The 144,179-nt window shown below is 33.9% G+C and overlaps 3 protein-coding genes across 6 annotated transcripts; 1 reads left to right on the top strand and 2 right to left on the bottom strand.

Annotated features, from left to right (window-relative positions):
- Window positions 1-2,256: 2,256 nt before the first annotated feature.
- LOC143239544 (uncharacterized) lies at window positions 2,257-60,898 on the bottom strand. 3 transcript variants are annotated; one of them, XM_076480716.1, is made up of 5 exons: window positions 60,446-60,898; window positions 52,613-52,962; window positions 16,089-16,184; window positions 15,388-15,493; window positions 2,257-5,213 (listed from the first exon to the last, which is right to left on the bottom strand). In XM_076480716.1, exons 2-5 carry the CDS (start codon window positions 52,953-52,955, stop codon window positions 5,156-5,158), a joined length of 603 nt encoding a protein of 200 aa, XP_076336831.1. In that variant the 5' UTR covers window positions 52,956-52,962; window positions 60,446-60,898; the 3' UTR covers window positions 2,257-5,155. The 3 variants fall into 3 exon arrangements, with proteins under 3 accessions (XP_076336831.1, XP_076336832.1, XP_076336833.1); XM_076480717.1 differs by having other exon boundaries at window positions 60,789-60,887; XM_076480718.1 differs by lacking the exon at window positions 2,257-5,213 and adding an exon at window positions 13,244-13,586 and having other exon boundaries at window positions 60,446-60,878.
- Window positions 60,899-65,673: 4,775 nt separating this feature from the next.
- Window positions 65,674-92,075, top strand: LOC143239545 (vesicle-associated membrane protein-associated protein A-like). 2 transcript variants are annotated; one of them, XM_076480720.1, is made up of 7 exons: window positions 65,674-65,861; window positions 71,668-71,820; window positions 72,177-72,280; window positions 74,348-74,428; window positions 76,227-76,319; window positions 78,262-78,366; window positions 88,539-88,705. In XM_076480720.1, exons 1-7 carry the CDS (start codon window positions 65,798-65,800, stop codon window positions 88,554-88,556), a joined length of 618 nt encoding a protein of 205 aa, XP_076336835.1. In that variant the 5' UTR covers window positions 65,674-65,797; the 3' UTR covers window positions 88,557-88,705. The 2 variants fall into 2 exon arrangements, with proteins under 2 accessions (XP_076336835.1, XP_076336834.1); XM_076480719.1 differs by lacking the exon at window positions 88,539-88,705 and adding an exon at window positions 91,138-92,075 and having other exon boundaries at window positions 65,677-65,861.
- Window positions 92,076-128,637: 36,562 nt separating this feature from the next.
- Window positions 128,638-138,486, bottom strand: LOC143238556 (uncharacterized). The gene is made up of 2 exons (XM_076478901.1): window positions 137,789-138,486; window positions 128,638-134,204 (listed from the first exon to the last, which is right to left on the bottom strand). The coding sequence occupies exons 1-2, from the start codon at window positions 137,862-137,864 to the stop codon at window positions 133,339-133,341; spliced, it is 942 nt and encodes a 313-aa protein (XP_076335016.1). The 5' UTR covers window positions 137,865-138,486; the 3' UTR covers window positions 128,638-133,338.
- Between the last annotated feature and the right edge of the window lie 5,693 nt (window positions 138,487-144,179).

The raw sequence follows: 144,179 nt of genomic DNA on the forward strand, positions 1-144,179 counted from the left end.
TGGAGATAAAAATAAAAAGCACAGTCTACAATAGTTTTTGTGTAGCATTCTTTTTTGCAATTATATTTTTAGTTCAAAAAACAGAAAAAAATACAGAATACTAAAACAGTGTTTAGCTTAGAGAAAACTAGTATCTGATGAGTTCCTTTTCAACATGTGAACTCTGGGGTAAAATGTTTTGTGAAAAACACTTGTTTCAATATGTCCCATCCTGTAATTCAGAAGATAAACATCCTTGTTTTAGTAGTTGTATATCACAGTTAATTATTTTCTTACCTTACTTCCAAATCCCCTTTTGATTCATCACACACGCACACATCCATATACACAACTTAGTGAGTGCAGTGTGTACATATTGCTTAAATCACAGCCACATACCTAAATTAACTGTTTGGTCAAAGTTAAATGCCAATAAAGAACAGCAAATAGGACTTGACATGTTATGTTTGCCACTGCAAATATGCTAGTAGATTTTGTATTGATGCAGCTAGCATTCATATAGTGCAGGAAAAGAAACAAAATTACAATGAGTTCTATTTTTAGTTCATATCTAATTACAACTTTTCTAAACAAATACAAATAACAGTAATTCAACCCAGAAATGTGTAGTCACAAGGGAATTGACAGACACTTCCCGAAGTCACTGCTTCCAAAGCAAGTAAGATTAGTAATTCCAATTAGTACATACTTAAATTATCAACATGCTGCTGAATAGTTTGTTGGAATAGCTATAAACTGACTGAAAAGTATGTTTTTAATATCCATGTGAAAAATTTCATACAAAAAAACCTGTTAACAGTATATTAATGAACCAAAGTTTTTCAGTTTGTAGTATGATTTTCACTTACCAAGTCTGTATACTATTCCATGACATCATTAAATAAGCTATTATGTTTTATTTCATTTATAGGTAAATAAAATGTTCTATATACACGACATGTCGAAGTTTTCACTGATCCACTTTTAATGTGATATCACTTCTAATCAGATGGTACCATTACTTGCTGTTAAAACACTTGCTAGGTAAGTACCCGAGTAATAGTGTTTAAAGATGTCCTAACATATAAAGTAAACTTAGTAAGAAAAGTTGAAGTGCTACAATGTTAAAACAAACAGTATGAGAAGGAAACATGTATTCTAAAGTTTATTAAGATATTCAGGTTAATCATGATATAAACACTATCTTCCTTCAGTGTGCATTTTTTAAAAATATTTTGTTCAACATATCCTAATTTAATTTTTATTTATTTGAAGGTCTGGGCAAATCCTACTTGACCTTTCTATTGACAGACTTGATACTTGAATAAAGATAATATATCAACCTGAGTTACAAATACTACATTAACCTGAGGATGTTGAATAATAAATCCCTGGCAAAACTGGTAAAATAACAAAACATAAAATTTGTATCAATTTACTTTAGAGTAAAATTAAAAAAGGTATCCTGCACAATAGTCTTTTCTAGCTTAGAATAATTTCTTTACTGCATTACGACAGTGTATCATTTATGCATCTATTCTGTTTGCAAGTAAACATATCTTTCAAACAGCAGCTGACTTAAAAAAATCAAAAAATCTCACTTCTTGGCTGCATTTTGCTCTATATATTCAAGTTAATACAGGAAGAAAATATTTAAACTTTCCATTTATGTTATAGTTAAGTAGTAATACTGCAACAGAGATGAAATGGTTCTTTATCCAATTTATCAATTAGAAGAGGATTTCTTATCTATTCAGGAAGTTTATTATGTAATTAGTTCAAAAGCAAAATAGGAATTCAAAACTCCTGCAACATGTGGGCCATGTTGTGGATGATTTTATATTCCATTTTTGTAACCATCTACAGCAGGGTGTTTCCCAAGTTTAATTAAACAAATTTAAAATAATGTTTATGTATACGATTTAAAAAAACAGTTTGACCAATTAGAATAGAAAGTTCAAAGAGTGCACGAAACTCAGGATTTGTGTACATTATTTTAAGTTATGAAAGTAAATCAAAGCTGTCTAACAACTGTTGATGTTCATCCTTTGTCAACTTCATTTTTAGCAACAGTGAAAAAAATGTGCTTTTGTATGTAAAATGAGTTTCAAAGTGGTGGAATAATACAACATACACTTACCGTGCAATTAACAATTAAGCTAAAATGGTTCAACAGAAAAGTTCTAAAAGCTACAACTTTGAATTAATAAAATATTTGTTTTGGAGGTTAGTAGTTATTTAAATCATATACATCTACAAAAGGAAAGAGTTCCAAACTCACCATCTTCTACCTTTATTAAAAGACAACTTTTATTTTAATATACAAACTCATTCTTTCATTTCCAAAAACAATACCAGTTAGGTCTATTTGCTGATATATTCTAAACTGACATAAATAAAAGTTAAAATGAAGCATTTTGCAACTAAATAGAAACTTTTTTTTTCAGATCATAAGACATGTTTAGCAAAGAACTGCTTGTGATTAAGCAGGGCTAATAACAAAACTGTCAAACTACAATTGTCAACTGGTAACAGACAGGTGAAGTGATATGTTTTATTTTTATCTTATGCTTAGCTCCTGTTCTGCTACTTCTTTTTAAAGTTTGTATCCTATATTTGCTTAATTTTTACCTACAACAATAAGCAGTTGAAAACTGTGGAGGAAGATAAAGTACATTCAACTATTATGCTGTCACATGCAACAAAATTTAATAAATACTTTTAAACAATAAGGTTAAATATTAGGATAAAAATGGCACCTGTAACTTGAGTATTTACACTTATTATCAATCAGAGCTGTAACAACTATGCCAAGTAGTAAACATGATACGTGTTACAAAGATGAGGTCAGGAGTATAGTCATAGAGTATGTTTAAAAGTATTCTCTCTGTCTTATTGAATTTCAAAATTTTTATCTAAAAACTAACATATCAATATATTCAGCAGATAGGAATGCCCTTTGAGCATTAAAAACATCTGCAGCTGTGCTGAAGATTCTTTCTCTGGGCATACTGGTGGCAGGAATACAGTGACATTTGACCATATTGTTAAGAAAGAAGGAACATATATGGATGATTGTTTTACCATTGTTTATTTTTATTCTTAATTACCATAGAACACAAATATTATTGATATAAAAGCAGGAGGTTTCCAGAGTTACAGTTACAAATGGCTCAGTAATAAGGGAAATGTACTGCTGTTAGGAATTTTAATATGGCTGATACATAAGTTATGGAATCATATTATAATATTGACAAGTACATGTATAATGAAAATTCTGTCCAGATTTGTAGAGAACTAATCCAGTTGGTACTGATCACTATTTCACACTGTTGTAAAAATATATAGTTATGTTAGTCCGTGTTACTATCAAACAGTAATCATACAGTGGTGGTGGAAGTTATGCTTCCAGTTGGAGATACTGAAGCCATTTGGCAATTTTCTCATTGTTACTACACATATACTGATGCAAGTTGGTTTTCTTCATCTTTTCTGTGGCAAAAACTTTTAATAACTGAAACAGGATCAGGTTCATTGATAATAAATATTATTCAAACTGCAGCCATTTTCAATTCACCAACTATACGTATGAATTGTTACACTTCTACAACTAATACTTTTCATTACCTGCTATTTAATGTACTAACAACAGGAAGTCTTTGTTAGAAGAAAGAACTTAAGATAATATTTCTCTCAGTACTATTTCTACCAAGGACTAAGATAAAAAATTTAGTGTTCAAGAATACTAGTACCAAATTTCATGCTTATATGAACTTCTTACTGTTAAGTTGAAAACCAGCTTCAACATTAACAACTTACTTTACATTAGAACAAAATATAAATACTATGTATTACGAAATAATGCCTATCATAGTTTCATATTGTCATTTTTTACATAGTTAACTGAAAACAATGTTTTCTTCATTTGCAAAAGCTGCAATTAAAACATAGCAAACACATTTAAGTCCAACATATCCTTAATTTCATCTACATTTGCAAAAGCATAAGATTTTGTGAAAGTGATAAAACTATAGAGTGCCCAAAAATATCCAAGTTAAAAGATTTTATGACAGGTTCAACTCAATATTTATTTAAAATATCAAGTCCACTCAAATAAAAAGGTGCTGGTAACATTCCATAGCAAGTAATATTTATTGGTTTCTAGTTGAGATAAATTTGGCCTGAATATTTTACTAAGATACTGTATCAAAATCATAAAGTTTTGCCTTGAGATATTTCAAATTAATTTTATTGCAAAATCAAAACAATCGATTTATAACATTTCAACCATACTTTTAATCTATTATGTACATAAACAATACAATTAATCATTCACATAACAAATAATTACTTTGAATAATCAATAAACTTTCCTATACAAGCAACAAAAGATTAATAAAACTTAGAGATACATAAATTCCTGTCAGATAAGATATAAACTAGCCAATGAAATGTAACATTTTATTCCTGTTCTCCAACCAGGCAAAATACAAACTTTGAATAATTAAGCTCCTGTAACAGACCTGGTACTTTTCTAACAAACTGAATTTGAAATAACACTAAATACTGGAAATAATAATACAAATATTCATAAGGTTTTGTACATATAACTATTATATGGTGGTATCAAAGGGGTGGGTCAATCAATGTGTTAAATGTACCATTTTCAAAAATAACAATAAAAGCAAGGACAAACTACACTGAACTTTTTTCCTGTTATGTATCTGTATATAAAGATCACAAACTAGACTACGTGTAAAAAAAAGCACTTTTGTTGTTTTTTTTGCTTTGTTTTTCAAACTGGAGTGCATATAAAAACTAGAGAACTTTCTTTTTTTCTGAGAAATAAAGAGAACCATCCCACTCCTACAGATACAAAGAAGACAACTGAGGTGATGCTTTCTTTGCCAACTTTCTATTTTACATGAAGGCACAGCATTATTCAGACACAAACCTTGAACAGTAACATCAGAAGCTTTACATTTGTTAATACCGCTTGCTCAGTTGAAATAGGCCTTGGCAGATACATTAACCTGTGCACAAGCTAAACTGCTTCTATTTCTCCATTCTCAGTTTCCAGGTCTTCAACCAATACAGGTTCAAACCAAAAAGATTAACAAACAGTTAGCTTATCTTTAAAACAAAAAGCTTCATGCTAGTGGAAGAAGCCTCTTGGTCAATTATTTGGATGTTCTGGACATGACCTGTTCACTTTAAACCATGCATCAATACAGCTGTGAAGAAAAATAAAATAAACTTATACAAAATGTTTGAGATTACATTTTCACTTTAAAATATTCCTAAAAAAAAAGGTTTATTTATGTACACAAATATTATGATTTTATTGTATAAAGGGATAAAGAAAATTGATAATTATGTCCTAAAGATGATCTAGGTTTATTTTTAACATTTCCCTTCAAAGTTGAACTACATACCTCATGAAGTATTTTTAACCTTGCCTCATTAGTAAATAATATGGAGGTGGAATATATGATATCATTTTGTTATAGTCCATGTTCTCAAATCTGGTTTTCTAAGTAAACTTCTTAATTTAGTACCATGAAACCTTATGAGAATTGCAAGTTAATAAATCTGAGGACTTTCTGTTAACGTGTACCTCTCCAGAGAGCATTATGAACAGTCTTTTACAAAAAACTTCATCTACACATAAAGATTTGCCCCAATACCAGAATTGTTTAGTTTCTGGATTTTGTACAAAGCTATATGAGGGATATCTGCACTAGCTGTCCCTAATTTTGAAGTGATAGACTAGAGGGTTTTCCAGTAACAGGAAACAAACAAACCATGGAAATTCAGCTCCCACAGTCCAACACACTAAGCTTCTCATAGCCTAAAAACTAAAATAAGGCACAAGACTGGTCAATTAGTTATTGTGCTATATGCTACATTTCTTTAGGAATAGGAAACTATGAAATATTGGATACTGTGTTTCTGAAAATATTTAAATTATTAATCAATTTCATATTTTAAAAGCCTATAAATAATGCAACTCAAATATATCATATTGTAATCAAAACATGTACATATTACATATAAGAATTCAAGTATCCATCAATATATTGATATACCATTCAGTTCTAGAGATGAGTATTTGATTGGTCAAAAAAGAAAAGAAATCAACTGAATGACCCATCAAATAATAACCTTTATGACCAAAAGTAATTTTTTTTTTTCTTTATACACTAAAGTTTTTGAGGATTGTTTCAGGCCTCTTGCTAGGTATAGCAGGAATGGATAGCAATCCTTTCTGCTTTACCTATGCAGTCTATGAGTGACATGGTTTGGGATGGGCATGTTTATGAAACAAAATACCATGAGATCAGGAACGTACAAATGAGCTTGTGGAACACCCAACTTAACAGTGAATGTGCGAAACCGTTTAAGGTGAAGTGCGAGTCACCATGGCTGGGCAGTGAGGATTTAAAGTTAAAGAATACGTGGTCAGGCACCTCTTGCCATAGAGCATGATCCATGGAATAAGGAACTAGAGAAAGGCCTCTGAAAAGAAAGTATGAATAAAAAGTTATCAGTAAGAGTTGCACCAAAGTCTAAAGAATGGCCCCAGGTGGTAGATAAATGTACTATGTGTGGTTCATATGCTGGACTGCAGAACCTCCTCTCATGGACAACAAAGACGAGAAGCAAGGGGAAAAGGATGGTGGCAGATCTGATGGGAGGACACCCGGAACAAATTCTAGGAGGAACAGGCCAATTAAACCAAAAGACAGATCAAACTGGTAAGGGTAGAAGGTGAAAGTTCATGAAGGAAGGCAGGAATATTGTCAGAGAATAGAGAGTCAGGAACATGTAATCTGGAAGGAAACAGTACAGGCAATATAACAATGAAAAACCCAGACTAAGCACAGAAGCCTATTCAAATTTGATGAAGGGTAAAGATGGAAAATAGGAAAAAAGTAGAAACCACCCTTCCAAAATGCTGGGATTTCATTAGAAAGGAACAGTCTGGATAAAGGAGAAGGTAGGTAAGGTAGTAAATGGTATGTGAAATATCAATGGCAAACAAATCTAACCACTGATATCCACAAACTAAGAGAAAAAGAAAATATATTTTAAGGGAAAGATGAAACATGGAACATGAGGAAAGTGCTTTAAACTGAAGTGAAGTAAGTGAATGGAGGCCTAACATCCCAATATAAGAGTGTACATTGCCTGGTATGGTGATGTATTCAGAAGGAATGCATGAGAGTGGTAAAGACAGAGAAATAAAAACTCTACTTTGACTGGTAAAAATGAAAGACATGGGATAAGGCCACCAGATATCCTGAAATCAAGAAGTTTGAAGACTCATGGCTAAAGAGTCAGGCAAGAAATTCTGCCATACAAGCCACAGCAGACTGTTCAGTGGGAACTCCCTAGTTGTAGCCCAATGACAGAATACCTTCCACTTGCATTTTGTCTACCTCCATGGAAGATGGAACAAGCTAACAAGAAAGTGACTCAATATGTGAAACCAAATATTCTTATCAAGGACTGGCCAAAAGCCAGATGTTAAGGGTGGGATGAAGAACATGCAATAAAGGTTGACAAAGAAAGTAGGCAGAAGGGGATAGGAGCAGTTGATATAACCATGAAAACCAAGACTGAGGAGAAATAAGGAAAAATCGGGAGGGTACAACAAGGACTAGAGTGGATGAGAGAAATCAACTGTTGGTCACTGATTTAGTAGTATGCTGCCACCTACAAGCCAGTAAGCTTTAATGTTTTTCTTTTTAGTTTAACAAAATAAGTAATCATTGATTGGACTTAAGAGTTATAACTTTTCAGATAATGGAAATTCTTGTATGTCAGGATCAATTATTTATACTGTTACTATAGTATATATCAGTATACACTTAAATACAAAAGTCTTTCACTGCTCATGGAGAAGTTATACAGGTGTACTGGCAACAAAAATCTAGCAAATATTATGCAGTATTCTTTGTGATTGGTTGAGTTAATTTTTTTGAACTGCCTTAGAAAAATTACTTGATAGCTCAAAAATCATGAGTCACAAAGCCTTTTTGACTGTCTTTAAATAGTTATCTACCATTTTCAGTTCTGCAATCTTTCAATGCATTAATAATTATGTCTTTTAGTATCAGCCATACTAAACTGTGCCAAGCAAATAGCTGCCATTCGATATATTATGGGATATCTGCCATGATAAATGTTGGTTTGATAACTCAGATTGTCATAAAGTTGTTTTGCTCCCATTAATCCTATGATCAACAAACATTGCTAAGTTCAGATAAGATGGAGATCATACAATGTAATATGTATGTTGTATCTTACAATACCACCCAATAGCTTTCAAAACAGTAAGGACTGCAACACCCTTTCAACCAGGTTGTTTGAGCTCCTAGCTATCATCTCCTGTTGTATAAACTAGTGATGCACTAAGAATTAGATATATTGACATCAGTCATTCTACATTTCTGGTAGTCAAGTCTATGTCACACCATGTAGTGTATACATCGTATGATGAACATAAATTAACAGTTTGGAGAGCAACAATCATCACTTCCTTTTAACTCTTAGGTTCTTGAACCAATGACTATCATAGCTTCTTCAAATTCATTTCAAGCCATGTCAATTAGAAAATTGTTGTTGATGGTTCCAAAGATTGTCAGAGTTGAATCTCACTTCCAGATTCAGTGCTTCTTCACATGACTCACTGTAAACATCCAGATAAGTACTATCAACTCTTTCCTCTTTGTTCTTTAGGCTGGGATGGCATAAGACTGACTTTATCTTCATCTGACTCAACTACTTCTTCTGACTCTTGATCAAGCTAATTTATAAAAAGTTCATTGGTCAATTTCTGATCAAACATATAGTACATTTCTGTATCCACTTCTCAACTAATGTAGTTCTATGTTAATACTCACTCACCAAATCACATGATGGGGTCCAATCCAAGATGAAACTTCTGTGCTGCTGACACACACCAAAACCACACTGAAATATCCATTTCAATACATTTATTCCTTCACTTTCTTATTATCTTCTCTTGACTGTCTTTTCTGTTGTGTGGTGGCTTTTCCTAACTTTCAACGTGCAAACTCATGTATAAACTAATTTAGACCTTAATCATTTGTCATAATTATATGGGCTCTTGGTTGAGGATTATTTCTCACATCTGCAGGAAGCAAGACATCTCAAACAAACATCAGCAAAGTAAAGAACACTGCCATGTCATGAGGTAGGTCTGTATAACCATTTCTGATTAGCCATCTGATGGTGGCGTGAACACCATCATGCTCAAGACTATGTAACTCAGAGAATCAGTTAGCTTTTATAGATAGCTAAGTGATCCAACTAAATACCTTCAAGTGTTCCAAACCAAACTACCCAGTGCTCTACACTGACTGTGTAGATATACTGACCAGTAGTTATGCTTCAGCCCACTTTGTAAAGTAGTTATTTGTTATACATACATATATTTTCAGCTCTAGAATTGAACAAATGATATTCAAGATTACCGAAGGCTACTCTCTATTAACCACTGAAAATTAACTGTTTAAATTGGTTTTTTTCTTAGATGTCACATACCATACAGTGTTCACATTAATGCTGAACATCTCAAATGTTTACAGAAGGACCACTGAGACATTAGTCTGTGCATTATGTAAAGTTTGGAGATTTCATGCCTCAAATGTACGAGAATCACTAGATGTAACACAGACTGAGACCACTGCTCAGTGGTCAATAATAACCTTCAGTTTCTGCTAATAGATCTTCCAAAGTGTTAACCATAACATCCATCAACTAGTGAAATCTCCTATAGTATAACTTATTGTCATTGAAGCAGAAAAGCTCTTAGCTCTTACATAATGCCCAGCTTCCAGATATTAATTGAATGTACAAGGTCTCACCATTTTGTGAGGTAATTCCTCTGTATTACCATGTTATGGGCCCATGAAATAATGTTTGAATAAATCATGCTCCTGCAACACTTTTATCAAATATGTTAAAGTTTATCAATCATATGCACAGTAATTTTGAACTGTGAACTTTCTATCATATAAGTAGGGCTAAAAGTGTTTTACAAAGCCAAAAACTACAAGCAATTCTTTTGCCATCATATGGTACCTGCATTCAGAAGTTTTCAGCATACAAGATTACAAGCTCCTCTCTATCAGGCAATTGTTATAACACCTATGTTTCCACAATCACCAGCATTGGTATCTAACAGGAATTCACACTCCCATCATGAACATGCCAACAATGGATCTATACTAAAACCAACTTTAGAGACTGCAGTGCTTGCTCTCATTTTTCACTTCCTCTGAAGTATATTCCTGCATTATTAAGATATAATAATAGGGAGGAAATCTTGGAGAATTTGGCTGCAAATCATCAGTAATAAGATAAACTGCTGATTTCTCATTTAACCACAGGTTAAGGTCAATCTCTCACCACTGCTATTTCAGCAGAATCTGTAGATATTCCTTCTCTACTCATCATATGACTGAGAAATTCTATCTCCATGTGCAGGACCACATTTTCAGGTTTTAGTTTCAAATCTGCATTATTCATTTTGGGCCATTTTGAGACTCTTAGCTAAAGATTCAAACATGAAAACAAACCAAGTCATCATCAACATAAATCTCCTTCAGTGCAAGCTCCATTAGCTTCTTGGAAGTGACACAGTTGCTACACAAGCCAAACAGCATAGCACAAAAGTTCTACAAGCCATTTCTCTTACTAAAAGCTGTCATCCAGTTCAGCTTACCAATATCTTGGTTCTAGGTCTAAACTTCTCAACCAATGTGTACAGACATTCATCTGTTTGTGGTAAAAGAAAATGTTAATGTGAATTACCACATTCATCCTTCTGAGCTCAATGCTAAATCTAGGAGAATCCCCATTTTTTTGACATTCACTATTGAAGAGACAATCAAGCATTCTATGAAAGCCCCAAGATTCCATCCTTTAACATTTAGTGTAATTCATTGTCATCAACATTTCTAGTACTCCAGGAAATCCTATGCAATGGTTGTTTAATTAAGTGTACATCACCTGTATACATGTTTCATCATCAGCATATTCTGCCAAAAAAGTCATTCAGTTCCTGCTTATTTCATATATGGGCTTTATAACCACACTGCACAGCACTAGACATGTACTAAATCACAGAGAGAGAACCACTTGTGTTTTTAAGGGTACTGTGACTTCTCTCACATACAGTCCCAGATTTTTGTGGGTTGATTCAGTAAGTACCAGATACTTTTACTAAGGAACATCAGTTCACATGCTCACATAAAAACTAAGTTCTTTAGTATATCCTTTCCCAAAGTGCCAATACCAGAACTAGTGATAAAAACTTTTGTTCCATAAGCACAATCTCCTAGGTGAAATCAGAGCATGGCATCTGCATTCATGTTTAACTTATTTCTATTCATCAGAATAAAGTGCTTGTCATCTGGCTCAAGTGTTGGTTTTGCTTGGAGAACATTATATACAAATATTCTGACTGTTTGTATGTCAATCAGGAATTATTGTTCTTGTACTCCAACAGACATGTACCAAAACCTATACAGTCCTGACAGAACTGACCTAATCAGTACACCTTTGGGTGTAAATTACTTGTTGCACTCTCCAAAGGCAGAGGTTAACTCCAACTTGAGCTCCCATAACTATGGCAGTGGTATTAACTACTTGCTGTCTTGAGTCTCCTGTGTCACTGGTCAGAACCAAAGCTCTATTTTTTTTTTTTAAATCTAACAAAATAGGGGTAGTTCACCCAAAAGTGACCTAACAGTCCAAAAGGAAAATGTGCTTTATTTCACCCTTTCAGAATAACATCTGAATTGAGGCATTAGCAATGTGTTGTGCCATGTAATACATGAAAGGACTGGTAGAGCCTTACTCTACACTAAATGCAAGTGTGGTTCCATTATAATAATGGAATATGTGGGTGATTGTGTTTAAACCCGACCTAACATGGATACCTACATCCTAGGCACAGTCATCACTGCAGGTACTGCTACACACTTCTTCATCTGCAATCCACTCAAAGTTATTACTTCACACACATTACAACAGAAATTGCCTCCATATGAGTTAGGTCACTCACAATCAGTGAGAGATACAGTATCAGCTGCATAAGCCTTTCCATGCAGTCAGTAAACTATTCATGTAAATGGTCAAGCTTTCAGTGGCACCCCTCTTTAGAACCCTGAGTTCAGCTTGATAGATTGCTTTGTTTTCAACAGTTCAACAATAACTGTCTTAAAGCTCCAGTTTTCCCTCATCCAATAGCTCAATGGAGTCTATGGCTGGATCTCCTAAGCTGTGAACAAGAGACTGAACCTAACCAAATTGTTTCAGGAAATGGTCCAAGTTTTCATTTACTGTACCCCTAAATGTCAGTAGAGTAATATGCTTCCTCTCATCCACAAAAACCATGGATATGGCCAGACATTGTCCTTTCTGACTTTCTGTTCACATCTTGACCGAGGTATGCTATCAGCACAACATTCTAAGAGCTCTCACAGACTGATACTCTGACAAGCAGTAGACCCCTAATAATCCAGGGTGATAACACAAAAGTGTGCTTTGGAAAGCTTACTTAATAGCTCTTCCAGACCCCAAGGCACTTCCAGTCTCACTTTACCTTTGAGTGACTCTATCAGAGCTGGGATTGAGATAATCTGGCTGATGATCCTGTACAAAATTTTCAAACAGATCTTGAACTTACCAGCTAATACACTATCATGACAATTCTCAATGTGTGTTATCCTTGTACTAAAATCAATCCTCACAAGAACTCAACAGATCCAGATGCTCCAGATGTTGGCAACTCTTCTTTCTTGGTCATAACTGTTGTAATGAGATTAGAGCCATGAACTTTTGCAACATCAGTGACAGTACAAAGGGGACTTCTCCTAGACTTAACTCTTTCAGACAAGCATCTCTCTTCAATGACAAATACTCTATGTCAAATCTTTCTAGTTTTCAACATTTTTTTGCATTTAATAAGATAAGAGTTTAAGTAAAGGACAGTGCACATTTTAGCAATTAATAGAAAAATTCATCAACAACATCCTGGACACAGCAAAATTTAGCTCTATCTATACTTTCTATGTTGTAAAAAGGCAAAACTAAATTAACTTTACAGTTATACTAAAAAAGTCCACTTATTAACTAGAGGTGCAATCAAAATGTTGAATATGGAAAAAGGCTAACACTCTGATTGGATCAATGATAAATACAATAATGAGACTGGACAAAAACATGATACATATAATGAACAATCTTTATTAATACATTAAATACACACACAGTGTTTGCACTTGCACTTTACTTAGGCCAAATGTTCATTTTTACTGGAAAATCTATTCAGTTTTTCAGACCAAAATCATCTACCAGACTGTTTAAATGCAACCTTTTTTAGTTTGTAAGAATTCTCGTATTTACCCATAGTGGCACATGTTACCCATATGACAAATGATTCTCATTAAAACACAGGGAAGGCCTAAACTCTCAATATAACCTGAACAATCACTGAAGGACACTGCTTTCAGCATTTTTACACAATGGTGTGTTAGACAATGCTCTCCTCAGGTGGTAACAAGCACCACCTATTGCAAAAACAATAAAGGAAAAAAGATAACTTAAAACAAGATCAATTTAATGTTTTTTTTCAACCTCATGTTACGTGAAACCTGAAAAATATTCTGAATGAAGAATAAATATAATAAAATAACATAGAAACAGGTGGTATATTCATATACCAAATCAGTTCTATTGAATTATCTTTGTGCGTCATATACTCAGTTGAATTGTATTTGAACTTGGTTTTATCTACTTTACCAATAACAATGAGGATTAATGATTTTGGTTTCTCATAACTAGATCAGACATTCATCATCATGGTTGGTAGCCACAGCTTTGCCTTAGTATATAAAAGCACAGTTTGGCAAAGCTAGGAATGCAATGTCAGTACTAAACACCTGCTGACACAGTGCAACTAAAACTCACCTTTGCTGACAATATAAAAACACTAACTTCTTTATTTTATCACTTCTAGTACAGCAATATTCTTCATTGAGTAAAATTATATTTCAGTGCAATAACCAATATAATTTCCATTGCAAAGTTTGCTCATAATAACAGCAGTGCAACATAGTTCTAGAATTCCTATAATATTTCAACCCCAATAAATACAGTTCCAGAAAGATCCAGTTAATAAAACACCAGCATACGTTAATTAGTCAACATCAAACATAATAAAATTAACCTTCAGAGTTTTCTCAATCCATATGGAATAACAGAAATAGTAAGAAATAAACCTGGATTCTTATAGTTGGTAAGATTTATCTTTGTTTAAAACTGTAACTCAAAGTACTAGAGACAAATAATTTCTTTAAACTTACTGTTTTATATATATATAGACATGAGACAAAGTTAAGCTGAGATAAAACCATAGCCAACTGAACAGTACTTAGTACAAATAACATTTAAGATAAAACTGGAATAACTAAGTTTTCATAATCAGTAAAAGAGTATCTCTATTGCATCTATGTATATTTACTGTTATCCAGTATGCAAATGTAATATTAGTGTAGCTAGAGCATTGATTGGAATATTGTATGAAATATAGTTTACCCAATGTCTGTCATTAGAAGTCAAATTTACAATGTTTATATCTTGTGTGGCTGTAGTATTTATTTTGAACTCCAGTTTAATAATATCTCTTGTCTCTTAGGAATAAATAGAGATCACAACTGTAACACAAAAATTTATAATTTATGCTAACTTTACTAAAATCTTCTATGGTAGAAAATAAATTGTTTTCAAACCAACTTGTACACTATCTAACTTGTGTATCTAAGTAGGTTATTCTTGACATGAAACGACTTCTAGCCAGGATTAAACTAACTAGAAAATTATCACTGTCCCATGTATAGGAATGTTAAGTCCATAAAATAGCAATCAGAAACTGCAATGATGTAAAACCCACTTGAAGTAAAAATGTATTATCAAGATGTCTTGTATGGATATTAAAACTTTAATTAAAATTATTTTAATACCCATACTAACCATCTTGATAATACAACCTGAAACTGGTTCTGCAACTAACAGATTGAAAATTATCTTTCTAACAATATGTTGTTCAGTGCTGTAGGTGTTATAGTTACCTCAGCTACTGCAGGTACAGATGTATAGATAGATAACTACATGTCATAACCTTGTTCTTAAGTCTGTAATTTACTGTAAAAGTTGTAGATAGAGGTAATTTTATTTAGGTTATAAAAAACAAAACAATGGTTCTAAAATACTTGAAATCTATATACCCAACTAATATTAAAATATATTATCTATGAAGCTAATAAATAAAATAATGAAAAAGAAATTCAAAAGTAAATATTTTACACTTACACTTTGTGATATATACAAAGACAGGGGAGTCTAGCAATGGTGTCTCCTTGTACAAGTTCTTCAAAACATATCACACATTCCCCTTTGTCCTCAGATAGTATATCCTCTGAGGATAAAAAGAAACATCCTTAATACTAACTTCTTAATTTGTAAAAATACTGTTTAATCTGCTTTGATCTTTCAAGTCAACTTTTTCACAGCCCAGTTAACAAAACAAACATTGTTCATATTTAAATGACTACAATATAGTTTTATGAAATCAAACAGTAACAACAATATGGTTACCTTCTTACAGTTTTTCAAATTATATATCATATTTGTCCAAATATTTTTTTCATAGTTCTAATACTTTAAATACAATGGTACTTAACACAAATTAAAGTAAAGCAACAAGATAAAAAGGGTTCTTAATTTTATTTCTACAATTTCAACTTTTCAGCAAGTCCCCTTAATTAAGCAAACATTCAACATAAATCAGTTTATCATGGTCTAAATGTAAACCTCTGATAACTGTTACTGGTTTATGAGGTCAGTGTGTCATTGATCAAACATGTGTGTCACAATTTTAAGTTGTTCAAATAGGGAAAATAATACAATTCTTCAACTGTATTTATGTGGAATTATTATGTACTTTGCTCATACTGCTATATTTTTACTTGGTACTCAAGCAACTTTCCACTGGATAGCAGAATCTGTGTTACCATTATAGTTAATCCTTGGCTTGGTCAGACATATCACCAAGTGGTATTCCACATCCTCAGGTATGACAAACCTGGAACACACAGGACACTTAATCCCTGAAAAGCAAACCAACACATTTATTAATAGAAGTCTAAATTTGTTAGAAGAAAGTACAATTCAACAAAACAATAATCCTTCTCAAGCTTATGGTGAAATCTTAATTTAATATTACACTTTAAATGATGATGGTTCTTAGCCACAAAGGAACAATTCTACATGCAACATACATTTAAAAAAGGATTCCCTTACAAAGAGAGGCTTTTAACACTGGATCTCTTTGGTCAAACAGGTTGTTTGCAAACATCTGAAAAAAATGAAAGTCCCCAAACTATCTGTTCTTTAACATAAAAAATACAGGTTTCTGGTAACAACTTCAGTAGGTATGTGTTAGAAGTACAGTGTGGGGAAAGTGTTTCTTAGGTTTGGAGGTTGGGACTCCTGAAAGCCAAAGGCACTACAGCAACCTAGTTTCAACTGCTTTATGCACATCTGTGGCAATTTAGAAATAAATTTTACAGAGGAATTGAGTGTTTCAATTTTAAGTTTTCTTCTTACTGTTCAAACACTTAATCAAAAGCAAGAGTGCTAGAAATCTTACTTTACTGCCAAGGCATTAACTCGTTAGTCTACTAAAGACTAAACGGGCACTTTGCTTCTTTAATTGGTGGGAAATATGTTTTGATGTATTATGAGAACTTTCATCACAAAAATGAATCAGAATAGTGCCTCAAAATATTAACAATCAACTAGCAAACTGTCCTTTCAACCTTTTTGTTTTCATTTCTGGAACACCAAAAACCAAAATTCAGGTCAGGTCATCCTTGAAACAATAGTTCTTTCCTTCTTGTGAGAAAACAAGTTTAGTAGGTTTAGCAAACTTCTCTAAACAAATTCAATATTAAAAATATATATATTTTCCAGTATCAAGTATTAAAGTCCTTGAATTCTACTATTAGGTTGAGTTAATACTGACATATAAAATATTATAGACATTTTTTATAAATCTGCATTTTGTGAGAACATTTCTTACATTTTAAAAACTTATTACATTTAAAACACATATTTTCTTTAAAAAACATTCATTACAAATGTGAAAAACTTTAGCCCATTCTTCCTTGTGTTCAGAGAATTTACATTGCTTTAATTCACCTATATTTCTATACATCCTTAAATGGAGTTCTCTGCACTTTTGTTTTGTTAAACTTATTTAACTAAAAATGTTATCTTAAAATCTGCAAAAATAAAAACACAAAATAAACACAGTATCTTTTGTTTTGCATACATCTCCTTCATTGTTCATAGGAAATCCAATCCATTATTACTCCAGCCAAGTTATATGGTACTGTTCATTATAATAGTTTCTTACACAAATAGCACAGTTATAGTTTATTCAGTTCTCAGATGATATGTTTCATTTCAAATAAAGGATGTTAAACATATAGGTAAAAAACTTACTTTGTTTCTTAATGAAATTTCTGAAGAATGAAAATAATTAAACTGGCAACAAATTATTTGAATTGATACAACAGACTGATGTCAAATTTAATCACATGTGGCAAGATGCTTACAGTTCAATACTGAAACAACTAGAAATATTTCAATTTCACCATTTCCAAATGGATCATGAGTCAAAGGCCACATCACTGCAGTTGTTGACATGCATTCAACATTTTATTGAACTATTTTATGAATTTATATCATATGGTATCAAACTTAGATATTAAGTTTTCATATTATATATTTTTCAATTTCTTAATTTAAAAGTAGACATAAAAACAGCAACACCTAAACATTAACTTTTGTGTGTATGCTGAATGCAGCACTGGTTCAAATTAAATGCTTGTTATGTCAAAATTCAATGTTTATAATTTTGTACGAATTAGAAACTCAAATTGCCAATACTAACAAGCTAGAAAATAAAATAAGAACCCCCTATCTTTTCTATTTAATGAGATATCTCTCATGTACCAAGTCAAACACAGTATCCCAGCTCACCTCTTTACATTTTTGGAAACAGTCCTTTTAATACACTTACTTTTTACACGAATAACCAGTCAAAAGCTCAGAATGTTCCCCCTAATGGCTTTATTAGCCATTTTCAAATGTGTCTTCTTTCTTTCGAGACAAACCTTCCTGCTTGTAAGCCGAGTCTGTATCCTGTTCGAAATTTCATATATTTTTTTAAATATACAGCTTAGTTACCAAATTTTATAAATTATCAAGAATTTCTATGGTATCGATATAATACTTTATATATATAAAATGTACATTTGAATAAATATGCATAACCCCTAAAACTTTATTTCGTTTAACAACCTCCATGTGCAACAGTTCTTAAGGCTTAGCAGCAACTAAGCACACAGGTCGTAACTATAAGATAATTGTTTGCTTTACTTCGTCATTTACTTTTCTATGTTTTAAGAAAAATAAGTTTAGAAACTTTGCAAATAGTAATAATCTGTAAATACATATAAAGTATAATAATTAAGATGTGACAGAATTTTACAATATACTAAACCACAGCAAAGATAGGGCACTTTGTGAAGACGGAAGGTCAGTTTTATATTACTGTATACCGTAACGTGAGTGCACGTGCGCCACATTGCTGCAACTTGTATATTATTCGCATCGCCAAGCACAGCTGAAAGTTCAATATAAAAAAAAATGTATAATGTTACGAGATTTATGCTGTTTAAAATACACATTTATGCTTTTGTGTTATAATCTGTGGTAATTCTAGAAATAAAAAGGCATAATTTATATTTATTTCCTAATTTTGTATGGCGGTTACGAGATCTGTCAAATCGACTGAACTTGTAGGGATTCGTTCGTAAAAATAACAAAATATAAAGCTTTTAAGAAATATTTAATAATTATGTAGACACTATAAAATTTAACACGTAAAATTTGACAAGTTTCTGATGTACAAATGTATTTTTAATTTTAAAATGAAAATTACTTTGCCTATTACCTATAAAAACATACGAAAAGAAAAAAGGCACGAGAAAAACTTTGCTTAACAAACCTTTAGACTTAACAAACAATCTTATATTTTCGGTATGAAAGCATTGTAATGTTTACTGATAATATGCCTAATTTCGTAAACATAAGCTTGCTATTTTAAACATTACAGCATGAAAATTATAACAAGCAAAAAATAATTATGGTGTCGGTACCAGGGACCAAGTTCGTGCTAAAGGAGTTCATAAGTTTACCTAGTGCCGTATTTTATGTTGCAGTTCTTTCATGAAGTAGATTGTAGAATAAACATTAAATAATTTCTATTGTTTTAGTATTTAACTACAAGCACCAGAATACATGTTGAACAGGAGTGAAAACTAGCACGTACAACACACACTTCCATCACGTCTCACACAGTGCGAAGTTCACGGGTTCCAGAATTCCAGTCTAAATGTCGACAGATGTAGCCCTCAACAGCCACTATGGTTCGAGTTTCCAATATTTTAATAACTGCTTTAAAGACTTTTTTTTTTTCGTAAGAAAACTTTCCATTTTGTTATCGTTTCTATTAAACTAAAAAGATATCATTTCCAACACCAAGTAAATAAGGGGGAATTCAATCATGTGTGATAAATTTGATGTAGAAACCCTTTTTGTTATTTTCATAAAATAACCATGAAACTTAAATAACATCACCTTTCCGATTGCTATGGTATTGCGTCATTCCTTTACGTGTATGAACAGTACAACTTGAAGTTTCAATAGACTTAAAAAAACGGGTACAAAGGTTAACTGTTGGCTGACAACAAAATTAATAACTTTTGATGAATGCCGGTCAGTGTCAAAGGCCACAATTAGGAAAGTTTTACTTGATTTCCATCACATTTGTTAAAAACAATAGTGGACCCCAAGAATGAGATGATTGATTTGGGTGAATGTGGGTTAAGATCACATTGAATTTCGAAGGTCAACTGTTTCGTTATAATATTAACAAATTGGAATTTTGGAATACGGCCCACAAAATAGTAGTTGCTACAGTCTTTACTTTTTTAACTTGTGGGTAATATTGATTTAAACAAGTATTAATAAAGGAGAATTTTTGTGATCTGACTCTGATTCTGAAAGTAATCAATTTTGGAACATGGTATTTTCAACCTGGACAGCACCTTATGTGACACATGGGCTAAACGGGATGACCATTATTAACTTAGAAATGTTAAATAGAAGTAGGGAAACCAGTCAGTTGTACCCGTTGCCTAGATAAATAATCGTAACCAAACAAAAGGACTGACTGCTATTTTTATAAGGGGCCCACTGTTATGTATTCTGCATCCAAAACAAACCAGGCTATCTGATTTATTGCAAGTTCTGTAACCTAATCTTACGCCAAGTGTTCATACTCTTAATCATGTATTCTGGTACGATAACCGGAATTAAAAACATATCCACACAATAGATATCGCTAAGAGAGCATTTTTAATACACCAGAAGCCTTGGTAACAACTCTCCAGTTAACAACGCTTAGCAACAGTTGTTTAGCTAATGGCTTTTAATAGAGGCTAAATATTTGTTTTAGTCACAATATGTGCCTGTGGGCTTCGTCTTCCAATTATTATTTAACGTCAATGTGCGGGAATGTGTAATAATTACTAAAGTACTTGGACATTTTTTTGTTACCTCAGTATTCAAGTGTTTTTTTCCTTTAGATATGGAATGAGAATGGTGCCATGAGTGGCAAATGCATCTGTCCACCACCTCTCTTAGTGGATTACTTGCGATGTTTGTAAAATATTTCGTTCCATTATGAAAATAATTCAATAAAATGGGTATTCTTTCTTCTAGTACAAGTACAGTTGAAATTGAATTTCATGTGGCGAAATTTCGATATCAACTAACATTATTAATTAGCTTACAGCTATCCCAAAATGTTATTAACTTTTTGTTAATAAAGTTATAATATAAGGAAAAGCCCTAACAGGGAAATAGTGTTAATACAAATTTTACAAATGATGTAATAATGTATTCATATTTCAGGTTTTTGACGAGTAGCTTTAAAGGAATATACTACGTTTGATACTATATATTATAATTATAGTTTAAATATTACAACGAAAACAAACTAGTATGCATTTTGGGATAACTATAGTCTAGTTAACATGTTAAAGTCAATATATTCTTTGATATATATCTATTGATATTACTGAATTTCATAAGTAATGAAACGAGAACCAAACGTAATCTTTTCATCTTTCAGTTCGTCCATTTTTATAATGTTACCTTCATAACTGAATGTCGTACTCTAAAAAGATTGCTTTATATACCCTTGAGCAGATGTATAATGAGCACCTTAAGGAAGCAGTCTTCCCAGTTAACTACAGTGATTATATAAACGAACAACTTTTACAAGATTACACAAACAGGTATGTTTTACATAGCGGGAAAGTGACAAAGGACAAATAAAGATTAAAACATCGAAATGAATTTATACTTTGAATAGCGTTAGAACTTTAATCTGAGATCTGGTACCGTACTTCACCGTCTTCTCCACAAAACATTGTAAATTGCTATGAAAACAAAGCTTTCATGATCTTTTATTAATACGTGACTTGTTAAATGCAAAGGAAGTATTTTACGAGAGCTGAAAACAAAATACGACAATCTTTAAATAAAAATCCAAATACGTAGTGCATAGAAAGAAAGAAAAATGCGAATTCAAATACTTAAGATATGCTTTACTTCGACAGGTGCGTCTGAATTAGCGACGGAAACATGTTTAGAAAAACTAAGACTTTACTCAAGCTCAATTTGGGATTTAAATACGATAAAAACACATTCTCGATTTCAAAACATCGGTATGTATAATATACATAGACAGACAAAACTGAGATCTTCTCTATTTTTTAACCTTTTCATTCTCTGCTCCATCAGAAACCGTAAAATACTGCATTTTTCCAGTCAATGTCTCAGTGTGAATTCACAAAGCAGTCTGTTATTACAATAGTTAAAAAATGTCAATTTAAAATGAAGAATAGGGACCGACAAAAATGGACAGAAACAAGGTGAATCAAAATACAAAAACTAAATTTAAGCCCACAACTTGGGACTTTTAAAATAGTAAAACAAGACCAAAAATAGGATCTAGATTACTTTTACATTTTCAATGGAGTCAAAATAGGGATTTGCAACTTCAGAAAATAACGTAGACCTTATTTCCAGCATAGTTTGTTAACTTTTTCTAAAAGTCCCTTGTATGGTTGAAAATACGTTTGTACTTTGATTCAAATTGTTTCTGTACTTTTGACAACCCTTTTAAGTAAACAATTTCAAAATACATTGTTTCTTAAATTGTTATGTGCATTTAAGGAGAATAAATTTTAAGCTACAAACAAGGATATGCATTCAATTGAATGCTATATGCTTTTTCAATAGTTTACTGCTACACTGGCTTCTATTTTTCTCCACCCAACCATTATTTACTGAGCAAAGTGGTTTTGTGCCTGAGGTTTCGTGTACAAAAGAAGACGCTCACAACAACGTCACATATATTATGTATTTATAGATAAGTAAATCAACTTTTTAAATTAGTCATGGCCATTCGCAACACTTCATACAATATATCTAGGTTTTGGTGTAAAATACGCAGCCAATGTAGTTATAGGTTTATGAAACAAAAGTACAAATAATAACAAAATATTAATATATGCATCCAATTTCACCAAAGTATGAACATTAGTAGAGTAAACCACCACTGACAAGAGTAGAGAAATCTACTACGATAATAGTTTACTGTTAGAAAGCTCACTGAAATAGTCGCAGAAAACCACACACAAAATACAAGACCTCGAGAAACAATGAAGAAGCTCGAGATACGAGTTTTCAACTGACAGTTTACAATTATTGTGCTGTAAATCGCACAAATTATTTTCCAATTAATGCACATTAGAAGAACACCATTTTAGTGGTGGAAAGTGAAGGGCCTAAAGATTCTTCAGAGCGATTAAACGAAGGCACTTTAATTTTAAAACTATCCTAGACATATTCAGTGTTGTATTCATTATTATTGTTTAGGTTTCATTAAAATATTCGTAGCCCTTTTTTCTGTAGCGGCTTATAAAACTTTAACCAATAAAAGTAAGGCTGGTGCCACTGTTATAAATATATATATATATATTTTGTTCAATAAAAATGAAGCATTTCTGACTAGTATAATGGTGTTTAAATGGCTTCTTCACTTCTGCGATGCTTGGAAAGCTTTCAGAAAAGCTTATATTGGTAACAAAGAAGAACCTGGAGAACTTAGGGGTCAAAATCTCTACTTTCAGGAACTAACTTCAAAACAGCCCTTCAACCTTTGCAGGAGTTCGTTTAGTAGCTATTCACAGATTTTGGTACGGTATACCTGGCCCTTTTTGCTGTAGGATTCGGTGCTAGAATGGCTTCGAAAAATAACAGCCAGTAACGATGAAAAACTGATAAATTATCTCTTTGTCTTTCAATAATCAACATAAAAATGACCTGCGCAGGAGTTTGATGTATTTTAGTTGGTTCCTAGGTTTGAATAAAATATTCATAGCTATTGTTTCTGTAGTCTTGTGAAACAATACTAATAATACGAAGAATGAATGGATGAATTTTGTTATCAATATTTTAGCAGCGTTAGGTCTTCAGTGATGTTTCATGAAAAAGTATGCTTTATATAAGATAGTTTTTATCCGTACGTTATAATTAGAATATTTATGAAATTCCTGGGAGAACCTGTTATGCGTGCGTTTTCTTATAGCAAAGCCACATAGGGCTATCTGCTGTGTCCACCGAGGGGAATCGAATCCCTGATTTTAGCGTTGTAAATTCGTAGACTTACCGCTGTCTCAGCGGGGGACGAACCTATTATGAACCATTATTAAGATAAACTGCTCCTTTAAATTTTACTAGGAAAATCATCTGGCAAAGAAAGATCACGTTTCTTTCGTTTTGGTTTTTAACTTAAGCTGTCACTGGTCAGCCAGGAAATTTAGATCTGAAAACTTACCCAGACTGGAAAAAGAAAACTAAGAAGCAACATTTTTCTTCCTTTGAACAGGTTCAAGATATTTGCGTTTATTTTTAATTGAATAAGCATTCAACATATTTGTTTATCTATGATTTTAAAACGCAGTTAAGTAACGATCAGATAATTTAGTAAATTTTAATATATCATTAAATACGTTAGTACTAAATAGCAGGGTTTGTGATGAAACAAAACAGCGATTATAAAAATCGCCCGTTTAAAACCACTGAATGTTAACGAGGACAATTCACAGAGCTGACTTAGCAAAGAGTATTCTACTTGTCAAGCCGATTAAATCGCTATGTGTGTGAAACGAATCAAAATTTCACAATTTCAACGAATTTACATTAAATACGTAACATTTTCCAGACAAATGTACGTAAAAAAAATGATGACACTCATCACTCTAATTATTTCACAAAATTCTTCCATGTAGTCTCGCAATAATTACTTTCTTGTACCAAAAAGAATACTAGTGTATGCGCGTGTGTCTGAAACGGATGTTGCGCTTCTTGGGGCACATAATTAGACTTAGGATAGACTGGTAAAGATACAGATGAGTAATAAAATCGAATAGGGTATATGCGCGCCCCAGGCTTGATACTGCTAATAAACTAAAACAATAATACATATATATATTTTATAACGAAATCAATACATACCTAACCTACCTACCTATATTAATATAAAAACTTTCAATGCAACAGGAAAGTAAAAACTAAAGAAACTAAGGTACTTAAAATTTAAAATAAAAAATCACTAATTTGGCACAGTTTACGATAATTACAGCAATTTAATTAAGTAGGGATGAAGTTTTTAAAAGTTCAAGTAAATAGAGTTTTTGTAGTGTTGACTTCATTGTGTGTGTGTGTGTGTGTGTGTATATATAAAACCAAGTTCAATACACACTTATCTAAAACGGTTGGAACTGTCTCGCACCATCATATTTAACATAATGACAAAACCACCTAATCACACTATGTAACAAATTTTTTACTTTTTCTTGTTCCTGGGCAGAAAGTGTTATTTCCCAATTGTTTATACCTAAAGCATATGGAAAAGACCTATTTTTCTCTTCGAACTTTGCTTTTGTGACCTAGGAGCGTATAATGAAAACAAGATCAGCCCCCAAATATAGGTTGATACGTGAAAGTGATTTACATTACAGTCGCAAATCTCGAAAAACTACTCACTTCTGAATATTTTTGTTCATTTTTGTATAACTTTAGAATAAATACATGCAAATCTTGATTCATATGTTGTTTTATTCAGACCTTATATAAATGAAAATATGCAAATTTGCCCGTTTTTACATAGAAATTAGGTTAATTTCTAAATTTCATTATCCAGGTCAAAAAAGCAAAGTTTGAAGGGAATAATGGCCATTTTTTTACTTTTACAACATAAACAATTTAGAAATAACACATACTATCCAGGAACAAAATTTGTTACAGAGTCATTGATGCGACTGACGATTTCTTTATTCTAAGTAAAGCCACATTCAGCTAACTGCTGTGCTTCTCGCGAGAAATCGAACCCCGGAATGTATATATACCGATGGTCCATCAGGATGCTTGTTAGTGGCGGAAATTATTCTGAGGGAAAATACAACGATAAACACCTTCACGGTACGGTCACTTGTTTTCAAAACATTGCATTATGCAAGACCAGAAAACAAAATTAGGCCGTATTCAACTTGAAAAATTACTGCAATATGTAACTTTTGTTTTTTAAACTGACACGTGTTGTCATAAAAAGACATTTACTGGTTTTTCAGGTTTTTACGAAACCTACTATTTTATCACTTCTAAAATTATCTTTTAAGGACCTCACTCTAGCAAGATATTGACAAAACCGTAACAAGGCTAGGTGCAAGTTTACAAACTACACGTGACTATCGAGGATGCCAACGGGTAAAGTACAGCAGACCCTCAAGCTGCCAAGAATGTTCATAAGCACTTTTCTAATTTTACATTTTCGTTGATATATTTGATATATAAATAGCATAAAACTAAAGGTTTTGTAAATTGCGTTTAAAATACACAGAAAAATTCTCAAACACGCACACAAAATATATATAACATACAGCAATGCACTGGAAATAACGTTTCCAAACTTAAGCCCAGCATGGCCAGGTGGTTAAGGCACTCAACTCGTAATCCGGTCGCGGGTTCGAAACCCGTCACACCAAACATGCTCGCCCTTTCAGCCGTATGGGCGTTATAATGTTACGCCAAATCCCATTATTCGTTGATAAAACAGTAGCCCAAGAGTTGGCGATTGGTGGTGATGACAAGCTGCCTTCAGTCTAATCTTACACTGCTAAATTAGGGACGGCTAGTGCAGAAAGCTCTCGTGTAGCTTTGCGAGAAATTCAAAACAAGCAAACTTAAAAACATGCAACTCCAAGTAACGTACGGTCCTTTTCACAATGTAATACATTCATATTATTGTTTATTTGTTCTGGCTTTTTTTTTAATATATACTTTTATCAGGAAAGGAAGCTGGCATTTCATTTCGCAAAGAACCACAAATGTTTTTTTTTTTTTTAATGTAAAAGCAAAACTCTACAATGAATGAAGTATTTCGGTGTACATTGCATAACTGTTTCTGTAAACAAGGAGGCGAAATACACTAACCGACAAAGTATTTTTATCGTATAACAGATAACGTAGATGCCATACGAATGTAGTGTTAGTTACAAACTAAATAATCCATGAACTTATAAGTACGTTGACAAACAGTATCGGTCACGATATCAAGCGTAGGAAACTATGATCAAACAATACCTATAAACAATTTGTGTATACATAAATATTGTATCGGTGATATTGTTAGAACGACATAAACAAAGTTTTTTCAAAACTTTATTGTCGCGGATACAGTATAATACCTATGGTTACAACGTTTCACCTAAGGTTAACATGGCAAAATCAGGTGCAACAATAACAATTTTATTGAAATGAAATTTTATTATAATCTTCTTTCCTTCTGAAAATCTCCTAAACACAGCAAAATACATTTAACATCATGCATGAACAGGTGGTTAAGGCACTCGACTCGTAATCCGAGGGTCACGGGTTCGAATCTCTGTCACACCAAACATGCTCGTTCTTTCATCCTTGGGGGCGTTATTATGTCACGGTTAATCCCGCTATTCGTTGGTAAAAGAGTAGCCCAAGAGTTGGCGGTGGGTGGTGGTAACTAGTTGCCTTCCATCTAGTCTTGCACTGCTAAATTAGGGACGGCTAAATTCAAAAACAAACTTCATGCAAATTACCTAAAATTAATGACTTATTTGAAACTATATCACACTAATGTTGACAAACAGAGACGTGTGCAGGACTACAGCACCACGCAGTGAAGGAATCACTAGTTGTTTTTTTGTGAGGGTTTTTTAATCACGTTATATGGTGTTCATCCCTGGGATATATTGGAATGTCAAGGTTGATACCATCGCCATGTACTCGAGATTATATTAGAAAATGTATTTAGTTTTGTAAACTTTACAAATTACACATTTATTAGCACTGTACATATTTGATATTTCAAGGTTGACATAAATAGAACATAAGCAGGTGCTTTTTCTACAAGGTGGCAAGGGGGTTGACATTCTTCAATGGAGAGCTCTGTCACCAACTTGAAATAAAGATTAGTCTCTCAAGATCTTTAAATTTGCCTCATATTCTGGCCTTCACTGGCACGGGCTTTTTTTTTTGTTTGTTTGTTGTTTTTTTTACACGCGTGGTATTCATGTTATGCAATTTCAACCGAAAGAAGTATCTACGATCAGATGACACATAAGAGTTCGGTTTTGAAACATCAGGATACAAAGAGAGCCCGATATAATTTTTATACGAATAGTTAAAAGGAATGGACATTTCCTTTACATTTAAAAACACTTGAATCCCCTAAATGAAAACACACTGAGACACCACTTAACAAATAACATACAAAATTAACCATTTTACAGTAATATTCTTTGACGTTTACCCAACCACTGGTAAAATTACAAATTTTCCCAACTCAAGTTAAAACTCTCCAACCGCTGGAAATCCGATATATCTTGGATAACTGTGATATATATATACGCAATACAACATGACGCGCACATTATAGGCGTAAAAAATTTTAGATCACACAGGCACTTTCAGTCAATCAAAAGTTGTTCAGAACGCACCCCAGCAGCGGTAAATACGTAAACACAAATATCATATGTTACATTCTGGTTAAAATAATGGCACACAGGATCAAATACAAAAGTTGTAACAGCTTTCAAACGAGACCCAAAACTCGAGCGCTTATACAGAAAAGTTTAGCTGGCTGCACTAACACCTAAAAACACAATTAATACTTATGTTACTTAAAGCATCTTATTACAATTTTTATTGTCCTGCAGAATAAAGAATGATTTGAACTTACGGATAATGACAAACAAAACTGTACTGTATGGTCGTTTATTTAGGTTAAACTTCGTTTAGATCCAATGTACATATATAAAAGCTCCAGCATGTTTATTTGAATGTTTTCTACAAATAATTCACGTCTTCGTTAAGATGGCCTTTTCACATACTTGAGGATCTAATGTGTGTAACACAGGAGAAATGTTCCCCTTCTTCTCCTGTACCATTATTATGCTTTACCACCTACGTTCATACAAGTTCCGATTAAACCTTGATGTAATCACACTATCAGTGATCACTGCCCTATAAATGTATAGTATTAACCTGGGCCTGAATAACTTTTGCTATCCTGAACTACGCCTCAAACCTTGGCTAATTCAGTTTGTCTTCCCCGTTATTTAACTACGAACTACGCTACAAGTGGCTGATTCAGTTTATCAATACTGTTGTTTAACTATGAACCAAGCTATAAGTCGCTGATTCGGTTTGTCTTTGCCGTTTTATTTTTTAAACTCTGAACAACCTCCAACAATGGCCAATTAAACTTGTCTCTCTTATAGTTTTAACGTTCAAACGGTGGTTAATCCAGTTTACGTCCACAGTTGTTTTAACTCTGAACCATGGTACAAAAGTTGGCCGATTCAGTTTATCTCCACTCTTGTTTTAATATTAAACCAAGGTACAAAGCTGGCCGACTCCGTTTGTATAAACCGTTTTTGTTGTTTTTTAAATTATGAACTACCTCCAACAAGTGTCGATTACATTTGTCTCTGCTGTTTTTAACTCTGAACTGGCCCAGCATGGCCAGGTGGGTTGGGTTAAGGCGTGCAACTCATAATCTGAGGGTTGCAGGTTCGCATCCACGTCGCACCAAACATGCTCGCCTTTTCAGCCGTGGAGGCGTTATAATGTGACGGACGGTCAATCCTACTATTCGTTGGTAAAATAGTAGCCCAAGAGTTGGCGTTGGATGGTGATGACTAGCTGCCTTCCCTCGAGTCTTACACTACTAAATTAGGGACGACTAGCCCAGATAGCCCTCGAGTAGCTTTACGCGAAATTCAAAAACATAACTCTGAACAACGTTACAAAATTTGCTTCCCTTGTTGTTTTAACATTCAACAGGCGGCTGATTCAGTTTATCTCCTTGTTGTTATAACACCGAACCAAGCTACAAAATGCGCAAGTTTTAGCTTGTTTCCACTGTTACTTTAACTCATACTAACACCGCGTTTCTTACTTGAAATACAAATTTGACTCCTCATCTAAACAAGGAAAGAAAGAAACAAGTTTAAGTTTCTGGAATTTGTTCCCATAAAATATCTTGAACATTTATGTGTACAAGATTTTGGCGGCGAGTTTCCCAATTAGTTAGTTAGTGTGTGTGAAGAGACGAGGCTTATCTCAGTTAGTGTGTGAAGAGACGAGGCTTATCTCCTGATTTCCATTTGATAAACTGGAGGAAAAGCAGCTACTCAACAATACCAACCATTAACTATAAGACTATGCTTTACCAATAAATAGTGGGATTGGCCATTACATTATAACGTCCCATTGCTGAGATAGAAATCATACTCTATGACGAGTTTCGATCCCGCAACTCATAGAATGTGAATCAAGTATCCTAAACACTAAAGAATTTTGTACGGTCTCGTCCAGTTTGTTAGACAATTTAAAGTGTGGTGAACGAAACTGGAGTAATGGCATAAAATGTGCCATAAACAAACAAGTGAAAAAAAAACTTAAGTTTGTAATTATTTTGGGGTATACGTTTGAGGGCACTTCTCATAATATCATGAAAAAATAATTGAAGATCATGAATAGATATCGTAGATCATTTTTGTACAGTTTTCAGCATACCTGTATAAGATATATCAACATAAGATATACTTATACACTGTATAAGATATACTAACATTACATATGCTTCCCCCCCATCACTACGTATCATCCTTTATATCCAGCTTTTACATGTAGAACTATAGATATGTACCTACAATCAATGTTTCAGTACACTACCTCAACATAAAACTGTCACTCAGTTTTAATTATTTCAGTCACAAAACGTTATTTTTTCGAACAGTAAAGGTCCACACAGTTTATGATTCAACCAACAAGTGTTCGAACACCATGTATTCTCAATACGTCTTGAGAATGCATTTTTACTTCAAGTGGGTTTCTCGTCATCACGAATTGTCCGAATACCATTTCTTATATGTTAAAATGTATGAGCTGGTAAATGCAACACCCTCTTTGTTGCATCAAAATACGTAATATCTCCTTATACATCGGTCAGTAACTAGATGAAGTAACGTGTCCGATACTGAACTCCTTACTTAAGATAGGATATTGACTTCAGAAGAGAGCTGCTAAAATGATTGAGAAAATAGGGGAAAGCGTTGGCCTTATTGAAGTTTAAATGGTCAGCTAAGAGAACCAATAGGCCAAATATCTCCGATTTATATGCTCTGTATCCCTAAAACAACAGGAACATAGGGCACAAGTTCAAGATATGTTAAACACAAGCTAGTTTCCACTTAAGCGATTAGTTTGTGAAATGAGTTGCCGTCGATAGCAATGGATGTCACTTTACGAGTTTAAAAAAGAACGTCGACGATTATGTGAAAAAAAAAGGTGTCTCTCAAACTCTTACTGTACTTTTATTTCTCTCTAGCCTTGCAGAACTAAATGGCTCCTTGAATAACTTGCCAGGCTTTTAACGTGAGTACTCATATTCGTATTAAGTAATTTATTTGGACTATCACCACGTTTTTTTTGGGTTTTTTTATTAATGCACAAGCTTTCAACTCAATTACCTAAGCCTCCTATAGGTGCGAGATGTAGTGTGTGTCCTGTAGAAGGCTTCGATAACTGAGCCGAAATCTTGTGCTTTAATTTTAAAATAACAAACAAAAAACATGGCGACAGTCCAAATAAATTACTTAATACAAATAAATGGTTCCTTGTGTTACGTTTTACACTTCGACACGTGCTTGTCATTCTGAATACCATAAAGCGATGAATTATGTCTTTTCAACACTCACCGCTTGACGTCAATGGGTGAAATGAGTTGGGTTAAATATGGTCAACTTGAGTGGTAAAGGATATGTTCCTCGATGAAATATTCTCTCAGAATATCGTGAGCTAAAGGAAAGAACATTTCAATAGTACCATTCCAAGTTTAAGAAACTTGCTGTTAATACACTCAGGATAAACAGACTAGATAGAATCTACTGTTGAGTTGCGTTGAATCTTTCACTGTCATTAGCGCACTTGTGAGAAGTATTTTGTAACTTTTGTTGTGACCTTGTAAAGTGTGACACTAAACACATGAGAATGTGATATGTCGTACTAACAAATAGTATCAACCCTTCCCTTTAAGCTTCAGATAAGTAATATTAAAACACGTTTTTTCTCCTTATTGACAGTACAAAAATAAACGAGTTCTTTATAGCAAAAAAAAAAAAAAAAGGCTTATAACCCTCAGATTCCTAACATGATTTAATATCGTCCATAACCGATGAAGTCCATAAAAATGCGTTATAATGAGAAACTTTATGTTTCTGCCTTCTCTAAGAGTCAGTGTAAAGAACTAGGTGAAATCATTCGTTTTCTATACAAGATACACCATAGTTATCTGCAGAAATCGGTAGACTGAATTACAAGATTATATATTTTTGGTCACATTTTTGCATGACTCATACATAGGTTTGTTTAGGTCTTGTAACCAAGTTATAGATCCACAAGTAATTTTATACACAAATAGCTTTGGAAAACTCTTTCACTGCCATATTTACGGATAGCTCTACCAGTGCCAGCTTTTATTTTTATAGACAGAATACTATCCAGACACCGAACATGCTCGCTCTTTCAGACATAAGAACGTTGTAATGTGGCGGTTAATCCTACTACTCAAAGTGTCCCTGGAGTTGGCGGTTGAGGGGTGGGGTATTTACTACCTGCTTTCTCTGGAGTCTATCACTTATAAATTAAGGACGGCTAGCGCAATTAGCCCTTGAGTAACTTTATGCAATATTCAACAAACTAAACAAGAAAAATATAGACGTGAAAGAAAAGACGTATTTTAATATTTAACTACTTATCTGATAGTTGAAAGTGAAATTTGAAGAGGAATAACCTTTATTCATCGTGGATGAAGTTCTAAAGTCAAATCATGGTAGTGCTATAAAGGTGGACATACATATGCCTATGGCAGCGAAAGACTAAAACCCCATTTCTATCCCCTCCCCCAGTGATTAGTGATAGGGTTAAGAAAATACTACTACCGATGTTTGAGGTTAGAATCCCGCTGTCTACAGTTTTGACTATTCGCTTGCACTGTCTTGTGCAAGCGTTTAACATTAGAATATTTTTACCCTACAACTTAATAACTGAATAATTTCAGAAAAACAATAAAAAAATACCTGAATGAATTGCTAGAATCTATGCTAAACTTATTTGCGCATGATCCCCGAAAATGTTGTTTCAACCACCTCATGTTGTAGCTTACAGAGCGCACAATTTAGTTGCGTGTACGATTTATTGGTACAGTATTCCCCCGCGAATAGCGAAAAACCGCGAATATTGGATGCAGTTTTAAAACTTCTATGTATGAGATTATATACGGTACTAAATGCTTCCCAGACACTTTCTAAAGACACTCTTACTCATTAATACAGTAATAATGTAGTAAAATTGCATGCAGTTATGTATTTCACTAATGTAGTATTGATAATGTAAACACATTTTAATTTTGTACTGCAACAATATTTTAATCAAAAAAGAAACGTAAGTACAGGAGGACAGTAACACCGCATAGTATAGTTACCCATACTGTATTACTGTACCGTAAAGTCTTTTTCTATGCGTACAACACATGTATTAGAATTGACAGAAAGTGGAACAAATTTAAAGGCAAACTTAGATAAATACAGTACGCACAGTTCAGGTAATAATAATACAGTACAGTACAATTCAGTAATAATATGCAATTAAAAACATTATTAATACACGGTCACAAAAATATGCACTGTACATACAGTGTATGCATTTATAAAAAAATACGTAATGTATTGCAATAATAATTGAAAAAAAATTTAATATTGTTTGTGCACTCACCAATAATGAATAATAATAAAATGATGATGAAATTTGCTGTGCCATACGATGATGATGATGACACTAATGTACAGTATGGCACAGCTTAGCTGCTGCTTTACAGCACTTTAGGTAATTACTCCTCCTCTTCAGGCACTTAAGGAGAAAGCTCCATTTCTTCAGGAGAGTCAAGAGGTTGTGTTGTTTCTTTAGGAGAGTCAGGAGGAGGTGTCGTACTTTCTTCGGGTGTGGCTTGGTTTGACGTTTTGGGTACCTTCTTTAGGAACATGGTTATTGGCAGCTGGTTCCGTTGTTTTTTCATAGTGATGAATAGAGTTTTGTAGGTCGACATGGTAGACTTAATTGCATTTTAGAATTGCAGCGAACGAACCATGTAAGGGTCCCATGACTTGGCAGTCTCTTGCAAATCCTTTGCTTTTGACATGAGTTCAGCCAACCGTTCTAGAGTTAGACCCTCGTCCTCTTCCTCTTGTGATGGTTCTTCCTGGCCCTCTGTTTCTTCTTCACTGGCAGATTTCGTCAACTCTGCCAAATCTTCGTCCGTTAGAGGCTGAGAGTGGGCGTTAATCAGGTCATTAAACTCTTCATAAGTTATGTCATCAAAGCCTTCACCACCGATTAACTTTGCTAGTTTAACTGACTTGTTGACAGCATCATGTTGAATTTCATCCGGTGAGAACCCTTTGTAATCATGAACACATTCTGGCCACAGATTTTTCCAACATGCATTAAATGTTTCTTTTTTTCATGCCTTGAAATGCCTTGTGTATGACTATCAGGCACGATGCAATTGTGAAATTGCGCCAGTACACTTTCAACTGGAAGTCCTCATTCTCGTCTATTTCATCAACTAATTGTTGAAGACAGTTGCCAGTGTAAAGTGCTTTAAAGGCACGAATCACTCCTTGATCCATAGGCTGGAGGAGGGATGTTGTGTTGGGAGGGAGGAACTCGATCTGGACTCCCTCATGATACAAATCCACAGGGTGACCGCCAGCATTATCCATGATCAGCAACACTCGAAATTCGAGTTCTTTTTTGCGAAAGTATTCTACCACTTGAGGGATGAAACACTGATGAAACCAGTTGGATGTCAGGAGCTTCGTAATCCAGGCCTTGGAATTATGCATCCAGAAGACAGGCAAAGTGTTTTATTTTTGTTCTTCAGAGCCCTGGGCTTTGCAGATTTATAAATGAGGCCGGGTTTCATCGTCCAGCCAGCAGCATTGCCACACATAATAAGTGTCACTCTGTCCTTTTGTGCTTTGAATCCTGGGGCTTTCAGTTCGTCCTTCATAATGAAAGTTCTGGAAGGCATTTTTTTCCAGAACAACCCAGTCTCGTCCATGTTGAAGACCTGCTCTGGCTTGTATCCCTTCTCCTCAATGAGTTTCTTAAAGGCCTCAGGATACTTTGCTGCAGCTTCTGTGTCTGCAGATGCAGCTTCTCCGTGGGATTTTCCAAATCGTAGTTGGTAACGTTTCAGGAAACGATCGAACCAACCCTTGCTGGCATGAAATTCTTCGGCATCAGCTGCTGTTGATGGTCCTGGTTGTCCTTCAGTGAATTGAGAATATAATTTCAATGCCTTCTTTTGAATGATCTTGGTGTCCAAAGGGATATTTTTCTTTCGCAAGTCTTGTATCCACAATGATAAGGCAGATTCCATCCTCACGATTGCCTTGTTTCTTACAACATTCACCATCTTAGCACTTCCACAAAAATTCGTATCTACACTAGCTCTGATTGCTTGTTCATTTTTCTTTATGTAACGCACGGTGCTCTCATTCGCTCCGTAATGGCGTCCTACAGCAGCATAACCTTTTCCTTCCTTTATCATATCAAGCAGTTGTACCTTCTCATGCAGGGTCATAACCTTTATCTGGAGCTTAGGTTCCTTGCCAGAAGCTGGAGGTGTAGGGCGTTTGAATGGCATTGTAGGGTGTAAATAATATTGTAAAAATAAACACTTGAACTTACAGTCCAAACAAACACGTTGAAAACTCACGCGCGAATGAAAGAGAGAAACAGCTGATCAGCAGCACGCGTATGCAGCCAATCAGCAAGAAGGAGAAACTAAAGCTGTCAGCCATTGGCTAAATTCAAACCTATTTCCTAGCCTCCTCGGGACCGAGCGCTGTGTGTGTGCTTGTGTAGTGCGTTACCGGCTGTGTTTTGCCGTTTGCGTTGTGGGGGAAGCTGAGGCAGTCAGCCAATAGCAGCTCAGCCCATAGTTCGATAAAGACGTCAATCGATAAAACTGCTTGAGAGAGTAAATACAGACATACCCTCGAAAAGCGCTTTTAGTCTCTATGACCAACAAAAACCCGGTTTACCGAGCATTCGTTTTTTATGACGTTATGACGCTAGCCCGGTATACCGGCATACGATGCGATAGGGTTAAGAGCCTAACCCGCGAACAGGTGAGGGTATACTGCATTACAACAGTAAACTGCAATGTTAAATGTCCCTTACGTGACGTCATTTTAGTGTCTACTGAATGAGTGATTGACATCACGTTACTGCAAATGGTGCGAGTGGTTAAAGTAGATGATTCCTTCTAGATGGCGTTTGGCCACCTTTTGGGGAAATATGATTCACTGTTTGTGTGACACGCAACTCCTTTCTAAATTACTGGACTAACCTCTAAATGGTGACAAACTAAGTGTCTCGGCCTCGAGGTTTACAGAAAGTAAAAGTTTTCACTTAACCATTTACGGATACTGGGTATTTCGCGAAAAATAAAAAAAACTTTTACGGGGAGTTCCTAACAGCGAAAACCATGATTTGCACCGATTAACATTAGAACACAAATACGTACGCTTACTAACTATACCATTCGGTTATTTCCCCTGTAAATACTTTCCTACTTTTTTTTAAACTTCATAAAAAGGTTAAGTCTAGTAGGAATATAAAGTGAGTTCGGCTTAATGCAGATCACTTTTAAATGAACAGCTTTATTACGTTACAGAAATATAAATCTGAATTAAAAACATCATATCTTTACTTTGATATTTTAAAACATTTTACGCAACAACAATAAAAAGGCACGAGATTATTTATATCGAATTTTATGTTTGCATAAGCCTTACATACGGAATATAAGATTTATTATATAACGAGCAAATAAAAATGACCAAACCCAGAAGTCACCCCAACAAAAACTATAATTCATCACCTGTAATCACTTGTGGGAAAGTAGTCTCTCTTAAATAAAACAGATTATAAACTTGAAATAGACATTCTATTTCCCTGTCGCTAAAGTGCACAAGTACGTATGATATCCTGGTAAACCATACGTACACAACTCATAAACTTACACCAATCTTATCTCTCAAGTAAAGGTTACATCCTATAAAACTTGTTACAGAGAGGCTTATACCTGCTTTACCTTGTTTCACTTTTTCGGTGCTCTGGGGTTAGATTATGGTGTTCTCAAAGGAATGGGACTGAAACTTGTACAAGTTAAGAGTGTATATCCCTTTAATATACTTACTGAGAATGATCGTTGATGTATTGAAACTGGGTATTGCAGGATACAACACAAGAATATTAAGGTATCTATATACTTATTTCTTTTTTAACATTTTCATCGTGTCTGGGGACAGTGTGAATGTTTAAACCTCTCTTCACTCTATAAGCCACTACAAGACATGAAAGGGAATCCCACCTTTGATATATCCTTATAACATATATATACACATACACATACATATATTAAGTAATGATAACAAGATAACGAGGCAGTAAATGTGGGGCTATTTACTGTCGTGGTTTCTATGATAACACCAAAAGTTAAGTTGTGCTCTGGTTCGTGACGTACACGTATTTTCAGCATACCCATTCATTCCTCCGCGTTTTAGTTAAGAAACGAGAAGTGCTGTTATTTAAATATATGGAAGCAAAACTGATATTGTAGCTAAGTTGTCGCGAGACAACATGATAATACAATAGCATTTTGTGGAAATAAAAAATAAGGCACTTTTCACATTTTATTTTCACTATTAGTCACTAGAAGTAAAAGTTATAGTCACATGTAATGCTATAGAGTAGAAAGGTTTTGTATGTTTGAAATAAAGTTTTATAGTGATTGTAGTCTAACACAGCCTTTTCTTTCTACTAACTGTTTGTTCTGTTGACTTGATGGAAGGGAGGGGTGCTTGAAAGGCACTGACTCTTCCCTATATGGAAGATACTGTTGAGATCTTTCACACATGGGGTCTGTTTACTAAACAAGAAACTACCTTGTCTCATCCCGTTCCCAAGTTATGCAACCATTTCTTTCTGGATTCTTCTCGGGTTCCGACAAACGCATGGGAACTTTGCACGTGTTTGGCCATGTCCATGGGCAAGGTAACATGCAGAGACAGTCAAATCCGCCGAAAACAGAAATCGGGGAAAACGAGCGTTTAACAATTTCTAAATCAAATTATTATACTGGAATTATCAATTATTTATTAAATAATTGTATGAAATTATTGGCAGTTTATCGTGAAATTACATTTCTGTATTATTGGTATTATTTAGAAAGTGCCAAACACGTTAAATTAAAATTACTGATTAACAGTCATACTTATTAAATTTAAACTTTGAAAATAAGCAGTTATCAGTGCAAATACTAAACAAAGAAAATGCTCCGTATATCTAATTTGTTTCTCTCCAAATATCCATGTAACATTTTCATAGAATATTCGATATTCTTTTGTGGATTTGGACTGCATCTTGCTATAGTATTTTGCAAAACATTAAAATGCACGAATGCGGGTGCGGGCATTTCATTAAACCAATCACATGAGCGCATCTTTACGGACGCTTCTACCTCACGACAGAGGACGAATGGAAAGTGGAAGCCACTAGATTCCGCAACTGTACACATCAAAATATTAATAACTCACTGGGTGGTTTTGATAAACTATTTTCGCTGTCATATACTGATGTTTTCGAATCTATTCAACGATTTTAGCTGCTGTTGTGTTTACATCGGAGTTTCTCTTTACAAAAAAAACAACAAAAAAAACTAACAAACCAGCATGTGAAACCTCATGCTGTCTGAGAATATGCTTACAGCATTAGAATATGGGGTTGATACCCCACAACGGATGGAGCACAGAGAGACTAGACTATCTTGTAGCTTTGCGTTAAAAATAAACAAATTTGTTCAACTTGTTTCCCCTCTGCTGTCTGTGTTCGAAAATATAGTCTTCGTTTTGAAATACCTTTAAACACGTGACCAATATCAGTGTGCCTAAATATCAGACACAACATATATATATATATATATATATATATAACACTGTAAAACTTGTCCAGTTTGAAAACAACTATTGTTTGAAGAATCGAAATACAACTTTTCGAAGTGTGGAAGTAAAATTTCATTTTTGAAATGTTTACTCAAACCCACACACACATTTGTAAAAAGGTTCTTCGCTTACACAAGCTTCAAAAACTAAATGAGTGTTCTAGATGTAGTGCCAGCGTCACGTTAATTTTCTTTTATATGTGCCAAAAGAGGAACAACTGTTAATATCACTTAGTTTATATATCTTTAATCGGATATGTTAGGGTTTTTTGTATTTTTGTTTATAATTTCTGTGCAGGTGCTCAACATGTATTACGAAATTCGGTTAACCAGGTTAGAGAGGTCGTAAACATACAGATGAAATACCTTAGTTAGGTAAAAATTCACATCACATTTGTCTCGATTATGTGTTCTTTCCATAAAGAAGAAGGGTCAAGTTCATCTCAGGGGACGACACAGATGCTTGTACAAATTGGCATGACTGAGGTTTTCTCCCCTGTAAATGCTATTTCGAATAAGCGGTGATAGATACAGTATTGTATACTGCACTTTTAACGTTTATGGGTGGATTCTGGAGCAACATGAGAATTATTTGTTTTGTTATCCCATACTGATTGTTTTTCTCTCTATGTGTTTTGTGGATGTCTCAGAAAGCTACTCATCCCAGCAGCCAGGTAAGTAAAGTAAGTCAGCCAGTGAATAATAACTCGCATAAACACAATTCCTGTGACAAAATATTTTGTTTCACTTGTTCATTGTACGTGACTCTTTCCTCTACTGCGGCCCGACATGGTGAGGTGGTTAAAATGCTCGACTCGTAATCGGAGGATCGCGGGTTTGAATCCTCGTCGCACCAAACATGCTCGCCTTTTCAGCCATGGGGTGTTATAATGTTACGGTTAATCTCACTATTCATTGGTAAAAAAGAGTAGCCCAAGAGCTGGTGGTGGATGGTGATGACTAGCTGTCTTCCCCCTAGCCTTACACTGCCAAATTAGGGACGGCTAGCGCAGATACCCGTCATGTAGCTTTGCGCGAAATTCAAAAACAAACAATCTGCTCGAAACAGAATTTATGGTAAGTCTTTCCTCTTTTTCTGTAGAATGTAGCCCCCGAGATCAAATTATTTTCTGCATATCATGTCTTGAATCTGAGTTCTTACCTATAGTATGAACTTATCTCTCGAATACCAGTGTATCTGATTACTATACACATTTTATTACAATTTAGATTCTTTAACCGTAACAGATATTTTATCATCATGTACTTTAACAAAAAAACAAAAAAACGCGACTTCTTTACAAAATAAACGAAGTACTTTCATGCCATCATGAGTAAAATCTAAAGTAAGAGTGCCTGATTGCAGGTCAGTTGATCCAAAGCTGAAGCAACACGTGCCACACTTTCAGTTTTGGACGCATCCAGCGTCGTAATAGTAAATCAATCCAATTATACGGTACACAAATGTATACAGTGAGCGTTGTTAGCCTCTTGCCTCCCCTATCAGCAGTTCGAAATTAGTGGCAGCTTTGCTTTTGACCTGGCTTTTCAGTCTAAGGTCATACAGTGTGTACAAGTTCAAAATACTAATTTCGACAGCGTAGTTAAAAATGTAAACTTTAATGTATAAACTGAATATAAATTGTAAAAAAGAGTTTATTACGCACCCTGTACTTTATTTCTCGTAAATTCATTATAAAAGTCTGAACAGGAAACGATAATGACGCAAAAAAATGGCCTCGAATAAATCATATTGAAATTGACATCATCCTCAATTTATTACTCATGCATTTTCAACTAATGGGATAAAAGCTTGTGTCGCTTTAATGGGTATGGGCATTTTTTATCAAGCCACTTAATTTACATGTAGTGTTATTTACTAAATTAGAATACAGTACTTGTAACAGAACTAATTAGGATACAGTAATTTGCTCTTTATTATTGTTATTTCTTTTATATACAGGGTTTGTTTACAAAGTAAGTGGTTCCGTGACTTTCATCGCCAGCACTTTATGATAATTTACACATAAATCAATAATAAACATTTCTTCCACTGCAAGTTATAGTACAAAGGTCACTGATTTCGACAACATAACACTGTCTTACGACCGGAGTACAATCACATGAGTTCTAATCATAGACATAGTAAATGGCTTATACCGAATATATAGATAAAGAAAAAATATCCGCAAAACTCGAGTATTTCCTATCTAGAAACTTTTGGTTTGGTTTTTGTGAATTTCGCGCAAAGCTACACGAGGGCTATCTGCGCTAGCCGTCCCTAATTTAGCAGTGTAAGATTAGAGGGAAGGCACCACCCACCGCCAACTCTTGGGCTACTCTTTTTTACCAATGAATAGTGAGATTAACCGTAACATTATAACACCCCATGGCTGAAAAAGGCGAGCATGTTTGGTGTGAGAAACTTGTGTGTGTGTGTGTTTTTTACTACAGTTCGTTATACATAATTAAATACGAGTTTTAAACTCACAAATAAAGACTGGCGTACATTTTAGCTCCAATTTTGTTTTTCTTAACGGAAAAAGCAATTACATTGATATACAGAGACGTGTGTGTAAGCGTGTTTATTTTTATTTTTCATTATGTTGGTACTGGCTTATAACACGTGCATTATTTATATAGCGAATAGAATCAGTTGGTTTAATAGTATGTAATTATTTGCCTTTGTGTAATGTTACACAAAAGAATTTTTTTTCATCGTCTGAGCAGTATATTAACGTTTATTTTCTTCACGAATGATCTAATGGTAATCAAAATATTAACAGAAATACCTTTTTAACGTAATGTCAAAAATGATCAAACGACAAAGAAACTTCAGGCCTAAGAAAGTTTTCCTTAAAAAAAAAAGGAAAAAAAAAGATAACACTAAATCATATTCTACAGTCTAGCCCGGCCAGTAAATTAGCGACAGAAGATGTCGCTAGTGAAAAAGTTACTATCACAGCCTCTATCTCTATCTATTCTCTACTTAATCTGTACGCATCGTTACAAATTTTTACCATTCACATAATACATCCATAAAGAAAATTATTTATTTTTGAATATTTTAATATCCCCCTCTTAAACTGATTAAAACAAGAACTATCAGTTTTTATATAATGACAGATTAAACTGCTTTTTCTGGATAGATACTCCTTCTCAGTGCTATTGTCTAACTAAACATACCTACTGAACAATTCTGTGTAAATACATATCTATTTCATGCTCTTCTATATCGTTAAGTACAGAAGTACACGCTTAAGTACGTTTATCTTATTAAATATACCTATTTAATGTTTATGTCCACATACATAAACTCAATGTATGAATGCAAATACTAAAGTTCTTACAAATGTTTCTGTATGGAAACCTATACTATCTCAATGCTTCTGTCTTGCTAGATATACTTACTTTAAGCTTCTGCTTCAATGCATATACTTTCTCAGGGTTTCTGTTTAGATAAAAGTACCCACTCAGAGTTTCTGTTACAATACACATGTTTAGACGCATACCTATCCAGTGCTTCCATTTGGATAAAAACACCTTATCCATGCTTCTGTCTGGATACACATTTCAACATAATGGAATTATCTGGGTACATAAACACCTTATCCATGCTTCTGTCTTGATAAATATATCTACTTCCATTGTTTCGTCTGTCTGGATACATGTACTTTTTCAAAATTTCTGTTTAGATAAAATTAGTCAGTGCTTCTTGCCTGGGTACATGTACATAATGAATGGTTCTGTCTGGTTATATATAGCTACTCCATGTAATGCTTCTGTCAAGACAAACCAATTAAGTTTTTAACTTCACAAGATATCTACTTCAAACTTTTTGATATATATACCTATTTCAATCTGTATATTTACTTATTTCAGTGTTACCATTTAAATACATACATGTACGTGAATGTATTTATCTTTTTTTCAACCTAAAAACATGTTGCTGAAAAGAAAACAAAAAAAACAATGTAAAATTTCATTTAACTGTAATGCAAACATCCTAACATGTGAGTTTTTTTAGAGACAAAGATCATACCACCCACATAGCTAATGTGTTCATATTAATAACTGTTTCTGACAGTGTAGGACTTAAGTATTACCACCAAGTTGCCTATTAAGACTATTTTTCTTGCTAATGAGATATTCCATAAACTTTCTTCAGCCAATAACCCTTTAAACATAAATAATTTGCTATTAAAAAGAAACTTCAATGCTATTCAGAATATATTGGAGATGTGTTGCTTCTGCTTTATGGATCTGATGACTCAAGAACATAAATGAAGTCACTCTGTTCCATAGAAACATTTCATATTATTATTACTAAATTAACAATTTTTATAGAAGCTTGTCAACTACATTGTGTGGTAAATAAAACAAGTACTTTACCACTATATATCAGTTTTAACAACTACTAGTTATTTTATGATCTGCTATGATATTTATCTTAGTTTCTTAAAGTACTTTGTAATGATACCTTATCACATTCTGACACCTACATAAACATCCAACTAAGAAAAACAAACTGTGATAGTCATTTCTTACAAGCTATGAATACAGAATTTGGTTTTAATTAATATAGAGTTCTGAACATGTTTAGTACAAAACAGAAAGTTACCATATATCTTGTCAACATAAAGTCAGGTATTTGCTAGCTCATAAACATTACTTGTATTAACACTAAGTTGAATTGTAAACTTATACCAAAATAATACAAAATCTGCACGTTTCCAATCAGAAAATAGTCAGAGCAACAACATTAGCAAATACAGTTGAAAAATTAAAATCAGTCAATATAACTGATTACATATGAAAACAGATTACACTCATTAGTATCAGATAAAATAACTGATCAAATGAAAATATGACAGAGTCAGGAAAATGATACAGTGATTAAAATTAGTATTTTTATGATTACTACTGTTTCTGTTTGTTCCAACTATCTAAGACTTCCAAATATTAGCATTACATTATTTATGGTTAATTCTAGATTGTTCAGCTAAATTGAACAGTGTTATAACTCAATAATCAACTAACTGAAATTAGTGTTTCTGACTGATCTAACCATCCAAGACTCATGCAAGAATAATGCTGATGATTAACAAATTCAGCTAATCACTTGGCACTATTAACAGTTAACTAAGTTATTAAGAATGGTTTATTTTAGGCTAGAATAAACTATTAAGGTGAAAGTTTGATATGCTGATTTTGGTATAGATATTGTCTATTCAGTTAAAATTGTAACAGATTTGATATTATTTTAATATCTATGTTTATTTCAATTTAATATTTATTTAGAAATGTATGCCACTTGTACTGTTTAATGTGTATTGCACTAGTTCCACCTGTTCTGGTGTGTAAGAATCAATATGTTTTACATTGTTGCTTATTGAATTTGAGAATTTTTTTCTAAAAAGTATAAGTTGACATGCCAAGAGAGAGTTTTAGAACGTTGTTGATCTGCTACAGTCAGTGTACTATGAGCCTCAGAAACTATAATTGTGATAAACACTAATTAATAAAAAAAAAACTACAGATAATTGACCAGAAACATTTATAGATTTTAAACATTATGAACCTTTCATCTTCAGAGAATTAACTTCAAACATTAGTATTTCTATGACGATATTAGATATCCATCTTTCTCTGTGAAAAGTAAGCTTGTAAACTGCATTAGGCCAAACAAGAAGAGAGCTAGCTGACATTCCCATTAAATGAATTGTATCTGTTTATCAGCATAAAATTAATTCACTCATTGTGGACCTGGACCATCAATAAAATATTCAGTTCTAGAACAAACAAAAGACTGAATATTGTTTGCAAGTTTGCAAAATTTTTGTATATGAATAATTATTTATAATTACCGTTATTGTAAATTGTATTGTAATTTGCATGTTGAAACATTTGTATTAAGAAAGTGTGTATAAATTTTGCTGGCAAATATTATAAATTTGATATACACTGACAACTTCTAAGTTCAATTTAAAATTGTTGTATGTAATAATTCAGACTCATTCAGGATAAATTATAATACATAACAAAGTTCATAAATGGCTGATTTTGAGGAGAAATGACACTAGTTATTCAGGCAAAATCTGGAACAACTGATTTTTGGGACAGAACAAATCTATTCAGGTGCAATTTAGAAGAAAGAATGCTCTTTATTTGGGTAAACACTGAAAACTGATTGTGGGCTACAATAAAGGTTGTTTTTCAGTTGAATTATAAATCATTCATATTTGGGTTGAATACATGTCTATAACAGACAATGTCTCTTAAAGTGTTGTACAAACATTATAAGTTTACTATCCAGCTAGTGATCTTCAGTGAAGAACGAAAAAAAAAGCTCTTTAATCATCAGTTACATCTTACCTAAAAACCACAATAACTGACATATGTAAGAATGTTGTAATAAATTGTGTTTGATATCTACTAATCATTGGCTCATATAATTGATAATCAAGTGCAAAAAAATATGTTAAATACATTACTCTGCTAAAGTTTACACCTCATTCTCCTTCTAAAAAAATAGAAGTAAATGATTAACAGCTAGTTGAAAATCATAAATAATACACCATAGTTAGGGTAATGTGAGTACACTAAACTCTTCTTGTAATTAAATATTAGTACATATAGTCTTCTTAATACTTTTGTAATGGACAAGTGCTAGACATTCCAAACATTTTGTTTTTAAACCTCTGCACTATACAATGAAAGCATTTACTTTGAAATCAATTTCTGCATTGTAATTCTGTCAGATACTTACAAATGCTCTTTATTCATCACCTTATAACTTCTAATGCATTTTAAAATTCAAGAGAAAACAGTTACACCATCAGAAACAGGATATTGAGTTTAAGAATCACGTTTAAATTAACTGAAAGTAGCTATATATATCTACTGATTGCTACTAAAATATCACTGGGTGAATCTCAACCAAATATTGTGTGATGATAGTTTAGAACAATGGGCATGTTAATGGGGGATTCACAAACCCCTCTACCACCCTATTAATACTATTATTGAGCATTTATTACATCTGGCATAAGTTACTGTTAAGCATCAGGTTATTGCATATGAAATGTTGGGTTTTCATGTGCATATTTGAAACTATTTTTAGTGGCTGAAAGAGGAACATTATTGTAACTTATCAGAATAATATATTATCTGGTTTGGCACATTTCAAGCTCACTTTATTTTTCTTATTCCCCAAACTGAATCATACTTACATTGATTTTTGTCACCATGCATAAAATTGGTATTCATGTAATTTCCTTCTACAAGTTCAGGTTTGGTCACAATGCAGCGACAGCAGTTAGTAATATTAATCACATATTTGGTAATGTCACAGCTAACTAATACACAACACAGTGTTGGTTTAGGAGATTGTGTTTTGGTGACACAAACCTTGAAAATGAGCCATGGGGCCATCCCCAGACAGCCATTTATGAGGAAGAATTGAAGGCCTCAGTTAGAGCACATGCCCTCGAACTGTGAGAGAACTTGCCAACAAACTTAACATTCATCTTTCAACAGTTTCCCAACATCTTGAAGCAAGTGGGAAGGTGAAAAGGCATAAGAAATTGGTACCTCATAAACTGACTGTAAACCACCACACAAGACGAGTTGACATTTGTTCCTTACTCCTTATACACAGCAAAAATTATTCTTTTCTCCATAGAATAGTCACCTGTAATAATTAATGACAATCCAGGTAGTAGCTTGACTATGATGAAGTGCCAAAACCAGTTCTTCATCCTAAGAGACCCATGGTCAGTGTTTGGTGATCATCAGCAGGTGTGATCCATTATTCATTCTTAGACCCACAAAAACACAATCACAGCAGAAAAATATTGCCATGAACTTGAAATTATCCATCAAGAATAGTCACAAAAACATCCAGCAATAGTCAATCATAGTGGACCCAAATTGTTTCATGACAATGCTTGACCTCATCTCATGCATTATTGTCCAAAAACTAAACAAACTTCACCATGAAACTTTACCTCATCCACTACATTTACCAGATTTTCCCCTTCAGATTATCACTTGTTTGAACAATTAGACATTTTTTAAATGAAATAATATTTGTAAAATTAATATAAATTGAAAGTGCCTTTAAAGACTTCATTGCATCAAAGAATACCCAATTCTTTAAAGATTGCATTTTTAAACTAACAACTTGTTGGCAGAAGTGTATTGAGTCTAAAGATTATTTTGATTAAATAAATTAAAAAGCAAAAAGATGTACTTGTTTCACATTTTCCTTTAAAAACCTGACATTTCATATGCAGGAACCCGATACATTCCTAGATGGTGGTACATGCTTACACTGTAAAAAAAGCTATTGAATTTTCTATAACAGTGTAGAGGGAGGGTATACAAAAGTTTTATGCATTTCAGTGTGTGTGCTGGTACTCTCTATGGATGGTTTCAATGAAATAAATAAACACCACTATTGCAAAAGTATATAAACTTAGTTGAAGTTTCTACTTCAACAACCACCATATGGTTGGTATGGAGAGCCATTTTTTTGAGTTATATCAACTTTCTACTTTGACTTGTGACCTTTCAACTTTAGGCCATAACACATTTCTGCTGCAAATGACTGTATTATCATACAAAACACTGTGAAAGGACATTTTAAAGGGCTGGATATTGAAAGCACCACTACCACCACTACTTGGTTACTAGGTCTTTGTACAAAGTCACCCTGACCATCACACTGTGTATAACATGCTTTAAACATATACATATTGTGTCATTAAAGCTCAGACAAAACTTTTGGTTGAAGTAATAATGAACATTGTAATAACAATTATGTTTCAAATAAATTGTGTGAAAATAAGGATTTTTGTGTTATTTATCATAGCATCCACCTGCACATTTTAAGTTTATAACCCAGACAAAGGATGGATACCTTAACTTGTAGTTAATATTCTAAAATTAGGACAAATGAAGATTCATAGTGTAAAGCAACTGCTTTTAAATCTAGATTTTTAATGTATGCAAAGTGATCTCTCATCTCCGAGTTAGTGCATCATGACACCTAAAAAAAACTCACATATAGCTTGGAAACTGGGTCATTAACCATTTCTTGACTGATAAGCATTCAAGTCAGAAATACTGAAGCTATAGTTAAAATATTAAATGAATTCTTTTTGTTTTGTACAAAGAATTGTTACTTGTAGGTTTATGGTAATAAAATGTGATTACAAATAGTCTTCTTAGAGAAATCAATCTCCTAATTTATGAAGCTTCTTCCTTATTTTCAAAACAACTGTGCTTTGAGTACATACATTTAGTGAATTAGTGATTATTTATAAATGCATGTTAAATAGCACAAAACAGTATAAACCCCTTAAAAATAAGTTTTCACAGACTTTGGAATCATAGTGAAAGTGCATACAATTTCATCAAATTATCAGTAATATGAGAAAGTGTAATCAAACTTATTGCATGCAAACTGATCCTGATGTGGTATCCATTAGACAAGTCCCAAGTATATAAAATACAGGCAACATAAATGTTATTTGAGAATAAAATCGACATTGACAAAAAGGGAGCATGAGTAGATCCAAACAAAGTGTTAATTCACACACACATGCACAGTAAATTATTGTCTACTTAAATGGGCAGTTTCTGATTTTATTATCAATGGCTACAACTGCTGCTAAGGTAAAAAAGTAATGGAAAGTATGTTTATATCAAAGACATGACACAGAATAAAATACATTCACACTAGATAAGAACTAGTGAAAATCAAGAACAGTGAAACACTATTAAGTCTTAATGAGACACTGCCACAATTCTTACATTAGTTAAATGTATTCAAGGATGGTAAATCTTACAAGTTACAGTGACCATTCTTTTTTGGAATGAAAATGATCTCACTTTAGGGATGGATGACAATGAAACATGGCCAAAGAAATAAAAGCTATTGATCTACTGTTGCAGTAAGAAGATAAGTACAAGTTAATAGCCTTCACATTTTTAGCTTATAACCATACCATTAGTTATGTGCTTAAACATTACCTGAAGATATCTAAATAAATATATATTTTATAATTGTAGAAAATGGTAAAATGATATTCCTAACTAATACAATCTGTTCACATTTACACTTGTATATTGTGTTAAGAATTACTAGAATTTTAAAAGATATTTAAAACGTGTGTGGTTGAATGTTACATTATGATACAACACTTGAGTTAAGATGAACATTGCTTATATAATAAATTAGCAAACAATGATTTATAAACATTATCAAATGGCTCATTTTTGGGAGTATATACTACATGTTTTGACACAAATTTGTTTTTAATCTTCTTCAGATCTGCAAAAAATCAATACTCTGTTGAAATATATTGTATGTTCTCACTAAAATAAAACACTGTTACACTTATAAATCATTATTTGCCAACTTACTACAGTAACACTTAAATAAGTGTAGATAGAATGGATCAAGAAACAAATTTTGTTAGCATTCTTGAAAATATTAAAGTTTTGAAAAATTATGTCTGCATTAAAAATTGAAAGTCTTGAAACAAAGTACATTTTGTCAAAAATATTGTACACCAATCAAAGTAGGCTTGTAAATGTTCACCTTTATTATTTTTCAAATTCTTATAGGTTTATTACACAAATATCCACAAACAAAAATTCTAACATGAGTGATGTTACTGTCCCTATTATTGAATTACTGACCAGAGGGAAGAGAGTCAGCCAGCAGCACCCATTGTCAACTTTTGGTCCAACCTTTCATTATTGAATAGTGGAATTAAACCCCAATGTAGGTTAAGACATTATATCTTTACAGATTAAAAAAAACATCTTTGGAACACTGTTTATTGAATTTTGTGATCCTTACTTTGTGGAACTATTATCAGAATATAACTGCCAAGGGGTATTACATTATGGTCAAATCTAATCGTTGATAAAGAGAGTAGCTCTCAAAAATTGGTGGTACATGAAACGCTACCAGCCAGTTGCCTTTTCTTAAGTCAGAAGTTCAAAATTAGGGATAACATCAGATGACCTTGTTCAATTTCAGATACACACCAATTGATCTCACATGACATCATAGTTAGTGCAAATGTCCTTAGCATAATGGGGTGCATGTGTTCTACTCTATAGATGGCTTACAAATTTGAGAGTGTAGCCTAGTGGCCATTGGTTAAATAAACACAAAGAGTGATGCCTATTGTTTATATTTACCTTGTTTAGACTAAATAATGGTATAGTTTAGCTTAATATATTGCCTACTAATTACATGATGTTATAAAGGTAACCAGTGTTACATTACTCTTGGCACGAGGGGATTGAAACCTTCCTCCAGCCATGAACCTTTAAAATTTGTGCAAAAAAATATATGGTAGAAAAACTCACAGTTTGATAACTAAATACTTATCTCAAATCTGAACTATTTTGAAACAATAAGAAAAACAGTTAATGATATTAACTCAGTAACCACTGCAACACAAAAACATTTGTAGCTTTGTTCAATCTTTCAACTGTAACTATTCTATTTGGTGTACAAATTCAACCTAATCACATAGAGAGTAATAATAATGATGCAAGTTTCTTGTTTAGTATATAGTAATTGAGCTCTATATACCAAAAGCTCAATTAATTTTGATTAAAGTAAAGTTCAAAAGTTTTAATTTTAAAACTGCACATACATGAAGATATTTTATATAAATGTGGTAGAATAAATTAATTATTAAAATTAAAACTACAAAGCTATTTTTCACTTTGTTTTTAAATGGCTTGAGAAACAAATTACAAATCTGGGCTCCAGTCACTGAATTTAAGTCAAACATATAATTTTGCAGAAAAATGCACTTGTACATATCTGCAACTTTCCACAAAAACCAAATTTCTGTACCATGTATCTTTAACATCAGCTTATTACAACACAACTCTTATTGGTCTAAACCTCCTTCACATTAAATTATTATGCTTAACATCTTCCAGGTAACTTATGTTTCTATAAAGCTAAACTATATTTTAAATAATAAGATAAAATAAATAAATTGAGATAGATTTAAAAATAAGTTTAAAAAACAGAATTTACTAGATGTGGACTAATAACAGTATTAGTCTAACAATATGCGACACCGTTGTCAACCTATTTACACAAACAGTTATCCTATTTAATAATGATTCAAATAGGAAGCTCTAGAAATGGGAATGTCTGGCAGTAATTATGTACCTTTTAAACAGTCTTATACAGAAAGTTGTTTGATTTATTGACTGCTCAGGAAGCATATATTTCTACCATTTTCCAGTTTGTAGTGTAAAACGTAAAGTATTAATCATTTTAATGTATTTTTCTAAACTTCCATCTGTATCAATAACATCTCCCTTCAAATTTTATGTTGTATTCAGAAAGTTATTAATTATACGTTTTTTAGGCTGATGATGGAATTAAAACAATCCTGAGATACTGCTAAGTAATGATTTTTTGGAATTGCTATATTTTACTATTCATTTTAAAATTTTGAGGTAATCTGGTATCATCACATTTTTTTTTGACCAAATAGTAAACTTTTAATTGTGTGTTTTTCTATGAGTGAATTTCTTTTCATTAAATTATATATTATTTAGCACAAAATGTAACAAAAATGTTTACTAGTTTTATTGCATCAAATCCACAAACAATTATTTTTAATGATGAATCAGTGTATTTAGTAATAGTGTACTAAAACCAAGTATCCAAATTCTCTGTAACACTATGCACTTTAACAACAATTTTAAATGAAGAACTATTTTATTTAGTAGAAAGTATTCCAATTTTCTGATTGGTTATGCAGTACCTCTTACTATGCCAGTGAAATTTTCTTAAAGCCATATACAATGGTAATATCCAATAAAAACCTGAGAATGTGGATGTTTAGTATTCTTCTGATTTGTATCCAATGTCACCAAGTAATGTTTATTTTCACAAACAAAAATTAGTAGTCTTATGAAAATAAGTATGAGGAAACCCAAGGAACAGTATAAAATATATCATGCACATAATATAGCATAAAACGTGAAACCTGTAAAATATAATTAGTGAATAATATAATTAATTAGGCAATTAATCCTGAACTGCAGTATGTGAAACAGCAACTTAGTCCTTTACTGGAAATCAATCATCAAATGAATGGTATCGAAAACATTGTTTTTTAAAACCCAAACCAGGTTGAAAATAGGAATAATTGAGTAGTTAATGTAATCAATTAATGAGCTCAACAATTAATAAATTAGCATATTTCACTGCTCTGTAGTTTTACTGTCAATAAAATAGAACCAGATGAAAAAGATATTCTGTAATTATTAATTGAAGAACATAAATTATACAAGGTATACACACAAAGATTTATCAAAGTATTTCAACCTGGATATAAAAAGAGTTCAGAAAACTAGATGGAACTGCATAAACTAGTACACAAGTAAACATATAATACAGGATTCTAACAAACAGGGGTCAAATTGAAATAGACTTGCATAATTATTATTCATTTTGTAAAAAGGAGTAATTTCATATTTTGAGAGAAGACAAAAATATTTGTGCCAAGATATCTAAAGTACTGTATATTGTTGTATATTAAGCATTATATAGTGTTATACCTAGCTTTTACTATGGCATATAGGCAAATTACTTACCATTAAAAGACATGAGCTGAGCAGGCAAAGAATGGGCAGCAAAAACTCTGCTGAAAGAAGATGTGTCATCAGGAGTACTGGTATCTGAGTTAGGTGAATCTGATACTCCTAGACTAACACTGGGGTCTGAAGGTATGCCTAAAGGCTGGCTAGAAGTTCCATTTACACTTAACACGCTAGAAAGACTCCGAGCCCGTTGTCGAGCATCAGCAGCACTTGTTCCAGTTCTGTGCCCATGTCCCAAAATCCGAAAATTACTTGTGGTTGTAGATGGAGAGCCACAAGCTTCATTAGCTGAACTGCTGCGAGGACTGTGACCACTAGTGCTTTGCTTGGTTCCCATAAATATCCTGAAAATATTAGTTATTAGCTTTACTGTACTAAAAAAAAAAAAAACAATTACTGTCAATATGATTCATTATAAAAGCTCAAACCACTTCCTTATATACATTTTAAGAAAAATAAAATTCTCAGCCAAAAATTAATGAAATAAAATTTATAATATATCAACTTTAGTTTGATTACAAACTACACTCCATGACAGAAAAAAAAGTTTTTGTTAAAATGTATTCCCACTTTGTAAAATATACAGCCGAGTAAACAATCACCAACTGTGCCTTGGAAGATGAAAAAAATGTTTACAAAAAGCCAATCAGCCCAAACACTTCATACATATATACATACAACAATCCAAACTACCTACAGACTTTTGTGTCCATCCAACCATCTAATCTATGTTTGAACATTTTAAACAGCATGAAGTAGCATGATGGAACAGATGCATGCTGTTGGCATTATCTAGCTGTTAAAACAAAATGTTGAGAAAAGGCACATGTGAAGTAAATATTGACCAAAGGAGTGAGTAGTACAAGAAAAGCAGAATTCTGAATGGTAAAAGAACTTAGTGTGCAAGATAAACATTAACTGTAAGGACAGGAGGAGAGAAAAAATGGGAAAATGCCCAACAGTAGAGGGGTACAGGGTGTAAACATAGAGTAAATGACCCATTGTGCACGTGTCGTAAGGTATGTAGTCAGTCCCAGGGACTAAGCACATGAAACAAAACAAAAATAACATACTAAGAAACCAAATAAACACAGCCATAAAACTACGCTCACCTGAGAAAATTAATGATGAAATCAACAAAATAAAACACTTCATCAACATCAACAAATTTCCTCCAAAAACTGTTGAAAAATTACACACACTTAGATCAACAAACAAAAATAAACCCCAAGATACAACAAACTACAAAAGTTCACACTGCTGTATAACATATGTTCCTGACATCAACCAAATATAACCAACACTTCAAAAAATCTTAAGACAAAACAACGTTCCAGTAAACACCAAATTTATTCAAAAACCAGGTGCAAAACTAAAGTCCATTCTACGTAAAAACTACTAACAAACACAACACCAACATAATTTATAAAATACAATGCAACAACTGCCACGACTTATATGTTGGAGAAACAAGCACAAAAATGTAAACTAGATTCAAAGAACACAAAAAAACACCCTCACTCATTTTTGAACATTGCAACTCAAATAAACACAATATAACCATAGAAAACACCCAGATATTAAGTATGAAAACAACTAAAAACAAATGCAAAATCAAAGAAGCCCTAATTATACAACAACTAAAACAAAATTAAACCAATATAAATGAACACCTTTATATCTATACTAATTAATAACCTAACATCTAATTGCAACACCCCCTACAATCCCATACCTCGTCCCTAAGACCTGCCTGGCAATGGTAAGTTGCAAACTCTCTCTTTTTCTTAACCTGAAGATGATCTAGGAAGGTTGAAACATTGTTCTCTCCTTATCAATAAAAGTATTAAGTCACACCAGCCATCTGAGATAAATACACAATGTTATGTTCTTTATGTTCTTTAGGCCAATGAACATAAAGAAAAAATATGCATTTTGTGTTATTAGACTCAACCACTTATTTGAGTAGAGCTTTGAAAGATGAAAATAAGAAAAGGGAAAATAAAAAAAAAAACTTTTTTAGCATTTAATAAGGAAAATGTGAACACTATGAAATTAGCCTAAATACTAGCTGGTCAAAAGTTTAAGACCATACCAAAAAGAAGTCCTAAACAGGGTAGGAAATGCCCAACAAAAGGTCTCTAGCAAGTTGCATGATTGTCATTGCAAATAACTGCAAACATTCGCTTTGGCATGGTCAATATAAGCGTTTGCAGAAGGCTGGCTGGAATCTTATTCCAAGTGGTGAATATGGCTTCACAAAGATCATGCACTGTTTGGAATTGACATCCATTTCTATAGACTTTACTTGCCATCCATCCCCAAACATTTTCAATGGGGTTCAGTTTTGGCAAACACATTGAATGGTCCAAAAGAATCACGTTATTTGCCATGAAAAAGTTCTTTGTTCTGTGGGCATTGTGGATTGCAGCATTGTCCTGCTGAAAGATCCAGTCATTTCCACACAAACGAGGACCTTCAGTCAATAAGGATAATCTCTCCAACATGCCAATATAGCCAGCTGCTGTTTGACACTCCTGTATAACCTGAAGCTCCATTGTTCCATGGAAGAAGAAAGCACCCCAGATCATGATGGAACCTTCTCCACTGTGTCGTGTAGAAAATTTCTCCGGTGGGATATCCTTATCGTGTCAGTAACATTGGAAGCCATCTGTACCATGCAGGTTAAATTTTTTCTCATAAGAGAACAAAACCTTCCTCCACTTTTCTTCGTCCCATGTTTGGTGCTCCTCAGCAAAGTTTAACTGAGCTGTTTCGTGTTGTGGAAGGAGACATGGCCTTTGGAGATGTTTCCGGTTTTCAAAGCCTTTCTCTCATAGATGCCATCTTATTGTTCTTGAGCTACATTCCGTGTCCATAAGGGCCTTAATCTGGTTCAAAAATTGGCTGGTGTCTTGCTGGACAACCTGTCGAATCCGCCTGCTCAAAGCTGATGAAATTTTCTTGGGCCGACCACGTGAAATTCTTGTTCCGTATCCCTCAGGATCTTTTAAGAAGTTTGCAACAGCAGTTTTACTATGCCTAATCTCACCAGCGATCGCACGTTGAAAGAGACCTTGTTTTTGCAGTTTGATAATTTTGCCACGTTCAAACTCTGCCAACTTTTTAGCCTTTGCCATGTTTTTACCCAATGTAACACAGGAGATGTCAGTGGGAGATGTTGACAACACTAATGCTTGAACACAAATGACTAAATTTTGTAATGTGTTTATTGATTAACGCTTTGTTTCAGTATGGTCTTAAACTTTTGACCAGCTAGTATTTAGGCTAATTTCAATGTTCACATTTTCCCTATTAAATGTTAGAAAATTTTATTTTTATTTTCACTTTTCTTATTTTCATCTTTCGAAGCTCTACTCAAACAAGTAGCTGAGTCAAATTAAAAATAGGCATTTTGTGTTGTTAATGTTCATTGGCCTTAAGATTTTGGCCAGCAGTGTAACTCTTAATTATAAAAAAAGGTGATGCATGTGGAATATACTGATTTTAATTACAAGAATAATTTTGATGGGAATAACTTTAACAGTGTTATGAAAGTTAACATTTTCCTTACTTAAAAATATATTAATAACATACTTACATACAGATTAACTACCTTCCTCAATGCATCTGTGAAAGAGATTTGTATGCCACTATCTCTTAGACATGACTGCATGATGTCATCATTTGACAGAACCCTCCACTAATAAGAAAGTGACACCTTCATGCACACTAACACCCTTTATAAGATTACACTTGTGAATCTTCATTCTTTGATGAAGAGTGTAAAAAAAACTTGCACCAGAAGTGAGGCAGATGGATAGGAATATGTGAAGTGTACAATATCTATCAAAAGTAGATTTTCAAGTGAGGAAAATGTTAACTCCTAAGATAACTTACCTCTATACACAGATCAGCTAGAATTTCATTTTGGTGTGGTGGAAAGGCTAGTACAAAATTACCTAAATGAGCACCCTTCAGAGAGCTCCAACAGGATGTCCATGTAAGACCAAATTTTCCTCTCTTCCAAGGCATGCTCTTCTCCTGTATAGGAAGACAGAAGAGGTGCAGAAGCCAATTTTGTGTTACAGGTACACAATAAAAATGCCCATTAAGACCAAATTTTGTCTCTTCCAAGGCATGCTCTTCTCCTGTATAGGAAGACAGAAGAGGTGCAGAAGCCAATTTTGTGTTACAGGTACACAATAAAAATGCCCATTAAGACCAAATTTTTGTCTCTTCCAAGGCATGCTCTTCTCCTGTATAGGAAGACAGAAGAGGTGCAGAAGCCAATTTTGTGTCACAGGTACAGAATACAAATGCCCATTAAGACCAAACTTTCATCTCTTCCAAGGCATGCTCTTCTCCTGTATAGGAAAACAGAAGAGGCACAAAAGCCAATTTTGTGTCACAGGTACACAATACAAATGCCCATTAAGACCAAATTTTTGTCTCTTCCAAGGCATGCTCTTCTCCTGTATAGGAAGACAGAAGAGGTGCAGAAGCCAATTTTGTGTTACAGGTACACAATAAAAATGCCCATTAAGACCAAATTTTTGTCTCTTCCAAGGCATGCTCTTCTCCTGTATAGGAAGACAGAAGAGGTGCAGAAGCCAATTTTGTGTTACAGGTACACAATAAAAATGCCCATTAAGACCAAATTTTTGTCTCTTCCAAGGCATGCTCTTCTCCTGTATAGGAAGACAGAAGAGGTGCAGAAGCCAATTTTGTGTCACAGGTACAGAATACAAATGCCCATTAAGACCAAACTTTCATCTCTTCCAAGGCATGCTCTTCTCCTGTATAGGAAAACAGAAGAGGCACAAAAGCCAATTTTGTGTCACAGGTACACAATACAAATGCCCATTAAGACCAAATTTTTGTCTCTTCCAAGGCATGCTCTTCTCCTGTATAGGAAAACAGAAGAGGCACAAAAGCCAATTTTGTGTCACAGGTACAGAATACAAATGCCCATTAAGACCAAACTTTCATCTCTTCCAAGGTATGCTCTTCTCCTGTATAGGAAGACAGAAGAGGTGCAGAAGCTAATTTTATGTTACAGGTACACAATAAAAATGCCCATTAAGACCAAATTTTTGTCTCTTCCAAGGCATGCTCTTCTCCTGTATAGGAAGACAGAAGAGGTGCAGAAGCCAATTTTGTGTTACAGGTACACAATAAAAATGCCCATTAAGACCAAATTTTTGTCTCTTCCAAGGCATGCTCTTCTCCTGTATAGGAAAACAGAAGAGGCACAAAAGCCAATTTTGTGTCACAGGTACACAATACAAATGCCCATTAAGACAAAATTTTCATCTCTTCCAAGGTATGCTCTTCTCCTGTATAGGAAGACAGAAGAGGTGCAGAAGCCAATTTTGTGTCACAGGTACAGAATACAAATGCCCATTAAGACCAAACTTTCATCTCTTCCAAGGCATGCTCTTCTCCTGTATAGGAAAACAGAAGAGGCACAAAAGCCAATTTTGTGTCACAGGTACACAATACAAATGCCCATTAAGACCAAATTTTTGTCTCTTCCAAGGCATGCTCTTCTCCTGTATAGGAAAACAGAAGAGGCACAAAAGCCAATTTTGTGTCACAGGTACACAATACAAATGCCCATTAAGACCAAACTTTCATCTCTTCCAAGGTATGCTCTTCTCCTGTATAGGAAGACAGAAGAGGTGCAGAAGCTAATTTTATGTTACAGGTACACAATAAAAATGCCCATTAAGACCAAATTTTTGTCTCTTCCAAGGCATGCTCTTCTCCTGTATAGGAAGACAGAAGAGGTGCAGAAGCCAATTTTGTGTCACAGGTACAGAATACAAATGCCCATTAAGACCAAACTTTCATCTCTTCCAAGGCATGCTCTTCTCCTGTATAGGAAAACAGAAGAGGCACAAAAGCCAATTTTGTGTCACAGGTACAGAATACAAATGCCCATTAAGACAAAATTTTCATCTCTTCCAAGGTATGCTCTTCTCCTGTAATAGGAAAACAGAAGAGGCACAAAAGCCAATTTTGTGTCACAGGTACACAATACAAATGCCCATTAAGACCAAATTTTCATCTCTTCCAAGGTATGCTCTTCTCCTGTATAGGAAGACAGAAGAGGTGCAGAAGCCAATTTTGTGTTACAGGTACACAATAAAAATGCCCATTAAGACCAAATTTTGTCTCTTCCAAGGCATGCTCTTCTCCTGTATAGGAAGACAGAAGAGGTGCAGAAGCCAATTTTATGCTACAGGTACACAATAAAAAAATACCCATTAAGACCAAATTTTTGTCTCTTCCAAGGCATGCTCTTCTCCTGTATAGGAAGACAGAAGAGGTGCAGAAGCTAATTTTGTGTTACAGGTACACAATAAAAATGCCCATTAAGACCAAATTTTTGTCTCTTCCAAGGCATGCTCTTCTCCTGTATAGGAAGACAGAAGAGGTGCAGAAGCCAATTTTGTGTTACAGGTACACAATAAAAATGCCCATTAAGACCAAATTTTTGTCTCTTCCAAGGCATGCTCTTCTCCTGTATAGGAAGACAGAAAAGGCACAGAAGCCAATTTTGTTTCACAGGTACAAATGTAATTAGAACATGATCACATCCAAATGCTTTCATGCAAGTTGTTAGAATTACAATGTATGTATAAAAAATGAGACTATGCTAAAACAATGCACAGCAATGGTAAAACAATGGAATGATGAGCTGAAAAGGATGTGGAAGAAATGCAAATTGGGTAAAAAAAAAAAAGACCACAGACAGGGTCAATGTGATGAGAATATGAAATGGAAGGAGAAGTGCATAGAAGAGAAGAAAGGAAATACACAGATGTAGAACAGTATTAGCAGATAGTGGCATCAACACCATGAGATAATACAAACACTCCAATATTATATTTGTGTGATAGTGACTGACAAAAAAGATGTCAGAAAGTATGATGGCAAGCAAATGATGAAGGCCTAGATTATGGAATGTGAAGATTAGCTGAAAGGTGATCTCAATGAGGACTAGGAATAAAGAGCAAGGTAGAGAAAGAAGAAAAATTCTGGAAAAAAACAAGGACAGAACCAGGTCAGTCCTGGTTAACAAGGAGAAATAAAAACCACTGTAGGCATTTGAAGCAAGGGTAAGACTAAGTAAACAAGAAAAAAGGAAGAAACAATAGACAGGAAATAACTGATTCACAGAGTCCAACCATAGAGGAACAAAGTACAAAGAAATAGAGCTAAAGAAATGGAATAGGTCAAACAGGAAAGGGAAGGTACATATAGTAAAAACCAATGAAATAAGAAAAAGAACCTCAGACAAAAGGCAAAGGTAAGAAATGGAGTACAGAAAAGTAGAGAGAAGACAAAAATGCCAAATCAGGGAAAAGTGAAATGGAAAGTAAAACATAATACCAAATTTGATCAGATAGATATCAATGAAAGAGAACCAAAGGAAAGAAAAGAAAAAGGATACAAACAGAACAAAACAAGTCACTAAATAAAAGAATATGAGGAATATTGCCATGAGGCACCTGGATACTAAAAATAGCAATTTATAACAATAGGTGAAGAAATTAAACAAGACTGTAAAAGTACTTGGTAAAATTTTTACATCAATTTAACTATGCTGGGATGCATCACCGTTTCATATTCATAGTATAGATATCACTACAGACTAGTATTATTATAGTTTTCACTAATATATCAGGGACGGTACTACTATTGCTATCTCGTATGCGTACTGTAAGTTTTATTGTTATTTATTGATGTTAAATAGTAACCAAGTCACCTAAGTTTAAATTAGGTACTTTTACTTAAAATTAAAAGTTAAACACTCACCTTGTACACTAATCTTAAGCTTGAAATAAATGTGCAGTCGATGTTTGGAATTTAGGACTAGAGCAAAGCTAATGTAAAATCCAAGCACTACAATCAGTTTGGGCTTTTACTGTGTTACGAGATGCAACTTTCAATTCTAATCTACAGCAAGTTAAACTTCTCTGCAGACAATGTAATCAAACTTTGACAGCTTTATAAAAAAAAAAAAAATAACTGCCAATAAAAACAACTATGTCATTATCAAACGATAATACAAATAAATTTCCCATTCAATGTAATTACAGAACTTCGAGATGTATAATCATTATAAACACACACGCCATATTTCACTTCTGATACTAACTGTAATTCCCTTTTCACTCCTTAGGCTTAAGATTTCAAAAACAATCAATGAAATGCTGTGAGATTACATATAAACCTTTCCTTACGTAGTGTTTACTACGCCCTCACCATAAGTAAATATACTAAATAAAATGTTAAACTACATTTTTTTACTGCTCTAAAATAGAATATGTTGCGCAAAGATGTATTAGGAGAGAAATAATTCTACACTCAATTCAATATTGCTAACGTTAAATAATTATCAACTTAAGAATATTTTAAAAACAGTTTACTTTCAATGAAAATAAGCTACAATTATTCACTACTTTGAGTGTCAATTTTTTAACCGATAGTTTATATCCTTAATTATATTTGAATATTATCTTTAAGTTTTTAAAAAATGCGTATTTTCTTGTAGCCAAGCCACATCAGGCTACCTGTTGAGTCCACCGAGGGGAATCGAAACTCTGCTTTTAGGGTTGTAAATCCATAGACTTACCGCTGTTTTGTTTGTTTGTTTGGAATTTCGCACAAAGCTACTCGAGGGCTATCTGTGCTAGCCCCCCTAATTTAGCAGTGTAAGACTAGAGGGAAGGCAGCTAGTCATCACCACCCACCGCCAACTCTTGGGCTACTCTTTTACCAACGAAAAGTGGGATTGACCGTCACATTATACGCCCCCACGGCTGGGAGGGCGAGCATGTTTAGCGCGACGCGGGCGCGAACCCGCGACCCTCGGATTACGAGTCGCACGCCTTACGCGCTTGGCCATGCCGGGCCCTTACCGCTGTACCAATGAGGGACTCTTTGAAAAGTCCCTCGTGAACTTCACTTACGCTGTTATACGTTATTTTATTACATGGACAGAAGGGTGGACATATAAACATGTAGGAAAAGAGCTTCATCCGCAAATAGTATTGAGGGATGAGGTGAGTTTCATCAAGTAAGCGACAATACTTTTGCCTATTTTGTAATAAATTTTACCCAAAGTTACACGAGGGCTATTTGCGCAAGCCATCCCTAATTTAGCAGTTAAAGTAAGGAAGCTAATCATCTCCATCCACTGCCAACTCTTAGGCTACTATTTTACCAATAAATAGTGGGATTGATCGTACATTATAACACACCAACGGCTGAAAGGATGAATTGTACATTATAACACATCAACGGTTAAAAGGACGAACAAGTTTGGTGGGACAAAGATTCAAACCCGCGACCCTCAGATTGCAAATCAAGTGCCCTAACTACCTGCCCATGCCGGCCCGATACAATAATCTCCACAAATGATTTTTAAAGGATGAATTAAGAAGAAGCACAAAAATGTACTAAATTTTAAATATTATACAGTACCGTGCCAAAGTGTTAGAATCTTCTATAGAGTGTGGTGGTCCATTGTAATTGTGAGCATAGTGGTTTTAAGTGCAACCCTCATGTACAACTGGGTTAAGTCAAAGAAGCTATCAGGTGGCAATGATGTGATTGCTATTCGTGTGGAGGTACTTTGCTTCAACTCTCAACTGGTCTTTGAAATTGGTAACATCGCTAAATTGGCGATAAAGGTTGAAATTACTTTCTTTCTAGTCTATCACTGCTAAGCTAGTTATGATTAGTGTGAATAGCTCTGGAATAGGTTTGCATAAAATCCAAAAACAAACACTGAATAGGAAATCCAAAGTTATTGATTTTCATTGAAACCTCTTTCTGTGGCAGCATCATAAGAACTTCAAGGCTGAAACACAAAATATAATGAAACCTGATTAGTTGAAGAATAAGATAGTCAGAATGGTCAATAAATTTATCAAAAGCCCTATCAAAAATAATAGATCAGATTAATTTTAATTGATCAGGAGGTCAATCGGTTACTTGGCCCGGCATGGCCAAGCGTGTTAAGGCGCGCGACTCGTAATTTGAGGGTTGCGGGTTCGCATCCCCGTCGCGCCAAACATGCTCACCCTTTCATCCGTGGGGGCGTTATAATGTTACAGTCAATCCCACTATTCGTTGGTAAAAGAGTAGCCTAATAGTTGGTGGTGGGTGGTGATCACTAGCTGCCTTCCCTCTAGTCTTACACTGCTAAATTAGAGACGGTTAGCACAGATAGCCCTCGAGTAGCTTTGTGCGAAATTTCACAACAAACAAACAAACAGTCAGTCGGTTATAAAATGAATTATAATTTCCACGTTATATAATCAAGATATGATTTTATTATTCTACTTCTATAACTTATAGAGACGTAACAGCATTTTTCACTAATGTTACTGACTCTCTTCTAACTGCTGAATTATCAATTCAAACTGATAGCATCTTCTATCGTGTAGAATAAAACACTATGCAATTCACTTGAAATTAAAACAGTGCTCCACAGGCAAAACAAATGCATTACATTTCTATTCCAGGATGGTGTCCTAATTTAGGATCATCACTATAAACTCTGCCGGGTTAATCCTGTCTATTCATTGGATATCAATGTGTTTGCATTGCCATGTTTGGATATGTAGTAGGTTAGTCCCCAGTTGGGCTTGAGCTGGGTATGACGTGAGTGCATGCATTCTATGGTCAGTTCAGTGCACAATTACTGCAGGCTTCTTTCTCTCTTGGGACCAGTTTCAAGTTACCACTTTGTACTGCATCATCTTACAAACTACCTCAATAAGGGTGAAAATATCTTTCATACTCAAACGGTGCATCATCACTTTGCTGGGTAGACTTTTCATAAACTTGCCAAAGAGGATGTCTTCACAACCTACCAAAACCATTACCAGACTGAAATATCCTCAGTGTCACAGGCACAACAGCTTAGACACTCTCACGAACTTCATCTTCCATGTAAAATGTCGATTTATTATCCAGAGTGACAGAGCAGCAAGTTGCCATCAGCAGTTCAGCCACTCGCTCTGTGTAACCACATACTCATTTTTTTTCATTTAAAAGGTCTTGAGTAACGATTGGCAATTTAGTAAGGTATTCAAAGTGTATGAAAGATTATATAGTCTTAGGTTGAGAAAAGTTTGATCACATAAAGTTAATCAGTAAGTTGGTCAAGTTTGTTATTCATTGAGTAAATGCCCTGGCCCGGCATGGCCAAGCGCGTAAGGCGTGCGACTCGTAATCCGAGGGTCGCGGGTTCGCGCCCGCGTCGCGCTAAACATGCTCGCCCTCCTAGCCGTGGGGGCGTGATAATGTGACGGTCAATCCCACTATTCGTTGGTAAAAGAGTAGCCCAAGAATTGGCGGTGGGTGGTGATGACTAGCTACATTCCCTCTAGTCTTACACTGCTAAATTAGGGACGGCTAGCACAGATAGCCCTCGAGTAGCTTTGTGCGAAATTCCAAAACAAACAAACAAACAAAAGTAAATGCCCGCAGAAAGTTGAAACGGTACTTTGAACTAAGACCTAGAACTAGTTGCAAGTGAAAATAGCTTTAGAAAGAAATAAATTAATTTGAAACCTTTACATGATGTGTACTTGACCTTACTATTATCAGTAAGTAATAAAAAAAACCTTACTAATGGTAGATGTTCATTTACCACACCTTTATTTTATATAAGCATGCTATGCGATTTTATATTCTTGTTTTAAAATAGTAATATTCTAAACTAATCAGTATTACGGTATATGTAATTTTCACATAACGCGTGGTTAAGAAAATTGTTGAATTGTTTTAATTCTGAACACTTTATTATTTCATTCTCTTGAGGGAATACTTGGCTTGCTCATGAATGGTTTGTTCGTACAAATGTATGTTGTGCAAGAATGTCGACAATTATGGGTCATGTGATGCCAGAAAATTACAACCTCTCTTAAGGTTGTATCTCAGAACGGCTGGTAACAATGATGTTTATTAACCTGAAGATGACCTGGGAAGGTCGCAACGTTGTTCTCTGCTTATCAATAAAAGTGTTAATACTCATACCAGTGGGTTCCTCGTCATCGAGAATTACTCTCTCGAGGTAAATTTGAAATGACCATTATGTGAGTGCGCTAGCTGCTCTGATTAAGTCTGGTGTATTTTTGAAGTGACGTCAGGTTTAGACAGCCTGTAAAGTATCTCTACTGATACAGTTTAAAGAGAAAATAACTTATTGTCCAGTGAAGAGACTGTCTAAAATTAAAAACAAGTTATATAACTGTGTTTGCCTTAGAGATATAGTAAAAAGTGTTCCTTTGCGTGTTACATTAAGATCAGTCCCTTTATTTTGTTCTCACGAACTCAGATATTCTGAAAAATTCTGTACTGCTTTGTAATGCATAATTTGTTGGATCGCCTATTTATTCAGAGGGCCTTGTTTGTTTGTTTGTTTTGGAATTTCGCACAAAGCTATCTGTGCTAGCCGTCCCTAATTTTGCAGTGTAAGACTAGAGGTAAGGCAGCTAGTCATCACCACCCACCGCCAACTCTTGGGCTACTCTTTTACCAACGAATAGTGGGATTGACTGGGACATTATAACGCCCCCACGGCTGGGAGGGCGAGCATGTTTGGCGCGACTCTGGCGCGAACCCGCGACCCTCAGATTACGAAGTGCACGCCTTAACACGCTAGGCCATGCCGGGCCCTCAGAGGACCTACGTTATCGTTTAAAGAAAAATAAGTTTGTTTTGAATGTATCATGCCCATATATTAATTCTGAAATTTGTACGAAATACGTTATTTTTCCGTTCTGTACTAAAAACGTACTTGCTGTATTTGATTGTGCATGGGTAACCTGATGAAAATTTTAACTGTATAAATTTAAAGGTCTGTTGAATTAACGATAAGAAATATATTTTTCAGTTACACAAAAGAGTACTACCCCTTTGTCTGCATATGTTATTTATTGTAATGTGTTTTGTTTTATTAAAAGAGAAGTTTAACTGCTTATTTAAATATTGTAAAAATTTCAACAAATTTGTCATTATCGTCACGTGGGTAAACTGAAATAGAGCATGCGTTTGTATCTTCTGCCTTGTCGAACCACGTACAGAAATTGGGAGGCTTTGTAGGAAACTGTTCTCGTTTGATAAAGTTAAAACAGCATATTATCAGTTAAAATGTCAGGAAAAATAATAGACCAAATATTAATACTTGAACCACAGTCAGAGTTACACTTTAAAGGTAAGTAAAAAGAATTAGTCGTAAATTATTAGTATTAGTAATTTAGAATACTGCCCTTGTTAAATAATAAATAGCAATATTAACATGTTCATAATGATTTAATAGTAATACACCATAGAGCATCAAGTTGGTTCAGTAATTGCTTATTTACCGGTGTCTAACGTATGATAGGCCTAAAAGTTACTATTACTGACGTTATCAATTAATATTACTAATAATAGTACTAGTAATAGTAGTATTAATAGTACTAATATAACTTTCAAAGTTTAATACGTTTTGCTACTGCTTAATAGTACCAGTAGTAATGCTATAAAAATGTTTTATAAACACTTTCTCCATATTGATGAGGTAGCCCTCACTTTTAGACCATGGCTTTGAATGTCACAATCAGTTATCACAACTTAATATATTTAGTTCAATTTCAACATGTTGTACTAGTGTTAATCACTATTACTTAATAATAGTTTTGGTATAATAGGTTTATTCTACTTACTTAGCAAGTTTATGATAGTTAACTTCAAGTTAATGTAGTTGCTGAATGGTTATAAAGAAATTCATGAAAAAAAAGATAAAACTTAATGGTTACAGTTGTGCTTGTATCTCTAGAATCGTAGTTTCAAATATGTAGTATGTGTGTCCATGGGGGATATGTAAGAACATTAAAAGTAATGCACCACTGTTCTGCATTTGACTGCTTTCCTCATTGTCCGATACTGTTATATGCTGCTTTTCAATGGTGTCTAGTACTAATGGTAGGAAAGTACAGAAAATTCATATGTATTGTAATTGCTACAGTTATGATGTGAAAAAGAAAAGAAATTAGAAGCCAGTAAAGATCTGGGTTGTCTTGTATATAAAAATATTATCAATAATTTAAAATGTCACAGAAATTGTATCATATGGGCAATAAAGGACTATTTGGTACCTCAAGGCTGCCTCTGCACACTCACCTTTGAGCATAAGTATAAATTTAAACTATCTGTAGTTTTCATAAATTCAGTTCTGTTTTTAAACTCTTGTAAGATGTTGGTGACAACTCATACCATAAGTCAGTCAGCCTATTACAAAAAGTATAGAGAGTATCCAGTCTTGTCTGGATAACCTTATAATATTCAATTACAACACCTCTTACCATTTTCTCGAGAGAAAATAGGAACCTGTCTAAATAAGATAACCTCCCATCCACAAAACTGCCCTTGTAACTATTTCAGTTGAAAGTCCATATTCATAGCTTAACATCTTAATCAGTATACATAATGAGAGAGTATATCGCACCATCTGTGACTGTCATTAGAAGTAGTCAGATGCTTAGTGTTAATGTATTACTTGAAACTGCTAGACTCTATTGAACAATAAAACATTCTCTATTTATTAAGATATTTAATATGGCTGACAAATGTTACATATTATGAAAGGATATTTCTACATTTCATGTTTTAGTTGGTGTTTGTTTTTGCCTATGAGGTGTACATTTATGCTAAAATATTTTAAAGTAAGATCTTATGATATAACCCATAGACTAGGTGAAGTTTAAAATCAGCTGAATGTATTTGTTGTATACTAAATATTTCAAGTTAAATATTTATGATGGAATTCAAAAGCATTATTTTTGTGATCTGTCTCGTATTACTTCAATAATCAAATATGATAATTGCCTGTTTCTTCTTATATTGCATGAAAAAGATATCAAAGTTTATGAATGAAAAACTAGTAAAATTAGAAACATCTAAATACAATATTTAGAAGCAAAGTGTAAAGTAATATAATGCATTTTGATTAATATCTAATGAAAATTAATTTTTTTACATTTTAATAATTCATTATTCTTTAATACAATCATGCATAAAAGTATAGATTATTTCATCAAATCACATGATCTAAAATTATTTCACACAGTTTTGAAAAATGGAAAGGTACAAACAGGGTTTTATTCAGTTGAGCATGCACATAAATGTTCAGATAGCCATAATCTAAAGGTTAAAATTTAAAACTTACAAAATGGAAGACATATTCTGAAAGGTACAGAAGTATGAAACTAATTGTACTGTGACACTGGTCTCAGACCACATTTATACTAATCTGATACTCCAGAGCCACTGAATTTTAATGCTTTGTCAACAATAATTTAATTTGATATAGTGTTTTTGATTGCAATAATACATTTTTTATTAGAACATTAATAGTTTAAGTTATGAAAAACTTTGTAAAGACATTTTACTGTTTTGAGGACAAAGAACAAACTTCTTACCATGGTGCTGCTCCATTTCTAAGCATGTGTGGCTCACTTTACCATAACAGTGTTGTTAACCATAGGTGATAAGCCTTCAGATGTACCAAAATATTTTGAAGCTACTTGAGTAGTGTTATATTTCAATTTAAATTTTGTGCTGAGAACTTTGCAACAAAAAATATTTTAAAAATATGATTGTTGTTGAAAATATATTTTGATTTAATGTGCAAGTTAAGTGTAAAATTTATCTCTTCTATTCCAGTCAATGGATTAGTCATGAGTTTCAACCACAAACTTGATTTATTTTTTGTGGTACTGAGCATGTATTCGTATTGTTTCTTTTTAAATAAGTATACGGTAACCTTTAAGATGCAATAAAAATGACAACTTGGTGGCTTATAGTATTGATAAATATTTTAAACATATTTCAAAACATGTTTTTACTTGGAATTGGGATAATTAAAACAATGCAAGAAACATTTGGGTGAATCTGTGCACCATGCAAATGATGTCACTGTCCAAGACCAAATTTGTATCAGATTAAAGCTAAGTTATTAGTTGACTACATCCTTCTAAACCAAAATGGTGCAGATAGCCTAGTTGCTTTGTGCCATAAAATGCCAAACCAATCAACTAACCAGACCAAAATAAACTTTGTTAGTAACTTTGCTTTTGTAGCAGTTTGTATTGTAGAATGTTGGCTCAGTTATCAAAAACATGCACTAGTGTGTCCGTAGGTTACAGTAATGAGAACTTACACTTTGTGTCAACAATCAACATTTATTTAAAATTTGGGTTTTAAGGATTGTTTAATCATATTAAAATATGTTAAAATGTGATGAATGGTTCCTGAGTTCTTATAAATTGACACTATTCTTATAAGCATGGTTACTCCTAGTGGGATATTGTTTCAAAGTGAACAGAAAAAAGGGATTTATCACATGAAGTTGGATGGTTCTGTATCAGCATTCAGTTTAAGTAGTTGATGGGCAAGAGTGTACAGATCACATTGTTTATTAACTTGCATTCAAACTTTTATTGAACTATTGTTTTATGAATGTCAAGTTTTGTATTAAACCAGAGATTATAATTCAGATCTTAATATTATATATTATTCAGTTTTTTTATTTAAAAGTAAATATTAAAAATAAAACTGTTTTTGTGTATCATGTGCTACATTGAATGTAGCACTGGTTCAAATTATGTTTGTAATGTCAAATTATGAAGGCTGTATTTTTGTATGAATTAGAAACTCAAATTACTGATGTTAACAAGCTACAATATAAAATATTTTAACTTTTCCATTTGCTTAAGATCTCTCATGGTGAACCAAACAGTGTCCCCACTTTTTTTACCATTTTTGGAACTTGCTCTTTATACATACTTACATAACCAACTAACATCTCAATGTCTTTCTTGTGGCTTTCTCAGCCATTTTTGTGTAAGAGTGTGACATTTTGTTTTTTCAAAACAAGATTTCTTGGAGGTAGGTTGTCTTTAGTCTGCTTAAAATTTCATACATTTTTTAGACCCAAATACAGCTTAGTTACTAAACTTGATAAATTATAATAGACTTCTGTGGTATTGATACAGTGATTTATGGTTGTTGTCTTTTTGTAATTCAAGTGTGTGTGTGTGTATAAAACAAACTATTATTTTACTTCACATCTTCACATGGAAAATTTCATAAGGCTTAGCAAGCTATGGGAAGCAGCAACCATGTACAAAGGTCATAATAAGAGATAATTATATATGTAAAAACGGCTCATTAATAGTCAATCTATATACGTATATAATGTAGTGATTGAAATGTTACTTTATTTTACAAAATACTAGACCTCTAATACAGCCAAGACGGGTCATTTTATAAAGACTGAATATGGTAACTTAAGTGTACATGTGCAGCGTCATGTACTTGAAACTACTGTAATATTAACAAAGCATAACTGGAAGGCCAATATAATAAAAAAGATAAATACATAGTGTTGCAATGTATGAGTTATTGTGACTAAATATTTGTTTTATAATCTGTAGGTATTCAAGAATGAAAAAGCATAATTTGTATTTCCTAATTTTTTATGGTGGTTACAATGTTGGTCAAATTGTCAGACAACCTATACTTAGGGTAGAGAAAATAACAGACAAAATGTAAAATTTTACTGAAAGCAAACATTTTGTGTATGCAGGAGATTGTAGAGATTACACAAATATTTGAGATCTTTTAGGATGAATAGTTTTTAATCGTGATACACAAATCACTTACACTCAGACTAATAACAAAACATACTTGATATTTTCACAAACAAACCTTTGGTAAAAATACCTCATTATAAAATGATTTTATGTATACTGTATATTTTGGAAAGATACACATATAACATTAAAAGTTATGGTATAAATACTTAACATGTGAAAATATGTATATAAACATGCATGTCATACATTAGGCACCTCCTTTATCATTCTATTCAAAGCATATATGTTATGCATAGCTACTTGTATTACTGATTCATAAATTATTCCATTGTTTTTGAGAATGATGAACAGAAATATTGACTAAATGTTTTGTTATAATAAATGTCTTAACATATTCATTTTATTACTTTAGGTATTTAAAGTCCAAAAAGTATTTATTGTAAATTTTGACACTTAAAATCTATAACAAATCAGTTTAATCAAAATATTTCATGTGTGCTGTTGATATAAAACAAAAATTTTGTCTTGTAGTGTGTTTTTATATTAATTATTTTCCACATTGTAATCTCAGCATTGAAGCTCCTGACTATATTCTGTGGTAGAGCTTGTTATTGGAATTTGCAAAATGTTAAAAATTTTATGATCAAAGCATCAGATTTCTACACCTTTTTAAAGCACAAGTAGGCATTTTCTGTTCATGCAATACAAAGGATTTTCAAAAAACAAAGCTGATTAGTTCATTGAAACTAAAGTTTGAAACTTTCTACCCTAATACTTTTAAATATACAAATTATTACTTAAAAAATTTTATTTGGATATATTGAATCTGAATTGTGAATTTTGACAGTTTTTTTAAATGTGAAGTATCAATAAAATGTTTATAAAAAGTTTCTTAAATGCAACAAAAAATTTGTTGAGTGAATTCAAAAGTAATCAGTTACTAACATTACTAGGAAGTAGATAAAATTTATTGTATGAAATGATTAACAAGCATTTATTTCATGTGTAGTCTGTAAATATGTACAAGTAATGTTAGATACTGTTGCTAATTATGACATAAAAATCCTGTATTTTTTATTATCACAAGTTTATTGAATTCGTACGTTATATGTACCTGAAGCTTCATTACATATGTAGCATAATTTTCTTTGGCTCAAATAACAGTATGATGTAGGTAGAAATGATGCTGCATTTGAGTAAAGAACAAATTCGAAGATAGTTTGTTCAATTTAAGGAACACGTAAATACTTGTCAGTGATGTAGACAGAAATATTGCATTTAAGTAAAGAACAAATTGAAATGTAGTTTGTTCAATTTAATTAACATAACACTTATCACATTATAAATATTAATGTTGAACTATTCATGATTCTATTACAGGACCTTTTACAGATGTAACAACCTCACACCTAAAACTTTTCAATCCTTCAGAACGGAGGGTTTGCTTCAAGGTGAAGACCACTGCTCCAAAACGTTATTGTGTACGCCCAAATAGTGGCCTCATAGAACCAAAACAAACTGTGCATGTGGCTGGTAAGTGTGATGAGCAATGAGAAATTTCTAATATTTTTGACAAAAGATATTACTGTTTATATGTGTATTTATGTAAGAATGAAATACTTGTTCATCTGTTTGATTCAGACCAATAAATTTTAAATTAATTTTTTTCCCCATTCATAATTAGGATGTATTGTTTTTATTTGTATATTTAATTTGAATTATGAATTAGAGATGGCCCTTTCACAAATATTGCTCATGGTAAACAAAGGAAAGTAGAGTATTTAACATAAAACTTTTGGGTAGGTGGTTTAAGGAATTTAATAAATTAAAAGTTTGAGCTTTTGCAAGTAATTATTAATACAAGAATGTTTAATGTTTTATTTTTTCAGTTATGCTTCAACCTTTTGATTATGATCCTAATGAAAAACATAAACACAAGTTTATGGTACAAACAATGTTTGCTCCTGAGGATGAAGTAAATCTTGAAACTTTGGTAAGTTTGATTGGTCATCTATTTTTAATTTTATCAAAGAGCCTTTATTTTGTTTCTTTATATTAAACTATAGTTATTGTTTTAAAAGTTTTATATTAATTTAGACCATTTAGCTTCTTTAATATGGAAGTAAGTTATTTCAAGAGTTGGAAATCATTTCAATGAACATGGATGTGCAAATGTTAATGGAATATTTTGTGAATTTCTATAAATGCTTTCTGTATGTGTATAAGGCCAGCCATCCTTATTAATGAGGATTTGAAGCCTCATGGTACACCAATATCATGCTAAGCCATTTCTGGACAGATGTTTATTTCTTTGTTCAGACTGTGTCTGTATTCAGTACTGTGCAAAAGTGTTGGGACAACTTTCTGCTTTCAGCTAATCCTTCCATGCCATTACAGAATGTCAAAACATTGTTAACCAGATGCAGTATGATATAGTAGCCTGATTAGTGTGTTTGTATAAAAGTTAGTTTTTCATGTATAAACATGTATTTTTTTCCCCAACTGTTTAATGTTTGTGTGTAAAAGCAAAATGTTCCTGATATCCATCACAACCAGACATGTTATCCAAGCCTTACTACTATCAACAACACACTGCTTGGATGACTTTAAAGACTGATCAATTATTATGCCAAGAACCCTTTCTTTGATAATATTTTAAAGATTATTCCCATCCAAATTATATATAAATTCAAAATACAATAACCCACAAGCTTATCTTGTATTTATTATAATTAAAACCCATCTTCCATTTATTTGCCCAACTTACTAAATGACCTAAATCCTTTTGTTATGCAGCAGCATCCTCCACACAGCTAACACCCAAGACCTGAATATCATCTGCAAGTTTAATGACTGTTCCTTCATGTATGTTATTGATGTAAATCAAAAAGAGCAAAGGTCTTGAGACTGAAGCCCTGAACTCCATTTGCAACAACCCTTAGCTTTCTTCCATCCACCCTCTCTGGTTGTATAGCAGTTGAAAACGTTTACTTCTATCTCCAAATGTTGTCAAGAAACTGAAAGTTGCTAAAAAGTACAAAACTGAACTGTTGATGGTTGGAAAAGTGTTGTGTATAATGCATACAGTTTTATTGTATTGTTGAATTACAACAATATCTTCGATTGTCTTTATAATATTTTCTCTGTTTGACTCAAGTTATGTTCTTGTGACAACTTTTTGAATATTTGAATATCTCTGGTTCAGAGTGTTCAGTGTTCTTTGTGTTTGACAGTTTTATACTTCTGCAGAAGGTTCCTGTGTTTGAGTCTAAGTTTGAAATATTTGGTTCAAGGTGTGGGTGGTATGTTCAATAGAAGAAAAGTGAAAGATACGTACCACAATGAATAGCACCTACCACAAAGCATGGGAGAGACAGTGTGATGATTTGGGGGATGTTTTTCTGCTGAGGCAACAGGAGATATTTGCAAAATGAATGGAATAATGGATAAGTACAAGTACCATTATATACTAATCTGTCATGGCATACCAAATGGTTTGCATATTATTGGCAAAGAATTCTACAACGTTGAAAATAAGGACCCCAAATATTCATCTAATCTATGCAGAAATTACTTACCTAAGAAAGAAGCTGTTGGAGTCTTTTAACTGATGCAGTGACCTCTACAGATCCCTGATGTAAACCCAATCAAATGGATCTGGGATTTGATAGGTCAAAAACTTGACAAATCAAGAGTTACTTCCAATTTTATGTGACTGTATTAGATATATGTGGAGTAAAATCCTTGAGAACACTTTAAATATGCTGCAACAATGCTTGAAAGACTCTGCAATTATTAAAGCAAATGGGGGACACCAAGTATTAACTGTTTGCTGAACTCGAGCACTTCCAGAGTTTGTTGTACTAAAGTTGAAAGTTAATAAAATTTTGATGATACACCTTTGATTTACCTTCCATTATGCTTTGAAAGTATCCTGTAGTCTAATTTTTTACTTTGTTCTAACACTTTTGCACATTACGGTATTTAAAATAAATATGACTAAATATTAATATATACATATATGATCCACAATAACTAAATTAATGGTATTTCTATTTAGTGGAAGGAAGCCAGCCCAGAAAGTTTAATGGACTCCAAACTAAGATGTGTTTTTCATGACTCCAGTGAGAACACAACATCAGTAAGTCAATAATTCTTCCAGGTCTTATGTTATTTTGTGAATAACTTTTTTTTTTACACATTAAAATGTTTATGAAATGCATTTTGTGTGATGACATGTTAAAGTTGTTTGATATTCCTAAACTCAAGGCCAATGAGAAGTAATACATATTATTTATATTTATCTTTTTCTTTTCTGTTTTCATTTCAATCAACAGTCAGACTCACCATTTCATATTATGTGTGATGGTGCTGTTTCGTCTTTTGCTTTTGGTGTTCTTACATTTGTAGAAAAGAGTTCCAAATGCTACTACTTCATCATTCAGCTTGTTAGGTTTACCAATGTTACAATTATAGTTGTAGAAGTCTGCTTTTATTGTATATATTCCATTGTCTTCCTCTTGGTGTTTTCTATCTGTTTGAGTCTTTTCAGTTGGATTTTCTTCAGTGTTATGTCCTCCCCAGAAGGTGTTATATTTTTTTTTCTACTGTTGTGTTCTGCTCAGTGTTCTGTTTGATTTTCATTAGTTGTATTTTTTTTTTATAGTATAGTGCTCTCTCTTTTTACTTGACTTTCTTTATTTTCATTTTCCTCAGTGTTCCCTCTGTTTGATTTTTTTAGTTACATTCTTTGTGTTTCCTTTTCTTTCATTGATTATTTTTAGTTGTGTTTTTAGTGTTTTTACTTTACATTTTACTCTCTTTTAACAACCTGCATGTCACAGTGGTTTAATGAAGTAGATTCAAAATTGAATTAAACTACTTTTTTCATGATATGCTAATAAATGTATCATAAAACATAGCTAGTAATCCATATTTTAATAGTATATAAGACTTAAGTTCTTATAAAAAGGTAATATTTTAAAAAATCTAGAATTTCCCCAAGTGTGAGAAGTGTGATACTTGCTTTCTAGTCATCCCTTCTTCTGCACTTAATTTTATTGCACAATTAAAATTTAGAATTTTTCAAACAAAGAAAATAAGTTTTGACATGAAAATCACTTTAAACTTGGACTTCTATATGAAAATACTATATAAATTCAGAGATACATCTTTAGTAAAACTATTCATAAAAAAATTGGATATATAAAAAAATTGTAATGTTTACTAAATGTATGCAAAATTTTATGAAGATACCCAAAATGTATAAAGTTATATTATAGAAACTTGTACAAGCACAAAAGTGGTTACAAAATCAGTCGACATGACTGACTTTGTCGTAAGAGAGTTCATTGCATTCACTTCACAATACACTGTTTCTGTTTGACCCTCTTCGATTGTCTTTATAATATTTTCTCTGTTTGACTCAAGTTATGTTCTTGTGACAACTTTTTGAATATTTGAATCTCTCTGGTTCAGAGTCTTCAGTGTTCTTTGTGTTTGACAGTTTTATACTTCTGCAGAAGGTTCCTGTGTTTTTGTATTTTAACATAATTTTAAACCATTGTAGTATTTCTTTTTTGTTTGTAAAAAGTTGGACATCATTGCTGCTTGTTCAAGTAGTTGTAAAATTTTCTTTTATTTAAATGAAGTTTACTTTGATTACATGTCTAGATTTTTCAGTAATTTCTTATATTTTGAAACAGCTTAGCATTGAATAGAATGATTCTAATCAAATTACTGAACATTTATGAAGTTCAGTCAAAACAGAATCAGTTAATTAAAATTATTGTTTTGAAAATTATGCTATTACACACTTGACAACATACAAATGTGAAGATATTTTCATTTATAGTAGGTGTTTTACATGAAAGTTACTGTGGTTGCCTCCATTTTTATCCAACTTTAAAGAGTGCTTGTAATGTTTCTTATCCTTCCAGAATAACCTAGATACTATTACTGCTGGAAAGACTGATGAAACCATACCTGTTAGTAAAATAACCCCTGACCCATCACCAAAACCTTCTCCAAAGGTAAGATGATTTACCTGATAACATTACTTGAAAATATTTGAATATTTTTTTTTTAGTAAAGATATAAATTTAGGTGGAAAACTATGCCATACAGTATTATGTATTTTATTAATCCCTTTACTATGGGTCATGGGTAAAATACCATTTTGTGGTAATTGAATTGCATTAAAAATTGTATTGAACTATTATGAATTTATCCAAGTAACTTTGGAATCATATTGTAGATTATAATTCAAACTTTAATGTGTATGAGTTTTTTAAAATTAAAAGTAAATATTAAAAGAACCCACCTGAGTATAGGTTTTAGTAAGTCACGGGGTATGTTGACCACAGCATTGTGTAAGATTATGTTTGTGATGTCAAAATATAGTCTATATTTTTGTACAAATTAGAAACTGAGATTAACAGTATTGACCCTTACATACACTTATTTCAATATATGATGTGAATAATCAATTGACAGCTTAGAATGTCTCCCTAGTGATTTTCTCAGCCATTTTAATATGTGAAAAGGCTCCCAAATTCTTTTGAGCCAAGATTTCAAGAAAGTAGATTGTCTTTAGTCTGCTCAAAGTTTAATACTTTTTTAGATCTAAATACTACTTGGTTACTAAGTTTAATCAATTATAATGGAATTGTATGTTATCATTAGTTATTTATGATATTTTGGTTATTCAACTGTGTGTGTGTGTGTGTATGTATGTATGTAAAAATTTTATCTGATATCCTCCACGTGCAAAATTTTAAAAGGCTAAGCAACCTGTGTCCAGCAGCAACAAAGGTCATAGATCATAGGTAGGAGAGATAATTGTTTTAGTTCTTTATTTATCATTCTATACTTTAAGAAAAAATAAGTTATGAAACTTATTTTTAAATTGTTATAATCTATATGCATTATACATGTATATAGATTATAACAATTTAAAATGTTACTATATCCAATACTATATAAAAGACCTTTGGTCTTTTACAAAGGGACCTTGTCTTGGCTGTGTTTTAGTGGACTATTATCTTGTAATATACAGTACCATGAGTGCATGTACATTGTGTTAATAAAAGTTGTGTAATATCAGTCAGACATGACCAGATGGTTAATATAATATAAGAATAATAAATATATAACATTATGAGACTGAAGTTACTTAAATATTTGTATTTTCATGTTATGACATATAGTCCTGCTAGCATGAAAAAAAAACATTTATTTCCTTATGTTTTATGATGGCTTTGAGGTCAGTCAATTAATTGACAGGCCCAGTATAGTTGAGGTTTGAAAAATAACAAAAAACTTGTTATTTATAACAAACATGAAATGTATTCAGATTTTAGAGACTAGACAAATAATACGAGATTTTTGGGACAATTAATAGTTTTTTAGTCATAACACAAAACCTTTTCACTTGGACTAGTAACCAACCAGACTGACTATATCATCATAAACAAATCTTTGGTAAAAATATTTCATTAAGAAATCTGATTGTTTTGTATATATATATATATATATATAAAAAAAAATAAACAACAAAAAAAAACTTATCTTTACTGAAAGTCTACTGAATTTTGTGAAGATGCCCATACTACATCAAAAGATACATCATGTAAATATTTTAACATATACAAATGTGTGTACAAACTCATTTATATATTGTACTGAGTCGTTGCAAAAGAGTTGAGTTAGTTTTGATGCTTGTTCTCTTATTGATTAGTTTTGTGGGAAAAAAACATTAATAGGAATACTTCAGTCAAATAGACTAAATATCTCTTATTATTCTGGATAAATAACCTAAAGTATTTTAAAACTAAAGTTTTTGTCATAAAGATGTTATAACAGGAGACTTTACCCAGTTAAATACATATGGAAGTATACTGTAATTAAGTTTTGTTTTAATAAAATGAACAAGGGTATATATGAAAACTAATTTGTTACTTTTGTTTTATCCAGACTAGTAACATCCAATTAGATGAAGAGCTTACAAAATACCAAGAAGAGTACAGAAGACTGAAGGAAGATATAATTAATTTGCATCAAGAAAACAGTAAACTCAAAGTAGGCAAATTTTAAAGTTGCTTTTTAAACACAAATCTACTTTAATAGTATCAGAAATATGTTACAAATCTATATGAACTTTGGAATTCTGTAGCAAATGCACCAAACTTAAAACAGGTAAGAAATTGTGTCAAAAACTTGTTTCAACTTTACAACAACTCAGAAATTCTGCAATATAATGTTTTTCAAATCTACATGAAGATGAGAATTTTGTAACTAATGTTTCTCACTATAATAATTACAATAATTTAAGAATATTGTATCAAAATGTGTTTTCAAATCAGCAATAACTTTAACATTCCTACAAAAAGTGGGGCCTAATAGGCCCCAGAGCAACTTGAAAGGTTATTAATATTAGGCTAATAATTTTGTATTTAAATGAAATTGCCATTTAAATCCATTAATGAATTGATTAACGAGATTCCCACTGTCCCTATCTACTATCTAGTGAAACCACAGCCAGGGGAACGGGCTTGGAGAAATCAGGACTAGAAACGTCTTTTCGTAGGAGTGTTAAAATAGGGTTTTAACTTTTAATTTAATCAACAGAGATATTTTAACTGTTGTCTAAATTAAATAATATATTTATACTGTTATTGTAAGTGATTTCACTAACAAAAGTCATGTTTGATATCCAAGTTCCATTGTAAATTATTTAACAGTTTTTATTATAAAATAATTATTTGTCAATTTTTTTGACTAGGTTTGGTTTTGAATACTTTTTATTATATCTGTGTTTTTGCAACTTAAAACACAAAGTTAACAAAGGGAGGGATTAAATATCTCCATGTTAGCATTTTTGGTTGGTTCATAATGGTTATAACATAAATTTAAAGGACAACAAGGGTCTTTTGGTTCATCTGAGCTGTCCTGTTCATTAAATTTAACTAAACCCTAGAAAAAACCCTCAAAGCCTGCCTTTATCGTTCAAATATTTATCAAGTTTTTCCTTAAGCACCTTTAAATTAACTGCATCCAATGCATCTGAAGATGACCCACTTTAGAGGTCAACCATCCTGTAATGAAAAAAAATAAAGCTGTCTTAACTGAAGATGACTTTTTTCTGCCAAAAGTTTTACTTGTGTAACCTAGTCTTAGCATTCTCACTATTAAATATGAAAACAAGATGATGCATCAACATTCTCACTATTAAATATGAAAACCAGATGATGCATCAACATTCTCACTTCTCTTAACAATCTTAAACACTTTTCAATCAGATATTTCCTAATTATTTTTTAAATAGTAAAGAAGTTTAGATATCTTAATATATCCTCAAATGATAACATTTTCATCCTAGTAGCTGTTCCCTGAACTTTTACAACAGTTCAATGTCTTAAGTAAGGAGCCAAAGGCTAAACATAATACTCCAAATGTGGCCTAACCAGTGACTTCTACAATGGAAATATGACTTTTCTAGACCTGAATTTAGTATTTCTGCAGATACAACCTATAATCCTGTTTGCATTATTACTAGCAATAGCATACTGCTTAGATGGCTTAACCCTATCTCATTGGGTCTTTCTATGGCCAAAGGGCATGTAATCATGTTTGTAGACTTGCATTCAAAATTTTATTGAACTACTATTTTACAAACATATGTCAACAAGATTGGTATCAAATTGTAGATTATAATACAGCTTTTTGTATTATATATTAGTTAATTTCTTATTTTAAAAGTAAATATTAAAAATCATAAATATTCATTTTTGTCTGTCACATGACATGTTGATTGCAGCTTTAGTTTAAATTAGATACTTGAGTTGTCCAAATATAAAGTTTAACATCTTATGAATTAGAAACTCAAATTACTTGTATTGACAAGCTACTAGATAAGAATATCCTGTATTTTCTCTTTTCTAAAATATTTTGTTTAGTGAATCAAAGGATTCACTAAGGAGGCCCTGCTCATTTCTTCTGTTTTTGTAAATGCATACATACACCTGTTTTGCCCAGTGATGTGGATTCAGTCAAGAGCTTAAAATGTAACTAGCATGGTTTTCTCAGCCTCTGAAGAAAACCTTTTCATGATAGAATTGAAGTGGTATGGTAGGAGATTATGGAGATGGAAATCATATTTTTTAGATAAAAATACAGCTTGGTTACTAACTGATATAGTAAAATTTTAAGGTATTAATACAGTAATTTCTGTTTTGTTTTGTTTTTTGTTATTCCAAAATGCATATATACAACAACAACAACAAAAAAAGGCCAACAAACAATTGTTTTACATCCTTTCCCTCGGTGTGGATTCCTGTACGTGGTGAGGGGACCTCCCAGGGAAGGTTCTGTTCTTTCAGTTTACCTCCTCTGCACTCACGTGTTTGCCATGCGTGGTGGCCCGTGAATAGGAGGAGAGGATCCTGGTGGTTGAGGGGTACAACCCTAACACACCACTTTGGCCTTGAATTCCTGCAGATGGACAGCTTTTGGGTGGCTCCCCTTGGGTCAATCGGCTGGTCCACTTGGGCGAGAGTCAACCAAGTACCAGTGTTGGAAGTTCTCAACGGGTGTTGTGAACATTGTGTCTGATGCTGGTGTTTGGGTATGGTACTCACAAAACCCTGGCATTGCTGCACTGTCCTTGCATGACATTGTAGTGAGTCCCCTCGTAGGGCTCCATGGTGGGTGGGGTCAGTGGTACCGAAATTTTCCTTTTTTCCCATGTATCCTCCAAAAAATTTAAATAAAATAGTGAAAAAACAGTCAATAGGTAAACGACCACGTCTTGAAGACTCTGAGCAGTAATCTTCAACATCTATGACACACGTACCTCATTTTCTTATGTTACATTCTCTTTCAGAAAAACCTTTGGGCAAATGTCCCCCTTTTTTATTCAGAAGGGACTAGAGGGCCTCCAAAGGCTGGCTCTCCAAAGTCAGTAAAGAAGCTTTGATCTGGAGACATATTGGTTGAAACATCCACATCCCAACACAGTGAACTTCTCTTGAATTCAAAGGCAATTGGGGATGTACCTGTTGAGGTTACCCCTCATGCTACTTTGAATTCATCACGAGGAGTTATTGTTGAGAGGGATTTGAAGAATGTCCCCGAGTCAGAGATTTTTGCTGGTCTCTCCACTCAAGGAGGTCCTGCAGTTACACTGCCGACAGATATCCTCGTTTTGACATTTACATCACCACGTGTGCACTTGCCACCATCAAGGCAGGTTATCTAAATTGCAGGGTATGGCCGTACATTCCAAACCCTCTCCGATGTTTCCAATGTCAGAGGTTTGGCCACTCAAAGACGTCCTGTCGTGGTTCCCTGACGTGCTCGTTGTGGTGGCAAGGCTCTATGAGTGTGACATGGACCCACATTGTGTCAACTGCAATAGTTCTCACTCTTCCTACTTTCGTTCTTGCCCAAAATGGGTGGAGGAACAAGAGGTGCAGCGTTTGAAAACGACTCATAACATAAGTTATCCTGAGGCTTGGAAATTGCTGTCTGCCACTCCATCTCGGACAAATGCTGCTGCACTTCGTTCCACAACTACAGTGGGAGTGCAGACAGATCTCTCTGTGCCTCCAAGAGAATCATTTTTAAAACGAATGAAAAGCCTTTTGACCTCCATGGTTAAAAAGGTTGATGAATCGACTTCCACACCCATCTCCGTTCCTCCCATACATTCCAACAAACCTCAAGATCTGCATTCTTTGGTTTCATATACAGGTATTTCTTCTGATACATCTTTTTCTCACACCCCAAGATGCAAAACAATCATTCGTTCGCATCCTCAGTCACTGGAATCCCCTTCCAACAACAAAGACCTGCCCAATCGACCCAGAGCAGGATCCATGGAGGTCGATAGACCTCCTCCAAATAAGGACAGTAAGGAAAAAAGACGTGGTTGTAAACAGAATTGTTCTCCAGCCACTTCACCTACCAATCATTAAAAATGGCCACCTTGATACAATGGAACTGTCGAGGTTTACATTCTAATCTGGATGATATCAAAACACTGATTGCTTCCTACCATCCCTACAAGAAACTTTTCTAAAACCTTCTGATACAGTCACCATTCGGCAGTTTTCTCTGTACAGAAATGACAGGCTGTGTGATGGACAAGTATATGGTGGGGTGGCTTATTGGTTGATCAGCATGTGGCCACCCTGTCTTTGTCACTCAACACACCCTTGGAGGCCGTAGCCATCCGTGTTTCCTTGGGTCATACCATCACTGTTTGTTCTCTCTACCTGTCTCCTGGAGAGACATATGATCAATCAGACCTTGATGCTCTCGTTGAACAGTTGCTGTTTCTTTTTCTTGTCCTGGGGGACTTTAATGGACATCATCCCCTCTAGGGAAGTGCTGTTATTGATAGGAGAGGTTGCTGTGTAGAGTGTATGCTCTTTAATCATAATCTTTCTCTTTTCAATACTGGTTCTTCCACTTATTTTCATGCACCTAGTCAGTCCTTTACCGCTATTGATCTCTCGTGCTCCCCTTCATTATTCTCCCATTTTTCATTGAGGGTTGTCAATAATCCACTGGGTAGTGATCATTTTCCTTTTACTTTTGAGAGAGACTAGCCATGTGCCTGGTGGAAGCTGGATCAGGCAGACTAGTCCACTTTCACTGCTCTCGCAGAACTTGATCCTGCCATTGTGAATCAGCCATCAATAGACGACTGTGTGTCAGCGGTAACTGACTGCATTATACAAGCAGCTGCTCAGTGTATTCTTAAAACCCTTACACGTTTTCCATGATATCCTTGTCCATGGTGGAATCCTGCTTACCACTTGGCTCAAAATTGGGCCTGGGATACCGTAGATATCCCACACTTTCGAACCGCATCGCTTTCCAATGGGCCCGTGCACGTGCTAGGTGGGTAAGAAGTCAAAGCCAGAAGGAATCGTGGATTAAGTTTACAACTAGCATATCTTCTACCACCAGTTCCAAGGTCATATGGGACAGGGTTTGAAAGGTCAGTGGGCACTACAATTCTGTTCCCCTCTCCATCTTATTCTCTGATGGCCAAGAGGTAGCTGTTGTCAAGAGCATTGCCAATACTCTAGGTGAAAGCTTTTGCCAGTTATCTAGCACTTTTGCTTGTTCCTCCACCTTCTTGGCCATCAAGACTCGGGCAGAACGTTCACCTCTTTCCTTTCAAACTGACACTCTCTTTGGCTATAATTGTCCCTTTACACTGGTGAAACTGAAAATGGCCCTTCATCGGTCTGGCAGTACATCTGTTAGACCTGATGATGTATATCATGACATGCTATGCTATCTCTCTACTGCTTCTCTTGATATTCTTCTAATTGTTTTTAACTGGATCTGGCAGGAGAATGTTTTACCTAATGCCTGGTGCCAGGCTATTATCTTACCTTTCTCTAAGCCTGGGAAAGATCCTAAGCTTCCTTCAAACTACCATCCAATTGCTTTGACAAACTGTCTCTGTAAGACCTTAGAGAGGATGGTTAATGCTTGTCTTGTTTGGTTCCTCGAATCAAACAACCTCCTCACGCTCGCCCAGTATGGATTCTGATGACAGCACTCCACCACGGACCACATAATTTGACTTGAAACATCAATCAGAGAAGCCTTTCTCAAATGCGAACATCTTGTATTAATATTCTTTGACATTGAGAAGGCTTATGACACAACATGGAGGTATGGCATTTTGTGAGACCTCCATGTATATGGGTTACATGGCCATTTACCCATGTTTATTAAAAATTTTTAATGGACAGAAGATTCCAAGTTTGTGTGGGTTTGACACTTTCCCGTTCTTTTGTACGCAAACTTGGGGTCCCTCAGGGCTGTGTTTTGAGTGTCACACTTTTCAGTATAAAGATAAATGCCATCACTGAACAACTCCCTCTCACTGTTGCTAATGGACTCTATGTTGACAACTTTCACATCTCATGTCAGTCGTCGAACATGAGATATATTGAGCGGCAACTACAAACTGCCCTTAATTGTGTACTGAAGTGGACTACGGCGAACGGCTTTAATTTCTCTCTTTCTAAAACCGTTTGCATGCACTTTTGCTGCCAACGGGGTATTCACCCTAATCGTGAACTTCGTATCGGTGAAGTTTTGCTGCCAGTGGTCCCTGAGATCAAGTTCTTGGGGCTTATCTTTGACCATAAGCTGACCTTTATACCACACTTAAAGCAGCTACGGGCCAAATGCACAAGAGCACTGAACATCCTCCGTGTCCTCTCTACTGCCAGGTGGGGAGCGGATCAATGTTCTGTGTTAAAGATATATCATGCTCTTATTCGATCAAAACTTGACTATAGATCAATGGTCTATGGCTCTGCCAGACCCTCGGCCTTAAAGATGCTGGACCCCATTCATCATCAAGGACTTCAACTCTGCACTGGGGCGTTCCGCACCTCCTCAGTTCAAAGCTTATACGTAGAGTCTCATGAACCTTTGCACCTTCGCTGTTTGCAACTGTCTTTACTATATTCTTTGAAACTTCATTCCATACCAAAACATCCCACCTGAGGATGTGTTTTCCTTCCTCAGTGGGCCATACTTTTTCAAAACAGACTATCTACCATTGCTCCTTTTGGCTTTTGCATCCAGGTGCAATTGGATGAATTGGGTCTGTCCTTGGATAACATTGCAAAATCCACTGGTCAGCCCATCCCACCCTGTCTTATTACAGCCCCCAAATGTGACCTTTCTTTCAGTCATCTCAAAAAGGCAGATACTCCTGATTGGAAGTACTGTCTTTTATTTACTGAACATCTTTCGAACAATCATTCCATTCCAATTTATACGGATGGTTCCAAATCAGGTAATTCTGTGGGCTCTGCCATGGTTTGTTGTGGTTCGGTGGTTGTACGCAGAATCCCCTCTACAGCTTCTGTGTTTACTGCTGAACTGTATGCCATATCTTTTGCCCTGGATCATATTGAAGCTGAGCAGTACTCAAACTGCACTATTTATACTGACTCGCTTAGTTCTCTACTGGCCCTGGAATCGCTACACGTTTGCTCATACCCTGTTCTCGCTGATATTCAAAGCCGGCTGGCCCATTTCTCATTGACATCTACTTCTATCCAGTTTATCTAGATACCAGGCCATGTTGATATTCGTGGGAATGAGCTTGCAGACACGGCAGCTAAATCTGCTCTGGCACTATCACCACTGTCCCTATTCCATATATGGACTATGGTCCTGTATTCAAGGCTCGGCTCTGTTCCAGCTGGCAGTCCACTTGGAGTGAGCAACGCGACAACAAGCTTTTTCAAATAAAATTCTATATTGGGCTTTGACTGTCTAGCTTCTGTAAAGTTTGGAAGGAGGAAGTTGTTCTAACTAGACTACTCATTGGTCACAGTTTTTTAACTCATCGTTTTCTTTTAAATGGAACTGTTGCACCAGTGTGTAGTTTGTGAAACATTCAAATCACTGTAAGCCACATTTTACTTTCTTGCCATCGTTACGACTCTCAACGACAGTACTATTTTAAACATGTTCTGTCCCAGGGTTTGTCTGTAACATTGGACAGTGTTAGTGGTATTGGTGATGGTGACACTGTTGTCCACCTTGATAAAGTTTTTTGTTTTTTAATGGCCATTAATCTTTTTAATCTCATTTAAGTGTTGGATATTTATTCATTACACCTTTTTAATTGTGTTTTCTTTTTCAGAGTCTCAATCTCTCTAGTTCAATTTGAAATTGGAAAATGGCCAGAATATTAATAACTTGACACCAGGTCTGGAAAGGTCAACTTCAGGTGACTAATGCTGCTGTTTGAACTATCTGTTTGAACTACCTGTTAGTCGTCCTGGCGAGTTGTTATTACAATTTTGCTGCATATCTTTTAACACTTTTATTACTTTACCTTTTGGTGCTAGCCATAATGACACATAACCCGGAACCAGGACTGGAAAGACCAACTTCAGGTGACTGACGGTGGTTCTTGTACTTACCTGTTAGTCTTCCTGGCGGGTTATGATCATTACCATTCTGCTACAGGAAGTCCTTTACAACTTTGTAGACTGGATGTCAACATTGGTTTTATGCCATTTTCTGTTTTTAATTGCTGTTTTATTTTTACCTTTGTTTCCTTTTATGAATTTTACTACATTTACTTTATTTTTACCTTTTTACTGGACATTTGGCTAATTATTATTATGATTTTGCTATATGTCATTTAAAACTTTTATTATTTTACATTTTGATAATGACTGTTATGATAACCTGAACCAGGACTGGAAAGGCCAACTTCAGGTGACTGACGGTGGTTCTTGTACTTACCTGTTAGTCTTCCTGGCGGGTTATGATCATTGCCATTTTGCTAGAGAAAGTCCTTTACAACTTCTCTTACTCTGCTTTCTCTCATAACATTGTAGACTAGGTGTCAACATTGGTTTTATGCTTTTTCTGTTTTTCAATGATGTTTTGTTTTACCTTCATTTCCTTTTATGTATTTTACTACATTTAATTTATTTGTACCTCTTTACCAGACGTTTGGCTCAGATAACCTAGCTGGTTTGTGCCATAAAACACTAAATCAATCAATCAATCAATTTACATCCTTCACATGAAGAATTTGACAAGGTTGAGCAAATTATGGAAAGCAGCAAACCAAGTACAAAGTTCATAAGTAGAAGTGATCATTGAGAAGCAAATTGTGAAATAATAATGTTATCAGCAAAGTTAAATAATATATTGACCATTCTTTTATCCACATCATTGATTTAAGTCAAAAAGACATATGTTTGTAACATAGAGCTTTGAGATGCTTCACTTGTAACATTAATCAAGTTTGACTGAACTCCATGTATAGCAATACTTTGCTTTTCTCCATTTAACCAGTTTTCAGTCCAGTGAGCTAACCTATTTCTCACACCTACATAGAACTTTTTAACAAGCTTTTTATATGGCACCATGTAACATACTTTTTGAAACATTAAATCCACATCCATAAGACCTCATCTATATAAGCAAAAAAATGTCTAGTTAGGCAAGATTCTTCCCTACCAAAAGATTAATAGGTCTACGATTACTGGGACAATTTTCATTTCTCTTGAAAAGAGAAGGAACATTGACCAATTTTCAGTCTTCTGGTACCTGCTCATTATTCAAGGATTTAGAAAAAATAATAGCAAGTGGCTCACACATCCCATTCCTAATCTCCTTCAAAACCTTTGGATAAATATCATCTGATACAGGAGCTTTATCATTCTTTTAATTTCCCAATTTCTTCTTAACAAGCTCAGAATTAATTTGATCATCATGTTCAATCTTCTTTCCATCTAGGAAGGAAAAAGTAGAATTTTGTAATTTAACCATCCCATAATCATCAGATATTAGCTTTACAGATTGTTCCTCAAAGGCCCTATTCCCATTCTAACATTCTGCTTACCCTTAATGTATTTAAAGAAATCTTTACTATTTGCTCTTAAATTTTCTATCATTATTTTTATGCACTTTTTAAAGATTTTTGTTTTACTTTGCATCTTGTAAGTATGATACCTACAAAAATTGATCACTTTTTGGAAGTGTATGTACCAACCATTTTAAGCACAAGATATTTACACACACTGGTAACAATGTTTTCTGATCAGAGATTTAGGATTTCCAAGATGGAGATATCCCTTATATTTAATGGTATCAGAGCACCAAGATCATCCTGAAAGAGACCTGCAACAAATTGTACCTCAACTAAATTAAGCAAAGTGTGATGTTTTAACAAATGAAAGTCTGTGAACACAAGGGTCAATTGCAAAAGCTGTCCACATGCCCCAGGTGGCAGTATACAACTTTAATCAAGAAATAACTCTGTTTTGCAAAGTGATACAAGTCATTGTACACATGCTGCTTTCAAAACATGTTCATTCAACCTTCAGATAGCTCTAGCTCCTAGGGAATGATTTGGATGCTCATACCATTCCATGCAAAGATGTTGGTCAAGTCACCTAATAGTCCTACAGATATGTGGTTATTAATGACTTAAGATATCGAAACATGTAGAGTGTATGAGACTATAGTTTTGTGGTGTTTTACCTTTATACAGTAAAATTAAGTAAGACAATTTTTTTTTAGCTTTTTGAGACTGGGGACAGACTTGTTTTTAAATATTGTGTGCTATTAAATGTTAGCATCATTTTTTAATACATCTGTGTAGCTGACTAATTTGCTGTATTCATATTTATTTCTAGTCACTGTCTTTTTTTTTCCTTTTTTTTTGTTACTCATAGTTACGAGATTCTTTGTGATGTTCTCCTGTTGTGTAACAATAACAAAAGGGAAGGCATGAAATATTAGCATATCAAAGAAAGGAATATCTCTAATATTGAAACTTATCAGCAAAGTGAAGGAAGGTGTAGTTGTGGAAAGGACAAAACAACAACAAAGGGCTACTTCATAACCAACTATCAATCACACAATCAGACAGTGAGGAAATTTAAACAGCCTGTCATCAGTAGTACTCTAAGAATACGTAGATCCTTTACAGATAAAAGAACTTTCTCTGGAAGTGTAAATAAGATAGTTTATATTCAATTAGGCCTATGAAATTTGGTCCAAATTCATTAGATTTTGACAAAACGTATGGTGAAATAGAACTGAAACAACTGCAAGCATTACAATGGATGCTTAGCACATTACAAATGGAAATACATAATTACATTGAATTAAGCACATGTCAAGAAAAGTCGTGGCAACGTATTACCATCCTGCCAGTGATATAACATTCGCAAGTTGTTAAAGAGCATGTGACAAAAAATTTTCCAAGGGATTTGCAAGTATTAGATGATAGAACTGTAAAGATAAGTTACAGTGAAACTTAAGAAAAGTTCTGAGAGCAACTTGGTATATTATCAAGATAATTAGGTAATAATGCTGTACCATAAAGTGATATAATATTTGTATGGACTGGGTGCAAGTGAATTACAGCTTCATGTGCCACTATCTCTACAAAATGATGTACCATTTGTAAACATTTTCCATGAATCTTAAATTACTCAAATGAGTTCTCAAACATCATTGTCTGTGAATGGTTTAAAAGCATTGAAAAACATGTAAAGAGAGTTTAATGGCATGACGTATAATGTAAGTCTTGTGTAATGGATATTTCCTTGCACAGTAATTGCCTGTAATTAGGGCCATTACATAGAACATCAGTGGTGGAAGAATGGACTGAAGAGCTAAAAAACTCATCCTTTTATTATGACCACAGGATCCCTCTGTAGTATGTTTCACAATCAGAAGTTTATAAAAAATTTGTGTTTGTGATTTCTCAATTGTTATGGTGCTAGTGTATATCACATTTAGAATTCCTAGAAGTTTTCTCATGCAGAAGTAATTGTGCTAGTGTTTTTCAGATCCAAGGTTTACTAAAGTGTTTTCTCCTGTTATTACTAGAGTGGACAAAATCTTCATTTTAATACTTTGGTTTTGGAAAATATTCAAATTAAACTTTTTTATAATTAAAAGGGTGTGTGTGTGTGTATAAATATATCATACATACGAGGGCTGTTCAAAAAATATGTGGACTGTTTGAATTGCGCGGCTCCAGTTGGTTTCAGGGGAATCCACTTGGTGTCGCTAGGTTTGCACAGATCAGCTGATTATGACGCCATTTCCCAATTGCAGATATCTTCATTTGTGTATTAGCTACGTGGTTTTAAGTGAAGTGTGATTTTTTTCGTTTGGCAGATTTCAGAATGAATGACCTGAAGGAGCAACGACTTGCTGTGAAATTTTGTGTTAAACTTGGAAAATCTGCGACTGAAACTTTTGCAATGCTTAACACGGCTTACGGTGATGTTGCTATGAAGCGTACGGCATGTTTCAAGTGGCATGAACGTTTTAAGGATGGTCGACAGTCCATTGAAGACGATGAGTGTCCTGGACGTCCTTCCACGTCAACTGACGACCCACACGTCGACAAAATCAACACCCTGGTGTGGGCAAATCGACGTCTGACTGTCAGGGAGCTTGCTGAAGAGTGTGGGATATCAGTTGGATCTTGTTATGAGATTTTGACCGAAAAGTTGAAGATGCACCACGTTGCTGCAAAATTCAGCCCTCAGAACTCGAGTTTTTGGCCAAACACTCGATCACTGTTCTTCCCCACTCCCCCCTACTTGCCTGACCTTGCTCCTTGCGATTTTTTCTTGTTCCCCAAACTCAAAAGACCCTTGAAAGGAAGAAGGTTTGAGACGATTCCCGAGATTAAGGCAAATGCGACGGAGCTGGAGGACATTACAAAAGAAGCGTACCAGGACTGTTTCAACAAGTGGAAACACCGTTGGGATAAGTGTGTGCATTGGGGAGGAGAGTACTTTGAAGCAGTCCCAGACCTGTAACTTCTAAATAAAGTACATTTTGTTTTATGACGTCAGTCCACGTATTTTTTGAACAGACCTCGTACACATATATCCTAAATTTTTGACAGACTTAAGTACTGAACCACACTTAAGCTAAGCAAAATATTAGTAGTTTTAACTTGTAATAATCCAATACAAATGTTTTACTACATTAGGTGAAATTTGTTCTTGCTGTAAATTGGTTACAAGTGATATGTTTCACTGTTTGGTTATACAAGATAAAGTTATCAGGTTTATTTGGGAGTTGTTAATGTCCTAATATGGTATAATTCTGGTTTAAGAATAATCAGAGTTTTGATGTGGCAAATTTGAGGTTAAAGGGATACTTGTTGCTTATATTTAATACTCTTCAAACTGAACTTAAGTTTATATTTGTTCTTAAACTTTATACAGAAGTAGAAAAATGGGCTGATTTTGAACTTGGACATCAGCATTAGTTTGTATTGAGTTCTATTTCATCATCTAGGAGGAAAGCCTAAGACAAAGAGTATCAAGTTCATCTGTTGCAGGAGAAATCCGTTCATCACTCAGGACAAGTCCATCCCCAGACAAAAAAACATCACCTTGTGTGAGCCAGCCAAGACTCTTTCAAGAACCTCAACATCAGAACTACATGATACATATTGGTATCATCATTGGTGGCTATATTTTGGGTTTTATCTTTGGTAAATTCATATTGTAGATTATGAAACCAAACAGATGTATCCCTTTTTTTTTTTCAGCTTGTCTCATTTATTTAATGTTTATCTACGACCAAACTTGTAATTATTTTGGGCCAGTTTCTTTTAAGAAACAGTAAAAATGGAGCTCAACACATTTTTGAATTATTAATTGATCTTGCCAGTTTACATGAGACAGACTTTAAGGGTAAAGAATCCTGATTAAAAAAATGACTTGGCTATCAAAATCAAAATAGCTTTTTGAATTTCACGAAAGTTATAAATTTGAGTGGATTGTAATATTCAGTACAATGATTTTTGCTTATTATTAGAACACTGTCATAGATACTGCTTCTTTATTCCATTCATACTTTAAAGTTGATGATGTCACTTTCTGATATGATTAATTTCTGAAAACCCAATGCCATTCCAAATGGTTAGATATTATTTTAACCAATCCAGAATAATTAGTTTCATCACTTCTAGTCCTTGAAAATTTTACCATTTTTCTTGGTCAGACTATTTAGTTTATGATTTTAGACAAAATTAGGAAGGTATCTATTTCAAATGATAAAAGAAATAACTAAAACTACAATTCTTACTTAATTAGTTTAATATGATAATATATTATAGGACTTTTGTTTTTATTATTATTACAAGCTAAATGTTATATTTTCTTTCATCATAGCTTACTTTTTGGTTCTTTAACCTTTTGGCTATTAAAATTAGTATGAGCATGAATAAATGTTGCTAAGTTCATTGGATAATGTTTAGTCATTTTCTCAACTGAATTGTTTATACAAGTAATGTTGACTAACTGAGGTGCATTGTGTAAGTATCATCACTTTGATTGTTGAAGTGTAAGGTGTGGGGAAGCTTTCAGTGACCAGTTTTTGGTATTGATGTAAACGGTGATTGTCGTGTGTAAAGGTTTATCTTTGTAAAGGATTCCACCATAGAGATGCATTTCTTTCTAACCTCAAGACTGTCGAAAAATATTAGCACTATAAACAGAAAACTGTATGTTATTAACTAATATAAGTGGCCTCATAGTAATAATTGACTTAGTCATTTCTTGCTAGTTACAGTATGTGATTAGGTGGTTTCTTGCAAGTTATTTGTGGTAACATTTTAGAGGAATACATGCTGTTAAAATTAAAATTGTGGAATTGTTTTTATCATAATTAAGTATTAGATAATCTTATAGTGTGGTTCAATTAAAGTGGTGAAAATAAGACTACTTCCTCGTCTACTAAACAGTTTCGTATATTTAACTGCTGTGTATTCTAATCATTTATCACTTGACTATAGATTAATATTAATTAAATGTGGCATCAAAATAACCAGGTGGGGCAAAATTACAATAAGAATAATCATAATACAGAACTCTCATAACATTTTGCCAATCAGAAGATTACTTCAAAGCCAATTAAAAATAATATTTAAAAAATATCCCATGATACTTTTGTTCTGGGATCACAAAATGTTTTCATACATCTTGTACCTGAATCAGTTCCAGGTAGTCAGGATTAGTTTCCTTCTGTCAACCGTAAGCACAGTAAACATTTTGTCATGGATAAGAACATTATTTTAGCTTACAGTATGTTGCTTGTGATAAAAAAACATCTATAGCTGGAGAATTTTAGTGACTTTAGGACTCTGTATAAAATAACTCCAATTTAAGTTAAACCATGTGGTACATGTAATAATTTTTAAATTAATCATTGCTGACAATATTTTATTTCCAAGATTAGCATAGCAGGTTGTATTTGTTACATTTGAGTGGCAAATGTATGCGTGTGTGTGTGTGTAAATATATATTTCCTTAGTTTACCATCAACTTTAGCAATTTAAAAACAAAAAAAAAAAACTTCCAGCTTCTAGATATATAATTTCTTTCAAAACTTAGCATAATGCTAATTATATTTTCAGCACCAAATAAGTTACTAATCATATAAAGATTGTAATTAGAAAACAAAAAATGGCTACAGTTGTTATATAGGCCTAACTGAAGTAGTTTATAATGATGTAGAAATGAGTGTGCACAATAGTGATATACACTAATGTTAGTGTTTTTTACTTTATATTTCATTTAGGAATTATAGATTAAACTTGTGCCATCCAAGGACTTTAGTTGTGTAGAACATATTTCTTATATTGAAAAATAACATCAAACCAACCACAAAATATTTATTTTTTAAATAAAGGCTGTTAAAAGTAGTTTATTACAAAAAGAATGGAGGATTAAAAAATGAAAATGAATGCTTAGAGGGATTATTGTGAACAAGGAGAAAATGTGGCATCAAGAACACTATTATTCTGTTTTTATGTATTTGTTAGTAATTAAAAAAAAGTTATTAGTGTAGCTTTCAACTTGATGGTATAAAAAATTGTGGTATTCTTTGACTGGTATGAGAGAGGTTTTGTACAAGTTATAGAAGTAGCTTTGTACATAAGTCTAGCCAAAAGTTTTCAGCTGTTGGTATTTCTAAAACTTCCTGGTTTGTTGTTTTCAGGTGATTGTAATGACTTATTTTAACAGTGAAACGTACCTTCATTACACACACACACACACACACACACACACACACACACACACACACTGCCAGGGTATCAACAATTTGGGTGTAGTAGTATATTTGAACCACAAATATCAGATTTAATATTTAGTCATAAAGCAAGTCAAGATGCTTAATTATGCAGCTGCCTGTTAGAATAAGAGCAATAACAATTAATTTAACAAAAAAATATTGAAAAAGCACAACATGTTAGATGTTTAGGCTTAGATAATACAATCTTTAAAATTAGTTTAATCTGTTGAATATGTTGTGCAAGATGAGGCATATTTCCTATATTCTAACTTCAAAATATTTTATCTTAATGCATTAGTTAAAAAAACATGTACAATGTATATAGAAAGATAAAATTGTACCTGTTATTAATGTGTAAGAAATTAATTATTGCTTGTTAGCACTCATGTCATAGAAGTAATGCTGTACAATAAATGTATAGTTAACTTCTCTGCATTTACAATGTATCATCCTTCTTGGCTTGTGAGGTAAAAAGAAATGTGTTCTGGAAAAGTACTTCATATGCCACAAACTTTGTTACTGAGTAAGTGAAATCTATTTTAATGTTGTTTTTATTAATAGAAATTCACACGGAAGTTTATGAATTTGAGCATCAGATTTCGTCAGCTTTGTCTGATTTTACCTGTTTATGGATTCAATTTTTAATAGTTTTATGAAGTGATTCTTAAACTTCAAAACATTACTATTTGTATAAAAAGAAAACTAAATCCTAATGTAGTGAAAAAACGCTTTGTTCTTAAATGCACAAAACAGTAAGGTGTTGGTGGTGGTAGGTCAGTCAACAACTTCACCTCATACAGTCAGTTAAATGATATAAACTTGTATTTTTATATTAAGGGCTGATTCAATATTAGAATAGCATCAACTATAGTTTATTAAATTTTAAATAATGGATGTTTAGTTAATAATTATGAAGGCATAATTATATCTTAGAAAAATAATTATTTGTTTTTTCATCTTTGTTTTATGCTTCAGATTTAGGAATGTTGCTTGGAAGGCTTGTGAATGAATATTTTTTCAGATTGGTTCTTTTGGATGAATATCTAAATTTAATTTTTAAAAATCAGTAGCTACAACAGTTGGAATGTTCTGGACAAATGTTTAAGTATACAAAGTGAATATTTACAGCATTTGGTATACAGAGTATTTTTCATTTTTGATATAAAATATGCAGATAACTATCTGATTGATTACCTGTTATTTTGTACTAAGAAAATATATTTATTCATTGAAAGAATAAGTAACTTGTATGGAAGTTTCATATGGTAACAAATTAAGCTACAATTGGTAAGATTTGAAGTCAACAGTTGCAATAACTTTAACAGCATATTAATTCTACCAACTTGTACAATTGGTAAGATTTGAAGTCAACAGTTGTAATAACTTTAACAGCATATTAATTCTACCAACTTGTAAGACTACCATTTTTCAACTTCTTTCTTCAAAACTCTTTGTAATTTTCTAACTAAAAACATGGTGTGTACTTTTCACAAGCTATAATTATTATCTGGACATTCTGGAAAACAATGAATATATATTAATGATTGGTCATTTTGATATGAATATAAAATTTTCTTCTTAATGTAATGCACACTTAGAAACTTCAAGTAGAAGAAACAATATTACTTGTTCTCTTCATTCAGATATACTTGAATAAGATTTTGAATAGAAGTTGCATGTCTGTCATTTTGTTTTGTAAAGTTCCATTGTTCATTTTGATTTTAATTGTTTAACAGTATAATTAAGAAAGATAAATTTAAGTAACTTCAATAAAGTTGTAATTTATCATGCTAACATATATTAAATGTAAATAAGATACTGTTCTACAATTAAACATCACAGAATAATCAGCATTTGGGGTGTTTGTAAGGAAACTGTAAGAATCACTTATAATTTATACATGCACTAGTTATCGTATGTTTTCTAAGTGAAAACAAATAGAAAAATCAACTATCTTAAAGTATTTGGTGGTTTGTTACTGTGTTCTCAGTGAATTGTCACGTGGTGTTTCAGCGCTGAAAGTGGATTGATATGCATAGTACAGCATACCAGTGGCTGTTTGAATCTTTGTTTTCCATGCTACCTTTTTATGAAGGTTTTTCTTTTCCATTTCTAAATGTTAGGAAAGGATATTTTTGATTTTCACCTCACTTTTTATGTATAGAAGGTTGCGACTCATCTTTCTTCGTGTATAGTGGACTAAATATGAAAGTAAATTTGAACATTGGCTCACAGTACTCAATTCTAGGTCAATTGCTCAGCTGGAATACCACTCTTATTACTGTGAGTCTAATGCAAATCTGTGATAGTATTAATATCATGTGATCGTACTGTTAGGGAAGGATTAATTCTAAATAATAATACATGTTTAGAAATATTGAAAGGTAAGTTGCACATATGAGATAGTGAAGTGCATTTCTATGTATGGAGAAAATTTGTCTTATGGTTGTATTTTTGGTAAACTTGTTTCATTAAAATCATGTTAAGAATGTTAGATATGTCTGAACCAGCATTTCCCAAATTTTATGGTTGCAAGCATTCCAGAAAATATTTTCCCATAAAAATTTTTTGTTTTACCTACGAAGAGTAGAATAAATAAAAGCTTAACAATGCCTTATAAACCATTACATTTTAATATCTACAAATGAGGCTATTCTTTACTAATGCAAACAAGTTTTCAACCATGATTGAAGAAACTGCTCAATAAGACAAATGCATAGCTTAAATTTCCAGTATTAAGCTGTGTTTCTCCTTCCACATCTTTCATCTAAAGTAATATAATTTTTGTGATTAAGTAATTCATTGTTTTCTTGTATCACAGTATATTGTATAAATGAAAAGTTTAAGCATTATTTTCCTTATTTCTTAGAATTATTTTAATATATGGTTTGAGACAAATACAATATTTCTAGGACTATCAAATTGTGCAGTGAAAAAGCTTGGAAACCACTGGTCTAGACAGTATTGAAGAAATAATTTGCAATACATTAAAAAATCATTCATGCTTGTTTTTATAAATTCTTTGTTTTAACCTTTTTATCCCAAATTATAAATGAAGTAGAATTTATTGAACATACCACATTTACAAGAAAGATATAGCATAGGATGTAGTTATAGGAAACTATGATATAGAATTAACACACATAGTTCAGTGTTAACATTTAATATCGGTAATCATTACAAGTTGTTACCATAAGTATATAACCGTTTGAGGTTCAGAGGTTTAGGTATAAGTCACTGTTTGTTTATGTATGCTCAAAATATTGTGATATCCATCCATGGCTTATTAAAACTACAGTGGTGTAGGGAAGAGTTTGGATATTTCAGTGTAAAATGGGAGATTAAGTATGTAACAAAGTAATATGTATATCCTTCAAAACCAGTTTCCTGATGGTGTTTGATTTCGATTTTTTTAAGTATGTAAAGTTTTTAGAAATAAAAACAATAAAACAAAAAAGGATTTTGCTTTTTTAAAGTAGAGAGTAAATTGTTTATTCAAAGGTTCATCAATCATTGTTGTGATTTGGAAAAGTGGGTGGAAGAAAAATAATTTTGTGGAAAACAGATGGAAATACTCATTTTAATAAATCTAATACATTCATAATCTTAAAGTGTAAAGAACACCATATTTTTAAAATGCCTCTTAATTTTAAATATAAATTGGTATTACAGCTCTAGTCTTGCAGTATTGTATTATAATGTATTATCTCCTTTTACTCATTACTTCTTACAGTCATTGAAATTGGGTAGCATTTGTAAGGTCCTAGTATTTATTGTGCTAATATTTTAAATTTTATCTGCCAATGATGTTTCAGTCTAATGTCTTGTTGAAGGGCATAATGAGGTGGGACAGTTGTCAGAAGCTTCAAATGCTGCTTGGGTCTTAGCTACAGTGATGACTGAATCACTTCTAGTGCCAAAATTAAAGTGAAGGTCCTAATATTCATTTCAGCTGAGTTGGTGGCAATAAATATTCTTCCCATGGTTTGATTCAATGTGTAGCAAGACTTTAGCTTCAAGAAGGTTTTGTTTGTATATATTATGATGATATGCATAGATACCATTACAGTAGTTCTAATTTCTTCCATTCTTTCATGGAGGATGTCTGGGTTGATCTTCTGGCCTTCCATTTGAAAGAGGCTACTGATGTTTGTAGTGTTTACTGTACTAGCTGGAGTCAGTAATGCCATTATGCTTGTTGTGGCTAAATTTAGGACTAGAGACTTTATTGATACTGGGGTTTCTTTTGGTAGCATCTCCAGCTCTTGGGCAAGTCTTTTAGCATCTTCTGAAAGAATTTGGATTTTGTAAGTGTAGATGAGCAGCAAATCTTCATCCATGAACTCCTTTTTGCCTGCTGTTGGTTTGAAGTTAGCCCCTGGACTCTTTAGAAGTTTTTAATGTTGCCATAACTTTAATTTTCTCCTTACATTTTCAGAGGATAGTAAGGGGAAAGTTAAGTAATAAAATCAACTTTCCCTCAGTCTAGTTCAAAGGACAAAATAGCCAGAATGGTTGTAAATTTCATCTTGTATAGCAAAAGTATAGATTGACAATACTTGCCCAACTCTTTTTTGGTACTTCAACAGTTCAACTATTCATGTGTATTTGAAAGTTGTAACAAATACAATCTACTCTAAAAACGTGTTTTAGATACAAAATGTTAAAACTGTTGCCCTTGTCAAGTGCCATTTCTACACCATATGTACGTGCACTTGTATTGCTTGAAGAAAATATTCAATGTTAGCAACAATTTCAGCTAATATGAGGACCACTTGCACATGAAGTTTGTTTTTCTTTCTGCTGTATTGTTTTTATAGGAATGTGGTTCAGAGCTAATGGGGAAGGAAAGGAGTAAAAAGTACTATAAGTAACTCAAACCTGATAAACCATTGAAAAGTGCTAATCTCTAGCTTCTGGTCAATAGAACCCATTAAGACGAACTTCTTGCTCCATTTGGCTTTCATCTGATAAAAGCATTGTATGACTTGAAAGAGCTATAAACCTATGCTTCACAAGTGCCACTTACCACCTCAGATTATACAATCACAGTACACAGTAGCATGCCTTCTAATTGTATGATTAAATGTATCACATGAAAAACAATAGGTACACCAAGCTTTCCTTAAGTATAACTCTTAAACTACTGTAAATGGGTTTAACCTTCTATAGGCAATTTTACGTATTCCTTATTAACGTCACTGAAAACATCTAGTATAAGCTCTTGTTTTAATCTATTCAATAGAAAATCCACATGTGTGTAATATGGAGTATTATCGTATATCATTATGGTATTTGACATACTGCCCTATTCTTCACCTATAGCAACCTTAGCCATTTTCTTGCCACTCGATGGCTGTACACCCATCATCATGTTGCCATCTGTGAGCTGATAAGTGTAATTTTCTGTCTATCAAAAATTAAGTAATCACAGGCAGAATTCAGCTGAACTAAGATTTAGTAGCTAGAATTCATCAAACGTGGAGTCATCTTTGTACTGCTAAACACAGTCTCATTACAACAGTTAAAGTGCTTTACTGTTTTCTACACCTAAATTAATAATCTAAGGTATTTGGTTTTTTATATAAATATCCTACCAATGTTGATCATACAGCACTACCTAAGTGCTTCAAAAGGAAGGAAAAAGCCCTTTCAGCAACTGTGCATTAGTAGTCGTAGTGATTATTTCGAGTGATGCTAGCTGTAAAAGTTCTAAAAACATCAGCTATAATAGCTATACTATAATCAAGTAGCTTTTACATTTTTCTGCACTTGTAGTTGCTTATTCAGTGCTATAGATTATGTGCATCCATAACATTCCCCTTACTGTAATGTTTGCACACTTCATTTTTTGCTTGAAAATCGCGGCTCTTGTTTGTTTCAGGGCCCTCAATTGTTCTGCACAAAGTCCCTGAAGTAGTTCATTAAGTCCATTCACCAAAAAATTATATAGTTGTAAATCACTGCTGTTGCAATAGCTTTTACTTCTGTATGACGTCCTGGACCAGGACGTTCAAAGAACATACAAGTTATTACTATTTCATGAGTTAATATCTATGTTTCTACGTTTCATGATATTTATAATTCATAAATTATTACAACGATGCATCGTCTGCATAAATATCGAACTTCCCTTCATGTGTTCGGTGTTGTACAAGTAGTATAGCTGTAAGCAATTGTTTATAGTGCATTTAGGAGTCATTATCATACACCAGTTTACTTTGTTCTGTACCTCCAAAATACCAGTTTAATTCTTTGACTTGTAGATATCCCACAGGAATGACTATCTTGACTTGGTCAAGGTAACAACTGAGCTTCTACTGAAGCACATTCCTATGATTGTAATACATGACACAAACTTCAGTCCATCTATGTGTTTTTACAATTGTCTAACAATTTGGAGAAATTGATCACGAAAAGTGGATAGTTCAACACAAAATAGGAACTGTGGACTTCTTTAGTAATGAGTTGGAACCAGTCTTAGGCCACTGCGATTTCCACAACATCCATTTAGATTAAAATCGTCAGGTTGATAACCGAAGAAGGTCGAAACGTTGTTCGCTCCTCTACGTAAAAAATTTTCTCAACCCAAACGATCCGTTTTTACATATATATTTTAATCTACAAGTGGGTTTTCTCACATCACTGATCCACTTAGATTGTCCTTTTTCACAAAGTTAAGAAATTCCACGTGTGAACCACTCCCCTAGTCTAGTTTCAATTTCAAGTTTTGTTTTCCTTATCTACTAAAGAATTACGGTAACCAAACATTAAAGATGTTGTCAATGTAGCTCTGTCATTTCATGCAAGATAATATAAGTTCCATTAGCTGTACCTAACATTCTGTGCAACCTGCTTTCTAGACGAGAAATAATATTTGAGCATCATTTTCATCACTATAGTAGATGACAACACATTGGACTGAGTCCATAGTACATTAAGGAATACTACTTGTACATTTGCAAGTACCGTGAACCCCTCGTTTAATATACTTTCATGCAACTCGCTGTTCTTGTGCCTAATATGGGTAACTTTTGATATTTTTCCATGTAACTGGAGTTTACATGTTACCAAATTACGATTTTAAGAAAGTTCCGTATGTCAACCCTTTTAACTGCAGTTGACATCATATGATGCAAACATTATGAAATTTCCGCCACAAAAATTCATGAATCTTTGCGCATGGGGTTATGGATTAACACAAACCGTAAAAGAAAGGTTAAGCTCACGTTTAGAACGCTGAGGCGTTGTGAGAGGATGCGGGGGCAATTGCCCCAGGCGCTGGGGTCGGAGGTGAAAAATTAACAGCCAGTTTACTTGGAATTTAGATCTTCTGGTAAGATTACGGTCGTTTGTTTGATCAGTCTTTGCCCTAATTCCGCGTCTTATATGCATAATATTCATTCTTCTCTAGGTACATTGGGTAAAAATTGTGTACATATCTGTTTAAAATATTAAATTTCGCGCAGTTACACGAACACTATCTGCGCTAGCCATCCCTAATTTAGCAGTGTAAGACTAGAGGGAAGGCAAGCTAGTCATCAGTACCCATCACCAACTCTTGGGCCACTCTTTTACCAACGAATAATGGGATTGAGCGTAACATTATAACGCCCCACAGCTGATAGGGCGAGTATGTTTGGTGTGACGGGGATTCGAACCCGCGACCCTCAGATTACGAGTCGAACGTCTTAACTCACCTGGCCATGCCGAGTCGAAATATGAATATTTGCTTGTATTTATCACTGGGCCACTCCTGGTTAGAAATGTGGTACTGAATATATGTGGTCTTAGTAATGTGTTCTGTTGGAAGGAAGGAGTACAACTTTAACATGATACTTTTATTTTTGCAGTAATTAACACAGTATCACTGAATTTTAATATTGAGAAGCGTTTAAGCATTAGCTTTTACAGAACGTAGTAAACGAATAGAGTGTAAGGCATGTTATTAAACATTTCAGATGCATAATAATTACACATTCATAGTGACTTTGCTTAAAATTCATTTATTTTTATTTACGCTAGATGGCAGCACTAAGGTGTGTGTTCGATATTAAGGCTGGTGGTTTTTCTTATATTTGTCTTTGGATTGTAACATGAAATACATCAGTTCCCATGCAGTGTACTTCTCCGCCGAATTTGATTTTGGTGTAACTGTAATGTACCAGAATCAGTTGTAGAGTTCCGGATGAAGCTGATACGGTTGCTATTACTCTCGGTGAGCAGTCAAAAAACAATGAAGATAAACTGGAATATCTCACTAAGTGAAACGAGCGTTAAATACCCTGCTTCATTATAATAAGGCTTATCTAAACTTAGAATCATGTGGGGAAACGACTAATCTTATTCCACTTGTATCGGTCATTCGGCTACGTCGTTAGAGAGAATGAAAAAAAAATGTTATCGTGAACATCTTTGTACTTTCGAGTATTATTTACTATTCTAACATGAGTCGGGCGTAAGCTAGTGTTTAGGACGTCATGCTGCGTATCTGAAGGTCCAAGGTTCGAGCTCACGACATACATTTTCAACTGTGGGCATGCTACAATACTGATTGTTAACTCCGCTGTTCAGTTGAGAGCTGTCGTATGGGTGACAGTTATTATTAACTGTTTACCCTTCATCTGGTCTTTAATTCTGTTTAAATCTTAAGTTCTCCAACCAGCCTGTTTAGCCCTTGTTTTACATAAGTTGAAAATACTAAACAATATCCTGACATACTGAGACTTAAGTAAGCTTCGTACTCTAACGTGAAGGAGAAAGTAGGGTAAAACCGTATTATCATATGGATATATATCTTTTTTTTTCTTCACAACTCGTACTGGAGCTTTTTAGTTTCAACTTGAATTTGAAGTTTTATTCAACTACTTTAAACTTGAGAACGTTTCTAAGAGTCACAGATGAATAATTCGCTTACGATATTCATGTTTTCTTAATGTTCAAGAAAATAAGAAGACAACACTGATACGAAACGTTAAGCAATATTTGAAACAATGTTATCCTGTTCATTCGTGGAGTACTCACTAATCTGATGACCCTATAAAAGCACGTATTTTATATCGTCTGCTTACTGAATTTCTCTGTAAAGGAAGGTCTTTCAACTTGTACTGAAGTTGCTATCCTATTCGACTGCCAACAGTAGTAGCATTTTGTTTAGAAACTGGTTAAGATGGTTTCCTGCCTCGGTTAATTTGTACTTAAGGATTTCTAGAAAATTCCAGAATGAACATACTTTTCGAGGACGTTTTACATCTGGAGAAGTAGACAAAATCATCTGTTTACCTTAAGGTTGATTTGTTTGAGGTTAAAGACAAAGCTACACAATGGGCTATCTGTACTATGCCTACCACTGGTATCAAAACCCTGGTCCTTGCGTTGAAAGTATGCAGACACACCACTGTTCCGCTGGGGGGGGGGGGCGTTACGTTAAAGTTTTACGAAGATATAGAAGTGTTTAAGTAATTGATAATAGTGACAAATCACACGTACTAGATGGTACAAAGAAAACTAAATGTATTTGAATAAATTGGAGATTTAAATTAATTGTGTGTGTGTTTATAGTTAACAATTTTGTTAAATTTTAATATTTTAAACATTTTATCATAATTTTCGGATCTTTAATATATTAATAGCATTTCTAACAGGAAGGTTTTTCGATGGCAGAGGAGAATTATATTTTACAGATTTCTTCTCACAACTAATGTACAGGTAAGTTACATAGACTGTCAGGATACATAATATGAATTTTAACTACACGAAGACATCGATGTCCTGTGTTAAGTGCAATTAAATGGTATCAACGTTCAACCTACATTACACATGGTTTGAAATGTTATTCTAAGAGGACTTCACTGTTCTTGATTATATGTTTGTGAAATGACGTCGATAGCCAGACTACTTAATGGATTTAATAAATTTGATTACAAGAGGATATTGCTGTCCCGTGTTAAGTGACTACGTAACACAAAGCACAAATGTTAACTATATAAATGCTGTTACAATAACGGTGATACACCAAGTGTGTGTTTACCAATAAAACATATGGACTGTATAATATCATTACGTATACAGCATTTATATTGGCTTACGAGTTGAGGGGGGGGACGTTGACAGGTGCGTGACATAAAACTACTTACTTGGATGGCGTCCACGGAAAGAATGTGTAATCACAGACTTGCGAGTTTTCGTCTTGTAGCAGATGAGCTTGCGAGGCCTCGTTTCATGTAATATTCTTCCACGTGTTTACAGAGACGAGCCACGCGTGGCAGGAAGTCACGTGGCACATGTTTTGCTTTCCTTTGAACAGCTGTAATGGAAGAATGCATATTCTTTAAATAAGGATTACTTCATTTGAAGTTACTGAAAAAAAAGAAGTGAGAATACGCTGAATATTAAAGTTCGTCATTGAATCATTTCAATACAGTTATATTATATTATATTATATTTGAACAGTTTTTGCTTTCCAAGTAACAAAAACGAAAGAGAGGGGAAGCTATTATACATATATTTAAAAGAAGAGCATAGTGACAACCTTAACACGTGCTCAGTCAAATTATATTGAACTTGAGATCTGAAATTGTCAGTTTGGTTATTTTAGGTAAAAGTGCAATTAACTTTATTGTAGCGTCTTGAACCACTAACTTGCACATTTCGGTAACGCTAAATTATATATATATCTCAAAACAAATTAGAAACTAACACGTGTATAACGTTTCAAGAAAAGTCCAGATACAAGCTTTTGTACAAGTTCGGAGCATCACAACAGAAAACCAACTGAGATGAACAAGAAATGAAAGTTCTTATCTTTATTAACGAATTCATTCCTTCTGTTTAAAGATCTGATTGTGTTTCAAAGGTATACGTTAAGAAACGCAAATTTTGACCTTCAAGTTACGATACAGTCAGTTGACTCTGGACCCCTGGTGTATGTCTTTTTTTTTCTCTCTCTCTGTAGTATTTGAAAGATTCTATGTTTTTTGATATTTGTTTTTTCATTTTCTGTGATACATCGCATGCAAACGGGATAATTTATGACGATAAAACATAATTTATAATCTAAAACCACTAGAAATTAAATTTTTATCGTACGATTGTACAACGCTATGAAAACGAAAATTACGAACGAATAGAAATATATAGTATCTCTCTTTGAATTTCGTTTCGTACTTATGACAAAAATACCAAAGTTTTTCTGACACCGTCCACACTTTTGAACTACTTACTAAACGCACTCGAGTTAGATCCCTGTTACTCACGCTAAGAGATTGATTTTTATTCTTATACTTACAGCTCAAAGTGCGTAAAATAATTTATGATCCTGCTCGCCAGTTCCGAAACGACCGAGCCAACACACGCCCAAAACCAAAAAGAAAGGACATTAATAGAGGTAAACAATTTAGATCTATCACTGTAAGATTTATCAAAAACAAAAATGTAGTTATGGCGAACTGGTTAGACCTAATGTAATAGGGACTAAACTTTAAAAACTAGAAATTAATATAAAATGCATTAGAAAACGTATCATATCCTAGAGGCTCTGATATCATTTTTAAATATACGTGCGAAGTACGACGAATTTAAAAAAAAGTAAATGTCAGGTTATATTTCTTATATCTTTTATCCATGTTTTCTTTCTGAAATATTTATTATTATTATTACGTGTTCTTTCATCATTAAACTATACGCAACTGAGTATTCTGTGCAGAACCATGAGAATCGATTGAGAGTAACATTTTTTTATATTATAAACATATAAGGGGTCTTTTGATTTAGTAAAGTTTACGATAATACTATATAATCTGCAAACATTTACGATCACTCTTGACCATTCACTGTTTTGTGGAAAAGGGAACAGAAACAAACACGTCAAAGCCCGTTGTTTTCTAATATTACTATAATAGATGTAGCGTATATACTCGTATATGTATATATATCTTGGAATGTGACCGAAATATAATAAATACGATGTCGCGCCATCTATTGAGTAGGACCACAAACAAATATCTTTGAAATTTTACACTCTTGGTGTTCAAGATTCAGAAAACTGGAAGAAAACTACTGTATGTGCAACAATCATTTATTTATAATAGAACACAATTATAAACAAAGTACTCTTCTCACAAAAAGAATACGACTTTCACTAGAACTGTAGGTGAGGGTTTGATTGTATCTTTACTGATGCAATGTGTATATATAATACTAAAATATGGAGTTCCTAAAAATGCTATTTTTTCATTAAAGGGTACTACTTTTAATATATAAAAATATTACAGTTTACACCAGCACGATTCGAATTCTTCCCGCATAGTATTTTCCAGAAAAATTGTTTGTTTTTTAGAAAATTTTCATTTTTCAGTGAGTCATGAATACCGACCACGATTACAGTAATTAATTACGAGCACAAACAGCCGTACATAGGTTGGTGTTCCTATTAGTGTTATAATATAACCAAACCTAACATGACTTCCTCTGAAAGCTAAATGCTGTAAAAATTAAACTGAGGAAATGAAATAGCCTGAACTTATTCCCCTTATGTTACAGCTGTAATGTTTATAGGGTCTTCTCTCCAACCTGAACAACTTGTTGGGAGAAGTTTAACAGGTGGTTGGTAATATATCACTTAAGGTTGAATTCTTTATACATTCTGCGCCCATACTTTAAATTATTGGAGACGTAGAATAATGCTTTCTTAAAGCTGTTTTCATTTCCTTCTATTTTGAGTTTGACTTGGAAACCCATATTTATATCAGAGGTACGAGCCACATCGAGTAGAGAAACATAGTTAAGGATAAGAAACAAATGCGGGAGGTGATGGTTTGACCAGAGACGATGCGGGTCTTTTAACTCTATCATGTGGGAATCAACGACTTTATTGATTGTTCTGAGTCTCCTATATTCTCAGCATTATGTATGAAGAGACTTGTATTATATAATAATGCTTTTAAAGAGAGGTGACGTGCGTTGTTGAACAGAGTCTTTAACATAAAGTAGAAGGTTACTTGTGTTTTATAGCAATGTCTTAAATAAAGTGTGTAAGATGACAGGTGTTGTATAAGAGTGTCTTTAATAAAGTGTGCTGTATGACGTGTGTTGTTGAACAGTGTCTTTAACATAGAAGATAAGGTTACTTGTGTTTTATAACAATGTTTTAAATAAAGTTTGTCAGGTGACTTATATTGTATAATAAAGTCTTTAATAAAACGTGCCAAATGACTTGTGTTGTATAATAGTGTCTTTAATGAAGTGTGTTAGGTGACTTGTGTTGTTTAACACTATCTTTAAGAACGTGTGTTAGATGAGTCGTGTTGTTTAACACTATCTTTAAGAACGTGTGTTAGATGAGTCGTGTTGTTTAACACTGTCAACAATAAAGTGTTCAAGGTGTCTTATGTTGTTTAACATTATCTGCAATAAAGTGTTCAAGGTGTCTTATGTTGTTTAACATTATCTGTAATAAAGTGTTTAAGGTGGCTTGTCTTGTTTGCACTATCTTTAATAAAGTGTGTTAGGTGACTTTTCTTGTTTGCACTATCTTTAATAAAGTGTGTTAGGTGACTTGTGTTATTTAACACTATCTTTAATAAAGTGTGTTAAGTGACTTGTGTTGTTTAACACTATCTTTAATAACATGTGTAAGATGACTTGTGTTGTATTATAGTGTCTTTAATAACGTGTGTAAGATGACTTGTGTTGTATTATAGTGTCTTTAATATCGTGTGTAAGATGACTTGTGTTGTATTATAGCGTCTTTAATAACGTGTGTAAGATGACTTGTGTTGTATTATAGCGTCTTTAATAACGTGTGTAAGATGACTTGTGTTGTATTATAGTGTCTTTAATAACGTGTGTAAGATGACTTGTGTTGTATTATAGCGTCTTTAATAACGTGTGTAAGATGACTTGTGTTGTATAATAGTGTCTTTAATAAAGTGTGTAAGGTGACTTATGTTGTTTAACACAATCTTTAATAACGTGTGTTAGATGACTTGTGTTGTTTAACACTATCTTTAATAACGTGTGTAAAGTGACTTGTGTTGTTTAACACTATCTTTAATAACGTGTGTAAAGTGACTTGTGTTGTTTAACACTATCTTTAATAACGTGTGTAAGGTGACTTGTGTTGTTTAACACTATATTTAGTAACGTGTATAAGATTACTCGTGTTCATGGATGTCTTCAACGGTATATAAAATAACTAGTGCTCAACAATATTTTATAGCACAAGTAATAGTGTTTCTGTCGAGCACTGTCACAAAATGACGTAAAACAAAAATTTAGATTTTGGACTCCGTAGTAGTTGTTTCTATAGACACTGTCACAAACGATGTAAGATATGTTTTCTGGTAACTGTACTGATGGTGTTGCATTTATTTGAAAACAAGCCAAATGTTGTGTATAGCTAAAATGGAATTATCAAAGTCAAAAAGTTACCTTATGGAACAAGGTTTATTTATATATAAATAGTTTGAAGGTGTAATTCAATAATAAGACTTCCTAAGTGGTGATCGATCAATCAGTAGGTCTTTAAAAAAAGGTACAACCCTCCGTTGTTCGTATTGCTCTATTTTTACACCTCCCTGCAGTGGCAGAGATAATCATGACTTATAACGTATAAAATAGTTTTTTAATATCCTTGGTGGGCATAGTACGAATGGCTTATTGTGTAACTATGAGTTTAATAACAGAGAAATAAAATTAAGTGTACAACATATATCATGTCAGTTTGCACCATATATCATGTCACTTTGCACGTGTTGCATAATTATTATGTAGGCAAGAGATTGGGTTGTTTGTTTTTGAATTTCGCACAAAGCTACAAGAGGGCTATCTGCGTCAGCCGTCTCTAATTTAGCAGTGTAAGATTAGAGGGAAGGCAGCTAGTCATCGCCACCCACTGCCATCTTTTGGGCTACTCTTTTACCAACGAATATTGGGATTGACCGTAACATTGTAACGCCCCCACGGATGAAAGGGTTTTCAATCAGGATCGGACTTCCTGAGCTTATAATGTTATACACTTTAGGTAAATTGAAGATAGTTCTACATGTGTGGCCGGAAATGGTCTGGTGGCTAACATGACGGACTGTGGATCGAAAGGTCCAAGGCTCGAGATGCGATGACGTTGAACGTACCATGCATTCATTTCCAACTATATGCGCGCTATAAAAATAACACTTATTCCTATTAATTGTGTGAAACAGCTGGGAAAAAGCTAGAAGTTCATACCTCCGTATATTGGCAACAGACAGTGTCATAACGTATAGTTTCAACGAGTTGTGAAGTTGAACTGCGCTATGTACTTGACGCGTGAATGGTTGCTTTGAGAATACGTTATATTCTGTTGGTTATACAGGGTCATAAGCTCATTGATTCAATGATGTTAGGAAAACACGTATATTCAAGAACTCAATTTAGTTCAAAATACTATACGTTATAACCCTAGCGCTTTCGAAAGGTGGACCAATCTTCTCCAGGAGCAAATTAGGATTGATCGGTTGAAGTAAAGTATGAGATGAAGTGAAGTTTATGTAACGTCGTGAAAAACTCTTATAAAAATACATTAGAAACTACTCAAAACATTTGCGGATTTCAATGGCAGCATTATGAGGTCACTTAAACTTCACTTTATTTCACACTTTGCTTTACAGAGTCATTCTTCGTTTGTCCATGGAAAAGAAAATTCCACCTTTCGAAAACACTCGAATTGTAGGGTATCATTAGTTCAATGTATACTTGCGATGTTGATTTGCATAACGTGATTGTAAACTATCTTATGATTGGCTCGTTTAACTACAAATAAGGTCGTTACGCTATGACTTTGAGGGTTTGTTATAAATATTATCTATGTCAAACAAAGTAGGATATTTGTGCATAGGCTGGAAAATACGTAATTGTGTGGCGACGAGCGTTGCTGATTGATTCCCTTACTTTGATTAGTAGTTCAAATTAGGAATGACAATAACAGTACACGAGAAGTACTTGACCTGAATGTTAAAGTTAAAGTATATGTGTGTGTATATGTGTAATATATATATTGTTTATTGCAGGCACAAAGCTACACAATGGACTATCTATTCTCTGTCCAGTACGGGTATGGAAACTCGATTTTCGAATTATAAGACTACTGATTCACCGTTTGGCAATTATATATACAAATGCAGAATTTTATGTCAATATTTTGTTGTTTTAAGGGATAAAATTATAACGGTATTTATTTTAGTAATTAAATTTAAAATAAACGATTACCATTTCGAGAACAGAGGGAGTAAAGACTGGGAAAATAAGCCGCGGGTTACGAATAATGAAGGGCAGAGCACGTGCTCAACAGTTGCTGTGTATATATCACCGAATCACGTGTGGTTGACCTCAGCCACACGACAGAAAAGCCTTAAGATTATAGGTTTACCATATTTAACGAATTAGTGTTTAATTCCAGCGGTGTCATCTGTCGTATATTTTAACTTCTTGTAGTTTATAAATCCCAGGACACTTTGTTCACATTGTTGCACCAACACTCATGGTTAAACATTTTTCGTTGTCCTTTACAGAATACGAAAATCTTTACCTCGGAGCCAATTGAAAACTTTTGGGTTAACTTATTTACAAAATATTTCACGCATAATAGCAAAGCTCAGATCAAACCTCTTGACTAGATATGACATTTCGATGTTGTGAATGGCGAAGCCAATACCCACAATCAACTAGCTTGTAAAAATGGCAACAAACATGATAGCATGTGAGTGTTGATAATGGAAACATTACTTATTTGTGACTTGGCAGTGTTAAAAGTTATAGGTGTAGTTACGCATTGGTTGAAAGTGTAATAATCAGTAGACGTAATTACATGTGGATGGAAATGTAATAATTAGAAAATCTAGTTATGAGTGAGTTGGTAATATAATAACTAGTAGATGTAGTTATGCGTGAGCTAATATTGTAACAAATATAAGACGTAGTTACTCATGGGTTGAGAGTGTAATAAGTAATGGATAAAGTTACATGTGGGTTGATAATGCAATATTTAGTAGACATAGGGTTGGTAGTGTAATAATTAATAGTAGGAGTTGTTATACGTAAACTAACAGTGTAATAATCAATGAACGTTGCTACACTGGGATGATAGTTTGATCATCTTTGTGTATATGTGTTTGTGTAGATATTAAGACATAGATAAGACTTCCTAAAGTAGTACTGAATAATTAGTTAAGCAGTTACTGTTTATTACCATAGGCAATTAACAAAGTGTTCAATAAACGTTGTTTTCACACATGAAATCTCTTTTTGACTCATTAATAACCGTTATACATTGTTATATCGAACTATAAGTCTAATAAACTCATAGTTAAATGGTTTAGAGAATCAACTTGGTAGACTAAACTTTAGTACAGTATTTATAAGTGCATTAAATGTATGGAATAACTTTTCAAATACGTCATCCTTATGAATTATCTTCCATCCAAATCTACTTCCAGACAGTTCAGCACTAAGTCTGAAAATTCATAACACTGAAAACCTTGTCGTTGTATGGCTGTGTGCGTAATAACAAACGCACCATAGATATTTAACTTGCAGAGTATAAAGATAACATGTAATTAACCAGCACGTAACAATGGTATAATTAGGACTATGTAATATTATAAAATAAAAATTTACAATGATTGTAATATAATTATTCCTTTACTAGAGTAACCTCGCTTTTAGCGATGTTTTCAGCCGTTGTCCCAATATTATTTCACGTGCCCCCGCTAGTACAGCGGTAAGTCTAGGGACTTGCAACGCCAAAATCAGGGGCTCGATTCGGTGGGCTCAGCAGATAGCCCGATGTGGCTTTCCTATAAGAAAACACATACACATTATCTCACGAGATTCGTCCAGCTTAATAAATTTATGTTAGTGCGTGATACATATATAAAGCTATTGTTGTTTGAAGTTAAGCACAAAACTACACAATCGGCTATCTGTGCTCTGCTCACCACTAGTATCGAAACCTGGTTTTTATGGTTTTAGGTCCGCAGGCATACCGCTGTGCCAGTGAGGAGGATATAGTTTGTCTGTTTTTGAAATTCACGCAAAGCTACACGAGCGCTATTTGCGCTAGCCTTTCCTAATTTAGCAGTGTAATACTAGATGGAAGGCAACTAGTCTTCACCACCCACCGCCAACTTTTGGGCTACTCTTTTACGAAAGAATAGTGTGGTTGGCCATCACGTTATAGCGCCCCAACGGCTGAAAGGGTGAGTATATTTGGTGCCATGGGAATTCGAACCTGCGACCCTCAGATTACGAGTCGAGTGCCTTAACCACCTGGTCATACCGGGCCTAGCGGGATATAGTAAGCCAAGAGTAGAAAATAATATTCATAGGAGAAAATGAAAATATAATATTTTAATGAATATTATTAATAAAAGCAACATTAAATAAATAACAATATATAGTTATTTAATCTAAACTTTAAATTTATAAGTGATATAAAGATTCTAGTTTGTTGTTTTTGTCGTATGTATTAAAAATTTCCAAACTAAGCAATTAGAATATCCTATTTATACCAGAATATCACATCTGTCAATGTATTCAAGATATTTTACTGTATGGTGGATATGCTGTCCTCACGCAATACATGAATCATCTGCATAGGGTTTTCAGTTCGTTTTACTTCACCATATAGTAATATAAGATAATTAGGTACGTCAATAACGTTATGTAATTTTTTTTCGAATTTATCATTCAACATTATGCAGTTGGTTCTGTTATTATATATATATAACATTGTATCTTTAACATATACATATACAATCACTAACAATTATGGAAAGCCAGTTACAAAACGAGAAAAAATACCAACAAATGACATACGACGACAGTTTGTTATAAACTGGAAAACTTTTTGCAACCCGAATCAGAGGTATAGAAGATAAATCAAAAGAGGGGGGGGTTATTTGACCAAGCGAAGCGATAGAATGTGGTACGCAGGCGCCCCATTTAGGGCCGGTGTCCAGGGATTTCCTTACAACCCTAAAAACTCTTCGGTTTTAAATTAAATTTTATGTATTTTCCTGTTTTTACTGGGAGTAATTCTTATAATTTTAATATATTTTACTGGGAGTAATTCTTATAATTTTAATATATTTTACTGGGAGTAATTCTCCTAATTTATTTTTATTGCTGCTGATTGAAAAGACAACTCCCCTTACACTTCATACGTCACTGCCAATGTTTAAGCCCCTCATTGATACAGCGGTATGTCTGCGGAGTCACACCGCTAAAAACCGATTTTCGATATCCGTGGTGGGCAGAGCACAGATAGCCCATTGTTGTTAATTCCAAACAAACAAAGAAACAAAAGCGAATGTTTAGCTGAGGATACTAAAAATATTTAAAAAAACTTTTAGAAATTCGATAGAATGAGCTAGACTATTTGGATGGAACTCTTGCTTGTAGCTTGTAAAAGGTGTGACACATACACTACATCAATGTCAGATGTTCACACATTGGTGCATAATCTATTAAAAGCGTTATTGAATAAAAAGCATGCTTTAAAATAGGTCATGTTGTGCTATGGGATGATAAACTAAAGTGAAATGGTAAAATTCAAGGCGCTGAAATAGTGTATCATCTATACTTGTATATCAGTGTAAATGTGTCTACGTGTATACTTTTTTTTGGGAGGTGAGAGGTGAGACTTGATGTTCGAATAACATATGACTACGTCACTGAAGGTCACTATATTGTGATATTTGTTTTTTGAAACCGTGAACGTTTGAACACATTTAACACTTCGTTATTTATTATTATTATTTTTTTACCCACAAACGTTTTCTCTTCCGTCTCTACGAGTGCCCCGTCTGGCACAGACATACGTAAAATGGTTTCATTCACAGCTGTTCTGATGAAATTGTGAATAATTTTGTTTTCATTTATTTTTGTTTTGTTTTAGCTTCACCTTCGTTACTTGGCACTATATCCAAAACACCCAATTTTTAGTGGGTTACTGGCAGGTTTAACTGACCATTGCAGTAGATAATATAATTAACTAGCTGATATTTTGAACTACGAAAGAAGTTCACACTCGTGTAGTTTGTGACACATAATTTTGAAATAATTTTGCTTGTAACTTATACTGTGTTATATCTTCAGGACATACGTCATTACCAACCTGTAAATGTGACGGCTCCAGCTGGTTGTCTTTGTCTTCTCATTGTTTTGTTAAGCCTCGTCGACCAATTTGTGGGACACTTAGACCTCAGGGTACTCGTGAAGAAAAGGCACTTGAGAGCCCTTGACCACTCTCGTTAACTATTACGGAGGTTCCAGAAAGGAGGGGTGGGAGTGTAGACTTCATTCAATCAGTAAGCTCGGTAATTGAGCTCATGCGATCAGCAAGCTCCCATAGAGATTGGTGACCCAGAAGATGATATCCTCTGGTCATGTGGTTTTTGATATCTTAGCGCAAAGCTACACAATGGTCTATGTACGATTTATCCATGGCAAGGAATCGAACCTTGGATTTTAGAGTTGTAAACTTGTAAACCCACCACTGATTCACTGGGAGACCTAACCTAGAATCATTCTAATTCATAGTGCTCATCAAATCCTTCGAATGTCTCCTGTTATTGCAGGACATGTTTTGAATCTATTGGTTATAACAAACTGACGCAGGTTAGTCACTGTATATTTTAAACCCTTTTGCTATGTGACGCATAAACTTGGGTTTTGGTCGCAATTCCTCACTCTATAAAGAAATTTTGTAAGTTACAACATATTCAATAACTTTAGTCTAACTTTACATATTTTACACTTTACCATTAAACTTTACCTGTACCCAAATATGTTTTATAGTACATAATTCTGTTCCGGACAGGGTTCAAACCCATGATTCCATTAAAAGGGCAAATGCTTCAACCAAGAAAATCAACATCTCTCTCCCACATACTTATTTCTAAAACTTCACTAAATAAACAGAATCGCGGATTCGAATCCCGGTCGATAACAGTTTCACAGAACAGTTTACAACCTCGAGGGTGAAGTTTACCGAAGTTAGTGTGTAATCGATCATGTTATGCACTCCATGAGGTATGTGCATATAATATATAAACTTACATATGGTTGATGCGTAGCTTCAATATCTATTTTCACCTTTTCTTTATGCCAGGAAGTTTTTCACCACTGATTTGGCCTCGAAGTGAGAAAAGTATTTGTATCAATACATTATACGCGTTATTTTACGGCGTGTTTTAATGTCCAGAGATAAACAGCAAATTTTTCTTGTTCATATAAACTAATAATTATATCAATAGCTGGTCCTCCCAGTTGTCTCTACGGTACATCTGAGGACTTATAACGCTAAAAATTGGATTCTGATGCCTCTGGTGAGTAAAGCACAGGCAGTCTATTGTGTAACCTTTCGCTCAACAACAAACAAACAAAGTCATATATATAATGAATGTTATACCTTAGTCTTATAGCATAATCTGTTTGAGACTGGTGAGCGATGGTCGGATCGTCATGGTCAGGTGGTTAAGGTGTTATAAAGGCCAATGGTTCAACATGCTTGCCCTTTCAGCCGTGGGAGTATTATAAAGTTCGTAGTTACAAGTTTTACTACTTCTTGTTTCTGAATGAATTCTATTCCTTTGAATGTCTTATCTTATTCTGGAACTGGGAGTCATCAGTATCATTCTTAAGAGATATAGAACCTGTCCAATCTAAGTTACGATGTCCATAACTGATCAGTGGCAAGATTTTCACTGCTTTAGTCACAAAGTTCTTAGAAATGAGCTCTTAAGCTCCTATTATACGAATATTTAACAACTTTCTTATGATTTTTTATGAGGTGAATATGTTTGATATTCTGTGTTGTGGAAGTACTACTTGTAAACTCTCACATTTTGTGATATTCTATCTACTATTGACTCAGTAATTGCAGTGTATCCATGACCTTCGTGATCATTTTCTTATTCTTCAGGATAAACTGGAGTGTTTGATTCTGCCACACACTGTTCATTAATCCTAACATTGCTCATAACAAGTCCAGATATAAGTATATCATTGCTTAAATATAAAAATGTATACCCTCGTTTTTGTACCGGAAGTGCAACCTTGGATGTTTTAATTATTGTGTTTTTTTTCACAGGGGTTTTTGGTGAAAAATTATGAAACTATTTGAAATTAGTCTAACTTCATATTTGTGTTTTCACACGAAGTCAATTCTTAATATATGTACTCTTCTTCCATGTTAATTAATTACTCAGACACAATGGAAAAACTTCCTATAGTGAGGGCTACTTCGAAATTTTCTCTTGCTGGAAACTTTATGACCACTTCTATGACCTCCGATGGCAAACACCCACTTTTTCTTAGCAGATTTACTTGAACAATGGTTACTGTAGAACCAGTGTCGATCAACATGTTACACAACTTTCCATCAATGAATCTGCTAATCTTATTAGCTCTGGAACTCATTCTCAGTGTATCATATCCTTGGTATGTTATCTTCAATAGATTAAACACGTTCTCTGCTGTAATGTTGCTGTTTTCCACACTACAACCGTTTCCTTTACTTGTCAAACTTGGGAAGTGGGTTTTGCTTCTTAGAGAATTTTGTCTGAAATTCCTAGCAAAATTAACTTTAAATTACAATTTAAACATATACTGTCCTGTAGTTTACTTCTTACATTATTTATTAATTATTTAATTAATTCTTTGAGCTCATTTAGGCTATCGCAAGAGGGAGTTAAGGTTTCTATCTCTTTTTGACAATCCCATAATTCCTGGATAATACTTTTAGTTATTTATCTGCAACTTTACTTGATCCAAGTTCCATCTCCACTGAACAACATCTATTAAATATTTACTCCTGCTGTGTTTTGTTCTAATTTGCACATATCTTTCTGATATGTCATTTCAAACATGCTTGATAAGGAAGTCACCAGTGCTACATAGTTGTTACGTCTCTGAGCTAGAAGTTTACTTTTTGCTATTAAAGGTAATGCTCTTAAATGAGCAGTAAAATGAATTGTTTGATGTTCACTATTCCATCCATTATCGTTAGAATTGATTTCAAATAGTATCTAGTATATTTCCCTGGTAAGTTCCGTCATACTTTGTCGCGTTTTAATTATGTGAAGTAGTGATAAAACTGGAGTAGTCCAGGAAGATCCTGCAGTTATAAGTGGAACGACACTAGTAATAACAGGAGTAAATCTGTGGGTTCTCCTATTCTATATTCTACAGTTAAGGGTATTTTATGTTGGAATTCTTGAGCGAATACTGCGTAAGATTCAGTTAGTTTCGTTCCTGTATTTGCTAATGTTTCCAAATTTCTTATACGGGCATCGATGTTCTTTCGTACGTTGTTTATCTTGTTATAACCTTCAGTACATTTCCGGGAACTTCTTCGGGTTTGCTGTTATTATTCGAACATTTCCTGTGAGCCTTCTCAGTCTTGTTATTATAATTTTTCTGTATATATATATATATATCATATAACTTTTTCTATCCAATATGTACGTTTTATACCACGTGCTCTATCAAATTTGTGTTTGTTCTTAATTCATTTATGTCTGTTTCGTTCTCTTTAATGTTTTCTTCTTTTTATTTTTTATTTCTTATATCTTTCTCCGTGATCTTCTTTGAGTGTTTCTCTGTTTCTTCTTTATCTGCTGTCAAGTTTGTGTCTTTTTTCTTTTGATCCTTTAATTTGTATGTCATCTTCTTTATGATCTTCTTTCCACTGATTTATCATTTCCATAAAATCTTCAATCTCTCTTGAAGCAGTGTTGTCATACTTGGATTGGTTTGTTTGTTTGCAAAAAGTAATTCCATTTCTGATATCAGTGAGTAACAGTTTCTAGCGTTGACAGGGATCTTTTGAATTATTTGATAAAAATTAATAATACAAAGTCCAGTCTACTTACTGACAGAAGAAATGTTTTTTTTTTTCAAGTTCCATAGTTGGTGTAACCGATGTTCTCCAGTAGGACTAACTTCACAAATAATTTAATGAAATGGTTACAAAAATCGCCACATTTTTTTATAGTAGTGCAGTGTTAAATTTATGGTGCCGAAGTCCTGCTAAAATCTATCAGACATATGACATCATCACCAAGGTAAAGATGTCATATTGAAAACCTAATTTTATTTTTGTGAGTTCATTTTAAACTTGTATATACTTACACGATCGACAGAAAACATAAAACTGAGCTTCCTTACAATTAAACAGCGAGGAAAACAACAACAACTGGGTACCGTATAAAAATCAGCAATGTTAAAACACGTTTTAACAGTACAGATCTCAATAGCTTACTGTATTTCTAACTGCATTACAACAGTTTCGATCTGTATAACATAAACAATGAGCATTTTCAATGTGTGTGTTTTAAACGTACATTATAGTTGTAAAATGTATTTTATTATATATTTTAATACCTCATTCGTGAGTTTTATAATCATATGACGTATGATTATAACATTTCAACGTTTCAACGTTCTGATATTTGCAGAACGACGCACGTCGCCTGATACCCACTTTTTGTGTATGCTGGTCAGTTTGAGAGACCTCAGCTAGTGGACACGAGGCATTACAAATAGCCAGAGTACTCTGTGACGCTCTGAGAATTACGTTTTGAAAATCATTTAATTTCGGAAGGGGGAATGAATAACAAATTTTTATATAGACATTTGTTAGTTTGTGAAGTAATATGACTCAGTTCTAATTTCAGGTACAGGTAACATTATGTCCCTGGTTTTATAAATTTTAATTTCTGGAAATAAGTATATATAATTTAGTGGTCTCTTTAATCTATTAGTTAATTTTTGTGTCAGTGTCTTTTATGCCACTAACTATATTTTCGTCTATTTTGACATTTGAACAATGTCTAAATAGACTTTGCTTGTGTTTCTTTCTGTTTTCGTGCCATGGTGAGTTAGTGGTAAGCCTAGGTCCTTACAATGCTACAATTCGGGATTCGATTTGCGATGGATACAGCAGGTAGTTTAATGCGGTCTTGCTCTCGAACATTCGGCCAAACAGAAGCTCAACGCATACAACACTGAACCACCTCAGTGACACTAACTAAGTCACTCTAATTACTCAGCAACAGAATCACACTATAGTCTAACACGTGTTTTATACGTGGTTCAAACTGTTTCTTAAACGTTCCAGGCATTAACGTCACGCATGGTGCATTAAACTTCCTTCAGGCTAAACACTAATTTTTATATACCATCATTTTTTAAACGTTTTTTAAAGAGAACGTATACAAATAGCATAAATATTTGTAATATCTGTCAACAGACTGAAGCGTAATAAGTTAGAAAATGAAGATTATTAACTATACTTATTTTTGTTCCTTACAGTTTGATTCAGAAATTTTATTTATGGAAAAAAAAACGAGACTCGTATAAAGTGATTAAACATAATAAACAACAAGCTGAAACGCTTTTAAGTATACAAGTGCTTAATATTGAGATAAAATCCAATGAAAACTTGTGGTTATTTATAAAAAAGTGAGACAGCTTTGTCGATATTATTGTTTCACTTTAATATTTGTTGTTTCACATAAAACTGTCCAAACGTCTGCCTGCGTTTAGTATCGAAACCTAGTTTTTAGCGTTTTAAGTTTACAGAGCTAAGCCAACGGTTAGCTATAGTGTGTATAGGTGCGTATGTTTTCTTATAGCAAAGCCACATCGAGCTATCTGCTGAGTCCACCAAGGAAAATCGAACCCCTGATTTTAGCCTTGTAAGTCCGTAGATTTACCGTTGTACCAAAGTGGGACTAGCTACAGTGCACTGTACCTTAAAGTTATCAGAAACAAATTCTAGATATAATTACCGTTTTCCGAAATTAAAAACAAAACAAAACACGATTAATCTTCTGTAAGTTTGACGAGGTTTAATCCTCCAAGGATTTTATATTTAGTTATATAAATAGTTAACTTGTGACGTCATAAAGAATCTGCCAAAATCAATTTGTGCCATCTATCAGAAGCCGGCAAAAAAAAAAAAAAGGAACATATTTTACATATGTTTCATTCTTGCCTTGTTTCAAAAATGGCGCATGATGCCACGCGCTACAAAATTTCCCCACACCGCAAGGTTACCCACCTTATGGTAGAGAGCGTGTGGCTTGCACGTGAAAAGGTTACTGTCTTGCGTGCAACCTACGCTTCGCGTCCTGCAGTTATTTGCTTTGTCGTCTGCGTTCTTTCTGTACGCGCCATGCGCTGTACTCTGAGTACAATCTTCGAACGTCTCACCTTTCTTCCTCCTGACGTTTTATGTAGCTTCACACTTGTGTAACTCATTCAAATTACCTTTTTTGTTTAACACAGCTGTTCAGAGCTCATTCCTGTCGAGAGTATATTTTTATCACTCTGTGTGGTTCCCCTTCCTCGACCCCTTTGCCCCTCTGCTTTTCTACCTCTGACAGTGATACAGTTTTCCTTTCTTAGCTCTACACAATCCTTGTATAGCAATTTATCAACATAATTTCTAGGAGGGAGAGCTTCATTAAATGTTGTCTCTTTAATGAAAAACAACAACAATAATATAACCCATGCGCTGAATTATGTCAAAGTCACACACAAACTTAATAAGTGTAAACGTTTTCTAACTGATGAAAAAATTACATACAAAAAGAGATTATTGTAAACTGAACTTATCGCTTAGCAGTTACTCATATCAAAAGAATCTGTTTTTTAGTTTTTATTATAACACCATTTCATGTATCTTCAAATGATTTTGTTGCTGGGATTTAGATAATGGAAACACACTGTTCCAAAAATTAAACGAAAAGTATTATATTACTAAATTGTTTTTAAACTCTGTGAACAACAGAGATGAATTAATAATATATGTTTAAAAGCACTATTTATTCATTCAACACAATCAATGAATCACGTTTATTCATACGCCTTTAGTTGCAACTATAGAGGAACATGGCTAGTCTTAGAGAAGATAAGAGTCTGACTGAACAGGCTCCTTGGTGGCTCAGCGGTAAATCTGAAGGTTTATAACTCTAAACACCAGATTCCGATACCCCTGATGATCAAATCACAGGTAACAAATAAACTGACCGAAATGATCATATGCATAAATAAACTGATTATCGAATATCTCCCCCCCCTGCCACAACCGCATTGGTATTGAATTCTTAACGAAACGGTAAGCTCCTGATAAATCACTGGTCGATGTGATGAGATTCCTGAGCCGCCCCTCGGTCAATGCAACGTTAAGATTTCTGCAACATGGAGGTTTAAGGCTTAGTCTGCATACCTCCAGGAAAGCACCACATATGATATATAAAATTTAAATCTGAACTTTTTGTTGGCCATCTCATGACACCTAATGTTTTTGTTCATCGTATCGTATGAAATTCCTGGCACTTTCAAACCATGCATTATTCTGCACCAGGACAAAGTTGTTGTTTTTTTCCCAATTGCATCAGCGAAAAAGACATACATGCGAGTCAGATACCACGTAAAGTTGTCATCAAACAATAAATTTACCTATGGGAGGCATAGTAATATCTGCTGGTCCGCTGTTGTTCCCTTCTATCACATTAAGCGAATCAACACTGAAACGGTTATGTAAACGGTGTTACACTGGCAATTCACTCCCCTGTGAATCTTAGAAAACGAACCCATGGATGGTTGGGAAAGAAAGGGAAACCTTAACGAATATCTGAAGAGAACAGGTGCCTAATGACGTGACTGCCGTTTCAGATTGTTTTGAATTTCGTGCCAAGCTACACGACGGCTCGCGCAGATAGCTCTCCCTAATTTAAGAGTGTAAGACTAGAGGGAAGGCAGCTAGTCATCACCATTCACCGCCAACTGTTGGGCCACTCTTTTACCAACGAACAGTGGGATTGACTGTCACATTATATTGCCCCCACGGCTGAAAGGTCCAGCATGTTTGGTGTGATAGGGATTTGAACCCGCGACCCTCAGATTATGAGTCGAGCGCCTTAACCACCCGGCTACAACCTTTTATCACCAGACTTTGATACATTCTGGGAAGATAACGCAAAAAAACCACCGAAATATCTTTTCATTTTCACAATACAACATGACGTGTCACAATTATCAGCTGCTCCTGGTGGACAATTTTGTGAAATATACATTTACATAACTGAAAGGACTAACTCAAAACTAAAGTATTTAATACTTAGCTAGAAATTCATTTGTGAATGTTTTTTTTTCTTTCTGTTAATTACGGTACTTTTGAAAAAGAACACGATTAAATTTTGAGTAAGATCACATGAACTTACAACACTGCTCTTATTTCTGTATCACAGATTTGTTTCGTGAAGCTACGTATATTTAAGCATTTCATTTAACTTATTGATATAAGTATCTCAATCTTTCTATTTTCTCAGTGAGCAAGTCAAGGTTCTGCTGTATAGATGTGTCAAGTTTAAGGATTGCAAACGTTATCCTTCTTCTAACATCTATAGTTGTTTACTTGAGACAGGTGCTGACGGATGTGAGGCATACCTTAAATGTTTTTGTAACGTGTAATGTAATTGGCAACTTCGACAACGAATTGAGTTAATACGTTATGTTCATAAGTGTATTCCGTAATGTGGAATAGAAAGTACAATAGAAGAATGATGATTACACTGGCAAAGTAAATGAGCCATTCTTTTTGTTTGTTGATCTGTTTGTTCAACGATGATATGAGTAGAGATTTGTCAAAAAAATTCTGCTAAAAATATAACTTTTAGATAAAAGTTATAGAAACAAAATAGGTGTCTGTTTTGGAGTCAGCTATGTTATGTTAAGTGCTACTCTATTGTATCTGGTTTTGTTGTTTTATCAGTGTATCTCAAACGAACCTTCATGATGTGTTCTTTGAGTCACTAATGGCAACGATGTTCAATTTATCCTTCTTGATTAGCAGAGTTCACATATCACTGGAGCTTAAACACCGCATTCGTAATGGTACTGTTGCTCAGTCGACCTGGCAATGGACGAACGTTCTGATCACTATTGACGCGTGACACGTAACATATGCAATTAACATGTTATTATGCTCTTCTTACTAAAAACATATGTAGGCCTAGTAAAAAAATATTTGTAAAAAATATTATTAATGTAACACAAGCCAACTGTTAATAACGTTTCATGTCTGTGTGTGTTTACGATAATAATACACCTATAGAACTTTGCGTTAATAATCTTGTCTAATCAGCCATTTATTCTCGTTACGAATATTTATCAGTAGTAGTTTTGTTGCTGTAAACCGAAAAATAAGTAAAATAGGCAGCCATTTTAGATCGTTTTAAGTGTGTAATGAATTCACCAACGTTTTTTTTTACTTTATATAGGAACAAATCAGATCATTCTGAAACTCTCATAACACGTTATAATTTATGTACGATGCAAAATAAACCCGCTTGCGATATTTTATCAGTTACTTTATTCTGGCTTAAAACTCTGTAGGCGCTTCTTCCTTTTGTAAATCATTTTGTTTCAGCGGTCGACACATCAAAGAAAAGTTTATATTGCTTGAACTCCTCTAGAAGTTATTTCTTTATCGACCATCTTGTTCTAAACAGAACTCAGTATTTTTGACGGTAAGCCTTTCAAAAGTTACTCATTACTTGACTGAACGCTAGAATACATACGTACTTGTACCACTGGTTGACGGCCCTCCCCCTGTTGGTATGGGTATGAATGTTATAAAAGGGTTATAGTCACCCTCAAATAATCCAGAAGTAAAACCGAAAACAAAAACGGAATTCCTTCACTTAACTGACGGTCGTTACCGTCATGTAAAAAGTGCCATCACACTGTTCAAGAATTTCAAGGGTGGTAGATATGAATAACAAGATATTTAAGTGTAGAGTTTGTGACAGAAATAACTGCAGGCACATCCAGTTTCTCCTAACGACACACTTCTTCCCTACAAATATTTGACCTTCAAAGCAGAGACAAGTTAGAAATTAAACCAAATGTCTCAGTATGGTGTATATGTGAGCACCTACGTAAGTTCAATATCTAACATTAATATGACGTCTGCAATCGTAATATGCAGGATTTTGTGACATTTATTTTCGGGAACAACATATTTTGACAGTGCATGGATTGCATGAACACCCGCATTATGAGCTGGTATCAAACCCAGCCTACTTCAAACGATAACTAGTCTGTGTCACTATGGTAACTATACAGCAAGTAGAGTTTACGTCTATCGCTAAATGAATATTAATGTTTTGTATTTATAACGAGGCTATCAAAGTTATTTGCTGCCGTCCCTAACTTTGAACTACTGATCAGAGTTTGTATTTATAACGAGGCTATCAAAGTTATTTGCTGCCGTCCCTAACTTTGAACTACTGATCAGAGTTTGTATTTATAACGAGGCTATCAAAGTTATTTGCCACCGTCCCTGACTATGAACTACTAATCAGAGGAAAGACAGACAGTCAGTCATAAGCAGTCTGCCACCTACTATTAACGCAAAGGGATTGACTACCACTCCTACAACGCACCAGCAACAAAAAGTGAAGAATATGTTTTATGGCATCGCATAGATTCTAGCCGATTCGTCAATTATGAAGTCCAGAACACCATTGGAAGATCAGCCCGCACCTACCTGGATGTAAACGGTGTCTGATCATGATCCCATGGTTAGGGTGTTCGACTCGCTACCTGCGGGTCGTAGATTCGAATTCCTCACCAAATATGTTAGCCTCTTAGGCCGAGGGAATGTTTTAATCTTATAGCCAATCCCATTTTTCATTGATAAATAGTAGTCCAAGAGTTTTTAGTGGAAGGTATTGTCTAGTTTCCTTCCCTCTAGACTGGCACTTCTAAATTAGAAATTGCTAGTACAGGCAGTCCTCAAGTAGCTTTACGCAAAAATTCAACAAAATAAACACAAAGAGAGTAGTGCTATCTATATATATGAAGTTTGGTTTTTGTAAAATACCGTAAATGAAGGCTGATAATGAGTTGGGTTTGAATATCCATCTGGTTATTAACTTTCAGTTAATAATTAAGAGTTAAGATGGAAAACAAAATAAAATCTTCAGTGCCATATGGGTTTAGTTCTTGATTCATGTAAGCTTGAGTGATGTCTCGTGGGAGTTAAATTAATGACACGAAAATTCGAAATGTCTATAATACTGCAAAGCTATTCTGTTTAATGATTCACTAAAGGGAAGGAAAGATGTGTAACAAATTGTTCACTTCATTTCGTACAACTTCCGTAACAGTGAGACCTTTCTCTTTCCACATTTACGAGATAAATTGTCTAATTAGGCCTGAAGTTACTGCTATGAATAGTTGTATTTTGTATTTAGAATAAAGTTACTAAAGTTATTTGCTACCTTTAAATTTATACCTTTATATTTATATAGAATTTGGAAATCTTCAAATTCGGAAGATTTGAAATGTAAATGTTCTTTGAAAACCTAGATCACCTATTGGAATTTGAATTATTGTTTTAATAATACCGTCAAACGAGTACGCCGATGGAAATAAAACTCCTATGAATTTATCAAAATAAAGTTCTGTACATTTTGGATAACGGTTTGATGATGCTAGAAATATTGCTTGCCACACAACAAGATATTGTTGCCATAGAACAAACTATCTTAAAAGAATTATCGTAATCTAAAGAAAAAATATTATAATTTATCTAGAATTTTAATTTTTAAATGGTATTCTGAAAATAAATATAATTTTCATTGCTTTTTAAGTTCAACTTCTTCAATAGTTTGCGATAACTTGTGACCTAATATTGTTATATAGGTATTGCGTGGACAAATCTCCAATATATACACTATAATTGTTTCGTTGATGTCAGACAGGACCTGCAATACGTTTACTTATACTGTGTTTCAATATCATCGGACTTTCAAACATGTACAGAAGTTTTTCTTCATCTAGTGGGTTGACAAGAGTGAAAAATGACACACCTGTGAGCGTGAGGAAACCCTCTACATTATCAAAACAAACCCTAAAATATTTTACTACACCTAAAATTACAAGTAAAACCCCTGGAATTTAGAATTACTTGTGAGTAGATTACTCTAATAATAGTGGGAATTTATTCAGAGGTATTGAAATACCGACAGAAAATAAAAAATATTGAAATATTACATTGTTCTCAAGCGCAGATAAATTAAACGAAACTCATTTGTTCCAAGTTAGGCAAAATGAGGTGAGAGAATTTGAATTTTTATATTTGATTATAACACAGTTTGGAGATGATATATCTGATTTGATTATAACACAGTTTGGAGATAATATATCTGATTTGATTATAACACAGTTTGGAGATGATATATCTGATTTGATTATAACACAGTTTGGAGACGATATATCTGATTTGATTATAATACAGTTTGGAGATGATATACCTGATTTGATTATAACACAGTTTGGAGATGATATATCTGCCACATTTTTATTCTATCGTGAGTAAGCAAAGCTTGAAGAAAACACCTCTGGCCCCGCAGTTTCCATCTCATGATTAAGATTAGCTACCACAGCATAGTTCTGAAAAAACCACGTGAGCAGTATGTGCTAAATGAAACTGACGATATCCATCATCTTGAAGTGTAGTTTATTAGCTAAACCGATTTTTTAAAGTTGCATGTCCTTATCCATGCGCAGCACCGTCGCGTGACCAAAATCTCGTGTTCGGTATCAAGAACTAAAAGGATGATATCAAGATGCAAGAAAAGTAAAAGGTCGTCAGTCAAACGAATGACCTATAACCCAACTTCCCATGTGTTTCCTGAAATTTCAAGCAAGAATCATTCTAGCGCATAACCTAAGCTCCAGCTGTTTGAAAACGTAGGATAAGTTTGTATTCCATCATAACAAATCAGCACTTGGAGAGGTTACTAAAGTAATATATTCAAATTTCAGACTTGGAAACTAAATGACGTAATTAATACGAAATGTTTCTACGTCTTTTCTTAACACATTTTGTATAACAAAACACTAAGAATCTTTCATAGGAAACGAAAATATGACCGTTTAATGAAAACATTAAGGAAGAAGTAATACCATATATATTTACATATACATACACACACACAGATGTATATATTATAAACGTGCACAAGACTTTTACAAACAAGTTCCTTTTGCACGTTTCAGTACATGTGTTTTATATATTTCACGCCTCTTAATATTTTATTCTAATATTGAAAAATATTATGGCTATTTCAGTGTAATTGAATTATACTAGTCTTAAAAGCGACACCTCGTGACAGAGCTTATCTATATAATGATACATTCAGGAGTAAATAATTATACAATAGGACTATTTGTTTGTTTTGGAATTTCGCGCAAAGCTACACGAGGGCTATCTGCGCTAGCCGTTCCTAATTTATCAGTGTAAGACTAGAAGAAAGGCAGCTAGTCATCACCACCCACCGTCAACTCTTGGGCAACTCTTTTACCAAGAAATAGTGGGATTGACCGTAACATTATAACGGCTAAAAGGGCGAGCATGTTTAGTGCGACGGAGATTCGAACCTGCGCCCCCCAGATTACGAGTCGAACGCCTTAACCCACCTCGCCATGTCGGGCCTATACAACAGCAATTGGAAAGATGGTTGAGCTTTCGAATGTTTTAGTTTGTTTAAAATTTATTACTCTGTAATATTCAAGATAATTTCAAATATGAATTATAATTAAAATACAATTTTAAAATGTTAAATACTGTTTGTTTGTTTGTTTGGTTTTTGAATTTCGCACAAAACTACTCGAGGGCTATCTGTGCTAGCCGTCCCTAATTTAGCAGTGTAAGACTAGAGGGAAGGCAGCTAGTCATCACCACCCACCGCCAACTCTTGGGCTACTCTTTTACCAACGAATAGTGGGATTGACCGTCACATTATAACGCCCACACGGCTGAAAGGGTGAGCATGTTTGGCGTGACGGGGATGCGAACCCGCGACCTTCACATTATGAATCGCATGCCTTAACACGCTTGGCCATGCCGGGCCTGTTAAATACTATACCACGAAAATGTAACTTCACTGTAATAGTCGTGTAATTGCAATTGCATGACTGGTTTAAGACAAAGTCTTCATAAAAATACATTTCAAATTGATTCTACAACTGACCATTTTCTATTATTTTTTGTAATTTATACAAATCATTTACTGCTAGATAATAATTGAATATTTTTACTGAAACCTGTCAGAGACAACCAAACTTGGTTTGCTGTTGTTTGTCTAAAATCCGTTAGAGATAACCCAACTGGATTTTTGCTGTTGGTTATCTAAAAATGTTTTAGAGACAACCCAACTTAGTTTCTGCTGTTGGTTGTCTCAAAACCATCAGAGACAAACTAGCTCGTTTTTTCTGCTGTTATTCGACTAGAAAGCTTCAGAGGCACACCAACTCCATTTCTACTATTGGTCTATTAAAACCGCCAGAGGGAACCCACCTCGATTTCTCCTGATGGTCGTCTTAAAACAGTTAGAAACAATTTAACTCAGTTTCTGCTGTTGATCGTTTAAAAAGTGTTAAAAGAAACACAACTCGGTTTCTGTTGTTGGTCTATTAAAATTGCCAGAAGCCACTCAGCTCTATTTCTTCTGTTGGTCGACTACAAAGTGAATTATCTAAGGTTCTTAAAATGTACGTAAAACAAGTTTGACCTAACTTATTTACTGTTCTTTATATTATTGGAGCTCTTACCGAAACGCAAGAGATCTTAAACATATAAAAATAAATCTTACTCAGTTTTATATTTTTTTTATTTCAATCAAAAGTGGTTCCAGTATAAAACATGATAACTGTTACACTCGAAAAATAAATAAATAAATAACACGACTAGTCCTATAAAAACGGTAAAATGTTATTAAAAAGCAGTAATATTAAATACAATAACGATAACATTATACACAGAACATACATATATATATATATAAATACACACAGACAGTAGTTACTGCCTTTCCTTGAGGTTGCAAATTTGAAAACTAATTTCGTTCATCGGTGTTAGGTTTTGCAAGAGCCATCTTTAAACTAACTCAGTGGTTTCAAAAACTTGTTTCCAGCCTTGTATAATGTTATACTAACACGACTTTGATATGAAGTTAATAATCTGATATCTAATAAATGTAAATTTACTAAATATATATTTTATTTTACTTGACATCCAGAGTAACGTCTAATATAGGGCTTCGGTTCTTATCAAACCTTCGAATAACAACTCCCTATTTATTACAATACCACTGGCTATGCTAAGTTGTGGGAAAGTTATTTATTTTTAATTAGTTGAAAAGTTAAATGTGTTGAATTTGGTCACGTGCATGTCCCGTGGATATAATTTCTTTTAACATTCCATTTAAAGATAGGCAGCTATACACTGAATTTTATCTATACACAGAAACCCATATGATCGTATTACTTGTCACATTAACTGAAATTTCTTACAAAGTATCTGAAATATTTGGTAAAGAACTGTGTGAGAAATGTTAAGTAAAATAAATATTCACACATTTATTCCCTAAAGCTGTCATAATTACGATTTTGTTATTAATTATAAAATTATATATTTTACAGTGAACTTAGTTTTTAGAATTATTGCTCACTAATACACTTTTCTAGGTTAAAGCAGAGAGGTTATATATTTTCTCCCCTATATGTACGTATTGCACTAAGAGAGTTAATAACAGTAAATACAGTGAATTTTTACACACATTTGAGATGTTAAAAAAACATAAAGTTTCATTATACATGTATGTATATGTTTATGTCTATGCTAATTTCATTTTATTTCCTACATCCTATTACTTCGAAACAACTACGTCATCACTTTTTTAGACATTCACTAACTTCTATCTCAACTATTTAATATTACTTCCGTTAATCAATATTTACACAAAAAAGTCTTAAAAACCATCTGATTTTACAAAAAATATTTTTGTAAAAAATAAAAGTGAGCTTGAAAATTTTAATTCTTGTTTGCCACACTTTTAAAATTAAACACGAGGACGAAATTAGAGAGCCATTACAACATTGTGAAACAAACCCTTACCATTTTGACGCGTGCGATAATGCTTTAAGAAAACAGTTTATACAAAATACAACAGTAACATAAATGAGATATAAAGCTGTGCCATATAACATGCGTCACTTTATAACCTCTTAAAACTTAAAACTCACCACCAATTCACGTGCACAAGTTGTTACTTTTGCACAAAGATATATTTGGTCGTTTCAAACAAATCGCTGATTTTATATACAATGGCTTTTAAGCTCTTCTCAAGCTGCTAGTAAATCATGTCGAACGAACGAGTTTGAAATAAATAAATATGAATATAAAAGTGCATCCAATCCAAACAATCTCAGACACTTCTGCTTCGTTATCAAAGTTTCTTGTAATACAGTGTTTAAAGTTAAACACAATTGACACTAAAACTGAGATTTTCAGTAAGTCAAACTTACTAAGTTACATTTTTACAGTTTTTGTGCTAACCCTAATGAAACTATCACCTACATAAGCAGAAGTCAGTAATGATTATAAATTCAATTAGTCTCACATATGTTAAAGATTATATTTATATATTTACTTTTCAGGTTTACAATATTTCGAAAAGTTTTCTGTTTTGAAGCACAATTTTTTAAAACAAATAATACTAAACGCGGCAAATTGAGCCTTCAAAACCCCCTTAGAACTTGTTTTCAGAGCATAACGTTTTGGTAACGCTGTGGTACCACACTTGCAATACAAACCTATTACGCTTCTAGAAATTATTCCTTACAATTTCTACATGTTATTGAAATTTTTAACTCTGGAAAGGAAAGGATACCTCTTGAAATTAATATTTTTCTTTTATAAAATCATAAATATTTATAAAAATCTGATTTCCAAAGAATGTTAATATAAAAACACCCTGAACAATACCATCCCTTCAAGGATTTCTAAAAGCTAATATTATGTAACCACCAAGTTTATAAGATTACTTTTTCAGAACGCGATATCTTGTTAAACACAAGAAACACACTCATTTATTGTGCTTACATTCGCGAAGAACGTTTTTTCGTAGAATTTCCTTCAACGCTTCAACTGCTGCTGAGAACCCAAACATAAGAACAACAAAGAAGAATGAATGATAAACATCAAAACCTGGAAATAACGTTCCTGAAATTACGTAATGATTACATTAGAAACATATTAAATGTTTATTTTAGGGTCAGTTACTAGTAACATATTAAATGTTTATCTTAGGGTCAGTTATTAGTAACATATTAAATCTTTATCTTAGGGTCAGTTACTAGTAACATATTAAATCTTTATCTTAGGGTCAGTTACTAGGTAAGAATCAATGCTTACGTTATTCTTCCTTCTACATTCTGAGTTTGCAATTTAATATATCTGTCTCGGCCTGTTGGCAGCTCGTCGGGCTGCAAATCGAAGGGTTCAACGTTTGAGCTCAGGATATGTCGCTGAACATGGTCCTCACTTTTAGTCGCGGAAGAGTGTAAGAGAGTAACTAATTCCTTTATCCTGTTAAAAGTAGTTGTGTATATTGTGCTGCTCGCTGGTTTATGTTACTCTTCCTGCCGTCAACATTTTAAAGTTAGAAATGATTAGGTTTGAAATTTGAAGTATCAGGCCTAACAGCCCATACTGTGTAAGGTGTTTTACTCTTTCATCACAGTGGCAGCTCACCAGTACCACATATACCTCTTACTTATGCCAATTAGTCACGTGTTTGTTACAGCATTCAATTAAAACCAAAATCATTTTAAAACTATTGTCAGACTTATCTCAATATATTAAACGCTGTTTATTTTTTATTTTGTCGACGTTCTAAGGAAGTTGCATACTGATTTGTCTGGCTCTCATGACGGCGAAAAGTAAACGCTCGTCTCACACGAACTGCATGCACTTCTGGGACCCACGTCAAGAACCATTGCTTCAGCCCGTTCCGTACTAGATGGTTCTAGTACCCACAGGTCGGGAACTTTTAAATATTCCGTTGTTACGCATGGTTTTATTTAACTGAAATCGATTGGATGGAAAAAGACTGGAATGTTTTATATTCTGGCACATATTTTAAAAGTCAGTAAATAAAGTTTAAACAAGCAGTAGATTTTATTCGACTACCAAACTTCTAGATATAGAGTTGTCATCTTTGTTCTAGCCCACTTGTGATGCCGTCTGTCTCTGCAAGATAAAAAAAACTTCGTACAACCAGAACGATTTATTCGGATTCGCCAAGTAAATACCGTTTCCAATTTATTACATTAATAATATTTTAAACGTCGACAACGAAATTACAAAATATTAATTACCTGCATGATCTAGTGTAATAAGAACTTGATTGTAAACAAAATGTATAAAAACCGTTGTCCCTTTTTATCGCTAATTATTTACAAAATAACAAATAAACTGAAATATTTCATCCATTTCTTTAAACTTTATTTCTTACTGTGGTAGCTCGTTGAAAGAAAAAGATGGGTTTAACTTGCCCGAAGCGAGATTCCATCACGGAATAGTTAAAATGATCTTTAGAAGAGTTTATTGGCCAATCATCTAGCAGGTAAAAATTACTTGTTGCTTTTGGTTTAATACGGAACAATTTTACTCACTAAAAGAACATCCTTGTCGGATGTAATGCTCAAGAAGTAGCCACACCCCAGGTGTTTAGTCACTAATAAAATATTCTCGGGGCTAAACGTTTTTACTCCTTAAAGAAATACTCTCAATAAAGTAGTTTTTCTAACAGCCATAAACATACTTTTCACTATAATAATATAATGTCAAGTTGTGTTCGTTATTTTAATTGGAAATAAATTAGAATACGACAAGATCTATAAATTAATTTCGGTTGTTATGAAAATATACGTGTAATCAAACCATGTCCACACACACACACATATGCAACCATCAATATCTGTGTCACTGAACGATATTCTGATATCATTTTGTTTTACACTTTAGATACCAATACGATACCAACCAATATTTGAAGGTCAGTATTCTATATAAAAAAATATACGTGTAATCAAACCATGTCCACACACACACATATGCAACCATCAATATCTGTGTCACTGAACGATATTCTGATATCATTTTGTTTTACACTTTAGATACCAATACGATACCAACCAATATTTGAAGGTCAGTATTCTATATAAAAAAGTTTTCGTTTCTGTGTATCTGTCTGTATTGAGTTCTGTTGTAGGATTTTTAAAAGCTGCACAAAACGTTAGACGCGCACTAACTTTTTGTAAGGTCCTAAACAATCAACCTCTGCTTTGTAAGATTAATTAGGCTTTCCAATAAAGACAAAATATGTGCGTATAAACAAAGTGAATGGAAGGACAGCTACTGTCGGTATAAGGTTGAAAGGTCATCTAGTGTGAATAATTTGAATGACACGCATCTGGGGTTTGTTTGAACAGTTTAAATGGAAGGTCAATTTAGGTTGTCTTGTTTCCTACTTGAAGCTGCATCAAAGGGAGAGGGTTACACAGGTGCATGTTCTGGATGGTGTTACGACTGTGAGGTGGAGTTGCAGAACCAACCTGAGTCTTCTCTCGGTTAGACCTTTGATGCTGTCTTTGTAGCCTCATACATGATGATTCTTCGTGTTTGTACAGGTAGCTCTTGAGTGCGAAAGCCTTGCCACATCGCTGACACACGTACGGCTTGATACTTGAGTGAGTCTGTATATGTGCTCTTAGATTAGATTTGTCAGCGAAGGCCTTGCTACAAACAGGGCACTTGAAGGGTCTTTCACCAGTGTGGGTACGGATGTGCCCCTGCAGAAGCCACGGTCGGGAGAAACATTTGCCACAGTACGGACACTGGCAGCTCTGGCTATGGGTACGTACGTGCATGCTGTAAGCTGGCATGGACACGTACAACTTCTGACAGTGTGGACATTTGCGTGCTTTTTTGTCAGATGGATTTCGGTGTGTTTGTCTGTGTCGTGCTAAGTTACTGCTTGTGCTGTAACGTTTCTCACACTCGGGACATTGGTAGTCCTCTCGCTGGATTACTGAACTTGGCTGTAAGATGGTGCTAAGCAGCGGTGACGTCACCAATTGGCGGTTCGTTGGATAATTGAAGCTCTTTTGCGTCGACGCTTGATTTACTGTTAAACTTAACGGTTCTTTTTGTCCAACGGTAAGACAAGTCACTAGAGGAAAGCAGTAGTCAGGAATGCGAGTCAGGCAGGCCGGTGACCGTGGACTGTCCGGTTTCACTGGGGAGACATCTAATGTTTGACCAGCTGAATAATCACGTCCATCTGCTGTGCAAACTCTCCTCTCGGGGCTACATTCTACAGAAAAAGAGGAAAAATTTACCATCAATTCTTTTTCGAGCACATTGTATGTTTTTGAATTTCGCGCAAAGTTACACGAGGGCTATCTGCTCTAGCCGTCCCTAATTTAGCAGTGTAAGACTAGAGGGAAGGTAGTTAGTGATCACCGCTCACCGCCAACTCTTGGGCTACTCTTTTACCACATTATAGCGCCCCCATGGATGAAAGGGCGAGTATGTTTGTTGTGACGGAGATTCAAACCCACGACCCTCAGATTACGAATCAAGTGTCTTAACCATCTGGCTATGCCGGGGCCGTTTCGAGCAAAATAAGTGAAAACCTGCACCATGTTATTCTATAGGGAAGGAAAGCGTTTAGAATGATGATGGTAGTTATAATGTCATCATTATGTTGATCAGCATGATAATTTTTGTCATTCTTAACTAATAGATTAATGCTCCAAAGAATAAAACGAGTTCTCGTGCAGTCAAACGATAGAAGAGGAATAATCTTACTGTGCAACAACAAAACCTGTATATAACTTGACAATCAATAGTTTAACCATTGGATAAGGAATATTAAAATACATGCAAAACTAAGTGGGAGAGCCCAGAAACAGTCCCGGATGAATTACATCATAAAAATTTACATTTCTAAGTTAATGAAATAAATAATAACTAATTTTATATAAGAAAACGACATTTTACATTATTTTAAGTAAAGTATAATTGTTATGATATATATAAAGATAATTTAATCGAAAACTTAAGAAAATTCTCAACGGCCGCGTCACTTGAAATTTTTTCAGGCAGGATCAGAGTAAGTTAATCTATGAGACCAAGGGCGTGTTCAGATGCATCAATCGAAAGGGCTGGATCTCCTAAGCCCGCAGGTATAATTAGATCTCAAATCATTCAACAGATGACAGAGAAATGAGTTAAAATTTTGTACTTGAAAAAAACAACTCATAACCGTTCTTTGAGCCTTTATGTCGCCACTAAAATTGGTTCATGGAAACTATTGCCATTCACAGTGAGCAAAATCAAATAAAAAAAAGCTTCAATTCATAATTTTTATAATCTTAGATATATTTCAAATATAACAAATTTAATTTGGTTTTATTGTATGCGACATTTCTCAAAATTACTAACTCAACTAATGTGTCAAACTAAAAACCACGAATATATAAAACTTTTTGGTTTTATGTAATTTAATCAAAGTATGTTCCACACATTGTACATAATTCATTTTTATAGTGACAACATAAAATTCAAAGCAACATGAGGGCTATCTGCGCTAGCTCACCTGAATTTAGCAGTATAAGACTAAAAGGAAGACAACTAGTCATCACTATTCACTGCTAAATCTTAGGTTACTCTATGAACAACGAATAGTGGGATTGACTGTAACTTATAATTTCCTCACGGCTGAATTGGAGAACATATTTGGTGTGACAAGGGATTCGAAGCCGTGACTTTCAGATTAAGCGTTGAGCGCCCTAACCACCTGGCTATGCCAGGCCGCTTTAAAATGTCTGAAACAGAAATCTATTTGGATCATCCGAGGTTGTCCTAGGTGTGCTATTCATATATCATGTGTTAAGACTATAATACAAAAATTTTGCATGTTTTATATTTTATTTCTTATTAAGCAGAAACATACACAATAGACTATCTGCGCTGTTTTCACCACGGGTATCAAAAAACATTTTAAGAGTTATAAACACCCCCAAGGGGCACAGAGTTATTTACATCACTAGAAACCGATTTTGATAACCGTATTTGGCGTATCACAAATATCCCATTGTGCAGCTTTCTGTGTAATTACAAACAAACTAACAAATCATTATAAACTTTTAAACTTATCTCTGAGCCGTTAGAAGGCGTATTTTATATCAGATACATTTTATACACATTAATGTTTTTAATTTGACTGATAATTCATTAAATATGGTTTCAAAATACTTTTGCTGAACTGTTGGCCACATTTTGTCTTTGAATAACATTTCATTCGTTTTAAAAAATAAAAGTTTTGAATATTTTATCGTTTTTTTATTGAAAGGAATAACTTCCAGTAATGCTGTTGAAACTACTGTTCACATTTTTCTTGAAAGAATCGATTTATATAAAATTTGTGAAACTTCGTCTTCAGTGGCGTTCTTTAAACAAAGCGTTACGTTTGCTGTGACAATTTATTCGCGAAAATGTTGTCGCTGTGTGTCTGTGATAGTAACTTAAATGAAATATTGTCACGTTGTCTTCGTAAGTGGAATCACTTGAGCAAAACATGTATGCCTTTTTTTCTTGAACGATTACACTAAGTAACAAAATTTTTACTTGTTATTGTTCCAATGGAAAAGACCTATTTTTCTCTTCAAAACTTTGCTTTTGTCAAATATAACGAAAACATGATGGAAGACTGTATTTGGGGACTGATAAGAGAAAGTGATTTACATTACTTCGCAAATTTCGAAAAACCACTCACTTCTAAACATTTGTGTCCATTTTGTATAACTTTAGTATAAATACATGTAAATCTTGATTCATATGTTGTTTTATTCAGACCTTATGTACATGAAAATGTGCAAATTTGCCCGTTTTTACACAGAAAATAGGTTAATTTCTAAATTTCATTATCCAGGTCACAAAAGCAAAGTTTGAAAGGAATAATGTCCATTTTACAATATAAGCAATTAAAAAATAACACATACTATCCAGGAACAAAATTTGTGTTACATAGTGTAATTTGAATAAATTTTAATCTCATTTTTCTTAACTGGTATATGTTGCAAAAGATATTACTCTTATTTTTCACATAATAATTTCACGAACATTTGTGCCTCCAGGTGGAAGTGCAAACGTGAACATTTTTATCAAAAAGATTTGTTTGGCCAAAGTAACTGCAGCACATTTCCAAAGACATGTTTTGGAGGTATGTTGACTTAATCCGATGTTTTAAACCATATTTATTTTCCCACATGCCAAATGTGTTGATGCGTTATTGATTAAATGTTCCTCCCAATAAACATATTAGCAAAGTGGAAACAAAACTGAACCGAAAGTTATCACAAAATTAAATTTTTTCGAGCTGTCATGTCATATCTTTGAATACAAAATAATAATTATTTTCATAAATATTTGAACAATTATAATAATTGCTCATAACAGAATATAATAACAGCTTTAAATAAACCGTTCTGATAAAACCGTACAATAAGAGTATATACTTGTAATTCTAAAATACTCGTTTGTTCATCAGTTGAAGGTGTTTATACAGTCAGTTACAAGTGTCTATCACACCAACGTGAGACACTTCCTAGTGTGGATTCTCGAGCTGAACATATATTCAAGTGGCTTAAGGTGTTTTAATTTTTTACTTTCAAAATCACGGATTTTGCTAGATTTTCAATTACGTCCTTGATGTAAGGTGTTGTCACAAAGAGAAGGGTATCGTGAAGTTCCCCGAAGAGGGTTTTATATGTGATGATTTAGACTCGTTCTTCAGTCGTTAAATACTTATTAAAAGTGAATACATGTCACATAATCATCACCATCTCTTTGTTTAACTTCTCTCTCTCTAGTAAAACAAAGAAACGCACTTACCTCTGGTCAAGCTTCTTTCATTAAGTGGACAACTGTGTTGTGGACAGTGCCGACGAATCAGAAATGCTCTTGGCATGTCCAGTGGCTTGGTTGTGGTCAGTAGTTAGAGAGCATAGATGTTCTCGATGTGAAACTGTTGCTGTCAAGAAGTGAATTGTCTTAAGGTGGGAGTTTCTTCAAATCTCGGGCCGTTATAAACGTCACTCCGGAGTGGTGGGGGGAGCAGTAAGGATGGTCGTCCCGGGTCAGGTTACCAGTAGCTGGGACGGTCGTCCCGGGTCAGGTTACCAGTAGCTGGGACCCATGTGGTTGGGATGTGTCTTTTTTTATTCTTTCTCTTTTTCAACGGTGACTTACCGTTCTCTGCCGCTGTTCGTGACGATAAGTCAACAAGTGTGCAGTTGTTAGAAACACAAGTTGACAGTGACCCCCGAAGTACCAGGGCCAACCACTTCCACAAATATCTAGATGAAACGGGTCTTTAACTCAGAATTATCTAATCAGCAAAAAAAAAAACAAGAAAAAAATTGAAATGATGTTCGACTTCAAGTGAAGATCATAATTCTCTAAAGGAACTAAGGCGTTCAGTTAGTTACATCAGGAAGAGAGAACGTTGCCAGCCTACGTACACTGTGCTCATCGATGAATGTTTACTCAGACGAAGGAGATAGTGGGTTATCCAGTTAATATAGATACTCTCCCTTTAACCCAACGAGCTGGCAAAGTGCCTTTTCGAGATGGTGAGTAAAAATAGAGTCACGTGCATATAAGGAAAAAATCTTCTACTCTTTAAGAATGATGTTGGGACCACGTTATTTGGTTCTCTTAAGGCCTGTACTCAGCTACCATTTTTCAACGTTTATTACAAAAACTCGTAAATTTCAAGTTTTAAGAACAGTAAAGCCTGCGTTAAACTTTCAATGTGCGACTACCGCGAGTTAAAACTGTTGTTAAGATATTTACTAAATACGTTTTAACACTCGTATTAAACGTATTTAAAGTAGACGTACATCATCAACATCAGTATAACTGTGTATCTAAGTAGTCGGAGAAGATGTCCAGACATTATGTTTATAAAATGTTTTCTGTGTACTTCAGGAACAGAAAGAAGATTACATTTCGAACAATAACTGCCAATGATGATTCAAAGCCTGCAACCTAAATTGGTTTCGACCTAACTTTATCATTTTATTAGGTGAAAACAATACGGGATCATTTCGGTATTTTCAAGCTAGATCGCTAACAAATACGTTTGTTTCACTTGTTATTTTTTTTATTTTAAAGAGATTCTAACACTCCCATTGTTTATAGGTTACATGCAACCTTTAACCAAATGACACAGATTAATTTTAGAAAATAACATTTAGAAATGAATTTAGCCGTGTTGTTGGAACAAGTCAGAGACAAATATAAAAGTTAAGAAGCCTCATCTTATAAAAAAAAATCATATTAGGAAACAATAAACACAATTTTAAAGTCCTATAAACGTCATCTCACCAAATAAAGAAGATCTGAAAAATAACCAATGGCAATTTTAAAGTTGTATAAACACTATCTTACCAAATAAAGAAGATCTTAGGAGTAACCAATGGCAACTTTAAAGTTGTATAAACGCCATCTCACCTAATAAAGAAGATCTTAGGAGTAACCAATGGCAACTTTAAAGTTCTATAAGCACCACCTTACCAAATAAAGATCTTAGGGGTAACCAATGGCAACTTAAAGTTCTATAAGCACCATCTTACCAAATAAAGATCTTAGGGGTAACTAAAGGCAACTTTAAAGTTGTATAAGCACTATTTTATCAAATAAAGAAGATCTTAGGGGTAACCAATGGCAAATTTAAAGCTGTATGAGCGACACTTTACCAGTTAGAAAAACTAATAAGTGCTATATCAGTTTTCTTACCCCTTTACGAAAAGTTCGAATGAAGTAAAAGTATTTTTAATTTATGTATTTAAGTCTGCTGAAATAAATAATCCATTTCACTCTTGCCCAGGATTTAAATCTATATCTGTTAAAGTGAATAAGAAAACCACAGGATCCTTGAGGTAACACTTGCCTCTTACATTACGGGAGAAGAAGGCCTTGGGGATATCATGAGTACACTAATTTTTCAGCGCTTTATATATATATACATATAGCGCTGAAAATTTTTATGTATATATCTATATATCAAGACTAAAGTGAACAGATTTCATGTAATGATATGCACCGTTCACTATGGTTGATTTTTATAGATACTTACCACATATATGTTCACACACAGCTGTTTATAAAAAAAGAAAAACTATAAATCCTACTTCCCTATTACTCGAGCTTGTTCAAATGATTGATGAACAAAGTTAGAATTATATTTACATACAGATAGTACTCCAGAGTCCAGAATCAACACTTCTCTGAGGCCACTTGGTTGGCAGACATAATTTAATATGACGCCAGCGGCAAAACTACAGAACAGTTTTCTTTGGCCAGCTGGCTTTAGAGGAAGCACAAAGTTCACTAAGTCAAAATAACACACGAACTTTCCACCAAAGTCTTCGCAACTTTCAATAAATAAACATCTAATTACTGAACAGCACATGCATTCACGTGCAAGAAGAGTTGTCTACAACAACCAGTTTTAAGCAATTAAGCACGAGATCTTTTCCAAAATGCACGTGTTTCTTTAAGTGTCCACGTGCCAATTGTACAAATGGTCAAGTAGGTAAGAATAATAGTGGTCTTGCGTTTACTATGTGATCCATGTATACGTTCGTATGATTTATAGTAGTAAAGTCTTAACTTTAAACATTAAAGTTGCAATGAACATTTCTAAATGAATTGCCATAGACCTAAGTTTGGCCATTAAGAACTGAAAGACGGAGGGGTAAAGAAGTTGGATTAATCCCCATCTTAATGCTTAGTGGGGAGTTTTGTACCTGGCCATTTTTTCAAAGATTGCCGAACACTACATGCCCAGTTGTATATTTTAGAAATAACTCCACGTGTAAATAGCTAATGATACATTTTCTAAGAGATCATGTACCCTAATCGCCTGCCCGGCATGGCCAGGTGGTTAAGGCAGTCGACTCGTAATCCGAGGATTGCGGGTTCGAATCCTCGTCACACCAAACATGCACGCCTTTTCAGCCGTGGGGGTGTTATAATGTGACGGTCAATCCCAATATTCGTTGGTAAAAGAGTAACCCAAGAGTTGGTGGTGAGTAGTGATGACTAGCTGCCTTCCCTCTTGTCTTACACTGCTAAATTAGAAACGGCTAGCGCAGATAGCCCCTCTATCATTTTTGGGATTATAACCGAAAATGTAACAGTAGGAATATCCAACTTTTGAAACCATGTATTCGAATTTATATAACTAGAAACGTATGATGAGCATATATAATTTGCCATACTGAATGCCATTTTGGTGCCTTCTCAATGGTAAGTCTGCAAGCTGACGACTCTAAACATCAGGTTTCGATTTCTGTGGTGAGAAGGGTACAGCTAGCCAGGTTCATTTTAGATTTATTCTAAGTAAATAGCCTTGCTCTGGACAAATGTTTTTACCAATCACTGAAATATTCTTATTCATCGAAATTATTCTGAAGCTCGGCATGGCCAGGTGGTTAGGGCGCTCGACTCGTAATCTGAGGATCACGAGTTCGAATCCTCGTCACACCAAACATGCTCGCCCTTTCAGCCGTGGGGGCGTTATAATGTTCGGTCAATCTACTATTCGTTGGTAAAAGAGTACTCCAAGAGTTGGTGGTGGGTGGTGATGACTAGTTGCTTTACCTCTAGTCTTGCACTGCTAAATTAGGGACGGCTATGGCAAATAGCTTTTGTGTAGCTTTGCGCGAAATTCAAACAAATCAAACAAAAATGTTATTGTGTGTAAACCGGAAAAATAACTCATAATAGATACATTTCTAAAGACAATGAGGAAATTATTTTCTTCTTTATTTTCTGAGCATAAAGCTGAAATTAAAATAGCAATTTTTAAATAATTTATTACTGTAGAATTTTATAATTTGTCTTAAAACATTTTTTAGTCTCGGCTCATACAGTGGCTATGAGTTTTTCAAGTATAAACTTTTAGCTCATATCTCTGTCATCTCTCGACCGATTTGAGAACTATCACAGTTTTAGACCTTTTGACTGACGTATCTGATTACGCGCAAGGTGTCATAGATTAACTTACCCTAATCCTTCCTAAAATAATTCCAATTTAAGGGTAGGCTGGTAGAGTACTAAAATCGAATTGGATATTGGTATTGTTGCCGCACAAAATATAGCTAATAAAAATGTTTTACAGGTGAATTTACTGTAATTTTGCCCAAAAGAATCTCCAGTACCGAGGTTATTTAGAACTCCCTCTTGTTGATACTGCGCTTATATCAAACACTTGCTTTGATGACATAATCTATTTCTTGCCTTAACAGTTACTTACAATATTAAGCTTACGTTACTTATGTTGCTAGTTGTTGCTTCTTTTTGCCCTAGTTCAATGGTTATTAACCTTTTTCATCGTCTCTGAGACTCTCCAGGGTGTTACCGTGACCCCTATAATAATTTTTGTAATGGTGAACTTTGAGTAAAGGTAGAATAAAACAAAACTATATAAAGATCCTAATATATTGAAAATGTTACAAATAAATGACCTTGGGAAATGCTACAAGTGCTAAATCCATGGAATTTCTTAACATCATACAAAACCTACTTATGCACTCAGTGTGTTTGTTTGTTTGTTTGTTTTGGAATTTCGCACAAAGCTACTCGAGGGCTATCTGTGCTAGCCGTCCCTAATTTAGCAGTGTAAGACTAGAGGGAAGGCTAGTCATCACCACCCACCTCCAACTCTTATACCAACGAATAGTGGGATTAAACGTCACATCATAACGCCCCCACGACTGGGAGGGCGAGCATGTATAGCGCGACGCGGGCGCGAACCCGCGACCCTCGGATTACGAGTCGCACGCCTTACGCGCTCGGCCATGCCAGACCTTCACTCAGTGTGAGGGTTGGTATAATATATATATATATATAATGAGAAAATATAATAAATACGATGGAAACTTTGTTATTTAAATTTTAAGTTCGATGTATTAATATTATATAGTTAAAAAATGTTATTTAAATTTTAACTTCGATGTATTAATATTATATAGTTAAAAAATTTAGGCAATTCTAAACGTTGTAATATATGAACATTTTTACTCAAAATTAGACAGGTGGTTGCGCAACAAGCATCTCAACGCGGTTCAACTGCCGCACTTTAGCGTGTTTCTCATTGGTGGACAGTTACCGGCACTTGCCACAAAAACTACAAACTGCTCCGTGATTTCTCCAATAATTTCCAAACCTTCCGTGACACCCGAGAAACTTGAAACGACCCCCAGGGGTCACGACCTCTCGGCTAAGAACCACTGGCCTAGTTACTCGCTGGGACAACAGTAAGTCTTCGGATTTACAACGCTAAACTCATTGGCAGACATAATAGTTAGCACGATGTGGCTTTGCTATAAGAAAAATACACACACACTCTTTGTCTTAACAGTTGTTTGACATGCTTCTTCCTGCTTCTAAATGGCTTGCGTGAACAGGTAGTTAGAAGCGCTTGACTCGTAATCTGAGGGTTGCGGCTTTGAATCCCCCTCATACCAAATATTCTTGCTCTTTCACCCATGGGGACGTTATAATGCTACGATCAATCCAACTGTTCGTTGATTAAAGAGTAGCCCAAGAATTGACGGTGAATTATAATGACTAATAGCGTTCCCTCTACTCTTATACTACTAAATTATGGACGGCTAGCGCAGACAGTCCTCGTGTAGCTTTGCGCGAAATTCGAAACAAACAAACTTGTTTCTAGTTGTTACCCCTCTTGCCATAACACTTATTTAAATTATTCTTCATATTTCTAGTTTCGTTTCTCAGAAAAGGAAAACCATTTAAAAAACTCTCCAAAACATAACAACTGATCCTCGTAGCTTGTTATTTAATAGTTTTTGACTTACTTTAGTATACACACATGTTAAATTGAACAATAAAACAATCTCAGCAAGTTTTATGATTTATGCATTATGTATGTACGCGCGCGAGCGCACGAAAAAAACAACAGTGCATCATGTAACCAAGAGTTACCAACTGGCTATTGTAATAAATTTACTGTTATACATTTCATTTAGTGCCCACGCTTCTTTCAGTACAGCTTTCTATTTTTTTGCATGTGACACGTATTCTTGACTGGGTATTGCGCAAGTCCTGCCTGTTCTTGAAATTTGTAGAACGTTCTTGTGTGTAAGAATTAACAATGTACTATCTGTGTATGTAATACTAGTGATTGACAGTATTGTTGCAAGCGAACTTTAATGAAGATTCTAGAGTTTCGTGTGACTGATATATAAAA

This window comes from Tachypleus tridentatus, chromosome 13 (assembly GCF_004210375.1).
Source record: "Tachypleus tridentatus isolate NWPU-2018 chromosome 13, ASM421037v1, whole genome shotgun sequence".
NCBI classification, from domain to species: Eukaryota; Metazoa; Arthropoda; class Merostomata; order Xiphosura; family Limulidae; genus Tachypleus; species Tachypleus tridentatus.

What these genes read in the sequence shown, in the direction of transcription:
- LOC143239545 (XM_076480719.1), top strand. Translation starts at nt 65,798, where the DNA reads ATGTCAGGAAAAATAATAGACCAAATATTAATACTTGAACCACAGTCA. An exon ending in GTCAGAGTTACACTTTAAAG is followed by an intron (nt 65,862 to 71,667) that starts GTAAGTAAAAAG and finishes ATTCTATTACAG; the next exon opens with GACCTTTTACAGATGTAACA. An exon ending in AAGAAAACAGTAAACTCAAA is followed by an intron (nt 78,367 to 91,137) that starts GTAGGCAAATTT and finishes TTCATCATCTAG; the next exon opens with GAGGAAAGCCTAAGACAAAG.
- LOC143239544 (XM_076480716.1), bottom strand. Translation starts at nt 52,955, where the DNA reads ATGGGAACCAAGCAAAGCACTAGTGGTCACAGTCCTCGCAGCAGTTCA. An exon ending in TCAGCTCATGTCTTTTAATG is followed by an intron (nt 16,185 to 52,612) that starts GTAAGTAATTTG and finishes TTTGCTTTTCAG; the next exon opens with GGATTAAGTGTCCTGTGTGT. An exon ending in GCCAAGGATTAACTATAATG is followed by an intron (nt 15,494 to 16,088) that starts GTAACACAGATT and finishes TTTTATCCTCAG; the next exon opens with AGGATATACTATCTGAGGAC.
- LOC143238556 (XM_076478901.1), bottom strand. Translation starts at nt 137,864, where the DNA reads ATGCCAAGAGCATTTCTGATTCGTCGGCACTGTCCACAACACAGTTGT. An exon ending in TGAAAGAAGCTTGACCAGAG is followed by an intron (nt 134,205 to 137,788) that starts GTAAGTGCGTTT and finishes CTTTTTCTGTAG; the next exon opens with AATGTAGCCCCGAGAGGAGA.